The sequence below is a fragment of the Sturnira hondurensis genome, unplaced genomic scaffold, assembly GCF_014824575.4.
Source record: "Sturnira hondurensis isolate 20B ecotype Veracruz unplaced genomic scaffold, ASM1482457v3 Scaffold0000880, whole genome shotgun sequence".
In the NCBI taxonomy this organism is placed as follows: Eukaryota; Metazoa; Chordata; class Mammalia; order Chiroptera; family Phyllostomidae; genus Sturnira; species Sturnira hondurensis.
Window position 1 is genome coordinate 12,620,368 of NW_028073511.1, and position 116,848 is coordinate 12,737,215.

The window sequence follows — 116,848 nt, forward strand, 5'->3', positions numbered from 1 at the left end:
CCAGGCCTGCCCAGGCACAATTGCTCTTTGTCCTCTCTCATCTCAGTGCACCCAACGCTGAGCAGCCCACCTACTTTTTCAAAGACAGGGAAATAGCGGTTTGTTGTTCTCTCTTTGATCTGGGTCATCTTGGCATCCTTTTGATCAGGCGGGCTCATTGGAAGAAGCAGGATCATTTCATACAGATCTGCTATACCTTCTGAATACATATCAATCCTGAAAGACACAAATGACCCAACTGTCACCTGGCTTACAAGTCACTCTTTAAAATGTTAAACAGTAACAGTGGGGCATCAGGAGGTGAAAGGTAAACCACTTCCTTTGGGCGCATTTTCACAGCCACTCATTCAGCTACAATTTCCACTTAACTTGAACATTTCGTATCGAAGTAGATAGATGCACACGTCTAAAAATTTCATTATCCCCATGACCGAATATAGGGCCAGAGAACAGCAGTGAGGAGTCCAGAGTCACAGGCACAGAGAAGCTGACCATCTAATATGGAAGTCTCCCAGCTTATGTGAGAAAGTACTTTGATATAACTTCAGGTCCAGCTTAAACCGGCAGAACTGAGAACTGACCTCGACTCCAGCTGCAGCCAGGAGCCAGCGGATGGACTCCATTCAGCCTCATCTGTTGAAGTAGTGAAGCTTGGGCTTCCCTGCCATGGTTTCTCTAAAAATGAAGGAATGGATTGATGAATGAATGAATGAACGAATGAACAAACAAGACCACGGAACCAAAATGTATCTTATGATGTTCATTCAAACAGAAGAATGAAGTATCTGCCTTCCTCATGGCGGGATTGGTGAAGTCCCATGGAGGTCTTCTGAGCTCCACAGTCTCACCTGGTAGTGGCCATCTGTGTGCAGTTGCACCAAGTGAGTCCCAGGCTGCCATTTTCCTCACTCTGAGGATATGAATAGAGCAGCCTGGGTCCCACACAGGTAAAGGGGGTCTGTGAGGGGCCTTGAAACCAGGGGACTCCAGGTCATGACACGGGGGAGAAGAAGGGGGCAGAGTCGCCTCTCACTCTGACTGCCGCACTGCACGTGTTCCAACTCTAACTGGGGCTTAGTCTTCACTGGCCATCCCCAAAACCTCTTACATTCTCTGCACGGAAGAGGATGCTCATTCCTCTTATCTCTCAGAATGCTTTATTTTTCCGCTGCTGAATGAATTTCATTTTTTTTTTAAAGAAGGGATGATAGAACATTACCTTTATAGTATATGGAAAGGAACTAACATGCTACGTGTCTGCCACATAATGGACATTTTCTCATTTTTATTCTCATTTCATCTTCATAAAAATGACTTGAGGTGAGATCTTGTTATTATTCTAAGTTTACAGTTGGGGGTTCTGATGTCTACAGAGGTTAAGCAACTAGCCTAAAATAAGTGGTAAACCTTTCATTTAAACACACATAAAAGCAAACAAACAGTTTTATTGGACACCAAATTCTTGGAGCTTCTCTATGCCAGTGTGTGTAAACTATGGATTGTGACCCTCAGTCTAAATTAGCACAGTGGGTTCTAACTAGCATTTCGTTTGCAATATGATAGTAAATATCAGAGTATTGTATGTAGTAAGGCTAAGCATTTTTAAAACATTTTATTATTTAGAGACACACTGTGCCTCCTCACACAACCAAAATAAGGATGACAACACCAATTTAGAAAGAAAATAACAACCAGAAGTGACAGAAAATTAAACTGTATGGAAGTCGGACAACCAAGGAGTTAAAATAGACATATTCATCCAGGCCAGTAGGTGGGGAGGAGTCAAGCGGCTGGACGGAGAGGGGTCGAGGCACAAAAAATGGGGGCACCAGGTGTGCAAGGCATCCCAGGTGTGCAAGACGGCTGTGGGCAGACCCTGGGCACACAGGCAGTGGCTGGTCGACCCTGGGTACAGGGTGGCAACAGGCAGACCCAGCAAGGCAGCGACTGTGAAGCGAGGCACCACGCACAAGGCGGCTGGTACTGGGCGGCCCCACATTCATGCACAGATAAACAAGGCGAAACTGGAGAGCGAGGCAGACTGCGCAGCCCAAGGTCCCAGCACCAGGACATAAAGCCTCAAAACACTGATTGAAAACACCTGTGGGGGGTGAGATGCCAGGAGAGACTCCCAGCCACCCAAGAGAGTTCGTTGGAAAGACCTCACAGGGTCCTAGAACGTGCACAAGCCCACCCACCCGGGAACCAGCACCAGAAAGACCCAGTTTGCTTGGGGGAAGCAGTGGAAGGGACTGAAATCCAACAGAGAGTGGAGCAAGGTCCATTGTTCCCTTTCAGACCCCGCCTCCACTTATATTGTCACAACCCAGTGACGTGGGTCACCCCACCCTGGTGAACACCTAAGGCTCCGCTCCTCATACTTAACAGGCACAACAAGACAAGAGAAAATGGCCCAAACAGATGAACAGATCAAAGCTCCACAGCAAATACAACTAAGTGATGAAGAGACAGCCAACCTATCAGATGCACAGTTCAAAATACTGGTGATCAGGATGCTCACAGAATTCATTGAATTTGGTCACAAATTAGATGAAAAAATGAAGGCTACACTAAGTAAAATGAAGGAAAATGCACAGGGAACCAATAGTGATGGGAAGAAAGCCGAGACTCAAATCAATGCAGTGGACCAGAGGAAGAAAGGAACATCCAATCAGAAAAGAATGAAGAAACAAGAATTCAAAAGAAATGAGGAGAGGCTTAAGAACTTCCAGGACATCTTTAAATGTTCCAACATCCAAATTATAGGAGTACCAGAAGGGGAAGAGGAATAGCCACGAATGGAAAACTTATTTGAACAAATAATAAAGGAGAACTTCTCCAATCAGGCAAAGGAAATACACTTCCAGGAAGTCCAGGAAGCTCAGAGAGTCCCAGAGAAGGTGGACCCAAAGAGCAACATACCAAAGCACATCATAATTACACTACCCAAGATTAAAATGAAGGAGAGAATCCTAGAAGCAGCAAGAGATAAGGGGACAGTCACCTACAAAGGAGTTCCCATCAGACTGTCAGCGGATTTCTCAAAAGAGACCTTCCAGGCAAGAAGGGGCTGGAAAGAAGTATTCCAACTCATGAAATCCAAAGACCTACATCCAAGATTGCTCTATCCAGCAAAGCTTTCATTTAGAATGGAAGGGCAGATAAAGTACTTCTCAGATAATGTCAAGTTCAGGGAGCTCATCATCACCACACCCTTATTATATGAAATGTTAAAGGAACTTATCCAAGAAAAAGCAGACAAAAAACATGTACCGTAAGATGACAGCAAACTCACAATTATTAACAACCACACCTAAAACAAAAACAAAAACAAACTAAGCAAACAACTAGAACAGGAACTGGACCACAGAAATGGAGATCACATGGAGGGTTAGCAACAGGGGAGTGGGAGGAGGAAAGAGGGGGAACAGGTACAGAGAATAAGTAGCATAGACGGTAGGTAGAAAATAGACAGGGGGAGGGAGGGAAAAAGAGAGGGAAACATCCATATGTGAGAGATACGTCGACTGGTTGCCTCCCTCACACCCCCAACTGGGGAACCTGGCCAGCAAGCCAGGCATGTGCCCTGAACCAGTAACCTTTTGGTTCACAGGCCAGCACTCAATCCACTGAGCCACACTAGCCAGGACAGGCTAAGTATTTTTTGATGAAATTTTAACTTTCGTTACATTTGTGTTGTGTGTGAGTGTACATATATGATTGTGTGCTCTGGTTTGTTGTAAAATTTAAGATGTAACATTTGGCAGGGGCCAACTAAAGAAGTCTGACAGCTCTTGCTCTATTCTGAGGTTTCTCTGCACCACTGGCATTGGGGGGCTGGATACCTTTTTGTCGTGGGGGAGCACTGGAGGATATTTACTTAGCAGCATCCCTGACCTCTACCCATGAAATGCCAGTAGCACAGTGCCCTGTCCACACCCTCCCAGCAAGAAGAGGCCGAATCACCACTGGCTGAGAACCAGGGCTCCCTTCCCTACTGGGACAGCAGCACACAGATGGGAGGAGCCAAAGACAGCTCCTCACACAAAGACGGGCAAGTTCAGCAAGGGCCTCCTGCAGGTTCTATCAGTGATGTGAGGACAAAAGCAGAGGAGTCATTGAAAAGAAAGGGGTCCATTGCCTAGACTTAGGGTGGAACAATTTCTATCCCATGTAATCACCAGACACCTGGTCAGAAAATACTTTTAAACATTTTTTGCAAGATTTTGTGGCTGTTGATTGTTTCTAGCAAAAAAAAAAATGTATTTGTCTTCATGAAATAGTTACATTTTTTGAAAAGTTATATGAAACTTGAATTTTTACAGGTCAAAGAGTTTAAATGTTCCAGAGGATATTTATTTATTTGTTTGTTTGTTTATTTTCTTGTTAGAACTGTGTCTCAGGCTGACATGTAATGTGCTTCCTCTTTTTCGGAAGTTTCACACAAACTTCCTCAACCAACACTCACTGAGCAGCTTCCTGTCTCAAGCAATAGAGGCTGGTTGGGAAGAGAGCACAAGTCTGATTTGCTTGCCTGAAGTGGGTGTAAGTCTAGTCAGAAAAACGGGCTGGTAGACAGCTGAGATTCTGAGGCTTTCCAGCATGAGACCTCAGTTTTATTCTTTTTATGTTGGCATTTCTTCCAGGGCACTGCTGGCTCTCACGAGGCTGCACCCTATGGGTGACTTCATGTGCCGTCTAAGAACTTATTCTGTGCTCCACAGATGTACTCAGCTCTCCTGTCAAGCCTTCCTGTGTTATAGAGCTAGAAGGCATCTGGAAGTTGGGGTGCCCTCCAGGAGTGTAATGAATTTGCTACACACCAGACAGGGTGTGATTTGCTAGCCAGCTAGTTAGTGATAAAGTCTGAATTAGATCCTAGATCTCCTGACATTCAGACTAGTTTCTTTTTATTATTTCCTATTACTGAGTTCTCACAACCTGTGGAGATTAGCTTCTGTGTCTCCCACGAAACTGGTGAGCTTCCGGAGAAGTTGTAGGATGTAGGACAATACACTTGAGCACAGTTCAAGGCTCAATAGGCTGCTTGCTGAAAGTTCAGGACACCCTCCATGCCACAGGGCCTGGTTAGATCTCTCAAGAGCCACACTTTTTATGTTTCAACATTTTCCTCATGGGGCTTGCCATTTCACAATACAGCAATACAGAGTAAATGAAAGCTGAGTAAATATAAGCTGAGATCATGGTAATGAAGTAACCAATCCAATTATAAAACTCAACACTGCGCTATTTAAACAAAACTATCAATGCAGAAATTCCCATATAGTAGAAACACAATGACCATGCAAAAACAAAACAAAACAAAACAAACTTGGGGAAGTGCTTTGGCATGGTAGCCTAGGGGAATATTTAGGTAAATAGAAGGAATGTGCAAATACTCCATCAGACTGAAAACAGCACGGCTCCAGAGGACATTATTTTCTTAAATTTGCCTCAGAAGCAATCACAGGTACACTTGCCTTCCTCTCCTAAAAGCCCTACGTTGGGTCAGCCAAAAAGTCCATTTAGATTTTTTTTCATAAAATAAAAGACATTTTTCATTTTTACCAGTAACCTTACTAATTTGGATATTTTGAGTATGTTGGCAATCTCCCACTATTGGCTTCTAGTGGATGGAAGCAAGGGTACTGCTAAACAACTTCCCATGCAGAAGACAGCCCCACAGCTATGAATTATTTGGGCAAAATGTCAATAGCACCAAGAAACTTCGCAAACCACTTTTGACACATTTGATCCATCACAGCACTGTCTCCATACACTGCACAGATCTTTTTTTTGTGTTTCAGTTGCATTTTCACTCTTCTTGAAATAATAAAGCTTAATACACCAAAAATGTTATGTATCTTCTCCCATTTTCAGTATTAAAATGGCTGCATAAAAATTCACAACTTTTGATGGTTTTTTAAAAAAATATGAATGCTGAGCCCTGGCTGGTGTGGCTCAGTGGCTTGAGCGTGGGCCTGCGAACCAGACAGTCGCAGTTCGATTCCCAGTTGGGGCACATGCCTGGGTTGCGGGCCAGTTCCCAGCAGGGGACGCACGAGAGGCAACCATGCGTTGATGTTTCTCTCCCTCTCGCCTTCCCTTCCCCTGTAAAGATAAATAAACAAAATCTTTACAAAATATGAACGCTGATATGACAGCTGTCACAAAACAATCTAACAAAACTGTGTCAAATGAAGTTAAAGACAACTAAGCACCACTAGAGGCATTATACGGAAAAAAAACTAAACGAAGTTTTTGGTCAACCCAATATATTTAGATTCGCTAGTCATTTTGAGTCTTTTCCTTATAAGTAACCTTTCCTACCCTTTGGTTCTAAAGCACTAAACCAGGCAGAGGAGGAGAGGGAGGAAGAGAGGAAGAAGGAAGAGTGGAGGTGAGAAGGAGGAGAAGAAGGAACAGGAAGGGAAAGAGGAGAAGGAAAGAGAGCAAGCTGCTTGGCTCTCCACCACAAAATAAATAATATGAACAACATGCTCATGTCTGTGAGACAAGCCGTGGCGGTGCACGTTCAGATTCTGCTTAGCAGGCATTTCCGTTTGGCTTCCCAGCAGGAGGCACCAGTTCAAGAGGCACACATCCAACCACTGTCACGTGTGGCCTTCTCATCGCTCAGTGTGTGAGCCTGTCCAGTTTAACCCCAGAACAATTGTGTGTTGACTTCTATGTGAACACATGAATGCATCATTTATAACAGCAAAAGTGATGTTAATGTAAGCTCACACACTCTCCTTGGCACTGAGTTTTTGTATTTGCACAGTGCCTGTAATAATAACACTCATACTTTTCCCATACCATTGAATTCTTTGCCCTCATTTTCTGAATTCTTGATTATTATTATCCTTTAAAGATATGTCCTTAAGGAACTAATTAACAATACTTGGATTGTGTCCTGAGCACACAAAGAAGGAGCTATAAGAACATAAAAGGCCCACATGGCCCTGGCAGGTGTAGCTCAGTGGGTTGAACATTGTCCTACCAAGTGAAAGGTCACAGGTTTGATTCCCAGTCGAGGCTTGTGCTTGGATTGTGGGTTTGGTCCCCAGTTGGGGTGCATATAAGAGGCAACTGATCAATGTTTCTCTCACACATTAATGTTTCTCTTTCTCTCTTATTCTCTTCCCCTCTCTCCAAAAATTAACAAATGTCTTTTTCATGAAAAGAACCCATATAAAATAACACATTTAAAAATATTTTCCAAGTGAAACAGACACAAGAAAATTTATAAACAGGTATAAGGTCCATACCAACCTAATTAAAGTTCATGCTGTCTCTCAGCTCAGCTCCTCAACGTCACAGCCTGGTGTCTATGTTACATGCTTTAATGTTGTGACAACCCTCTGAAGGGGTGGAGTCTAGTAGGGGACAGTCCCACAGCTCTCCACACTCCACAGAGTTCAATACTAGACTGGAAAGCAAAGGATATTTCAACAATGTTTTATTTCAAGGTTATTCATTAATGCAAAAAGAAGGGATTTCAGGTTTATGTGGCTGCCCAGCAGGTCAGTGGGAACCAGCCTTCTTCTGTAGGATTTCATGACATTTGCAATGAAGTTGATAGCAGATGGAAAAATTTTGTGGGAAAATGTGTCATAGAAAAGCAGTGTCAGAAGAGAGGACGGGATGGTGGAAGTGGGGAGATTGCAATCTAAATTTGTAGAAAGAACAGAATGATAAATACTGTTGCAACCCAAATTCTCTAGGCCCAAAGAATCTGGCTGAGTCCTCCCAGCCCTGGGTGGGGGGAACTCAGCTGCCTTACCTGGGCCATTGCAGACCCTTCCTTTAGCAAACGACACGTTAGCATTCTGCTCTAGCCCCAGGACCCTTGCATGCACCGTTTCTTGTGATGGGAACATTCTCCCCTCTCTATTCTCAGGCATCCTGTGCCTGCTCTGTCCTGTAAGCACCTTATGTGCTTATCATATGTCCCCCACCACTGTTCACTGTGAGCTCCTTGAGGACAGGACTGCCAAGTGCCAGTGACTGACTACAGTGCCTGGCACATGGAAGAGATTTCATAAGTAAATAAACAAATAGAAATATATATGTATACTCATCTTTTTCTAATGGAAAATTTATAACATACATAGGTGCAGGAGGAAGAATATAATGGGCCTCATTGTACCCATCTCTGTACACCAATAATTATCAGCAATGCTTGGAAACAAATCCCAGATTTTGTGGTATTCCTCCCATAAATAATGCAACCGCTATCTTGTACACTTAGGTGAAATTATTTGCATCACAGAAAAATTGCAAAAGTGGTACAGAGTTCCCAATCACTCTTCACCCAGTTTCCTCTAGTTGAATATCTTACATAACCATAGTACAGTGGTCACAACCAGGAAGTTCATGTGGATAACAACACTATGAATCCAATTCCAGACCTGATTTGGGTTTAGCAGTTTTCCAACCAGTGTTTTGTTTTGTTTTTCCCAGTTCAGGATCCTACACTGATCGGTTGCCATAATCTTCTTCCATTTATGACAATTCCTCAATCTTTCCTTGTCTGTCATGATCTTGGTGGCACAGGTGGGCACAGGTAACCAGGTTCTTGGTGATCACAGACAAAGAATTGAACCGAAAACACAGAGTTTATAGCAGAAAGAGAGACAGCAGATTTATTAAGCAATCCCACACTTCACAAAACATGGGAGCAGGACAACTCCAAGCGGAGACTGATCTCAGGGGCTGGAGGGATTCTATTCTTATAGGGCAGCTATTTCCTGGCTAGTGTGGGCGGGCTTTTATTGTACCTGTACAAGTAGTTGTATTACTTTAAAGCTAAGTAGTGTCAGCCTGTTTTGTCAGCTGTAATGCTACTATTTATCCCTTTGAAAGTAATAAATATTTTGGGGGGAGATACTTTGTGACTATGCAGTCTGTTTCTAGCTGAACTTCTACCCACTAACTTTAACATCCATTGTGGATCTTGCCTATAGCAAATGTTACTACAGTGTTTGCTTAATGGTGGTGTCACTCATTCCTGCTACACTGAATAGCTGGAATTCTGTTGTAAGAGCTATCTCTTCTCCCTTACCTATTCATTCAATTGTTTACTTACATGAGTATAGACTTACAGACATTTTATCCTAAAGGTTTTGATCTAGTACTGTCAATATACATTTTTGGCTCAAATTTTCCAACTTTGACCTTTGATACGTACTTCAGGTTGGGTCCTGTGTCCTTTATCACAAGTTCCCTCTCTTTATGGGTATTTCCATATATTTTTGCACCAAAGATGTTCCAGACTTACCTTGAATTTCTTCCGCCCCAGTCCTGTCTGGTCAGTGTGCCCAGGAGGAAGGCAAGTGGCCCTGGCCCATGTTCAAGGGTATAATTGGGCTGGAGATTTGGGGTGAGGGGGATATGAGGAGGCCCCCTTGCAGGCACAGGAGTCACTGAAGGAGGTAGAGAGGGTGGTGATACTCAGACTTGCTTTTTAGGAAAACTGTTACAGAACTCAAGGGGTTCATTTGCTTGTGCACATCAAAACCCAATCACACGCAAAAGGTTTGTTAGTTAAGGAAATGGTGCCAAGTCCAGAGTCACAGGTAAGATGGGAGCTGGTTTCTGTCAGGTCAGCCTGCGAGAGAGGAAGAACAGAGGGTCTCCTGGAGGGAGAGGGAAAGATCCTCCAATACAGGTCTATCCAGGAGGTGTGCTAAGTTCCTGCCAACTTGGAAGGCAACCCACATCCTTCTTCCCTGGGGCATCATCCCCACCCACTTCTCCCCGAAGCAAAGACCAGGCAATTCCCTTACCAGAAGAGTCCCAGGAAATCAGCCACTGAGCTCCAGGGCCATGCGTCTGGGAGAGCTCTCTGCCCAGACCTCTCTCCTGGGCACATGATCCGTGTACATCTGCCTTCTGGACACAACCCCCTGGCTGACCCTCTCGCCACTCAAACTGACCAAACTCCAAGCAGAAACCGGGTTTTGGATCTGAGAGTGACACTGCTGATCCACACCGTCGCCCAGGCTGGAAGCCTGCCGTCACCCCTGACTCTGCGCTGTCCCTGCGAATCCCCACCGTCCTCCCCACTCTCACACCACCCAGCTGCTTCTCTCGCACCACCCCACCTTCCAGCTCGGGCTGCCGTCACCTCTCACACAGGTTCTGTAGAGTCCTGCACACCAGACTCTCTCTGTCCGGGCCTGAGCCCTGGGGCCCTTTATTCCATCTTCCATGCAGCAGCCAAAAAAGTTTTTCTTTTCTCTTTTGAGATATAACTGACTTTCAACATGGTAGTCATTTCAGGTGTACAACGTAATGATTCAGTACACGAACGTATTGTGAAATGGTCGCCACAATGTGTCTAGTTAACATCTGTCATCACACAGAGTTGCAAACACTGTTGTGGTGACGAGAACTTTTAAGATCTGCTCTCTTAGCAATTTTCAAATACAATATATAGTATCATTAGCTGGAGTCACTATGCTGTACATGGCCTCCTCATGGTCAATTTAATTTATAAGTAGAAGTTTGTCCCTTTTGATTCCCTTTACCCATGTTGCTAACCTCTACCTCTGGCAACCACCAATCTGTTCTTTTGTTTTGTTTTTAGATTCTGCATGTAAGATCTACAGTATTTTCCTCTCTCTGCCTCACTTATTTCACCTAACATAAAGCCCTCAAAAGGGCCTTTCTAAGAAGCCTATTTAATCCTGTCACTTTCTGGCTTAAAACTTTTCAGTGAGCCATTTTTGCCCGTAGAGTCTAGTTCAGACTCTTGCGCAGAGATTGCCGAGTCCCCACTAGCCCCTACTCTTGTCCAGCCATGTTCGGGCTTCCTCCCTTACCCCAGGACTTTCTCCTTTAGAACATCTTTCCCGCCTCTCCGCCTCCTGCCTTCACAGAGGGTATTTGTTCATAGAATTCTCTCCTGGTATCTGCCCTTGGCCTCCCCGCTTGGCCTGACTACCTCCTCCTCCCCTTTTAGGCCTGCTGAAGTGTCACCGCCTGCCGGAAGCTCCCTGGGACACAGTCCCACAGACCAGGGCTGGGTAAGAGCTTGGCGTGGTGTCAGTGTGGTGAGGACAAGCCCAGCCTTTGGAGCCAGACTGCCTGGGTTCAATCATGGCTCCGGCACCTGGTACCACGTGGCATGGGGTGAATTACTCCCTCTCTGTGCTTTAGCTTCCCCATCTAGAAAACAGGACTATAATACCACCTCATAAGCCTGTTGGGAGGGTTAAATATAAAGGGCATAGCTCAGGGCCCGACAGTAAAAAGCTCTATACGCACGTGCATGTCACAGTCGTTACATTTCTGTCCCTGTCACAGTGCTTCCTGAATGCAGCCCTTTAACCCCATTAGCTTATAGATTAGGCTGAATGTGGGAAAGGTGGAAGCAAGTACATCTCACTGATTAAGAGCAGTTATCTTTGTGCTGTGGAATGAGGAGTGGCTTGTGTATGTGTGCACACGAGCACACATTTTGTCTTTTTCACAAGGTTTGTGCATTAAGCCTCTACTATGTTAGGAATTTAGAAAAGGCAATATAATATTTTAGTTAGGCAGTTAAAAAATCAGAATACTCAGTTATCTTTACACTATGGTTACAGATAGACGGACTTACAGATGATAAGATTTATAGATTTCTATGGACTTATAGATTATATATATATATATAGATTTACATGAACAAGGGAAAAAACAGAAAGGAACACAGAACAAGAGAAATAATGTGCCTTGGAGTCCTGAGACTGTGGTTAACATGTTTTAACACGAACTAGGATTTTAGCATAATATCATTACCTAATAGTTAAATTATTTAATATCTGGAGAGCAAAACTGAAGCAAAAGGGGACTTCCCCTATAATGCGGAAGGAGGGAAGGAGGCAAGGAAGGCAGAGAGTGAGCAGGACTCACTTGAAGTTGGCCCAGGTTTGTCCGGCCCAACAGCGCCCAGGGCTTCTCGCCCGGCACCGCACTGCATCACGTCACACTAGCAGTGTTGCAGAACAACAGGGGCCAAGGTTCGCTACGTCCACTGCCCTATAGGAAAGACGTCTCTCAATGCCAGAGATTTGTGAAAAGGAAATGTTTCTTTAATGCTACACAGACTTAAAGTAGTGACCTAACATCTTCATTAAAATATCAAAGCCCTTTAGGATACCCACAGATGCCCACAGTGCCTTCTTCTCCCCCTGCCCTCATTTAAGGCACTGCAACTCAGGAAAAAAAAGCAAATGTCCATGTTTTTAGCTGCTGGCACCATCAGCTGTGTCGCCATCCAGGCAGGATCTCCAATTAATTTAAAGCTATTTGGCACCTTCTCATGGTCTACTGGCAAGAGTTCTTTGTACCCATTTTCCAGGCAAAGTCTCTCCTGCTTCCCAGGCCACATGTCCAAAGGGAGCACCCTGAAGCCACATGGGCCTCTTCTACCAAAGCTGCAGGGGTCTGCACTCTTGCCAACACCACATGGATCTCCCCACAATGCTTTGGAGAGGGTAGGGTCACCACTCTGGCAAAGCCATGTGGCTCTCCTCAATGGCTACCGTGCCTGGGTTTAAATCCCCAGGCCAATCTTCCTCTGTGCCCCCATTTCCGACTTCTCTTACAATCAGTTACACCAGTCAGCATTCCTGTATTATTCCAAGTTTACTGGGCTGCCATCATGAGTTTGGGCAGGTATGGCCCCATGTCATGGAGCCAATCTTCCCCAAGCTCCCACGCAGGCGCTGTAACTCAGGCAACCTGCCCCCAGTTACATCTTGGGGGGGGTGACTTCCATCTTCCTGGCTCCAAGCATGGCCACAGCTATTTAACATATCTAAGCAATCAGCCAAAGGCTGTAGATAAGTTAAATGACCAAACAGCCCTGCATGTTCCTGCTCCATGTGTCCCTTCCCCCAACTCACGCCTGTGGGGGAAGGGGCGAGGACATCTTATATGTCTCTCCAATGTTTCCTAGACACCTTGAGTTCTGGACCCCATTCCAAATCCCTTTTTCTGGGGCCCCTTCTTGGCTGCACCCCGTATCAGTAGTGCACCAAGTGCTCAGCAGAGACTGCACGGCCGGCCTGGCCAAGGCTTTCCATCTGCTTTGCCTTGCCGGGTGTTAGCCTCGTATCTCCTGGTACCGCATCAGTGACAGTGTCTGTATACATGAGGAATGCAGGCTTTTGAATTCAGGCTCAAAACCCAGCTTAACCACTTATCAAACCTGGGAAGTTGCTTCACATCTCTGAGCCGAATTCTTCCTCAGGAAAATGGAAACAGCAATACCTACCGCCCTAGGTTGCTGTGACGTTGCAATAAGGTATGTGTAAAATAAGTGACATATAGTTCCTCACAGTTGCCATCATCAGCAGCATCATGTGAGCACAGTTTTGTATGGACGGAAAGGAGCCGTACAGGCAAGCTGGGCCCCAGCTGCAAGAACCTCACCTTGTGGGGCTGAAGGGCAGTGGTGGGGAGTGTTTGAAATGCTGGGAGAGACTTCACAGGTGCAATTTCATGAAAGGAGGGGCTGGGCCAGGACAAAGATTCCGTTGTCAGGAGCGCCACCCAAAGTTCTGGGCCAGAAGAAAAACAAATAAGGGCAAAACTGGAGATCCTTTGGGCTGATAAAAAAAAATTCAGCTGTGGAGAGGTCAGTCCTAAAGCTAAAGTTACCAATGCAGCCACTGGCATGGGACTGTAAAGGGACAGGCACCGGCTTTCATTAGCAGATGGTTCCAGAAACTGTATTCTAAAGCACATTTTATAAATCCAAGCATACTTTCCTCTGGGAACCATGTTGCATTTGTACATTTTATTCCTGACTAAGGACTTAGCATCAAACAATGCCTAGATATGGCCAAAAAAGTCATAAAAACAGAGATAAAGCAACGAACCTATAAAACCATTTAGGCAGATCCAGTTTGTGGAAAGTGGAAACCTGCCAACATCCCTGACGCCTCCTCATGGTGGGGTTTTGCACGATCAATAATTTGCTGGAAGCCCTGGCTGCTGTAGCTCAGTGGATTGAGCGCGGGCCTGCGAACCAGAGTATCGCGGTTCGATTCCCAGTCAGGGCACATGCCTGGGTTGCAGGCCAGTTCCCAGCAGGGGACTCACAAGAAGCAACCATACATTGATATTTCTCTCCTTCTCTCCTTCCCTTCCCCTCTGAAGATAAATAAATAAAATCTTTAAAAAATTATAAAAAAAATTTGCTGGAAGAATCTAAGAAGTTGGTGGCTGGCTGGCAATCCTGGGCTTCCCTTGTCTTCCTCACTCCCACCCAGTTATCCACCAAGTTTGCTGATTTTCTTCAGTGTTTTGAGTCTCTCTCCTCGTCTCTGTCTTCACATCCTTCTGCCTATAGTACTGGCCCCATCATCACTCGGAGGGGGCCTCACGGAAGCTCCTAACCAGATTCCCTGCCCTCTGTTTCTGGCTACACGTAAAAGATGCTTTCACCTTCAAGCAAGAGAAAATTCAAACAAAAGCCTCTTAGCAATAAGGAATGCAATAATTCAGCAAGAAATCTGGAAGCACCTCCAGAAATGGCTTCACTACCTTGGCAACACAGCAGCATCCAAGATTCTGCAAGTGTGCCGGCTACTTCATCGGGGTCACGACTCTGGTTACACAATGACGGCCACAGGCCCCAACTCCTAGCCCCTCAGCTGACTCCTCTTTTAGGTCTTAGTCAAGGCTGCATGCTGGTGTATGAACACTTGACCATGATTGTCTTCCATTCGCCAAAACTCACTGATGGAATGGAGAAGGGGCCAGTTTCTCTGACCCCATGAGAAGGTGGTGCACCAGCGAAACTGTTGGAATGCTGTAGGATGGGCAATCAAATTCCTCACCTTCCTCACCAAGCCGCTTCTGCACAAAATTCGCCCCTAGCATGCAAACCTGGCCTACTGACACTCCACGTCAGAACCTTTCAGGGGCTCCACATTATCCAAGCCTCCTAGTTCACGCGGTAACAGCATGACTCCAACATTTCAAAATACTTTGGCACATTATCTATCTATCCATCCTACACTTGCACTCTCGCTCCTTTATTCTCATGGTAATATTGACACTGTAGACCCACCTGGAAGAGACAGCCCCCCCTTCCACCCAAGACTGGACTAAAACCCCCTCATTAAAGTCCAACTCCCAGCTATATTACCCAGTGCTGAAACCACCTCCGTGGTTGTGTAGGACTGAGTTCCATTCTGATTGTGTTGGTGTCCATTCTGTCAGCCCCTACCTTTCCTAAAGCCACTGTGAAATGTGCTTTACATCACCCTACTTTTATGACATTCTTGCAGTCTGTCTTAGTAGTTATCTCCTAATTAAAGGAGTCTTCCCTCTACTAAATATAAGTTCCTTGCGATAATGTGCATTACCTTATTAATCTGTGTATCCCCATGCCTTATATGATGCTGGCTGGCATAAAGTGAGCTTTCAATAACTTAAAACATTATTATTGATGAACTAGTTGCATGCAAGGGTGTAAAGAAGAGGAAGGATTAAAGATGATGCTGAGGAGTGGGGTACTTTTGATATGAAGAAAATCGGGCAGGAGAACCAGTTGAGTGAAAAGAAGGTTTTATGAGGTCAAGATTTGGTCATATGGAGTTTTAGGCAATGGCAGGACTGTCCCAATACAATTGTTACCAACGGCAAATGGGGTCTGGCCACTTGGTGGGCGTCAGCCAACAGAACACTCCAGGTTTATTTTCTTAGTAGGAAATTTATTGCAAGCCAATGAGCAAAAAGTACAACGGGGCCACTCCCTGAGCCATGCCTCCCGAGAACAAATGACTGCCCGGTATTACAGGGCTAGTTGCTCACCTCACAGTGTATTGAATTATGCTGGGGGTGAGTGTACACAGTAAACAGACGTGGCTATGCACACATCACATGCACAGAAAATGGCAGGTACACCCTGCTTTGGGGGAGATTTTAGTGTCCAGTGAGGGTGTAATGAGAAAAGTTCACACAGAGGCCATTAGAGTGTCTTCTGGTCAGCCTCAACTGGTCTGGGTGTTCTTTTTTTAAAATATGGTTTATTGATTGTACCATTACAGTTGTTCTATTCCCCCTTTCATTCCCCTCCACCCTGCACACCCCCTCCCCCACCATTCCTCCCTTTTAGTTTATGACCACGTGTCTCAAGTTCTTTAGATTCTATATTTCCCCTATTATTCTTGCCCTCCCCCTATCTATTTTTTACCTACTGTCTATGCTATTTTCTGTACCTTCTCCCCCCTTCTCCTCCTCCCACTCCCCTGTTGCTAGCCCTCCATGTGTTCTTTTTTTATATATAAAGATTTTATTTATTTATCTTTAGAGGGGAAGAGAAGGAGAGAGAAGGAGAGAAATGTGGATGTATGGTTGCCTCTCATGAGTCCCCTGCTGGGAACTGGCCTGCAACCCAGGCATGTGCCCTGACTGGGAATCGAACTGTGGTCATGTGGTTCACAGGCCGGCGCTCAATCCACTGAGCTACATCAGCCAGGCCCTCCATGTGTTCTTCATTTCTATGGTTCTGCTCCTGATCTAGCTGTCCTCTTGGTTTGCTTTTGTTTTAGGTGTGGTTGTTAATAACTGAGAGTTTGCTTTCCTTTCACTGTTCATATTTTTCATCTTCTTTTTCTTAGTTAAGCCCCTTTAACATTTCATATAATAAGGGCTTGATGATGATGAACTCCTTGAACTTGACCTTATCTGAGAAGCACTTGATCTGCCCTTCCATTCTAAATGAAAGCTTGGCTGGATAGAGCAATCTTGGGTGTAGGTCCCTAACTTTCATGACTTGGAATACTTCTTTCCAGCCCCTTCTTGCCTGTAAGGTCTCTTTCGAGAAATCTGCTGACAGTCTGATGGGAACTCCTTTGTAGGTGACTGTCCCCTTATCTCTTGCTGCTTCTAGGATTCTCTCCTTCATTTTAGTCTTGGCTAATGTCATTATGATGCGCCTTGGAGTGTTCCTTCTTGGGTCCAACTTCTTCAGGACTCTCTGAGCTTCCTGGATTTCCTGGAAGTCTATTTCCTTTGCCAGATTGGGGAAGTTCTCCTTTATTATTTGTTCAAATAAGTTTTCCACTCGTGGCTGTTTCTTTTCCCCTTCTGGTACCCCTATAATCCGGATGTTGGAATGTTTAAAGATGTCCTGGAGGTTCCTAAGCCTCTCCTCATTTTTTTGAATTCTTGTGTCTTCATTCTCTTCTGCTAGGATGTTTCTTTCTTCCTTCTGGTCCACTCCATTGATTTGAGTCCCAGTTTCCTTTTCATCACTATTGGTTTCCTGTGCATTTTCCTTCATTTCACTTAGTGTAGCCTTCATTCATTCATTAATTTGCAACCAAAATCAACCAGTTTTGTGAGCATCCTGATCACCAGTGTTTCGCACTGTGCATTTGATAGGTTGGCTAGCTCTTGGTCTCTTAGAAGTATTGGCTCTGGGGCTTTGATTTGTTCTTCTGTTTGAGCCATTTTTGGTCATGTCATGCCTGTTATGTATGAGTGGCGAAGCCTTAGGTGTTCACCAGGGTGGGGCAACCCAGTGGCTGGGTTGTGACGCTGTCTGTGGGAGCAGGGTCAGAGAGGGAACAATCGTGCCTGTTCTGCTTTCTCTCAAATTTCAGCCCCTTCTGCCGCTTCCCACAAGCAAATTGGGCCCTTCTGATGCTGGTTCCTGGGTGGGTGGGCTTGCGTATGTTCTAGGACCCTGTGAGTCTCTCCAATGAGCTCTCCTGTGAGGCTGGGAGTCTCTCCCAGCACCTCAACCCTGAAAGTTTTTCCAATCAATGCTTTTAGGCTTTATTTCCTGGCGCTGGTCCCTGGGTTGCGAGGTCTATCTCACTGCCCATTTTTGCCTGGTTTATCTGAGCGCAAATCTATGACTGCGGTCAGCCAACTGCCTTGCTCATGCTGCTAGTTTCCTCCCCGCGCCCTGGGTCTGCTAGCCCCACGTCACCTGTGCTCCTGCATCTGGCAGCCACCACCTTTTCCTGCTGCGACCCCTCTCTGCCAGCCACCGACTCCGCGCCTCTTACCAGTCTGATTGAATGGTTGTCAGACTTCCATACAGTTCAATTTCTGTCTATTCTGGTTGTGTTTTTGTTTCTACATCTTTGTTGTCCTTAATTTTGGTTGTGCAAGGCGGCACAGTATTCTCACCTATGCCTCCGTCTTGGCCGGAAGCTCTAATTAATACTCTTTTATTTTAAAATGAATCAGAGTCCTCTAGGTTTAAGACTGATTCCAAAATCCCCTGTGGAGAACCTCCACCTCAATATTGAAATATACATACAACTTATATAATAAGCCTAGTGAAAATAAAGATTAAACCTATACATGAATTTCAGCTTTTCCCCCCTTTTAGAAAAAATACTGTAGAAAAATTCCGTGTCCTATCCTTCGAATAGAAATGTGCCTTCTTGCCTCTGCTGACCTCTAGTGGTGTCCACCGTGGTGGCTAAAAGGAGCAAGAAAAAGTACAGGCTCTTTGGAAAATGCATGGAATTTACAGTTCCCCCAAGTGTGTTTTAGTTGGAAATGGGACTTAGACCACCAAAATGAAAGCTCGTTGCTTGGTGGTGGTTAAACACAATTTCCTTTCAAGCAAAATGTTGCTGTAGTTGCAAAAATAACCACCATACAATTACCATGTTTTTCTTAGCAGCAACTTGAACGAAGGATCTCCTTTTAAATTTGCAACTCAGGAACTGCCAAAATCGATCTGAATTCATGGCCAAACAGTAACAGACGCTATGGAAGGACGGCTTGGGTTTGCATCATTAGTGCTGCTCACATCCAGTTCTCTGGAGTTGAGGCTGGACGAAAATTTGAACCCAAGGACAACCGGGCCGTGCCTGCCAGGGTTGCTCAAGGATCCAGTTATCAAGAGATAACCAAGGGCAGCCAGGCAGTTTGGGCAACCAGATGTGCTCTGTGCCAGGCTCTATCTATATGGCATTGAGAAAACCAGTACCCTTATTTTACAGATAAAGAGACAGAGGCTCTGAAAGATAAAATTTGTCTACTCACCCAGCCGGCCAGATTCCAAGTTTTTCTGATGTCAAAGTCTTTGCTGTGTTCACCATATGCTGCTTCTCACTCACAATGCAGAGAGAAAGCCAACCGTAATGCGGAACTCGGAGAGAGCATGTACCGAAGGCACCACCGCTGGAAGAAAGCGAGGGTCTCACACATAAAGCAGGAGTAGATGGGTGAGCGTGGAGAGGGAAGCCCAGGACTTCGATTCCCGGGTAGGACTGCCAGACAAAATACAGGACACATGCAACATTTGGGACATACTTATACTAACAAAGTACTCGTGGCTTACTTAAAATGTGAATTTAACTGGATGCCTTCCCCTGCTCCCCCACCCCCCTCCGGCCCCCTAAAATGAGCAACACTACTCCTGAGTGTCTTTTGTGTCTGGTTTGTTTGAGTCGGAGGCCGGGCCCTGGAGCTGCCCTTAAAGTCGGTGTTGAATGGTGTCTATAGCGTAGATGGCAGGGAAGAGGTAAAAGAAAATAGGGAGCCCCCACAACTGGGGAAAATGGCTTTCTACCTGGAGAGCCAAGACTTGGGAAGATGAATAATAATGCAAAGCTGTGTCAAAAACGTCAACAGGCACACGGATCACAGGGCAATCAGAATGCTGATTCTGATCCAGTAGTTCTGGGGCAGGGGCCTGAGACTCTGCATTTCTAACACCATCCCAGGTGCTAGTGGATGGGGACCACACTGAGAGAGACCAGGGCTGTCCCTCCCCATAGGTAGATGGGTCTCTGGGGGTGTCATGTGATTCAACTCCAGCATCTTTTCCAGTCTTACGATTCTCTTATCTTGTTTCACACTTGACAGGACGCTTTATCACTACATGAAGCTATTCTCTAAGATGCCTTCTGGGAATAACACATGCAACCAAACTGTAGTTTTACGTTTGACCACCAAGTCCTGAAAGGAAAAACAATTGAATTGGCTAAATGACTGGATTCTTTGGCACTTGTAGAGGGACGAAGGTGGGGGCACATTAAGACTACTAGGAAATAGCAGCTACTTCTAGGGACATTACAGCCCTGTGAATAAGTAATCCTGCTTAGAGTAGGACTGGAGAGCTCCCCATGCACCCCCCTCCCTCCGCACCAGCCTCCCTGCTCCGTCCAGTCTGAAAGCACCGAGGCTCCATCCCAGCCCTTGACCCCGCTCTGCTTGCTATTGAGATGAGTAGCAGGGCCAGGCTTAAAAAGGAGGTAATGGTAAATTTTATGTTACGCAGATTTTACTACAAAACACACACACACATGAGACATGTATAGAAACCAGAGATATGTTATTTTACAAGAAGAAAATAATTTCCGGGAGGATCAGAATGCTCCTGATGGTGGACCAACACACCTTCAGCCCTGGAGAAAAACCTCTAAGAAAAGCTGTGATGAACACAGAATCCAAGCCAGGAAAGCGGGGTGAGGTTGAGAGCTGGCTTGACTGGTGACACTATGAACCATGTGCCTCTGCCGGGTGCCCCTGGGGTGTTCTTGGGGGGAGGGCGCCAGCTTGGGGTCAGGCCTGGAGCTTGTTCAGGCAGCTGGGCAAGGAGGGAAAACTAGGAAATGGTTGTTTTTTAAAAGTGTCTGGGGCATGGAGGGGAGGGATTTTATTTTTTGCTATATAAGCCTAAACTATGAATTATTTACCATGAATTGGGTTACAGTTTTGAATCATTAAAACTAATTTATTTTTCTTTTTCCACTTAATTTCTATAAGATCGGAGTCTTGGCTCTGATGGAAGTCAGAGAAAAAAAATCATCTCACACAACAGGGGTCGGGGGGGACAGAGTTTCCTCTGAGAAGCCCTTTCTATCCCTCTGTCTTATTCATCACGTGTTAGTTGGCCTTGACTTTGTTAGGGTGGAATGACAAGGGGTGATTAGCTAAATGGAATCCCCAGGCTGGGATTTGACCACGCTGGGAGCAGGACCTCAGGGAAGCTGGGGTGGGGGACACTGAATGGCTCAGCTTGTCATAACTCTGCTGAGGAGTCAGTCAGCCCATCATCTCAATGAGTGGGGCAGTGTGTGGTATCAGAAGGTCACGTCCTGTGGTGGCCCCGAGGGCTGGTGAGACATTAGGTCATCTCATAAGTAAGGATGTACATGGACACACATTCACAATCAGATCAAGCCTGGACAGGACGTCCAGCCGCAGTTTAGAGCTGGTGGACTCTGCACCCCAAGCCACCAGCAGGAGCCCAGTTCCAGACCAGCGACTGCCCACCAGGACCCACGTCTGTGCTTGTGACAGTACCCCCTCTCAGCTCCTCCACCCCCCACCCAGGACCCTGATGTCCGGCTGCGCTTCCACAACTCGGGAAGACCATTATCATCCTTAAAGAAAATGTATTTTTAAAAACGTATGAAATCAAGAGAATCTTTGGGGCAATTTGTATAAATATTCATTGGTTTTATCTTCATCTCAGTGTTACTTGGAGTGATTTCACCAAAGCAAACCCAGTCTTGGTGGCTGCGTTAGGTGGAATAGGGCTGTCTCGTTGCCAGTTGTTTTTTTAACCAGACTCTCAAAATGGTATTCCCAGGACAGTCTCTGCCCACCACACTCCCCTTAGGATTTACTAGCATCATTCATCCCCTTCCTGACAATTTGTCACTTGCCACTTTTTTCTAACCCAAGTAGGGCATCAGGGTGGGTGTTGGAAAGATCCTGTCCCCCAAAGCTCTGCTCGCCCTTTCCCCGGTGGATCAGACCTGGAGACAGACAGCAAGACAGGTTGGTACCTGTCAGGGCCCCAGAAAGGCCACCGCCCGACAGGTACCAGCCTGCTGTTCACTTGTGCATTGGTCTCAGATAAGCTGCAAACATCATCCACAGCTGACCAGCTTAAAAACGTTCACAAATCCAGATGGTTTCATTTTGCATTTAATGGGCATTTGCTGTTGATGACAGTGTGGTTTTGTTCTTTTCAGACATTTTACGCCCAGCATCTACAGTGAGCTCGGGCACCGCCGGGGCTGCCATGGGACCGGGACCGTCCCCCGTTTCAGACCTGCTGCCGTCAGAACTGCAGAACGTGCCTGACCACTTGAACATAGTGGCTGTCCGGGGGTGGCTTCCGCTGGCTCCCAGGCTGCAGGAACTTCTTAATTGTAGGGATGTTGCTGATTCTTGGTTTAAATGCCTGGAACAAATGAAAGAGCAAAATCAGGGCTTCAAGAGTGGTCACAACCTTTAAGAAAATTCAAAACTTCGTTACGAGAGGAGGGTGCTTAGACCAGCAGCGTAGGGAGCCCAGTGAGTTGAATCTGAGTTAATGCCTCAACACATCTTTGCTGATGCTCTCGGGAAGGGTAATACGCTTGCTTGCTGGTATGTATAGCCTGAGTTAAATGATCTTAATTTTAAAAAAATCACTGTCCCAATTAGGCAGTGCATGTTAAAACTCAAAAAAATTATTTAACCTATCGATTCCCATTCTAGGAATTTGTTATAAGGGAACAAGTAAGGATTCTATCAAAGGAATAACTAAAAGAATGTTAGTACAGTGAAAAATTAGAAATAACCTGGGTTTCCAAGAAAAAAACTGTAAGCCAGCAATTTACAATGATGTTATATATAAAAGGAAAGAGGGAGGTCCTTGCACTGACAGGAGAAAATTTCTAGAATGCATTGTTTAGGGGAAAACAATGCTCAGGGCACTGCTTAAGTAAAACAGGGGATAAATGGGTACTCATTCTTGCTCCGTCTGCACAAGTAGGAACAGTGGGCACATACACAGGAAAGCAGTAAAAGGACCGCGGGAGCAGAAGGGTGGGAGGGCAGTGGTGGGAGTGAGGTTTCTTCATTTGTGCCTTTTTTACATGGTTCTGATTTCTCAGAAAGATGTGACTCGATTGCCTAATGAGAACAAAATAAAACTATGTTGCAGAAGAATATTTGTTGGCATGTAAATATATTTCTGATATTGAAACAATTTTAAAAGCAGGCCATGGAAATGTTTAGTGTGATCCTGTTTGGGGAGGAAAAGGTAAAATAATAGGATATAATCACATTTAGATGATTAGATTTTTTCCTTTTGGTTTATACAAATGTATAATGTAGGCACATAAACTTGCATTTCTTTTATAATAAGAAAAGAAGGCTATTTTTATAAAACCTGTGGTCACATGTTAGATAAAATGTCTCTAAGGAATTGGGACAGAGGCAGGGAGGATTCAGAGAGAGGTCAGAGCCACCCACGCAGACGCTCCTGGCAACCCTGGGATGTCATGGGGCCCTGGCATCAGGGGGACCATGGGAAGCAGAGCTGTTGGGTAGGTGGGAAGGAAACAACGAAGACAGACTCGTTATCCTTACTTCCTCGGGGAAAAAACATTCCAAGTAGTAAACAAACAAACAAACAATGGAAAGCACCACAAAAATGAAAAACACACTAAGTATTTATGCTAGAAATCAAAACAGTCTATTCTTTCTCCCTTTGTAAGATTTTATTTTCTAATCATCTTGTACTGTGTGCAGGAGAAAATTACCAAAATGAATAAAATAATGATTTTTTAAAAAACAGTCTTCTTAAGTTTCTTTGAAGATTGACCTGTGAGGCACATTTTGTTTCAATCTTTGTTTTTATTCATTTTCCCCCATGGGCTTTGTGTGAATGAAACACACGACCTTTAGCAGAGGGAAGTCAGAGAGAACAGAAGCGTTGAGTTCTTCCACCATTAAAATAGCTTCTAACAGTTGTATGTCTGCCCAGCTGAACTTGTTGCCAACAAGGAAATCCTCTCCGTGGTCTTTCAAAATCTGTGGAATGTAAAATAACAAAGAATATCAAATAAAAATAAAGACTATTGTGCCTGGCGAAACGCAATGCACGTACAGATCAAATTTGCTAAAGAATCTTTTTCTTGATAATCCTCCAGAATGCTGGCCCGGACAGGGTAAAACCAACACTCCCACACATTGCTGTGAGTCAGCACCATCTTTGGGGAAATTTCTCTGTGATTATCAAGACATCTCGGGTGGTGAAGTGCCAGAATGGGGTACCCTGTTACGAGACTAGAGCTGGTTAAGTGAAAGTGTACCCAGCGGTGGAGGGAGACATAAGTACAGATAAGTTACCAATGGGATACAAGAAGCCCAAACCCGGTGAGTAAAAAGGAAGTAGCATTTATCCTACTTTCCCCTAAAAACCCCAGAGTAACCAAATATATTATGAGGAGAAGAGTCACTTTATGAAAGAATTCCAGATGACCAATGAAGAGTGCCTGACAGGACTGGGATGTCGACATTTGCATCTACTAATAAATCAGTGGCTCCAGGCATTGCTCATCAGTCATGTTTAGTCACAAGAAGAGTAACAACCAGATATGTGCTTCCTAATGACCGACACAACACCACCAACGAAGTGGTCTGACGGAAGGACGTTGAATCTGAACCTATCAAGCTTCTAATTCTAACTTCCGATTGGCAGAAAATCTAGGGAATAATAGAGTAGGTTGTGACTGGTAAAATCCAGTCTGTGAGAAACTCAGCAAGATGAATACAAGAGGAAAGAGGAGAGACATCGAGAGGGAAAAAGGAGCTGGCAATTAAAAGGGGCTTAAAATACTCTGAATTGACTAATTACAATGAATGAATGTAAGTTTGGTCCTGATTTGAGCAAATGAATTATTTCAAATATTTTAAAATAATTTAGATATTTTAAAATGCTGGATTAGGCCACACAGATTTAAAAATCTGTAGTATGATAAAGCTGTAACTGAAATAATCAGACTAGTTGTTTTTTTTAATGGGAAATATCTGAACATCACTGTATGTTATCCTCAGATAAACGGGAACTTGCTTGTCTAGTACCCTGAGGTTCTGGTAGAACTCTTCATTATCGTTCAGTCAAAATTAAATGATCCTTTTTCGGTCTAAGATGGAACTATTTTGAATCATGCCACAGAATTATTCTGTGCTGCAAACCTGTATTTGTGGAACCCTGTGCCAGCGAGTCTTCACCACATCGCACAGGGCCCTTTCGGTTGGGAACCTAACCAGACATACCGGTACTGAGAAGACTTTTGTAATTAGTATTCACTGCAAAATTATGTCAGAAAAGTTGTGACTTTAAGAAGCTTTGGCTTTCGATTGAGGCATGATTAGCGAACAGTATTAAGCCTCAAAAATCTCTGACACAGTGAAGTCCAGGTGACGAGATTTTGAGCTGATCGTTTCTGTTTGTTTCCATCAAAACAGTAGTGCCTTTCAGTGCCCTTGGTTTATTTTAATTTGGTTTTGTTGGATGCTCCATAATCACATGTGTCATTTATTTTAGAATCCTTATTAAAGCTTTAGTCTAAATGCAGAAAACTCTAATATGGTCTCTGTCTTTTCAGATACTCTTCTAAATATTCTTACCAACAACCAGAAGTGTTAATAAGTCCTAAATCCCTGCAATCTGGGAAGAGAAGTAGGAATTGCTGTGTCTGGACCACCTCTCCCAGTCTCTCCCAGTCTCTCCCTTCCCTTCCCCGTTTCCTCTCTGGGACCAGAGGAGGACTGGAGGGTCCTCACAAAGTCAGCTCCATGCCGCCCCACCTTCCGTCCCCTACGCCCCCAAGATCTGAGCACAAAGCTGTTACTGTTGCATCCTGGGTCGCAGGAGCATCAGGGCGCCCACCACACCGCCGGTCCCTTCTGGGGGAGGCCTCACAGCTGTCCAGACTGGATCCCTGTTGCCTACCTTTTCGAACACCGGGAAGTAACGGGTTTTCGCTTTGGTCACGATGAAAGCAATGTTCTCTTCTTTCTCCTCCAGGGGCTTGAAGGCAGCCTGTGCAATCATCATCATGAGGTCCAGAGTGCCGTCGGCGTACATGTCGATCCTGACAAAACACGGCGGGACTCATTCCCAGAAGCAGCCCCGAGCGCGGGTTTCCTAATAGGCAACTTCCATGGTGTAATTAGAAATTGGGGCCAATGACTTTTGATTCCCCCTCTCTTGTTCTCCACGCTCAGGAATGATTTCTAAAACCAGAGCCAGCCAAGTGGCCATGGTAGACTAGGGTCTCTGGAAATGTTTAGTGAATAAAGGGAATTGTGAAAGAATTGATGAGTCCCTCTGAGTGGAAATCTTCTATAAACAAATAATTAGATTATTAGGGGTATAAAGAGTGAACTGTACGAAGTTTACCAAAAGTGCAAAGCAATTTGTACCAGGACCTGGTCACTTGGAAGACACACATGCAATTTAGCACGTCTTCCTTTGACCTGCCACCTGAGACAAGAGTTTACTTTCCTAGTCAGGTCAGACAAACAGCTCCTTTTATTCTTTTTACAATTTTCCTGGGATTGACAAACACTTTTTTTTTAAAGGTTATTTAAAAACTAATAATAGTGGATACATTACCCTTTCTTTTGGGCCTGTTGGTCCAGCCATGATGTGCTCATTGTCTCTGCAACCAGTCTGCACAGGCACCGGGGGTCCTGTGTCTTTGTACCCCCTGCTGTTTGCTAATTGTCCAACAAGTGAAGTCCCCTTCTTGGTCTTTGTTTTCCTCTTTAACATGTATAAAAGGCTAATTTACTTTCCTTGTCCTGAGTTACAAATCCTTTTTCTTTCCTGTTCTATTGACATCTAGCCTGCTTAGTCTATTAAAGTTTATACCTTTAAGAATGTTAATGATGCTATCTATAGCTTAAGACACATATCTTGGGAAAAAGCCATGGGTATTTAAAAAAAAAAACAATAAAAAATATGCACTGAAACCATGAGAAACAGAATGCTTTTGCATGTTAGTACTTCTTTACATTGTTATAAAAGGATTCTATTCATACAGTGTGTTTGAAATTGCTTCTCTTGGTGTGTGTCCTTGGGATCGCAGGTTAGAATGATGAGGTCAGTTTTAAAGGTGGAGCTCTGGGAATGTTGGGGCGAGCTGCCTCTTTTTATGAACTTTGCTCCTTTGCATGTAATGCTCTCTCCTTTTTCTGAACGATTGAGTCAGGGCTTTCTTTTATCATGTCTTCTATGTTTATGGACCATTGTGTCATGGCCATGTTTATGGTGATGAGGTACAAGGGGTCAGTGAAAATGCCCCTTGATCCCAAATTCAGATAAAATTGTATAGTTGTCTTCGTTTTGTCTTGCCTACATAGCTCCTACAAAATGACACTAATCACCCAAATGGCCACAAATACCCTCTGGTATTTGTAATACAACTTGGCAGTTTCTTCCATCAATAGATGGGGGCTGTTTCCTGAGCTGCCCTTGTGACTTGCTTTGACTAATAAAATGAGGTGGAATTGATAAGGTAGTCGTTTTGAGCCTAGAACTTAAGAGGCCTTGTGTGTTTTCACCATCCTTCTTAGAGCCCTGCCTAGATGTCATGAGGCATGTTCAGGATGCTTCCCAATCAATGGGCAGCCACCACCCAACACCAGAGCCTCCCGGCTGACTGCTCGTTGACTACAGACATATGAGTGAGCACGGCCAAGATCAGCCAAGCCCAGCCCAAATATGCTGACCACCCAGATGACCCATAGATTGGTGAGGAATAATAAATGCTTGCTGATTAAGTCATTGGGCTTTAAAAAATGCTACACAGCATTGTTTGTGGTAATAGGTCATTGCTACAAATGGTCAATATTTATTTACTAAGTCATTCATTTCCACCTTCATGTAGAATACCAGGTCATTTGATGAGAAGACATTTTGTTGGGAGTGGGGAGAGAATATGAGAATGTTGAATGCAGACTGCTATGAGTAGTAACAGGAGAAGTCTAGAGTATTTATTTGGAGTTAAGTGTAAGTCATGCTGGTATAGCAAGAGCACATCTCCCCTTTGTTCCCCTGGCCTTCTCCCCTCAGTGCAGGCTGAAAGGCTAGGTTCCAGGTTTCAGGTAGCACCTACAGAGGCCTGGGTAAGAACAAAGCATGGGTGTGAACAGGTATCCATGGTACCTGACTGTCTCCTTCAGGTCCTTCCCATACAAGTTGTACTTGGCAGCCAGGTAGCTGAGGATGGCTCTAGTCTGTGTCAGCATCATCCCATCAATTTCAACCAGAGGCACTTGGCCAAAGAGCAGGCATCCATCTGTGGTTTGAACAAAGAAAGGTTATGATGCTCTCCTTCTATGGCTGTGGTAAGCCTGTAAAAGTGTCCACTTCTAATTTCATTGGATGATTTATAGTTTTCATCCAACGTGTTGAGTTAAAGACCCCAGCTGTTTGAGAAAATGCCTTCCATCTGCTTAATGGAAAATTTGAGATTTGCTGGATGGTTTCATGCATTTTTGTGTGTTGGGTAGTTGTTATTATTTCGGACTTTCTACATTTACTATGGCTGGTTCCCAAAGTTTAGGGTGTATGAGAATCACCTGGGGGAGCTGGGTTGTTAAAAATACTCACCCCACCTCCCAGATATTCTGATTCAGGGTGGAGTCTGGGAATCTTGATTCCTTAAAAAGCACCTGGGGCATCACTCTGGGCCCACACAGCAGCAGGGGGATGTGGCAGTAAGAACCCAGGCAGACATGGGCCTGCATGTCAGCTTTGGCCCCTCCGCCATGTAATTTTAAGTCAATGACTTACTGCTTCAGCTTCCTTTTCTCTAAAGTCATAATAATATACATCTAGCAGGATTTTGAAAGGATGAAATGAAATAACATTAGTGAAATACTAAATACTGTCAAGCCGATGTTTAATAAAATCAAATTTTCTTCTTTGTAAGTGGCTGCCTACATAAACAATACATTTAAAAATATACTACAGCCCTGGCTGGTGTAGCTCAGTGGATTGAGTGCAGGCCTGCGAACCACACGATCATGGTTTGATTCTCAATCAGGGCACATGCCTGGGTTGCAGGCCAGTTCCCAGCAGGGGACGCACAAGAGGCAACCATACATTGATATTTTTCTCCTTCTCTCCTTCCCTTCCCCTCTAAAGAAAAATAAATAAAATCTTAATATATGTATATATACTACAGATACTGTTCTTTTCATGAGGCTTTGAAGAACTGAATAGCCTTTAAGTTTCACTGACAACTGTACATCACTAAGGTTAGGGAACTTGACCCAGAATAGGAACCAGACTTCACTAGTGCTTTGGCAAAGGCCACAGTTGATCTCTCCAATTTCACTACTTTGCTAATTGATTAGTTAGAGGCAGAAGGTGGTGGGGAGACTGCCAGTGCAGGGACCAGTAGCAGCTTTCAGGGGACCAGTGTCCCTGTTGAGGCAGAGGGCGTTAGGCAAGTCTCTAACGTCCCTGAGCTTCTTTTCTGCTCTGGAACACCACCCGTTCTGCCCATCTTAGTGAGTTTCTTTGAGTAGGAGTAAGATCATGCTGGTAGCCATGCTTTGGAAATATGAATACTGTTATTAATACTTCAAAACCTCATTTTCCTAAACATTCTACATTTGTTCAATGTTGAAGGAGCTTCTACAGCTGGGCTGTGCTGCTTATGAGTGATACAACTTAGAACCAGGACCCAATGATCTTCTGAAGGACTTTTTTAAAAACCTCAGGTCAAGAGTGCAGAAAAGCATGTTTGAGATCATTTAGTTTAATTCATTCATATATTAGACGATGATTGGGTGGAGACCAAGGGAGGCACATGTGACTTGCCCAAACTCATAGAGTCAGGCAGCTAAGCCAGCAGAAGTGGGCCCGCTGCCTCCTGGGCCATGATCCTCCAGCTGTCCCTCTCTGCCTTCTGTTCACAGGTGACAGCACTGGCCAGGAGGGAGTCCCAAGCACAGCTGCAGCATCCCGGTCTCAGAGAGGGCTGGAGGGTTTCAGAGGCTCTTAGGGAGCACTGCTGCCAGAGTGGTCATGGAAGAGATTATGGAGACACAGTCATTTACTTATTCAATATGTATGTAAGTACTTAATCCCTGCCCTGTACCAGTGACTGTCCTTGTGTGTGGTAAGGTGGGCTGAAACAAAGAAGAGGAGCTTCAGGGGGAGTCCAGATAGTGAAGTCCCCAGACAAGAATTAGGGAAGGGGTAAGTGGGCCTTCTCTGCTCAATGAGATCAACTGGCATATTGCCCTCTACAACCATACAGATTATTTTCATTCTATGGTAAAGCGAATGCTTATGTCAACTATAATTTTTTTTTTAAGTTTAAAGAGACAAGATGCAGAGAAGTAAAAGGCCTTGCTCAAAGTCATACAGTTTGTAAATGGCAGGACCTTGGACTATTGGTCGAATGTTTTCCTTAAAAAATAATTTGTCAATTTCATGATTGTTTACCAGCAACAGATACCCAGTTTTCCTTAGATAAGGAAAAGAATGTAATGGCTGTTAAAAATTTGAAAGTACTAGTCTTTTCTTACAGTGTGAGAAATTTTTCTGAGGAGTGTAGGGATTAAAGACATTTTGATCCCTTCCTATTACCTTGATTCTAAAACTGTGACCTGATAAAATGATTTCAGTTAATTGGTTAAAACTGCCAAGAACAAGTAGATACGAACAATGAGAGCTAGAGAACATCTTAGGTCAAATTCCTCTCTCCTTTTTCTCCCTCCCCTTCAACTTTCTGGGTCATTGTTTAAGAATTAGAGGATGCTTCAGTGCTGATGGGGAGTTCTGAACCACCTGGCACTGGGCAACCCATGCTCATCTGTCTTACGTAACAAGGATCTGGGTCCTAACCTACTTGATCAGCTTTTATGAAGGCTAAAGAGACAATGCAGATGACAAACTTAGCTCTGTGCCAGGGACACAGTGAACAGGCAGCGGTGTTAGCGGTCACACTGTGCACCTTTCCTCATAGTCATCATTCTAGAGTGCTGTGTTCTATAATGAAATGAATATTTCCAGAGACAAATGTTCTATTTCTTCCCATAAGATGCATTGAACAAATCTAGGCTCACCCTTCTGCAACTTCTCATATTGCTCTCTTGTTTCCAGAAATTCTTCTTCAAACTGGATAAAGGAAGAGACACTGTTATAAATTTAAGGTCAAGAAAGAAAGGAAGGGAGGGTGGGAGGGAGGGAGGGAGGAAAAAAGGAAGGAAGGGAGAGAGAAATGCTCAGGTATAAAATGCCCAATGGCTTCCAGAAAGAAAAGGTTTAAAAGGAACACAAAGCTACCAACCTCCGCACAGCTGAAAATTCTGGTGCAGTGTGTGTGTGGATTAGCTGAGACTGGCCTAGGGACTGGCAGCCCTTTTTGTCCTGGCCGATTTAAGGCACATCCCACTCATACTTTTTCCTTTCTTCGCCTTAGCTCTTTCTTCTCTCTAAACTCTAGCCTTTTCCTCCAATTTCCCCAATGATTTCCCTTCTTCAGTTTTTTTCTTTTCTTTCTCCTCTCTCTTCTGTGTTATTCTCCCTCCATATTAGATCAAATCAAATTTCTCTTTGATGCTCATATGTTCAGTGAAAGGGGTCCAAAGATCACTACTCAGGTGGGGGTTATCATCACTTATTGATGGAGTTTCTAAGCCCTTGTGGGAAAGAGTAACATTTTTGTCCCCCAAACACTGAGATGGGGGTAGGAGAAGGTGAGCAGTGTTAGGAGAGAAGTTCTTAAAGGGAAAAGAGAAAAACAAAGAAGGTCACGAGTCTAGAGGAGATGGCATTAAACTAGGGAAGAAGAAGCCTACCCCTGCATGAAACCAGACCATTCCACTTGCGAAAATGGGTGGAAAAGTCAGCAGAGAGGAATTCAGAGCTAAGGGAAGATCACCCTGGGGTGACCCTTCAGAAGAGGATTCAAGGGGAGACCCGACGGCAGCTGGGCCTAGGATTCCAGTCGGCAGCCACTGGGTCAATGTTACCAAGATGCTTAGGCAGAGCTGAAACGACCCCAGGAAGTCAGCTGGTCCCACCGCAAGAAATGATTCACCTTTATCTTATGACCCACCAAGATCTTTCCAGCCCCGACAAAGCTTCCGGAATACCTCCCTTGGCTTTCCACCCTCCCACCCCTGCTTAAACAGAGGACCATGGTCCTTTCTTCACTTCTTAACACAGGAAGACAGTGGCAAAGAGAAACAGTCAGAATGGCTTGGAGGCACCATCCTGAATTTTGAAGAAGGAAGAGGCCCACCTCAGCCTCACCCCAAGTACCCTCCTTCCTTTTTCCCGATGGAGAACCAACCTCCACTCCAGCGGCAGCCAGCAGCCAGCGGATCGACTCCATCCTGCCCCTGCCTCGGAAGTACCAGAGCTTGGGCTTGGCTGCCATGACGCTTGGCTCAGGGGTCCCTGAAGAGCCGAGTCAGAAAAATAAAATCAGAGAATAAACTAATACACACCATGTGGGGTGTCTCTGTTCATGACAATTCCAAAAGAGGCAAAGCAAAACTATCCTTTAGGGGTGCATACCTAGTAGGTAAAACTATGAAGAAAAGCTAGGAAAAAAAAGTAGGATGGAGGTTGTGTTCGGGGGAGCACGGGGCATCCTGGGAGGTTAATAATAGTCTGTTTCTTAAAACGGAAATAGTAACTAGCCTTTATAATCAATCTTTACACTGCATGTACCTGTTTTTGCACTTTCCTATACATACATGTTTTCTATCTCACAATTTAGGGAAAAAGAAAGAACGAACTATACACATCAAGATAACAAGGTATTCTGTTGGTATGAGAGACTGTCTCTGGTATTTCGAGAAAGAAACCAGGAGTTAATATGATGGTTTCATGAATGATGTTACAAAAGATAATCTTTTCTAACAGTGGCAAGGAGCTGGGCTTGTTCATGGGAACTGGGACCTCTTTCGTTTCTGTCTCAGACTTTCCTGAGTGCCTGGATAAGCAGGCGCAGCCCTGCGCAGGATCAGCGCTCCGGGCCTTCCCTGGCCCGCACCGAGGGGGCAGGGGAGCTGAGGACCAGCTCAGAAACCTGGAAACCTCGTCTGCCTTCGTGTTCTCGCCTACAACTGAAGAGAATTACACCAGGTCACCTGCCACCTTGTAAAGGACAGTGTTGAACAATAAAATTTTGTAGAAAAAAATTCTGGGAAGAGGTAAAAAAAAAAAAAAAGGAAAGGAAAGGAGAGCACACACCTGAGAGCACTTTTCTAGTTCATTGTCACAGAGCCACAGTGGCTGTTCTGTTAGGGACCCCTTTTCCTGTCACAGGATGATTGAGGGGATCCAGTGAGGTAAAATAAAGGTAAAGTGCTCTGAATAGATTAAAGTGCTGCCCAAAGCTACAGGATTGTGGGGTCTCTTGCTCCCGCCTTTCCCCTCTGACACCATACCCGCTGATGCAGGCTTTAAGGAAATGGCAGGAATGTCTCCTGAAGGCACAGCGCTCAGGGCGCTGCAGCTGCGAGGCTGCTCTGGACGCCTCAGGGTGGGCCCAGGGATGGGGAGGCCGCCTCAGTTTCCCCGGGTGGCACTTACTGTGGTCCTCACTGTTGTTCAACCTCAGCCTGCCTCTCTAATCCTGGGTTTCCTAATCCTTAAAACAGGGTGGTGGTTGCACCACCCACCTCAGAGGGCTATTATGAGGACCTAGGACTGAAAAAAAGTGATAAAATATGTACCACAGTATCTGACCCATATCAAATGAAGTTCTCGCTTCTTTAAGCAAATTACCAGTGGGTTTAGCATTTCTTAGAGTTTCTTACGCTTGTCTACCAGTTTTAGGTGAGATTTATAAGTATTTGTTGTGAATGCAGTTGATATTTGTAAAAGGGAGCTAAAACTTCCGCGAACCTGACTCCATATTGTACCAGATATTTAAAACGTGGTATCTGGTGGGGCTTTTGCCTTTGTTGTGTGAATAATGAGTGTTTTCATGGTTCCCTGTTACCTGGAAGCATATTTTGGAGTTTTACCCAATGGCTCTGTGCCCACAGCCTCCCACACTCCCCTTCGGTCTGCCCCTTGCACACTCTCAGGGTGCCTGGGGGAAGGATGGTTGTGACTTTGGAACTCAGAGTTGGGTTACAAGGACCAGGATCATCCCCTCCCCACTAAGCCGTAAACAGTGCCCAGGGAGCCCCAACAGCCGAGGGTTAGAGCGGAGACCCCCCACTCAGCTAAGCAGGACTGAACCGAGCAACCCTCCCTTTCTGGTCCAAATGAAGGAAACTTTTTCTCTAGTTGTGAATAACCAGCCACTAACTCTTAGAAAAACCCCACAAATGTTGGTGTTTCCCATAAATAGCTGGCTCTGGCCAACCAGCCACCATTCGTCCTCTCTCGGTCTCACTGGGCCCCGTGGATTCTACACTGGCATGATGGAGAACTGAGCCAGGGCTGGCTAAGAGACTCAGTGGGACTCTAGTCCCCACGCCCGACCCCTCCCAGGAGTGGGCTGTTTCTGGCTAAAAGGACTGAGTGCAGAGAAGGGACCAGTTGGTTACCTGTCACGATCTCACACCCCAAGAACCAGCTGAAAATTCTCCACTACAAACTTCTAACAAGGAGGCAGTGTCCCGAGAGGCAGGGGTGATGGCAAAGCTCTTCTACCTCCTGTGCAGCCAACCCACACACGTGGCAGCTGTTACCTCAATGTACACTTTGAGATACCTACCAGTTCCTTAAATTTCTGTCTTTGATCTTTCATTCTCTCAACATCAAATATTTGTCGGACTTCTGCTATGGATATAGGACTAGGTTAGGCACTCCAGGCACACAAAAATAAATAGCATGTAGTTCCTACCATCAAAACCCTTACAAATCTATTTATATCCAGTGGTAGAAGCATCCAGACTAACCAGAGGTAAATCAGAATCAACCAAGTGTTTCGTCGAAACACAAAATGCTACAGAGGAACTGAACACAGCATTCCAGAATGGGTATATAGGGGGTGCAAAAGTAGGTTTACAGTTGTTCCTATGGGAAATGATGCAATAATTTAAAAGGTAATAATACAAGAATAAATCCTTGTTCCACATACTCACAACTGTAAACCTACTTTTGCCCATGGCCTGTACATAAATGTTTGTTTCTCTGAGCCCTACTCCCCACTCCCCCATGGCATTATAGGTAAGGACCCAAACCAAGTCCTTTAATCCCTTATACTTGACCTCTAATGAATTTCAACAGACTAGGATAAACTACAGCTTTGCAATATGGAAGATTAACTTTGTTTATGCTTCACGTAGAAAACCTAATTATTCTCATTGTTTAAAAAAATACATTGTCAAAGCGTAGAAGCACAGGTACAATGGAATGCTCATTCCATCCATGGGAAGTGAGGGAAACAAAGGAGCCATGCTTTTTGGAACTCACCCAAAATGCAAAAACTCTGAGGAAAAGCTGCTGAAAGACCCGGAACCCGAGACTTTGAGCTGAATACAAAGTCACTCTCATCTCTTCAAAGCTCATTCTTGTGCGGCTGATGTTGACCCACACGTGTGTCCTGAACTCAGACCTGCCTGGTGCATCAACATTGGATCCAACGATGTAGGGAACTGGGACTCACCTGCCAGGGCTCACAAACTTCACCTGTGCAGTTTCACCTGAGGTGAGCAGTGGGGTGCGTTGCCCCACCCAGAGCCCCAGGTACTCACAGCTAAGGCAGGTGAGCAGAAAGCAGCGATGATGGCATAACAACCTTTGCATAGTCAGAGTGTGCTCCCTGGGTAACAAATACACATATCCTTTTAGAAAAGGGAACGTGTATCTGAGTTAGTCCCTGGGAACCACTGGTAAAAAAACGTATTTCAACTCTACCTCTCACTTGAGCAAGATATTAACCTCTCTGAGCCTCCGTTTAATTTGTACCATACTGCTCAAAGTTCCTAATTCATTTGGTTAGTTATGAGATACAAATAAGAGGTATGCAAATTGATGAACACGCGCACACGCGCACACACGCCCCTGCATGCATGTACACATACGCCCACACACATCTGTGTCTCCAGGTTGCAGTGGCATTCACAAATGCTCCTGAAAGGAGAGTAAGTTTCTCCAGAAATGTGCTGGAGCAGCGGCATCACTTCCACCCAGGAGCGTGTTAGAAATGCACGGTCTCAGTCCCTGGGCCCAACCTACTGAATCAGAGTCTGCATTTCGCACAACATCCCCAGGTGATGCACCCCAGGTGATGCACTTATATATAGAAGTTTGAGAAGCTGAGTCTAGAATAAAAACCCAACTAAACTGCCCCTGGGGCTCAGTGTGTGGCCGGCTAGGTTATTCTCCCCGGGGACTGCTGGAGGGCACACTTCACAGGGCACGGTGTTTAGAAGGTAGGTTGAGCAGGCAGGGTGAGCAAAGGGTGGCATGCCAAAGGGGTGGGTGGCTATGGATAGAGAAGGGGAAGGGCAGAGAGATTGGGGGGAATTATAGGTTAATGTCCCACGTGCGATCATTTTTCTGATCCCCCTTTAAGGGAGGCCTCCTTCAATTCCCAGTTCCACTGAAGTAATGGATAAGCACAACGTGCTGCTGCCCTAGAGCAGGGCAGCTTCCTCATCTGTACACTGCAGCTTTGTTTCAGAAGTAGACAATGTCTTTGTTTCTTCCAGCTTTAACAGTCTTTCTGATCTTGTTTCTCTTCCCTTGTCTTCATTCTTTGCCTTCGCCCCTATCTGCTGCGTATACACGTTGGGAAAGCAGCCAGTCTTTTGGGGGTGAAATTTTACTGACGATATTAACAGTCATTATGAATAATTTAGGCAAAACAACACACGTTTTTCTCATTTATTTGAACAGTTAGTCAAAAAGCAGGCCTTTATTGCCTTTTCTCGATCATGAAAAATTTAAGGGGTTGATTGAAGGGGCTGCCAGTTTTAGCAGATGTTTTAGGCCAGAATACAAGATGTCAACTCTAAATCCATTACCAACAGAAATGACTTTAACATTTACTTTGGCTTCTCCAATGGATCAGAGTGGTCTATACGCATTACAAACAGCAGGTCAAAATTTGTCACTAAGACAAAACAGTCTCCCAGATAGCCCTGCATTCCCCACAGAACTTTAATTTGCTAGTTTGCGAAGAGGTGGCATTATTTTAGCTTTAAGTATATAATGCATCAGAGCATAACCAAGACTTTCAGTGCCACTTTAAAGTTTGTTGTTTTTACTCAATTATGAATTATTTCTCCATTTTGCTAATATGCTACATACCATCAAACATTTCATTAGATTCAAAATATTATTTGGATTTTATCAAAGTGAAAGTCTCCATGAGACTAGCTCCTCTGAAAATGAGTGCCAGTATTTATATGGAATTTTAAATATACAAACATAGCTGAACAATATTCCCAGGTGGGGTGGGGTGGGTTACTGATGGAATAGAGTATCAGGAGAGCTCTATCGCAAGCTCACACGTGAAGTGTCTTTCCAAAGAGCTTTATATTGCAGTTTCAGAACCAAAGTTTCCTTTCCATGAAGGTCTAATGGATTAATTCATGTTCCCAAAACTCACAGAGGTTGACATATACCCCCAAGGTTTACAAACTTACTGAAATGAAATATACAGCCAAAAAAGACACTTTCACCTCCCTAGGTCATCAGGCTCTTTGGAGAAGAAGCAAAGTGCGCTGCTACATGGCCAGCCCCTCGCTGTTTAAAGACTGGGGCAAGTCCTACGGAAAAGCTGTGTTGGGGCTTCACTTAGAGGCTCCTGCCTTTCCTCTTGGTGATTCCCTGGGGGTGCAGGGCCCAGAGGCAGATCACTTGGACTAGACTTTCCAGGCTCAGTGGAGCCGTGGCCTAGACGCGGAGCCTTGGTTAACCCGTGAGCACCTGGCACAGGCCAGGTGGTGCCTGTGTTTTCAGCTATGTAGGAAATACGAGATTTGCCCAAGAAGGAAAAATGTAATGGCTCAAAAGCTAATAAATGTTTAAGTTCTGCAAAGCCTGTTATGTCACCAACCAACCAAAACACCCCTCACTCTCAAGTACTTATTTCTGAAGTTCCATTTGATGTGTGATGTGGGTGTGGAGAATGTCAATGTCTGACATTATGTGTAGCATGCTTAAGCAGGGAAAGTCTTGAAAAGGCTGGTCTAGATACACAATTGCCATCTCATTATCATTTATGAATCTACTCTGAAGAAAACAAATATCTGTTCCTTCTATCGATACAGGCAAGTTTAGAAATATAGGCATGAAATTAACCACAGAGTCACAAAAATTGACAATAAGCTGCAAATTTGGCCATAAAATGCAACTATGCAACCAAGCCCAAGAAGAGTGTATGAAAATTTGACCACTAACCTTATCTCTTCCTGGCTCTTGTCTCCGGTGCAGTGGGGGCATGAAGTGAGGGTTTATAACCCTTATCTTCCCAGTTGAAAGCTCTGCCCACTCCAGGGATTAGCCAGTGAGTATTTCAGTGTGTACACACCCCTGGGGCTTCACGTTACATCCATTGTCGTATTTGATAGCACATCAGGTTACCCAAGGAAGAAGAAAAAGGGACTCCACTGGCTCACTGAACACACATTTACTGAGAACCACTCTGCTCCAGGCACTGTTTTAGGCCCTGACTCAAGAATGGTGGGCACCTGTGGTGCTTACAGTCTAGTCAGGGAAGACAGACAGCATAAATAGATAAACAAATACAGTGTGTCCAAATAATAACAGCAACGATATAGCAGATGCTTATAGTTTATGGATAAGTGAAATCTAGGACAGCAATGTTATAAGGTACAATTGAAGGGAGGAATTGGGAATACTCTGTTAATACAAGTATGTATTTACACTGCCTACGAAGCAGTATAGTGTATTTGAAAGTGGTCTTTTTTTTTTCATCTTCACCTGTGGATGCTTTTAGATTTTAGAGAGGGAAGGAGAGAGAACGATTGAGAGAGAGAGAAACCTGGACGTGAGGGAGAAACATCACTGAGTTGCCTCCTGCACGTGCCCCAACTGGGGCTGGAACCGCTGCAGATGGAGAGGGGTCCAGGCCCTTGGTGGCTACGAACAAACAATTGAATGGACCACACAAAGGTAAGCAAAGCTAGCAAGAAAAAGTTTCCAGTATCATCACTGATAAATATTCTGGGAAACAGGAGAAAGCCCGAATGAGGAACACCCACCAGAGCCATCAAACTGTCCAGGGAAATAAGTGGCAAACCTGACAATCAAGATCCACTTAGAGTGAGACCAGCTCCTGAAATGGTCCATACCTTCCGGCAACTGGAATGTCCAGACAAAAAGACCCAATCCAGTGGAAGAGGAATGCCATGATCTGTTGTATATACAGTTTAAACACAGTAAACCAAGGTGAATAACCAGTTGACAGAAAGACACTGTTAGGGATCATCTCAAAAGTTCCAAGTTAATTCTTTCTTTTCTCCTTGTAGCTAATCCCTTCCCTACTCCCAGCCCTTGGGCCAAATCATCAGGAGATAAAAAAAGGAATAGGGACTCTAATCACACAGAAAGTGTCAAGAACTGCATGTTCCCAATTAAGGATTATATGCAGAAAGGCAGTCATAATGACAGTTACACTAAAATATTTAATTCCCAAGTAAACATATATTTTACAAATTCCAAAGTCAAAATCATCCCAAATCACAAAACCCCCATTTCTTCCAGGAACTGAAAAGGTAGTAGTTTCAGCCTTGGTTATAAATCACCCCAACTCACAAAACCCCCATTTCTTCCAGGAACCAAAGGGAGAGGAGCTTCAGCCATGGTTCTCTCAGCTTCATCATCCCAAGATATGGGAATGGGTCTCTTCTACTGAATGGTCACAGGCTTTATATGGTTTTTATTGAAGCTTCTACACCGGCAATTTCCCACAATCCTCCTTGACTGCCCACTCAAGGGAGGAAACCACAACGCTTATTATCAGGTGTTGCAAAGCGATCCTCGAAAATCGGGGTGCTGACTGATGACAGCTGCAGTGTCAGCATTCCCCATTCTATCTCCCGTCTGAGAGCCCACAGTCCTGGTAAGTGCCCCGACTGGGGATCAAACCAGCAAACCTTTGGGGTTTGGGATGATGCTCCAACTGAGCCACCTGGCCAGCAGAAAGCAGTCTCAGTGTAGCTGTAAATATATATTGCAAAATCTAGGGCAACAAATAAAAGTTTAAAAAAATGAGCTACAATTGACATGCTAAGAGAAAATGGAATCATATAAAATATTCAATTAAAACAAAAGAATACAGAAAAAGAGGGAGAGCCAAAAGAAAAAAGAAAAGAAACAAAGAACAAGGGAAACAAACAGAAAACAGTTACAAACAGGGAAGATATTAATTCAGCTACATCAACCATGATTTTAAATGTGGTCATAAATACACCAACTAAAAGACAGACTATGAGTGGACTAAAACAAGACCCAACTATCTTTTCTAAAAGGAACCCACTTTAAATATAAAGACAGAGTTTCATTAAACAGATAAAATTGCCAGAGGGTGTCAAGTGCTCTGAAGAAAACCAAATGGGATGATGAGAAAGGTGTGCAGGTGTGGGGGAAGCGCCACCGGTCCCCCGGTCAGAGGGACTCCCCTTGGGGGGGATGTTTGTTAGAGCGGACAGAACAGGAAGGAAATCGCCATGCTGTCTTCTGGGCGGACAGTCTGCCTAAGGGACTAAAAGGCACGTTGGATGACGAGGGAACACCAGCAGATGCAAGAGCCCAGGCTGGTTGTCGTTGGTTGCAGGTCCGTCCAGGGGAACTCACTTTCTGCCCTGTTGGGTCTGCAGGATGCAGGCCTTTCCAGACCACCCCGGCCAGGCAGCAGGAGTCAGGGGTTCCCTGTGGCACCCAGTCTGCCAAAGCCTCTCTGTGGGGTTCCCTCTGGGTCAGGGCTCATTAAGCATCCCCTCCTCCATCAGACACCATAGCCGCACACCATCCAGCTTTTCCCCTTTTGTCCCAGACACCGGCGTCTGCTGCATTTATATGTGGCTCTGCCCTTTACCCGTTGGTGCACCTGCTACAGGTATGGATTCTAGTCGTTTTTCCTCACGTCACCCCTCTGCTCGTGCTCCCTGTCTCACGTGTTTGGGTCCAGCCCCGATGTTTTTGAGGATAAATGGCCCAGAGCCCAACCTCTTACTCTATCTAGTACCAGAGTCTGGTGTCTCATGAAAATGGCAGCGAGGGGAAAGGTTTGAGACTAGTGGGCAGGAGTCTGGGCCGAACTGGGGTAACACCACCTGAGGCAGGACGGGAATTTGTTTCCAATGCGGGAACTGAACTGCACGATTGGAGGTCATGTAACCATGAGTAGGAAAGACGTGAGAATCTGTCTTCATGGGTTGGAAAAAGCTTCTGTTTCTTTTTCTTTCTTTTCTCTAGTCCTCTAATTCAAACTTCCTCCTGGGTTGTTTCCTCAAAGAGCCAGCCTCCAGTGCCCCCTGGTGTCCAAGAGAATTAAAACCCAAAGAGCAATGTTTACAAAATGGCCTTAAGGTCTGTACAGCATCCCCTCTATTAATACTGTCAGACAGTGGTACTGTAAAATAGCCCAAATTTGCTGCTGTCCCCCAAACTCAATAATACAGGCCCTTGGAGGTTATCAAGTCCATGTCTGGTTCCCATGTGTAAGTTAACCGTCACATCAGTATAAAATGTTTCTCATCCCTAGAGTTTAGAACGAGCAGACCAAAAGACCACCCTCCCTCTGACACCAACTGCAAGTTCAAAGGGGTGCCCCAAAAACACTCTTGGGTTTGACAATCCTAGAAGAACTCACAGGACTCACTGAAAGCTGTTCTACTCGCAGCCACGGTTTATTACAGGGAAAGGATACAGACGGGAATCGGCTGGCGGAAAAGAGCACAGGGCAGAGTCTGGGGGTGCTCCAAATATGCAGCTTCCAGACGTCCTCTCTGGAGAGTTGCGCACGGCATTAAGTCCTCCTGGCAACCACGTGTGACAGTGGATTCTTGTAAACCTGGGAAGCCCACCCAAGCTTTGAGTCCAGAGTTTTTACTGGAGGCTCCATCGTGAGGGCCTACCTGACTGCCCACGTGGCTGACCCATCTCCAGCCCCTCCAGAGTTGAGCTGACAAAGCCCCCACCCTAGGTATGTATGTGGCCTTATTGGTATGGCTCAAGTCACACTGTTACTATCTGGCTGGCTTAAGGTCTGCAGGCAAACAAAGCCAATCTATCAGGCCTGCCATTCCAAGGGCTTAGACATCACCTCCCAGAAGCAAAGGTCAGACCTGTCTCTGGTCTGGCCTTTGGGAAGGGTGAGTCTTTTCACTACATACTCCCCCCCATCTGCTTCTTTTTCTTGGCTCTTACTCTCCGAACGCTGGCCGGAGCCTGGGCCTCTCCCTCAGCAGCAGCAGCAGCAGCAGCCCGGGCCACCACTGCTCCCAGGGCCTGGCCCACTGCTTCACATGCCACCCAGCCCCCGTTCTTCCAATGGTCCTAAATGTCAGAGTGCTCCCACTGTGAAAGCATGAAGACAGCGACCTGGATGTCTGCAGTTGGTTTTCCTCTAACGAAACACTAAGGCCCATGCCATGGTTGGGACAGGCATTAATGATCACCTCGGGACTCTTTGTTTTTTTTTTTTCAAATATGAGCAAAACCCCCTCCTGCAGTAAGGGATGAATGTGTCTCCTCTGCGAGCCCTCATCAAAAACTCGGCTTTCCTTTGTTTTTAAATTTCTGAGCATTAGATTCTTCCTTTTCCAAAATTACTTCCACTGTTTACACATCTCTCTCCCCTTCTGTGTGGTCAATTTTTCTAGAGCAGGGGCTGTGTTCTAGGGTTCTGCCTCCTGGAACCCTGCTTGGCACATAATAGGTGCTCAGTTAGTATTTGAGCCATAAATCAACACATGTGTAAGGCGGTATGAATAAACCATCCTTTTAGTCTGAAATGCAAAAAATTCAAGTCTGCAAATGAACATGTGGGCGATAGAAGTAATGTATACTTATATTTTCTTATGTGTATATCAAAATTAACTGGAAGGATATACACACGATAACTATGTTTCCCTGTGGGAAGAACCAGGTAGCTGGGGGCAGGGCTGAAAAGACTACTTCCAACTGTATACAACCTTTCATATTTTTTTTATTTTTGAGCCATGTAACTGTATTATAGATTCCAAACAATTTAATTTAAAAATTCTAGCAACAGGGCAGTGATTTGTAAGTCTTTATTTTGGCTTATATCAACTGCATTCATTACTACCATGGATTTATAATAGCTCAGGAGGAATAGTCACTAGATATTCTGTTGTTACTAGACACTAAACACGAGGAAGAGACCAGATGGACTTTAGAATGGGCTAAGGAGAGGAGAAAAGAAGCTCAGGGGAGAACAGGAGGCCCTGCCCACCCATTGTCAGGAAGTGAGTTCAGATCAGATCTAACTTAATGCCAGCCTCTCCAAAAAGGTTTCCAGAAACAGGTCCATAACATTATTCACTGGACAAAAAAAATGTCAATGTTTCTAGAAGAGACCTCCTTGACATGAAAGACCCAACTTAGAAACCACTATACAGAGCCAACTTAGAAACCACGACAGAGCTGGGGTCACGGCAGCCTGGCATCAAGATACTACTGTGGACACGGCAATCTCTAGGGTTGGTTCTCACTCACAGACGCCTGCGTTGCTTTACGGCATAAAGATGTTGTAGACGGTTCTCACGTAGATCTCATCGGGAGGAGGCTTCTTCTTGCTGCCAGGTTCAAGGAATTTTCTAATAGTAGGGATATTACTCATCTTCACTGTGTACTCCTGGAAAGGAAACCACAGACGTTCAAGGTGAACCACAAAGGTATAGCTGTTCCAAATGGTCCATCCAGCAAAATTTAGTCCATAAATATCTGGTACAGAGATCCAACCAGAACCGTAATCCAGCACCTGTTTAGGATCTGACCTCTGGGTACAGTTTTATACGCTCTCTGCCAACAACAGCTAGGACTAGACCAGGCTTTATGCAAACCTCATCGTTCACAGCAAGATGTGTTTTTTTTCAGAGATGGCAAAATTAAAAAGGTACTTAGAATAGGATTATGATTCTTGCTTAAAGAGGGAAAAAAGACTTAGGAAGTACCTTAAATATACTGGTCTGTTTACAGAAAATGCACAAGTCCTTTAAATAAAGGTGCTTTAAAAAGTCATCAGATGGTACAATTTAGATTTTAAGGTTCCACTTTCTTGGTCTTTTTCATGTCTAGCAGTAAATGAATCTTCTTTCTGGCTATGTGTGGCAGATGGTCAGTTGCATATTTTGGTAGCCTGGGGCTCGGATACCAGATATTTATGTAAGCTAGCATGAAAGAAAAAAATCATATATTTTTTCATAGAGTTAAATCTTACCAAGTCTCGGTAACTGAGAAAAAAAGTCTATTTGATCTAGTAAAAATTTTTAGTTATATGAAGAAATATATGCATTATATGTAATTATTCTAATAAAAGCCTTTCAGCCCTGGCTGGTGTATATAGCTCAGTGGATTGGGCATGGGCTTGTGAACCAAAGGATCGAGGTTCAACTCCCAGTCAGGGCACATGCCTGGGTTGCAGGTCAGTTCCCAGGAGGGGACGCATGAGAGGCAACCATACATTGATGTTTCTCTCCCTCTCTCCTTCCCTTCCCCTCTAAAGATAAATAAACAAAAAATCTTTTAAAAAAACCTTTCAAAGAGGTAATTTATTTTAAAAGCTACTTAAGCACGTACACAAACACATAAATATACACATGTCACTAATACTAACAAAAACTCTATTAGTCATGTCAGTGAGTAGTATATAAATATGACAACTTTCTTTTTATTACTATGTGAACTATTTGTGTTATCTAGTTTGGAATATTATACCAATATTCAGAATCTCATTCCATAGAATTTATCATTTCAAAATTTACATAGGGTTCATACTTACCATGTATAATAAGCTTTTGTGACTCTTCGCAATTTTTAACCCTTTAATTAATGTAGAAATGACCCTCTAAATAAACTCAGATCTGGTGTTAGATTCTGAAGTTCTTTAATATTGATGTTTGGTCTGATCAGAGATTAAAACTGTATTTATACAAATGTGCCTGCAGTTTAAAAGCAAGTTGATAACACCATGGATAAAAAATACCAGTCGGTCCCCAGGCCATTTCAAGAACCTACTGGCATTAAAGTCAAGTAAACAATGTTCATCTCTGTGTCTTCTTCTTTATAATGGCTGTTTGCCTTATTGAAGATTTTTAATCTCATTTTCTGGGTGTATGCATTTAAGCAATAGTGTTGCACCCATTCGTATATCAAAATGATGTTTACTGGACTTGGAAAAATAAATTTTTTTAAAAAAAGTATCTGTGTTACTCTTTGGAGATTAAGTGCGAGTCTCTCTGGGTCTTCAATAAGTTTGCCAAAGATTTATCAATGTGGTCTACATCGGGGGTTGACAGCCTTTCCACGAAGGACCGGTTAGTACATATTTTAGACTGCATCATCTCTGTTGGAACCACTCACCTGTGCCGTGGTCGCACAGAAGCGGCCATAGACAAGGCATAAATGAATAGGTGCGGCTTTGTACCAATAAAACTTTTCTATGGATACTGGAATTGGAACTTCACATAATTTCATGTGTCATAAAATATTATTTTGTTTTGACATTTTTCCCAAATGTTTAAAAATGTGAAAGCCATTCTTAGCTCAAGAGTTGTACAAAACTAGGTGGCAGGCCTGATGTGGCCTGGCCCAGGAGGGCGAGGTGTAGTTGGCCAACCCCTAGTACAGAGGGAAGCCCACTGGACTTGCAAATAAGAGGCTAAGGTTCTAAGCAAAACTCAGGGGCCCGCTGGCTGGGCCATCTGACTGCCGACTTCTTTACCTGGAGTCTCTATTTCCTCATATGTATGTTGAAGGCATTGGGTGAGATTAGTTGTTGAAAGCCCTTTTCTGCTTCAACACTGTGTGATCAGTCCTGCCAGAATAATAGTGAGGAGTAAACAGAGCCACACCCAAGTCTTTCCTCAGAATTTCTGGGATGGGGAACGGTGGGAACTTCTTGGGATGATGTTTAGGGTGCCTCCTTCTAGCTCTCGGAACTCAGGCTTGGACACATCCGATTTGAGACTACGTCATTGCTGAGAACGGGAGCCATGCCCTGAGGATGAGACCGTTTTGACGCTGATGCTCATGTCCTCTGGGTCAGTACATTCAACCATAACAGATGCATCCCACCCTTGTGATTACATCTATGGCAAGCGCCTATTGGCTAAGCTGTGTATGAAGCTGGTTCCACAAGTGCAGTTACGGAATACAAGCAACATGAAACTTCTTTCACATGTAAACGACCTTTCAGCTCTAAAGCTCTGGGGAGCAGGAAAACAATGTCAAGTCTGTACCTTCATTTCATTTTACCAACCAGAATCTTAAAAAGTCATGTGCACACACATGCATCCCAGCCCATCAGCAGGCACCGAAGGAAGGCCACGAGTACTTCTGGACCAGTCTTCTAACACATGGTTTTATTTACCTGCAGGTGAGGAAATGATGACAGGATATTGGGAATTTTCTCCTCCAGGGCCAGAATGGTCTGGAGGAGAACCACGTCCGCAAGGCTCAGCTGATTGCCAACGAGGAACCTCTGTCCGTGCTCCCTTAGGACCTGCAGGGATGAGGAGTTCGCGTCAGTTACAGCACCCCAGAGACACTGACGAAGCTACTGAATCAGAGCAGTGCCCAAGGAGGGTGGCCCGAGGGCCTTATCTTTTTATCTCTTTATTAACAACAGCAGTTAGGAGGAAGCTCCCTGCATCAGACTGGGCATGTACAAAACGTATAGATAGGTAAGCACCCTTAAATAAGAACAGAACACTGTGAGGGTGAAGGACATTAAATCTAGATTTTGCATCCAGTACTTTCAAAGGATATATCTGTTCTGTAAATACTGAGGATACATTTACAGAAATGAACTAGCCCTGATGAATTTAGGAAGTGATGTAAGGAGTAAGCGAAAGATCCTTGCCAAGGAGTCCAATTTTGTTTGCCAGTTGTTTCTGTGGTAAGAACTGTGGTAGACGGAGGGAGATCCCCCTGGCAGCGAACTCTCGGATGCTCATGAGTGTGAGGACATGTGCACACGTGTGTGTGTGGTATGTATGACAAACAGGGACCCTGTCAGAGCCACTGGAGCCAGAGTGGGGTAGTACAATGAATCCAGAATTTGTAGTCCAAGGACAGAGTTCCATTCCCAGCTCTCCTCCGTAGGCACATCACTCAATCTCCCTGCGATTCTGTGTCATTATGCATAAAAGAGGAGTAACATTTTTAGCTCATGTGTTGGGAAGAGCCCTGACATCATCTGGGCCATTGAAACATAAGAACCAGCAGTGGCCTTTCCCCAAGGCACCTGTTTCTCCCTGTCACACCACATGTCTGCATTATCATAGTTTACATTCACAAAGTGCCTGTGAGCAAGAGAACATGAAACCCAGTGACAGAAAGACCCAGGAAATACCACCCCTTCAGAAATCTAATTGCATGAAGATGGCCAGAGGAAGTCTGCCAATTCTATAGTTTAACATTGTCTTTTTTTAAATTGCAACATTTAACACAATTCCTCTCAGTTGAGGAAAAGAGGAGTTACAAGTCCAGAAAAGCAGAGTAACAATAACAGCACAGAAAAAAGCACAAAGGGTAGAGAAATAAAGAGCGACAGTTCTTCTCTTCATATTAAACTGTTAAGTAGAATGTCTGATACATAACGCTATTCCACAAATGTCTGTGGGATGAATAAATGAGGGAGTTTCTGCTTTTCTGTACCTTGCACAGGGTGGGCGCCTGGTGAATGTAAGCAACGATAATGCACACATGTGGCGAGCCATATTTCTCCAGACTTCTGAATGATGCGGTCCTAGGGGAGTCGAGAGGCTCCAAGACATCTTGGCTTTGTGCTGATGGCTACTGCCAGCTCCCAGGAGTCCCTCGGGCTAGCCCAACACTGTCATGAGCGAAAAGGGGCGTTGGCAGCAGCCCCCTGTGGTCTGGGTCTGCTTGCTCATAGGCTTCTCTGCCTCCTACCTTTTCAAACACAGGAAAGTACCGAAGGATGGCCTTCTGGGCCATGCTAACCACTTCCTTTTGCTGGTCGTCTGGTTTTAGGAAAGGGTGCATGATAATCAGTTCCAGCAGGTCCAGCGTCCCTTCCACATACATGTCAATCCTGAAAACCAAAAAGCACTTTTCTTAGTTTCCCCTTCCTAGAACTCATCGGCTTCCACAACTGAAAAGGCAATTCAGAGTGCTTCTTCTCTTAGGGGTCTGACAACTTAAGTAGCAAGAAGCATACACCTGTCTCTTAACAGGGAAGATACCAAGACAACTCTGTAGTTATCATTTGGGAAATTCCTTCAGAAACATCTGTCACAAATCAGAAAGCACAGCAGTCCTGCGGCCCCTCCCCCAGCCCCTGCTCCTCCACTCTCACCGCAGCACCCGAGTGCAGTGTGGGCGGAACTCCCCATTTATAAAGAGTGCTATCACCGATGGGATGCTTGGTGCGTATCAGGCACGGTGGTAAACACTCTATATCCGGTATTTCATAGAATCCTATGACGTTCTGAGGAATGTGCTATTATTATCCCCATTACACAGGAAATTCATCAGTGATGACTCCAGAGCTTAACACACTGCCAAGGGGCGTACATCTAGGAGGTACAGGGACCAGGCTTTGAATCCAAATGATAATTCAAGGCACAGTATCCTACACCTTGAACGTCACAGCAGCTTCCTATTCCTAATAAGTACATAATGGTAACAAATCTGTGTGGAAGGTAAAGAGTATTATCAAAGCATTTAAAGATGTTGAAAACCGAAACCATCACACTCCAGATACATGAGCCAGTATCTGAATTCAATCCTTTTCTATCATTTTACTCAGATACTCTGTACTGACTCTGCAACTGGTCTTCACAACCTCCCTAGGTTTTCACTCCCTGTTCACACCAACGATACAAGAAGGCATAAAGCAGACAAGGTACGTGCTGCAGAGGACTGCAGATCAGCTAAGGCATCGGTAAGCTGACAAATGACAACACTCAGGAGGGGCCACAGTACAGGGTTCTCTCCTTGAGGTCCTTGCCGAAGAGGTTGTGCTTGTCTGCTATGTAGTGGAGAATGCTTCGGGTCTGCACCAGCTTCATCCCGTCAATTTCAACCATTGGCACTTGCTGGAACAGCAGGTGGTTACCTGAGAACGGAAGCCCAGAGTTAGAGGCGATCTCTCCGCTGTCCCCCAACCCCTAAAAAGTGCTGTAGGGAACGAAAAGGGATAGTGGGGCCATAGCCATAGGAAACAGGGTTTAAAACTCCCTGATGACAGAGAGATAACCTCAACTGCATTCAGGGGAACAGATTTAGGCATGAAAGAAGCATGAAAACTAGCTTTATGCTAAAGTTTCCCCTTTCGTTTTCACCCCTGGCAAAGTACCGACCCACAGTGATAAAGGTGTGGAAATGGAATGAAGACATCTCTTTAGAGCTGTGCTGGCCGAGAGAGTAGCTAGTAGCTGCACGTGCCTAGTTAGGCCTAAATTTAAATTAATTAATATCTGGAAAATTTAGAATGCATCCTTAGTTACACTAGATGCATTTCAAGTGCTCAGGAGGCACAGATGGCTAGTGGTTACTATGCCGGACAGTGCAGACTAGAACATTTACATCGCTGTAGAATGTTCCACATACTATATGCCTTAGGTGATGGGATAAAGCCTAAACCACCACCTGCTTCTCGTGGACACTCGTTGGTTTTTCTCTTTCGCAGCCATAAAGCTTACTATCACTTACTACCATGTTTGCTGTCACTGATCAAAAAGTAGCCCATTACTTTCTTCAACAAATTTGTATCCAACACTTTCAAATACCAGGGAGAGATGCAAGTATAGGGTGCAGCTTGGCCTGGGAGGGGCTCAAGGCTGGAGGGGAACGTGAGGGTCGAGGGGAGATGAGTTCTCAGCACATGCCTCATGGTGTCAGGCAGTGTCCTGCATGACAGGTGGCATGACAGCCCTGTACAGTTGATCCCTCTCCGGGGAGTCTCAACCTGGGCTTAAGGGCCCTGCTGGGAGGGAGGCTGCTTCCAGACTTCTAGGTATTTCTTAGCAGGGGTGTCCAACCTTTTGGTGTCTCGGGGCCACACTGGAAGAAGAGTTGTCTTGGGCCACACATTAAATACACACACACCAATGAAAACTGATAAGCAAAAGAAAGATTTTAAGTAAATTTACAATTTTGTGTTGGGCTGCATTCATAGCCATCCTGGGCTGTGGGTTGGACACCCCTGTATGGGGCCTGGGTGTGGAGAGGGTAGGGTTGACTAGGATTTCAAGGGCATCTTTTATTGATCCATTTGCTTATAGTAGTTGCTTCGGAAATGCATCCCAGTGCAAATGGGGACTTTTATCTGCAAACTTTAGTAGTCCCAATGCCTCAGATAATTTGGAGGAGGCGAAAGAGGTGAGGCAAGGAAAATGAGGAGGGAAGGGATGAGGAAGAGAAGGGAAGGGGGAGAAGGAGGTTGGATGAGGAAGGTCAGGGAGGAGAAAGGGATGGAGAAGGGCTGTTTACGTGGTTGGAAGAAGGAGGTGCTCTCTCCCTTTAGCTAACCCTTACAGAAGTACCGAATAAGAAGCAATTTCCTGGCAATTTCAGCTGATATTCCTTCTTGCTGGTCTGATTTTAGGACACTGTTCTGAATGTTTAACGTCAGCAGCGCCTTTGCCATTGCAATAAAATACCATTTCTTTTTTTAGAAAAAAGTACCAGGATTACTGAGAGTCATCTCATGTCCATACTCACCATCCTGCAACTTCTGCAACTGTTCTTTTGTTTCTAAAAATTCTTCATCAAACTAAAGTTTAAAAAAGACACCCCCCCCCAAGAAAAGGTACATGTTATTACAGGTTCAGCACTGCAAATTCCAAATTAACTTGCCACCACATTCAAGAGAAGAGCACACTTAGCATCCTCATCCCGGTTTCTAAAGATTACTGCCCACTGAAAGCAACCAGGGCTGCTAGGGAAAGAGCTGATTCTGTCATGTCAGGAAGCAGGGACGCCCAAAGACTAATGAGACATGTCAAAGGTGAACTTAGGACCCTACCTAAAGATAATTCCCTAGTCGAATCTGGGACGGTTCAAGCATCAGGAAGAGTGGATTATAAGACATACCAACAACCAAATCACTGTGTCCAGAAATGATGATACTGAAAAAGGGGAGGGAGAGGAGAAAGTTCTTTTTTTTTTTTTTTTGACAGCAGAACTAGTGCTGGGTAATGTAGAATTATTGCTAATTAATAATAAAATTAGAAAATCACCAATTTGCAACCTACAATGGAATAACTGATTCTAATAAGGGTGATCAAGGATGCTGAAATCATTGGGTCATGGGACACAGCCTTGTCACAGATCTCAAAATGTTACCCACAAGTCACTTAATTACAACAAAGGAAAAAAAGGATCTTTATAATGCAGACACCTGGAGGTCTTACCATCTGTCCAACCAAGTGGTCAAATTTAGCTGCCTATTGAGGGACACTCTGAATGTCATGTGCTTGCTGCTATGACAGAATGAGAGGGACACAGTAGCGGTGTAAAAACCTTGCCAAAAACATTCAACCTGCATCTAACCATGAGGTAAAAATCAGGCACACCCAGATGTAGGAATTCTGCAACAAAGTGTCCTGGACCCCTTCAGAGTCAAGGGTGGGGCTGGGGGTGGGGGAAGGTACTGTTGGAGATGAAAAGAGACTAACAACCAAATGCCCGAATCTTGGTTAGATCCTGGATCAGGGTGATGGTTCAGGAGGCAGCTGTAACTGCTACACTACTATATAAAAGTTAGGTAGACATCTGGGGGACATGGGGATTGTATATTAGATATTGTAAATTTAGCATTAATTTTCTTCTTTGTGACAATTATATTGTCGTTGTTAGGACAGCTTATTCTGAGGAGGAAGGTATCTGCTGATGTCTGCAACTTACTTTCAAAGGACTGAAGGAAATGAAAGCAGAGAGAAAGAGAGAAAACAAATGTAGCAAATTAACAAATTTAGTTGAAAGGTACCCATTGTACTATTACACTATTTCTGTAGGTTTGAAAAAAATCAGGCAGAACCTGCAGGCAGCTCCAGTGCAATGACTGCCTGAGGCTGGGGTTCGGTCCCCACCACCCATCCTTTGCTCCCTGACTTGGAGAACTGCCCTCTTCCACACCAGAGCACTCACTTTCTCAACACTCTGGCAGCTTTTAAGTGAATTACCTGGAAGCCCTGAATTAGACAGGTGCTTGAGGCCCATACGTCTTCTCTTTTGCATGCTGCTGATTTCTCTCTTAACAAGGGGATCTGACCAGATTTCTGGCTTGGGTGGGGCGGGGATCTTCAGGAAGATAGAGCTCTGTGCTCAATGTTGGAGAGGCAACATCCTCTCCTTAGACACAGCTATGTCTAAGGACCCAAACCAGTGACAGGGATGGAGGATGCTGATTCCCTGAATCTGGACCCACAGCCCTTAAGCAGGTTGTTGCCTAATTACTCAGATGTGTGTGCTTTCCCCGCAGGCTCAACCCATACTGTGACAGCAGGAATCACGACCTCACCCAGTGGCTGCCAGCCCATTCCTGATCGTTTCAGATCTATATGAGCACAAACTCAGCTAAAATGTCCTTTTGGCGAAGACATGGGGAGAAACCAGCACCCACACCCCATATCACCTTTTGGGAATTGTTCCTGTAAACCACTGTGTTCAGCCCCAGTGAGGGAAGCCAGTCAAGCTCCCTCTACCTTGCTCAGGGGGTGAGCCCAAGACCCAGGCTGGGCTAATTATTCTGCCCCACCCATCTGCCCACTGGGATTGGTCCTGAATAAGCAGGTCACCTGACCTATGTTCTTGTTTGTTTGTTTAACTTATTTAGGGTTGAGTGTTCATTAATGAAACCAAGAATCTTGACTTGTAGGAGAATAGGAGGGACAGGGTAGAATGCAGATTGGGAAGAGAGAGGATGTGAGGAAGCATTATATTACAGGTATAAGACATCTACTGCAAAACCTACAAATAAAACAGAATTGTAAGTTCAGAAACACGCAAGTTTAGACAGATGCCATAAATAAGCAGGCCAGGTTGAGATCACGGGACTGAGAATTTTTTCACAAATGTCCTGAGACAACAGGGAATGAGGGGGCCGTGCCAAACCAGAAAGGCCCGGCTGTGTGCGTAGTGGCAGGTCCTTCCTCAGATTCTGTGGAAACGGGGGCCTGTATCACTAGGCCTTCCAATTTCTCAAGAGAGGCCAAAAGTGAGCATTTGTACACAAAAAGGATATCAACCAATTTTAAAAAATCGTAAAACACTGTGTGGGGAGTTATAATGGTATACAAAGAAACCAAAACCCAATCCAAACCAATAAGACACAAAACCCCAAACTCAGCAGCAACCTTCATTTGTCATCTTTGGAGGTTGCCAGGGTTTCAGAATTCATTATTCTGAAAATTGATAAAGAGACCGAATCAAGCATTTATCTTGCCCTTCCCACATAAGCTATACTTCAAGGTAATTAAATAGTTAACAAGTGAAAAAGTACTCTTTATAAGAGAATGACAGTTAATAAATTCAGGTGAAATGGAAGAAATAGAAAAATCACCCTTTTGTCATCGCTAGCAACGCTGATGAACAGCAGCTGCTAAACCCACTATCGGAAGAGGTAATCAGGGAACCTCATCACGTGTGGGCCAGGCTGACGTCTCCGGAACACACTGGTCAAGCTTTGCACGGCTGAAAGGGAGACAGTCAGACATCATGCACCCCTGATGGCGTAGGATAAAAACATGTTCTCAGTTCCTTCTGTTAGAATCTGGCAAGAAAAAAAAATGTAAACACAGAAAGAAGATACAGGAGCCTGGATTTGATCACAACTCAGGATCCAACCAGCCATTTGCAGGAAACATAGATAGTAAAAGAGCAGGTTTAAAATGAGAGTAAATCAGCCAAATGCAGAGTGGGGGGAGATGCTACAGGGCAGTTTCTTCCACACTAAAACAAATGAAGACAGTTAGCAGCCAGATTTGGCCTGTCAATGCCATTGTCTAATAAAAGGAACCAGGCTTCTCGGAGAAATTCCTGATTCTAGGGCCGGACCTAGGAAAATACAAGCACAGACTGGAGCACCTTGTTGTGTTAGAAAGTAAGAAACCGATGAAGGGGGAGAAAGAAAAAAACGAGGCGGGGGATGGGGCAATGTGGGAAGGGCACAAAGAGCGAATCTAAAAGAGTTCCAACGGCCAGAGCTGGAATAATTTGAGAAACAAAGTAAAATATTACTGCATTGTGACCCAACGTAAAAATAAACACAAGTCAGTACTAATATAAATAAATGACTGAACGAATAAATAAAGGAAGGAAGAGGAAAAAGACATCTCCCTCACCTAAGAATTCTCAAAGCAGATACCCCACCCCCACCCCAGGAGGTGGAGCTTCATTCCCATCCTTTTGAGCCTGGGCCAAACAGGAGTCACCGCTAAGGAAGAGGGGGAAATGGCCACTTTGCGAGAAGCGTGGCAGACACCACCTTAACTGAGCGGCCACGATGACTAGCACCAGTGATGATAATCCATGTTAATATTAGGTGACCCCCAATGCGATACCATGGAAAGGGGACTTTTCATGTAGCGTCTCGGTGCTATTTCCCCCCCAACCCCAAACCTCCCTCTAATTTGAGAAAAAACATCAGACAAACCCAAATTGGAGGATCCTACTGATCCTCCAGTAAAAACACACGACCAATTCTTTTCAAAACTGTCAAGGTTGTACATGAAAAGAAAGACTGAGAAGCTGTCATGGATTGAGACTAAGAAAACATATGACTATAATGTCGGATCCTGGAACAGTAAAACGACATTCGCGGAAAAACTGATTAAATTTGAGTAGCCTGTAGTTCAGTCCCGCACCCAGGTTCATTCTTTGGTCGCAGCATGGTTATGCGAGATGTTATCAGGTGAGGCTCAGTGGGGGTGATATGCAACGCTCTGCGCTGCCTTTATAAGTGTTCTGTAACCCTAAAATTATGCCCACATACAGAGTTTTTTTTAATGCAAAAGTAACTGTTATTCATTTTTAAAATTCCGAAGGAAATATAACCAGATGCAATGTGCAGGCCCAACTTAGACCCAGACTGGAATAACTGACTGTAAAAAAGACCAGTTTACGACAATCAGGCTGAGTGTTAGATATAAACAAGGAACCGTTAACTCTGTAGGGGATAATAATGGTACCGTGGTCATGTTTTAAAATTCTCATCTTTTACACATAAGAACTGACGAAGCGCTACAATGCTGGATTTTGCTTTAAAATACTCCCACGTAAGTGGAAGGCAGGAGTTAGATGAAACAAGATTAGCATAAAGTAAATGATTTTTTAAAAAAGTTTTTATTAAACTTATTGGGGTGACATTGGTTAATAAAATTATATAGGCTTCAGGTGTACAATTTTATAATGTACCATCTGTGTATTGTATTGTATTCACCACCCAAAGTCAAGCATGCCTACACCACCATGTCCCCCTTTTACTGACTTCTATCTTCCCCCACCCTCCTCTTCCGCTGTTAATCACCATTAAAACGAACAATTCTTGAAGCTGAGTGAAAGGCATACAGAATTAACGGCAATGTCCTCTCTACCTTTTTCCTACCGGAAAATTTCTGTAAGTAAGAAGCTAAAAGAACAGAACAAAATCCCTGTGGGCCAACATATACACAGATGCAGACAAGAAATACACATTGTATAATTCAGAACAGTCTGGGAGTAACAGGCAAATTTCAGGCTCATTTCTTTTCTCCTTATTAATAAATATTTACTGGTGGTAGACCATAAGCCAATGACTATGTAAAAGTCAAAAGCAAAAGAGAATTCCATGCACTACATACCATTTATTGGAAAAGAAAAACGAATGAAAACAATGTTAAGGAAAGAATCCTGACTCCATGGAGCATGTCTGTAATATTAGTGGGAGAGGACTAGCTCCCGGCTCCTCCATTTAGGCTTCCTTCAAAAGTCCCACAGCTGTAGGACAAATCTGTGAAGAAACAGCATGTAAGGTACCTCGACTCCAGCAGCAGCTAAAACCCATCTTACGGTTTCCATTCGGCCTCTCCCGTTCGGATAGTGGAGCTTGGGCTTCTTCTCTGCCATGATGGTCTTTCAGGCTTTCTGCAAAACACACGCAGCAGCTCCTCCTACTTTCGAGTCCTCAACCCAGTGCTCAGGGGCTAAACGAATATTCACGATGGGGGCACAGAAAACTGTTTTGTTCTTACTGCGCTTTCCCTCACTCAAAAACATACCATCTTTTAAAAACTTTTTAACCACCTCGGGTTTCATATTGTTTCTATTTATAATTTCTTATTCCAGATCTTGGAAAACTGGGGCCATTTGTTGTAAAGGCATTTGTGCTAGCATTGTTTTTCGCAGAATCAAATCATTACATACTTTGACCTTGAAAAATCTTAAATTTTCCAAATTCGGCCGGTAGAGACCAGACACGGAGGGTTGCCGAGAAGTCTACACTCACCCGCAGGCCTGCAAGTGGGCATACTTTCACGAGCATCATCCTATTTGATTATCACACAAACTGGAACGTAGATAGGCCGAGTGTTTGGTATTGCCTCCAAAATGTGCACCCATCGTCACGCCTGTGATAGTGGCCCGGGGTCCCGCACGTCCCCCGCCCTCGCTGGGGGGCGAGCCCCGAGCCCTAGGAATGCGCTCAGGCCACAGACTCGGCCACCCAAGACTAGACTTCGGTGCTCGTTCCATCCGTCTGCCTGCCCTGCCTGGGGAGGATGTGAGCCCGGCCTCTTCCACCAAGGGATTCAGACTTCGCAAAGCGGGGTTATAAAAACATAAGCACTGAGCCAAGAATGACCCCAACTGGCAATCAAGAAGCCCACGTCTGTGCAGACGGAGGTGGGGGGTGCAAAGAATAAGTAGGAGGGAGACAGGAAAAAGACTGAAGGAGTGGGGGGCGGGTGGGAGGGGAGGATGGACGGTGGCGTAAGAGGGTCGGAGTCGAGAGAACACAGAGGGGGAGAAATAAAAAGAAGGGGAAAAGCGGGTGGGAGCATCAGGAGGGACACAGACCTGAAATCCGCTAACAGCAACGGGAATCCCACAAAGGCCACTAGGAAGAGCCTGCAACCAGGCAGGACCAGCAGGCGGATAGGAGGCGCTAGTTGTGGGCGAGGCTCGAAGAAGAATTCACCAATTGAGACAACAATATTTAGCATGCCCCACCCATTTGCAAGGCATTGTGGTTAATATAAAAACAGTCGAAATGTAAGCCAGTTTTTATGTTAATTTTAGCTTTTTGAGAGATTTTTGATCTTTGAGGTCTTACTTAGCTTTGGAATTTACTTAAAAATTCTTACTAGAATTTCAACACAGTTTAAAAAAAATCTCGACCTATGTGTAAAGACGACAGTGTATTTCGGCTTTATATATCTTGCATACGGGGTATTTTCTCGGATGTGAGGGCGATCTGGCTGCGACATCTGTCACCCCATTGATCGCCAGGGTTGATTCGGCTGATCTGGCTGGCTAGGCGGGTGTCCCCTTCCTCCCTCACCGATCCATGTGCGTCCCTCCCGAAGCTGCGCGCTCGGTCGAAGAGGACGACCTTCCCAACTAGAGGAGAGGACCGGTCTTCGGTCAAGGGTATACGAGTAGCTGCGCTCCCCTGCTAGAACCTCCAAACAAGCTCTCAAGGTCCATTTGTAGGAGAACGTAGGGTAGTCAAGCTTCCAAGACTCCAGACACATCCAAATGAGGCGCTGCACGTGGCAGTCTGCCTTTCTTTTCATTATATCCACTCTAAATGTTTAAGTTTACCGAATTTGGATTCGAGACACACAGAGAAGCCGATGGGAAGGATCAATTGCAGATCGAGGGGGGATAGAGACACACAGAGACCTCTTCTTGCAGATCGAGGGGGGGATAGAGACACACACAGAGACCTCTTCAATGACTGAGTTAAAGTAGAAGCCCTTCCAACATACAAACATTTGCTTTTCCACCCTTTGTCTATTTTTCATAACTCATTGTCATCTAATATACTAAAACTTTTATTTGTAGTCTGTGAGAAAATGTAAGTTTTAATGTAGAATGTAAATGTTAGGAATTTTCATTTTTAACAATATGCTTTTGTATATCCTACTTCTGGAATAATGCTTAACACAGAGTGGATATTCAGAGAATATTTGCTGAAATAATGAATGCATGCTGCCTTGGTTTCTAGCTCCATAAAGCCTGATGGAGGTGGACAAGGTTTTGGGAAAATAATGAGCACATTCGTCTGTCATTCCCAGGAGTCATCCGATCTGTGGTATCTTCTGGACAGCTGTGTAAGCCAGTGATGATTCGGAAAGGAGGATGAATCAAACTGGCAGTCAAAGGATGAGCTCGTCCAAAGTATGTAAAGTAAGAAATTAAGTAAATCAAGATGAGCTGGGCAGCCCATGAGGCAGAAAAGTCACTTTCAAGTACAGATATGTTCAATTTCATCTTTCTAATTATGACAACACAGAGATTACTCAGTCTAACATGGTAGGAAGTCATATTTTCCAGCCCTGCTGAAAGTTATTATTGTTTTTCCAATGCACTTTTCTACACGGATTCACTTTGATTGAACTACAAACACAAACATCATTATTCAACTTTGTTGATATGCCATTTATCTCTGTTTCCTTATTTCTAATTGGTTGAATCGTATCACTATTTTTTTCTATTTACTATGTTTTTCTAACCCACCAAAATGGCAAGTTCATACGTGCAGCCTAATAAAATAGGGATCACATCCTCCTAGCAATCTTGTTTACCTGAAACAAAGAGAAATTAAGGCAGTATCCTACGACTCTGTTAATTATACAGGCTTGTGGAGAAATAAAAAGTCCTGTTAGTAATTCTGCCATCCTATGGCAGGAACTCTTAGGTCATTTTATTCTTTGGAAGCCCCTGAAATCATTTTATTCTTGGGGACTGAGTCACTCCCAGTCCTACTCTATAGCAATATGTTCCCACCAACCTGATATATTTTCAGAGGCCCCGGGAAGTCCTCTCTGCCTCTGAACCTTCGCCCACCCACTCAGTAGCATGTAGAATTAACAAAAATCAAGAGTTTTATATCTCAGTTTCAGAGAAGCTTAAATTGTTTCCCTCTAGGAAGAGGGAAAAAACAGGATTCAATTCAGCCTTAGCTACAAATTACTAGACTCAGACCAAATTCTAACGGCAGGCTTTTATGGAAGGAAGGTAGTTTCAATTTTCTGGGCTTCTGAAGGAGCAAGGCCAGAAGGTTAGACCGATGGGGATGTGACCGTCGGGTCAGCGGTGCTCTGATCATAAGGGGCAGGTTCAGGGATTCGCCAGTGAAAGTTTGACTGGTAAATCCTGTTCCACAAAATTCTGTCATAGAAGTCAAAGAATGTTTGGGAAATGAATTTCCTGTGGATCTTGTGTGTATCATGAAGTTATGAGTTTCTCTTGAAGGTTTATATTGAACATGTGGGTGCACCGTGAAAGTTAAAAACATACAAGATAGGTTTTAATCATGATGGAATCGGAAACAAGAAGTTTTGACCTGTACGGATTTTAAAAAATTATCCCTTGTCACCAAACAGTCTAAAAGCTAAACAAAAAACTGATTCCACATTGTGGGATAACTCGTCATACAGCTGATCTAAAGGTATGCTTCCAATGTACAAGTATTAAGGAGAAGATAAAAAACATCAAAATTCCAAGTAGGAAATACTATTGTTATCTTTTGATGGAAGAACATGAAAAAAAAAACCCAGAACACTCAATTTTTTTTAAATCATAACTTTATTTTGAGCAGAATTTTTAAATGTAAAATTAACATGTTTAAACACCTTAGGATGAACTATTCAAAAAGCAACATTTTATTTTGGAAGGGGCTTGCATGAGTGGTTTTCTGTCCTCTGTCTTTTCATCATTATGAGTACTTGCTTTATAAATAAATATATTCTCAGTTCCTCCCTTGTAATCAAATCAGTTGACAAAATTTCTACCAGAAAGCTATTATTTGGGGGTCCTTTTAAATTCACATTAGCACAGTGTCTATAAGAAACTAATAATACAGATTAAGTGATATTTGCCTCCAGTTTGTCTTCTTAATGGTTTCCATGAGAAGATTCTCACAATAAATTATATAAAATACAGTACTTTGGTTGGAAATTGTAAAAATAATTCTAAAGATCAACCACATACATTAAACAAACAAGTTGCTATAGTATGCTTTAAATGAGATATAATTAGTATATCACACATTTCTTATAAACATATTGCTTTTGGTCATACACTGAGCTGAATCATAAAGCCCGCTTTCGTTTTCTCTCCTACATGGTGCGAAACGACGACTTGATGGACGGGAAATGCTACTTCATGAAAAACATGTCGACCATGAACTCCAACAGTACTGGTATTTGTACTGAAAAACAAATTCCTGACAAAATCCTAACAATTCTTTACAAAACAAGAACAGTTTCATTTTACATGTGTTTCCTTGATTGTATCCGGTCTTCAAAAACTCCAGGAGATGGCAAGCACTGATTTATTAGATGCTACTTAACCCTTTAGGCGAGAGATACGTCTTAAAAGTTGTTTGAAAATCAATTTTCTTCCTACTTAAATCCTATCACCCATGAGCGGAGGAGGACTTATTGTAAAATGAGCAATCATACCACGCCACTTTTGTGTCTGTGCAGCTGACACATGTGCCCCTTGGCGCACTGTCGCTGAAACTTTGGGCACGAATGAGAGCCATCCCCGTCTGTTACCCGGTGCCCTGGAAGGCTTTCTGACTGGAAGTGAGGTATAGTCATGGATGGGTACGGTGACACTCATCACTCGTCTTGGTGCCTTGCGGTACACTTTATAATTCTATAGTCATTAAAAAAATACATGCAACAGGTAGCATTTTTTTTTTCACTTAACCATAACAACAGCAACAAAAAAACAGGTCACTATTCCCTTCTATATTAAAAAAACTTGTATACATAATTATACTTTACCCATTTCGGGGATGGGGGTAGGGGAAGTACTTCATAGGATTTTTCTAGTTCTTTAGAATTTACACTGTCTTTTCCCCAGGATTCTAGTTTCCTGACTAGAAACTGCACATCAGCTTCTTGACTTCCTCGTGAATACATGTGTTTAGTTTCCCAAGGGACGTTGTTTGCTGGTAAACAAAGGAAAGATAAGAGGAAGAAAAGCAAAATATTCTCTGAACTCAGGCCCTACAAAAGTATTAGAAAAACCACTTTATAATGTATAATAACCAGGTAACAAGGGTTTTCAATTAAAAAATATATAATGACTTTAACATGAGCTACAGGGTCAAGAATATGGTATTCACAATCCATTTGCTTCTTTCTCTAAGGGGTATTTACAATTTAAACCCAGCTTTCCAGCAAGCTGGGTATGGTTATAGATTAACTTACTTTGTATACATAATACAGAAGGAGAAAATAAATATTAACCTCAGGAAAGGACTCATTCCTGAAAACACATTTTCTGTTGCTTTAGATAACATGTGGAGAATATAATACAGAAATGAATTCAGGTTCAAGTTGTGCTTACATAGATATTTATTTTTGGAAGCTCAGCCGCCAGTTTGTTAACAGGAAAATATTACCTATCAAAGCCACATCCATTATGTGCTTTTCTCCTGCCCCTAGGATCATAGTGCTTGGTCAAGTACATTTTTGAGCCAGATTCTCCAAAGCAGAAATTACTCCTGACTTTATATTGTGGCTTTTTGGGAGCCACAGTACAATTGGTTCAGGTCAGGCTGCAACATATTATTAATACACTGAAGTGACAATTTACCAACTTATTAGGCTCACCCATAGCCAAATGCCAATATTCATTTAAACCTACGATAATGGCAATTTCACAGGGTTCAGCTTCTGTACCCTGGAGCCTGGAGCATAGGAGAGTGCAGGAGCCCAGGAGAGCAAGTCAGTGCACTGCTGAGACTGCACTGCATTCTCTGGCGGTGACCTGTCCTCTGGCCTTTCAGGTAACCAGGAGTGGAGGCAAATATGTCCTACAGAGATGGAGGAGAGTGCGCCTTTTGACTTTTTCTGTCTTCAAACTAGCTTTGTCGTTTTCAAAATTGCTGTAAACATTCCTCTCAATGGAACAGCCCCCTGCCAGTCAATAGAGTTCTCACTGTTGAAAGAAACTACACAAGGGTTAAGAGTTCGAAGTCCAAATGTGGCACACGATGACATCAACATCACGGTGACTGTGACTTCCTAGATAAGTGGAACCTCTGCCATGAATCCTTTCAGCTCCCCACGTGGCCCTGAGATTTTGGCTAGAAGAGAAGATTATTTGTTGCATGTTCCCAACCAGGCCTGGAGAACTGAGCTGAACGAAAATTTCTATCCGTTAAAATAATTTAAAAATCTGCTGCTTTGAAACTTAGATTTTTGGTCATGCATCTTGGCAGGAATATCTGTTTCATTGACTGTATTAGCCTTTACGTTGAGACTCGTGGCTTGATAAGTTTTCCTTTTGTGGGTACATATACCATCTGATTTTGAAAGGGAAGAAATAGAATGTGATGGCACACAGCATGATAAAGCCTGGTTCTATTTAGCTACCTCCAACCACTATAAAGGGTGCTGTAGAAATTTCAAAAAATATTTACTTAGAGTTCTTTCATCTGGGGGCCAAACACCAAACAAAGTGAAGCAGAAGGTCATTTTTCTGGTCCTGATATCATCCAGGGAAGCCTGAGGTGCCTGATGCACCACATTTAAAATGTAACCACTGCACAAATATCCACACGCATTGAGTAAATAACCCTTTATCATGCAGTCTTAAACTGCACCCCTGTTGCAATACTGCATCAATATTATTACATTTTTTAAAATCTGTATAAAATATTATCTGGAACCCCCAAAAGAAAATCAATTAATCTTTTAAAAATTTGTTACAAAGTTGAATGTATAAAATGCTAAAACATAATCCATATATACAAAATGCTGCTGTTTAAGAAAATAATGGGACCCAGTATTAGAATAAAATAATTTTGTACAAAAAAAGGATATTGCATTTAAATCAATATTTTAAAAAAAGTTAAAAAAGAATATTGAAATGTCTTAGTTCAGAAGAATAACTATAAAGTGTTTGTTTGCTTTTACACCATCTGAAAGATTCTTGCAGACAGAACACCAGTTGGCTGAGACACTGTCCTGCTTTCCCCTCCAAAGGGCTCTGCGACTGTCACCGCCGAGACGCATACTTGGAAGCCCAGTCCGTCCGGCCGTGCACTGGCTGCGCAGCCGGAGGCCGTGGGATCAACCCCGGCGTACTTCTAGGCTGGGTGTGGAAAAAAGGTCGTCCAGGATGAGGTCTCACAGACTTCAGGGAAGAATAACCTGCACGGAGGAAAAAGGTGGACCTGACTGATAGGGTACCCATGCAAACAAAGTGCAGATAAATGCATCTTGTGACCAAAATACAAGAGAATGAGAACTTAGGAGGAGCACTTTGCCTCCTACTCATAGTTTTCCCTCTCTCCATTAAAGACAACCTGCTTCTATAGCTGTCAGGCTAAATACAGGTATCATTCCTGTCTCCTCTCCTTTTCTCTTATTCTACTTGTAATCTTCCAGCAAATTCCATAGGCTCTTCCTTCCAAATATACCTGGAATCTGGCTCAACTCAATTGCCACCACCCCAGCTCAGCTCAGCATCATCCGTTGCCTAGATGATTAGCCTCCTGCTTGGTGTCGCTGCTTCCAGCTGTGCTCTTCCCTTTCAGTCTAGCGACAATGAGCACTTGAGTGGGCCTGGAAGATGGAAGTCAGATCACCTCACTCTTCTGCTCAAAACCCTCCAGTGGCTCAGCATCAGGGACAACATGCTTATGGTGGCTGTAGGGCCTCACACCATGGGGCCCCTCCTCACCTCTCTGACTTCCTCTCCCCACTCCCTCCTCTCGCTCATGCCATTCCTGCACTCTCCCTTTTTGCTGTTCGCTGAATATGCCAGGCCTGTCCTATCTCAAAGCACACTTCAGAATTCCATGTCTGGAACAGTCTCACCCATACTGCTCAGCTTGCTCACTCACCTCCTTCCCATTTACTTAGCACCTCCTTTTTGCAGTGAGGTCTTCTTTGGCTACCTTATCTAAAATTGCAATTTGCACCTGTCTCTCCAACCCCCACATTCCCTACTTCCTGCCTGCTTTTTTCTCCTTAGCACCTATGAGCATTTTATCTGGCTCACTTATTGTCTAGAGAGTGCACGTTCCCCCTCCACGGGCACCAGTTTTGTCCATCTCCTTCACTGGTGGATCCTAGACCTCCAGCACGCCGGTTCATGCCTATGACTACAAAGCCTGTGTTTAATGACTATTTGCTGAATCCCTTTATGACTAATCCAAAATAGAACTTACCAGGGGAAGGGTCTGGAATAGGTGCCAAGTGTACCCTCTGCACAGCAGAACCAACTTCTTTTTTCAGGAAGGAAGAGAGATAGTTTCCAGTCAGTCCGCTGGAACTCGCAGAGCTGGAACCAACTGATTTGCAAAAGCAAGAGTTCATTAGTGCAAAGTCACGCGCACATGACACCAACAGGGCTGAAGGCCAGCAGTGCAGAGTGAGGGGTCAGGCTTTATTTAGGGGGGAAGAACTGATAAAAGATATTCTGAGCAGAGCATTCCAGCACAGCACACTGCAGAGAGATGCGGGGGGCGGGGTGGGGGCAGGGCAGTGCTGCTTCCGTAGTCCACGCCCAAAAGGAGGAGGGTTGGGTTGGTTAAGAAAAAGAAAGCCGGCATTTTCTTTTTTTGGTATAATTGGTTTAACCTGTTCTGAAATTTGCTTTTTCCACTTCATAAGACAGAGGAGTTATCCTGCCCTGTCAGAATATGCAAATTCTAGGGTATGGCTAAACCATAATTCACTTAACCATTTTCTCATTGATCAACACACAAGTTATGCTAACTGTTTAGCTATTCCAAGTAATTCTATGATAAGTACTTGTGTCTGTAATCAGAATAATTAACCATTATCAAACTATATTAAATCGCCCCAACTGGTATAGCTCAGTGGATTGAGTGCCAACCTGTGAACCAAAGGGTTGCCCGTGCTATTCCCAGTCAGGGCACATGCTTGCACTGCAGGGCAGGATCCCACTAGAGGGCGCGTGAGAGGCAACCACACATGGATGTTTCCCTCTTTCTCCCTCCCTTCCCCTCTCTCTAAAAATAAATAAAATCTTTAAAAAAAAAACCTCTTTAAAAAACTACATTAAATACATTCACTTATTATGTCAGTTCCATCTTGAGAGTGCTTTAAGGGCCAAACTACATACTACTCATCTGTATAGTCTAGGAAGTTAATGGAATGCCTTTCATACAGCAAGTAATCAATATATGAGTATATTAGATGGGGGAATGAATATCTATAATCCTTATTATTAAGGCTTAACGCTACACACAGAATAATAGGAATGTTATTATGGCCATTATACAAATGGAAGTTACAGCCATTAAGAAAAGAGACCCTGAGTGGAAGAGCTTCTCTGTGTCTTCCCAACAGAGTGTTCTCGGCAAATGGCTCAGAGCAGAGTGGGAACTACGGGCTGGGATGCACGCCCGAGGCGCCGAGTTGGTCAGCTGGAGCAGACTCCGAGTTTTTGGTGGAGAGACAGATAAGAAGAAAAAGGAGAAGGGAATGTGAACAGGTAACGTCACAAAAGGGATGAAACATACAGTCAATAAACACAAGAAAAGATGCTCAACCTCATAAGTAAACAGGACATGCATGTTGAAGCCAAAATAAACGCCATTTCACACCCATTGCATTAGCACAAATTTTACAATCTCGACAGTACCAAGTGCCATCAAGGATGCAGCACAACTCCCACACCCTTCTGGAGAGCAATTTGGCAACATCTGTGAAGTCGAAGATGAACACACCCTTTAACCTAGCGCGCTTACATCACACCCAGAGAGACCCTCACATAGCCGCACGGCAAGGTCCTTTCAGCGAAGTTTCTAATAGCAAAAATTATAAGCCACTTACATGTTCATCAAGAAGAGAGAGGATAAATAAATTATGGTCTAGTAAAGTAATAAATGATGGTACTATATAGTTATACATATTATATGTTATATGATATATATATAATATGATATGTATTCTATAGATGTATAATTGCTACATATGAATACATAATTATTAAAATGAGTGAAGTGAAGCTCCAGAATTATATGCACATAAATTTTAAAACATGCAAAACCATACTATATATTTCATGTATATGTCTTTTAAAAACACAGAAATAATAAACACCCCAATCAGGCGGGAGCTGAAGAGAGGGAAGGGGAGGGAAGGCCTGCACATTGGGCTTTGGGTCTCTTTCCGAAGTGTGACTTCTTAAGCTGGCAATGTGTATGTGGGTACTGATATATTATTTTCTTCCTTTTTGTATTCCTTGAAATAAATGAGCATGTAATGGATAAAGGCAGAAAGAAGTCAAGCGCAGATGTTTACCTGGGAGGTGGGAGGGGAGCGGCACAGAGCAGGGCTGCCCTGTGAGGGAAGGCAGTGTGGGAAACAAGTTGGCTGGGAATGAGGTGAGTCAGCCTGCAGAGCTTCCGAAATGCACTTACTTACGTACCCAATTAAAACTATCCTTCCAAACTATCTTCCAACTGGAAGTGCTGACGCCCTGGGCTGGGGCTGGGCTATCAGATGCAAAGGACAAGCTGGAGCAGGGCAGACGGAGTTGAGCTTGACTTCTGGAGGTCGCCCACCACAGAGGGGGGCCTCAGAAGTCAGACTTTGTAAAGTTATTTTTGTTTTTCCCACGAGCTAAGAAAGACTATGCCTTCTCCCCAGATACTCTTGAAGGAAGATCCCATGGAGCTGTTTGAGTCCTAGGGTCCTGCTGACAAAAGAGAACAGGCGCACGGGCCTGGAAAACAGGCCCAGGGTTCTCGTCCCAGAAAAGCCCCTGTGGTTCCACAGCTTGTACCCTTGTCTCTGTGCCCACTCTGCCACCCCCAGAGAATCTGCTTCTTGCCATCTTGGGGCTAATAATTAGCACTCACCTGAATTTATTTTGCTGATCACTGATACCGTCCCTGAAGACTTTCCAGACAAACCAGAACTAGACCATGGATTAGATGGAATAAAATCCTTGCCTGGAGTCGGAAGGATGCCATTTCTCATATTTATTCCTAATAGGAAAGAAAGGTTTTCAAATTCAAAATATGCATTTAATCTTGCACCAGACTTCAGAGACGAAATTAATGTAGGAACCCAATTTGTCAAAAGTTTCTGAGGTTCAAGAACCTAAGCAAGCCCTGGCTGGCACAGCTCAGTGGATTGAGCGCGGGCCTGCGAACCAGAGGATCACGGTTCGATTCCCAGTCAGGGCACATGCCTGGGTTACAGGCCAGTTCCCAGCAGGGGACTCACGAGAGGCAACCATTGATGTTTCTCTCTCCCTCTCTCCTTCCCTTCCCCTCTAAAGATAAGTAAATAAAATCTTAAAAAAAAAAAAAAGAACCTAAGCAAAAACTGAAAAGGGAAGAAGCTATTTTCAGGCTGGGTGTGTCATTTCACCAGTAGGTGACCTGAGAGAGGTGTCTCACACTTCTACACACGTCTGTCCCAGGTCTTATGTCTTGAACCCTGCTGGTGCCATCCTGGGCCTGAGTGCCCCTGGACGTTCCTACTTGTCCCCCTCACAGACCACTGTCTTTCTGTCATCTAAATTCCTCTCTGCCCTCCTGCAAAGCCCCGACCTCTGCAGCTCTCTCCCCTCTTTCTGTCTCCTGTTGTCCGAGATTCCACCTTCTCACCTGACCTGGACCACTGGCGCCATCCCATGCTAATGACTCCAGTCTGTACCAGTGAGCTTCACTGACTCCCTCATGTCCAAGGTTGCCTTGACCTTAACCTCAAGCCAAACCACTTTCCCTCTGGAAAAGGGAAAACCAACCACGTTCCCACTGCGTCAGGCACTGCAGATTTCTGGGCCAGAGACCCCAGGCATGAGGCCTGGCTTTTACCAGTTCCTCCCTCCCTGGGGGCTACACCCAGTTTCCTCTTCCAAATTTCTTATTTTAGGCAACTATACAAAGTAAAAATATGAGGCCTGGGCTCCAGCAGATATTTTTGTGATGTTCCCACCAGTTCAGAAGAGAAGCCCCAAGCACTTGCCTTCCAAAACAGGATCTCTGAACACGTGACTCCAGGGAAACGGTTTCTTACCAATCAATGGTCCAAGAAAAGGCAAGTGTTTACATTCTTACCAGGCAAGTATCGGGAGTGCTTCAAGTAGTGCTGTTTGGCTGCCGATCTCAGGGTTGGCGTGTCTCGCCTCTGATAGGAAGTCTGGGTGGGGGCGCTGTTTCCTGTCCCCACGGGCTCAGAGGGTTTCTTCAGGTCCAGAACACTCTCAAATCTGAATCGAGAGAATGCGGCTTAGGTCAAGCAAGACAGAACCCTCATCGGATCAGTAAAGATCCCCTCACCAATCCCAGGTTCAGTCCGCTCACAGACAGAAGCCGCACACTTGCCTGCAGAGGGTCTCGTCACTCTGTCTTTTCTTGTTTTTCAGGTCAGTCCTGGGGAGGGACGAGCTGAACTCCAAGTCATCCAAGTTGGCCCAGTCGTCAGAATCCTTCGTTGACCTGGAAACGAGGCCCCACCTTCTCCTGCTCTTTGGTTTGATCTCACCGTTTTTGTGCTCCAGCCCCGGCAGGATTTTCTGCGTTTACCAGGAGAGAGGAAAAGGCAGTGCTTGGCATGAATGGTGCTCACCCAGGGGCAATCCCTACTCTGAACTTTCCTGGTCACAAAAAGGAGGGTCCTGGGGTCTCTCGCTCCCTAACAGGCACTGCTCACTGAAAGGGCAACTGGGAAACACACTCCCAGACTTCCGTCTCTCGCCTGCCCTGCAGAGGCTCCACTGTTTCTCATCCTGGGGGGCCCCCTGAGTTGTGTAAGATAAGGGTTTTAAAAACAAAATTCTAGGTACCTCTCCAAAACTAGGAAGATGGCTGGATTCTCAATCTGGTCTCCTCTCAAAGAAGTAACATGATTTATGGTGTTATAAATAAAGATGGAAGAGAAAATAGCTAAGATGTCCCTCATCCTGCTTTTACAGAAAACAGCACAAGCCATGGTTTCTTCGCCTTCTTGGTAGACCTGGACACGATTTCACTACAGAATGAGGTATCATTCTGGGAAATTTCCAGACACACCGCTTCCAAGTCTGGGGCTGGGGGACAGCGAGCAGCCTGGAGACACCAGCCTTGTGAGCCCCGCAGCGTTCCACATCGTGCCGGCCGGGGGCCAGTGCTCACAGCATGAATGCTAGTTGACAGAGAAAGCACTGCGTTTGCATAAAGGTGTTGGACAAGCCGATGTTTGCACAGCATTATAAAGTGACTGCTGACTACACATTCTTGTCAGGGGATCGTTTGTCTAAATCTATCACTCGCTGTCTCCTTTTAGACTCCAGCCCAAGAGGAGAAAAAGACCTGGACTCAATTATTGCCAACATTCCCCACCACTGATGGCATCCACGGGAGTAACAACCTACAAAGACAAGTACGGCTCTTTGGGATTCTCAGAACATCTTCCCAAGGACCTTTGCTGCCCATGAAGAGCCCTGTCAGTGGGCAAGACAGACACGGTGATCTCCTCTTACAGAAACCGGGTCCACAGGGATTGGTAACAACGACTAATACTTACCAAGTTCTTCCTTGGCACCAGGTACTAGCTCATACTCTTTCAAATATTAACTCATTTAGTCCTCAGAAAAATTCTGTCAGACGGGTGCTACTGTCATCCCTATGTTACAGAGAGGAAACGAGGACTGGAGAGGCCTGGGAAGGTGCATAGGCCGACCGAGCCGTGAAACGGCAGAGCCGAGGCGTGAGACCCTGGCAATCTGGCTGCAGCGTCCCACCTGCAACCACCACAGCACTGTGGTTAATAGGCAGGGCCTGAACTTGAACTCAGACCTCTGACTCCAAGGCCAAAGCTCTCTTTACAATTCCATGATATTGTCATGACAAATTTATTATAATTCCACTTTAGGTGCTAAAAAAGAAGCCAGTTCACACATTAAGTGAAGTCAGAAGAGGAACAGGCCAGGTACGAGGCCCACCAGTGCATCTTCCCTGCTTACCGCTGGAGGGTTCTTGGCGTGGAGGGACGGGAAGAGCAAGGGGCTTGGCTCGTCCTCTGGAAGATGGCTCGGGTGGTCTGTCCTGGAAGCCTCTGCTTTGTAGGGGCACATGAGCTGCGGAGGGGGCTGGCCGGCTTGATGCTGTCTCGAAGAAATCCGCGTGTGTGGTTTGGTTGGGGGCTGGGCAGGAGGGACTGGCTTCAGGTGAGGAGGTGGGCCTGCCTTTTCCAGGCCGTCCTTCTGTGGTTTCCCTGAATCCTGAAGGCTCTGCGTGGTGCTGCCCAGTGGGTGCCCAATCTGGAAGTAAGGATATCGAAGTGCCTGGAATGACATACGTGGCTGCTTTAGGAGAAAAGTCTAGCCAGGAAGGTTAACACCATCGGGCTCACGGGGCTACATTCTGTGTGATTGTAGTAAGAAACTGTTTACTACAGTCTCTTAGCCCAAACCAACTACGGGGTAGGGCAAAAGCAGGTTTATAGTTGTATGTATGGAAACTAATACAACATTTAATCAAAAATAACACAAGAATAAATGCTGTGTTTGGTGCACTCAAACTGTAAACCTGTGTTTGCCCCCTCCCCATATCAAACAGCAGCTTCAATCTGTAACACCCGTGAATTTTTCCTAAAACAGCATCAAATGCACGGACTTCCACTGATCTGGCTGAAGCAGCCAGTTATACTGCTATTACCTTTGCTCCTTCGGAAAAGTATTCTGGCTCAACACAGGTCCTAGCTAGCTTTGTAACTAACTTGCTGTGCGTCTTCAATATGATGCTTCACCTTTCTAAGCCCATTTCCTCATGCCAGAGAAAGAGAAATAACTAACGTAAAACCGAAACAGGCAAACACAATGATCCCAGAGGACCCTGAAGAATCAGGTGTACAATGAACAAGGGCATCCGCTGGTACCCCAGGAACGCCGAGAGTACAATACATGGTATAGTTGTACAACTAGCCACCAAACCTTGTTAGCTGTTCTGAATATTCGGGTTCTCTAGACAGCCAAAAGATAAATCTCACAAGTTCTTCTGAAATACTCCATTTTCCCTAGTCTCTCTGAATGAAAATTACCAATCTTAGCATAACCTTTCTTACTCATTCTGGGACATGGCTGTAAACATCGATAAGCACCGATGTGAACACAAACATAGAGGCCAGCGACGTGGATGCCCTGGGGCAGGTCCTGGACTCCGGCATCGAACTGGGAGTCTCCTCTGCAGTCCCATTCTCTGAAGTCTCAACTGTGTGAGCGGCACTTTTAGCTTTTCTGACACTATTAAAAGCACACATTGCTTCCTTAGTTCCTTGTTATAGAATCTTCTTTTCATTTCTGTGTGCATCTCGTAAAACACTGAGTTCATCAGAAAGCTTCTTTTCTGCAGACCTTTAACCCCCAATTACCATCTCTGCAGCTCTCACAAATTCTAACATCACATCGGCACTGTCTCAAATGTTGCTGTCACTTTTGCTTAGCCAAATCATCATTTCCGGTCACTGTTCTTTATTCCCCGAGCAGTGTGATCGTCAATGAGACAAGGTGAAAAGGGGTCGGGCACAAGCAGTGCAAAAAACCAGCTGGCAGGAGGCCTGGGAGTGGTGGAGCCCACAGCCCTGCCACGCCTCTTCGGGGTGCATTTCCTAGTGTAAACCAGGTGCCCTGGGGGAGGGTGGGCGGAGAACACAGGAGGTATGGAGTCAGACCGCCCGAGTGGCTGGGCTGCAGTTGGCTGCCCTGTCGGAACTGCTTACTAAGTGAGCGATTAGGGAAGACTGCTTAAACTTTCTGAGATTCCGTTTCCTCATTTATAGAATGAAAAGGGTAACGCCTACCTCATGGGTTAAAATCACAAAAAAGAAATTCCTCAGCATTTATAAACTGCAAAGTGCTATAACATGCTAATCTCAGTTATTATCCCAAACTCTATCCCATTGCTCGTTCCATCATCTGAAAAGTGAGCAAGTTGGATTTTACAAGATAATTTCAAATTCCCTTTCAACAACCAGCACTAGCGAATAAACAAATAGTTCCATGATTTCAACTCATAGAGAACATATTTGACAACATGTTCCAAATACAGGTAGATATACATCTATTTTCATTTCCACACATACGGTGATGTGTCATGTGAACTGTACGCCAGTCTTCAAAGCAACCACAGGTTAAATCTTAACTATGCCTTTACATGAGTTTCAAACTATTTTAAGAGAATACACCAACAGTGGTATTCACTACTATTTTTAAGCATAAATACCAAATGAATTACTTCCAACAAGATGTATAGAAATTATCTGGAGTTAGATGTAAACGTCACAAGAAACGCATTGAACAGAAGAAAGTGGAAGCAAACCTGACTAGCTGTTGGCCGTTTTTTGGGATCCCACTGGAGCATGTCTCTCAGGAGTTGAATCGCTTCGCTGCTAGCGTTCGGAACCAGAGTCTTTAAGTTATTGGGCACACACTGTGGCCAGCGGAAGTTCATAGCACTGGAAAGTTGGTAGCCTTCCGGCCAGTCGGTCTGAAAGAAGGAAAACACAGAAAATCCTGTTCGGTCAACCCTCGGGGACAGGAGTTCCTGTGCCAGCTTGTGTGCCTGAGACAGAAAGGAAACCACGTCACTGCCATGCCACACCCACCCGCGTGGCACTGTGCGCAATGACTGACACATGGGAGGATGCTAATGGGGAGGCTAGAAGTACATGAAGTTGGGGAAAGAGTGGAAGGAACACAGATTTGCCACCGATTTGTTTGATAACTTTACCACAAGACAGGTCCTTTCGAGATTTGAGGGTTGAACCAAATTACTGTTTTCCCAATTGTGTTCCATAAGACAGAGGTTTTGGAAACTGCTAGTGAGACAGATATTTGGGGGTGGGGAGAATAAAACAAAATACTTTGTCCTCAATTAAATAAATTTGTCAAAATCTACATATCCCCATTTTGATGATTCAAAATACACATGCCGAGAAGTCCAGCAGTAAAGAAAGCTGTCCCGCCCAATCTCAAGTTCTCCACTGTTCCACCCGTCATACCTGAAAGGACAAAGCCAGACCCAGTTGCTATTGTGGCACCATTTCCTAGCAGGCCTGTGACCTGGTTGAACATGACTGCCCTTTTACTCTTCTGAGCTTGTCCCCAGGACTGGAAACTACTGGAAGCAAGAACAGAACTGACTGGTCCCTACAGCCACAGGCAGAAGAGGACGTGGGCAGGACCTGCAGCCTCTGGTTACAGTTCCTCCACTGGAACTCCCCACAGCCCTGGGGCCCCACAGCAGCCACCCCCACCCTTTTTCAATCCAGTACAAACTCCAAGCCCCCAGGTGTATCTCTCCACACCGTGCCCCTCTCTTTCCTTGGAGAGCGAATAAAAACTTTATTCTCTACACTTTCTTCTCTTTGTGAATTCTTTCACAGCCCGGGTCACTTACCACCTTAACAATACTAAATACAGGAGCGAAGGACAGGAAAAAAAATGCACAAATAATTTTTAGGTCTCCTTCGAGTTCCAACACTCCACTATTTTATAAGACACATTCTGGTATAGTTGCTTTTTTTTGGTAAAACAAGGTGAAAGTGGCATTGCACATGGTTTGTAACATTCATTTACTTAGAAGTCCCTGCTCGCCCACTGTAGGTGCGGTGTTGGGTACCCAAAATAATCTGATGTCAGTCCTTCCTTTAAGGATATCACTGTCCAAAGGAGAAAATAAGATGTTTACTTAAAAACAATACACAGAATAAAAAGTAATGAAGGTCACAAGAGAGGCAAGATACAGTCATCTGGAAGAGGGAGAGAGTCCAGCAGGAAGGAGACCCTGGAAATCTTGAAGAGGTGCCATTAATGACTCATTCAAATGACTTGATAATTTTTTTTTGAGACTGGTTTGTATCAGCAATGGTGCTAGGACCTGGGAAAAGAAACACAAACATACACAAGGCAAATCCTTGACCCGAATGAGTGAATCAGGAAACAGGTATGTACACAGATAACTATATTAACAACACAGAGCACATGGAAGGAAGATGGGGCGGGGACTGGAGGAACAGTGAGGGGAAAGGTTCTGGCAGGGCCTCGGAAGAGCATGCTGGGGCCCTGGAGGGACCTTCAGCTGGGTAGGGGGTACAGGTTTGGGGCTACAGGTGTGAATGAGGGACAAGGGATGACATTTAAGGGGGCTGGGTGATGGGGAGCCAGCAAATATTTTGAGGAGGGAGGTAGAGTACCAGAGCTGTTCTTTAAGAAGGTGAACTGGCTGCAGACTGAAGGATACATTAGAGGGCAAAGACTTGAAGGCAGGGAGGGCTAGCACGGCCCAGTCTGTGGTGGTGGTGATGGCGCGCTCCGAGGACGAGAGCCACGTGAGAGATACTGTGCAGTGATATTCAACAAGGTTTAAGGACCCAATGCTCAGGTAAGGGGAAGAGGAACAAGGGAAGGAGAGAAGGCCAAAGGGAAATGCAGCCTCAAGGCTGGGGCTCTGGGATCAGGATGGGACCTCAGACAGACACGGAGAATGAAGGAAGGACACTAGCTGGGGGCAAACAAAAAGAGGTTGGGTGCACCTTGAACTTGTACAACAACGTGTGTCAACTATGTCTCAGCACAACGGAAAGAAATCACAGAATCAGTGATGATGTAAAACAATAAAACGCATAAATAACTAATTTAGAAGTATAAAAAGTAACTAAAGTGTAGAACGTAACATGTAAGGTCAGAAGTGCGTAAAACATCCCAACGTGTCTGTGTTCTCTGGAAGAAGTTTTTGAAAAAGGCACACTGTGTCAGACGTGCTGAGTCTGAAGTGACGGGAGGGTGTCAGGAGGAAACCCCAGAGAGTTGTGCGTGTGTGAATGGAGCTACAAAGGAGGGAGATGCGGGCTGCGGGTTACAGGTAGGAGACTTCTGAATAGTTTACAAGTGCTGTAGCCATGAGAATAGAGAAACTTGGCAGGGCAGGCAAGGCACCATAGAGAAACAAGCAGAGGGAGTTGTGACAAATGTCTTCTACTAGAGAGCAAGAGGAGGAAGCCAGGCGGCTGTGTCTAAGAATGTGGGCAGTAGAGGGTCACTGAGGTTTTGGGAGTGATTCTAGGACAGCAGGTGATCACTGTGCCAGCACTGCACAGGGTGGAAGCCAGAGGGACGAGGAGCTGGCTGTGGCCCACAAGCCTTCGTTCCACGTCATTACCTTTTTCGGAGTCCCCAGTACTTGGCAAATTTTGAAGATGGTGTCAATTTCACTGGCCCCAGGGAAGAGCGGCCGGAGGGTGTACACTTCAGCCATGATGCAGCCCACGGCCCACATGTCGATGGGGGAGCTGTAGTTGGTGGACCTCAGGAGCACTTCCGGGGCCCTGTACCTGGAGGCACAAAGGCGACCTGTGTGTTAGTGCTCCCATGGGCCAGAAGTAAATTAAATGTGTCATCAGTTCTCAGCGACAGAGTTTATAAATGTCCATTTTCCGTCTAGCTCAGAGTGGCACATGCACGCATGATCACCGCCAACTGCTGGGGTGGCAGTGGTGAACAGGGCTTCTCTGTCTTACGGTATTTTCCACTGAGTGTGTCTCTACAGGACTCCTCCCTGCAGACACTTCGAGAAACAGAGAGTGAGGGGTAAAAGTGAGGAAAAGAGAGAATGTGAGAGAAGAGGAAAAGAGAGAGAGAGAACATAAAACCTTTGAATGTATACCTCTTGGTCAAGGCCAACTGCTTACATCAGAAACTTAGGGTCTGGAAGTTTGAATAATAGCAATAATCTAGTAATTCAGACAGGTCTTTGGAGAATCTTTCATACAACTCTCTTAATAAACAGTCTTTAGGAAGGTCTATGAAATACTATTTATATTATGGAAAAGCATAATGGACTTCCTTTGAAAATTACTTACAACACAAGCTTTTAAACCTTGCACGATGCCAACATACCTACAAATGCGTGTTTTAAACTGCACCGTTTCTAAGTGAAAAGTTAATGTTTGTGACATTATTATCCTCAGTATAGTGACATAGTTTTAAACACATGTAATTAAATAATTTTGAGGAAAACGGTATTCACCATCTGGTAGATACATAATCTGTGTAGGGAGGTCTTGATCGGATTTCTCGGGCCAATCCAAAGTCTGCAATTTTCACAAGTTCTGGTCCCATGCAGAGGAGGTTCTCGGGCTTTAGGTCCCGATGGAAGAAGCCTGGAGAGACAGTGGAGAAGGAATCCACAGGCGAGCTTGCCTCTGCATTACTCTTTGCAGCTGTACTGCCCTGTCATAAAAGCTATAATTTCAAAAGTAGTCTGGCGTGACACTGAAGCCTCTACACATTCATCCCACTGATAATGCAGAGTCCTCTGGACCTCTCAAAGGACTTCATTCATTTCCCCTTGATGAATTCAAAATGTAAAATTATTCCAAAGTTGACCTTCATAATTTTTTTTTGCCAAGAGAGAAAACTTCTTTTAAAATATCAAAATGCAGTTACTGGGCTGAGATAACTTTGCAAAAAGAAATTCTCATCTAAGAAAAAATATTTCAAAAAGAAAAGTCTTATGGGTACTGAGAGTTTATACCACAGCAGAAACACAATCACAATTTTTGTTCAAGAAACAAGGGACTTCTGAATATGACTTCCTCATAGCTGAGATTCTGGTGTGTGCTGCAACAGATGTTTAAATGTCAAATACTACTTGGCCTAATGAAGAAGGACAGGTACAGCTGCAGCTTACATTAGGAAAGGCAAAGAAAGGTAACTCGTCGCATGGGAAGCAGGTCTCAGCTACAGCAAAGCTCTGGGGTGCATGCGGGAGACACCCAACCTGCCAGCCTTCCGGATGCACCCAGACAGCCACTGAGTAGTGACACATGGCTCTGAAAACCCAGAGCCCTCCCCTTACAGAGAGTCTCGCTGACATACTCACTACTGTATGTGACCCTAAACTTAATGCAACACCCAAACTGGAAATTCAACCCCATTTCAACACCATTTAGTTAATACTGCTAAATGGTGTTAGTTGTTATGCACTATTACCAAGGATGTGAAAGTTGGTTCCTAACTAGCACATTATGGGAGAAATTAATGGCCCTCACTGAAGATCTTTGCTCTTGCTCAACCACCTCTGTGCTGGTAATGCCCCGACCTCCACATCTAATGCGCCTTCTCCACCCTTTCCTAGACGTGTCTAATGACAGCACTGATGTCACTGCCATCCCACAGCAACCTGCCCCAACCATCTCTCCTTGAACCTTTGATAACATGCCCAGACACCTTGTAGTAAGGCTGGACCCACCTCTCCCCAGACAGTCACGGAACTGTCACATTTTTCACCGAAATACCCGCTATCTGTCCTGCGTGCCCTTCTCGGGCCACTGCCCCTGTACTGTCACTTTCAAGCAGGCCTTCCTCGCTCCGGCCTGTCTGGGTTCTCACACTCCTGACTATTTAAACTCTGTCTTTCCCTTGTCAATGTCCTACGTGCGGGCACGTGCGCGCGCGCGCGCGCACACACACACACACACACACACACACACACAGAAAGAAACCTTCCATGGCTCTTTTCTAAATTATTTCACAAGGCTGAACTCCTTCCAGTCTATCTAAAGAGATAAATTCATTTTCCAATACTTACCACCAATATGTGTAAAGTGTGTCCCGATCAGGGTCACTGTATTGATCCCCTGTAACATTGCGGTACCCTTGCACTCTTTGTCTCTATGGACCCCAATCTGTCATCCAGACTTCGCTCATTCTCTATCCTACCATCGTACCGATGAATACGTAATGGCCTCCCTCACACCAACTTCTTAAGTATTGTAATCAGATCGAGAGTAAATTAAATCCAAATTATAGGAAGAACCAAACTTGAGGCTGTCAACTCAATAAATTCAAACAATAATTCAGTATTAATAAAAAATGGCCTTCAAAATAAAAGAAAGAATTTCTGCTGTGGGCACATTTGGATGGCCTGTTCTTAGCCTAATAAACAAAGATGATCGACGCCCACAGAGTGGGCGAGGTCTGTTCTAAGACTTAGTGCATCTGAGTCATTGTGCTTGGACCTTCTGCTCTTCAGAGCGCCACCCAGCTGCCAGGAGGCCTGACTGCATGCTCACTGCATCTCGGATGTGACTTAAGAATGTGAAAACGCTCAAGCAGTTATTAGAGAGTATCTTTTGTCAATGCACCCAGGAAGACTCCTGAAGTCCCTTAAAATGTATGAACCATGAGCCCATGGTCTCTCTTCCTAAGAACTTAAAAGTATTAGAAACACCCCAGTGAGAAATGAAATGGTGGGCATTGTTTTCTTACTGAGCAGATGGGAAAAGTGAGTCACGGTGGGTGGGTGAATTGTTCACAATCCTACCAAGAAATGTGCTCACAGCTGATATACTAGGGAGCTCTATTCTGTCCCCCTCAATGCACATAGCTAAACCTTGATTTGTGGTTCTGGTCCTCTCAAGTCCAGATTAATGCTGTTTCTCCTCTTAGACTCCACTTTTCTCCTTACACTGGGCTACTATTATTTCCAAACTTATGTGGCATCTCTCTTATAATGACTCATTTGTCCTCCAGCTCCCAAGCCCCACTGCCAACACCCACAACACCCCTCCACAAAGTTGCATCTTCTCCTACTCTGTTCATCCCATCACGTCGACTTGTACTCAGATACAAGTATTCTTTTTAAAAATCATATTTTACTGATTATACTATTACAGTTGTCCTGATTTTCCCCCTTTGCCCCCCTGCACCCAGCACCTTCCAGTCCCTCAGGCAACCCCCTCCCCCCACACACCATTGTTCACGTCCATGGGTTATGCTTATAAGTCCTTTGGCTACTCCATTTCCTACACTGCACTTTACATCCCCATGGCTACTCTGTAACTGCCTATTGTACTTCTTAATCCCCTCACCTCTTCATCCATTCCCCCACTCTCCCCCACCCCTCTCCCATCTGGCAACCATCAAAACAATCTCTGGATCCATGATTATGTCTCCATTCTTGTTTGCTTAGTTTTTCAGATTGAATTGTTGATAGATAGGTATTTATTGCCACGTTATTGTTCATAGTTTCAATCTTTTTTTAAAGATAAGTCCCTTTAACATTTCATATAATAATAGTTTGGTGATGATGAATTCCTTTAGTTTTTCTTGTCTGGAAGCTCTTTACCTGCCCTTTGATCCTAAATATCTTTGCTGGACAAAGCAATCTTGGCTGTAGGGCCCTGCTTTTCTGACTTTCAGTATTTCCTGCTAGTAGCTTCTAGTCTGCAATGTTTCTTTTGAGAAATCAGGTGTGTCCCTCACGTGGGCAGAGTACACCCTCCTCTTGTAGTTGATACTTTACTGCTGTTGGCAGGTCAATGAGAGGGATTTACCCAGGCCAGTCAGGTGCAGGGACTGGCTGTGACCATTGACCACCAACCTCTGCCCTCTGTGGATGATCAGCCGTACAGGGCAGGGTGGTGGTGTTCCAATGTGCTCTATAACTGTCCACTGGGTGCACAGGCTCTAGGGTTTTCTGGGTGGTGCTGACCAAAGTCACCCCACCTCTGTTTTGCCCAGGGCCACCCTGCCTGAGCTATAAAGCAGTCTGAGATGGCTGCTACTTGTGCTGGGTTTGGAGAATCCCAGGCAGTGCCAAGCTGTGAATCTAGGCTGGTTATTGCTAGTGCAGGGTCTGGGGCTCACTGAGGCTGGCTGTTGCTTATTTGATAGGATTTAGGAAGTTGTGAAGTCAGCCAAGACCGAAGATTCATATGGAAAAGCAGTTTGGGTGGGCCCATAAATTGGATGGGATGGGGTCTTTGGGGATCTCCAGGGCCAGGCAATCAGTGTTAGCCAGGTCAATAGAGACTCACATATGGCACCCACCTGCCAGCACTGTGGCTCTGTGGCTCTGTGGCTCTGTGAAGGGAGAGTTCACAAAGGGACCATGGCCTCTGCTGGCCTTTCTGTCTGGGCACAAGCTGCCTCCAGCTCTCGTCTGGATGCCAGATACTTCATTTCCTCCCTGTACGCCACTGGTGTCTTTCAAGCTGCTACTCTGGTGCTGGAGCTCAGAGGGACTGAGTCTGGGTAGTGAGTCCCTGTGTGGGTTCCTTAAAGGGAAATGCTTGGGACTCTACCCTCGCTGGTTTGTGCAGCCATAAGTTATGGGGACTTATTTTCCTTGCACTGGAACCCTGGCTAGGAGCCCTGCTGTGGGGCTGGGACTCCTCATTCCCAAAACGTCCCCTCTGAAATTTTATCCAACACACGTAGACGTGGGACCAGCCCGTTCCCTGTCTCCGCCCCGGCTACCAGTCTGGATGGATGTGGTTTCTTTAATTCTGTAGTTGTCAGACTTCCATTCAACTTGATTTCTGACAATTCTCAGTGATGGTTGTATATTTTAGTTGTAATTTAGATGTGGTTGTGTGAGGAGGCGAGCCGCGTTGACCTGTGCTGCCACCCTGACTGGAAGTCACAACTATCCTTGCACTGCAGACCTTGTCCTTGCTTCCACCCTGGGTTGTGCTCCCGGAAACACAGAGCATCTCCTCCCATCAGCCAGACTTTCCCTCACTGCTCCCTCGTCTTTAATTCTACTTCCAAAAGGACATGTGCACTAATGAAATAAGGAGAAAGAAGATTCTGGTTCCCATATGTCCCTCGAAGCAGCTTTCTTTTCTATGGATCATACTTCAGGCCCCAAATAAACAATCAGAGGGAAAATGGCCAGGAAAAAGATGAACTGCAAACAGACTCTAAAACTGGCTGGTGACAACTGTATCTGTCATTGACATATGTTGTATGTTGCACTGTCATAGGCCTCTACAACTAGGAACATTCACGAGTGTCTCTGCAGGATGCAGCCCTCTGCTCTCTTCATTACTGAATAGTGAGCTCTATTCCTTGATAATTAAACATATAAGAACCTCATGTCATGTACATTTACTTTTCATCACTATTTTAATAAAACATGGCTATTTCTATATGAGAGGCCATACTGTATGGTGGTTAAATGTGCAGACCAATCAGATTGGCCAATTTCAAATCCCAATTCTGTTCAGTGGCTGGCAAATCACTTAACCTCTTGGCCTCACTCCCCCCATCTGTAAAATGGGGAAATAAAGGCGTCTATCTCATGGGTTTGTTATGCAGGATTCGATGTGTTAATATCTGCGAAGCTCTTAGAGAAGCGCTTAGCACATCGGCACCTCGCAAGAGCTTGCTGTTATCAGTAGTATGAATCCTCTCGTGTTCTCTTCCCAACAACCCGGTAAAGGGCAGAGGCAGACACAGCTCCACGTCTGCAGATAAGAGTCAAGGTTCATGGGGCTAGTGATGTATCCCATGACCTGAGAGGAGGTGGCACTAAGCTCTAAACTGACTCCGGGCTAGGTCCACATTCTGCGGGTGTGTGCACTGGATCTGTAGCAAGAGTCCACTTCCTCCTCTGTCCTCTGATTCACAGTGCAAACCTGTACAGCTGGGTCATTCAGACATCACACAACAGCAAAGTGCTATTAAGATAAGAACTTTCCTGTTCAAAAGTGTCTGGCTTTCATAATTCAGGAACAGCCCTTCCATTTAATTTCAGGGTACCCCATGCCAGCTGAATAACAAAGGGATTTTCTCTTTCATCCTGGCCGAAAATGTGTTATGCTTACTCTTCATTATGAACCCTGGGGCAAGGAAACCATCAGCCACAAAGGCGGCTTTTCCCCTCTGCCACATTCTGTTACTGATGCACCTGATACGAACACTGTGAATTTACATAGCATACCTTTCTGTGATGGAAGTTATAATTTCACAGTTATAAATTTACTAAATTAGAAAATTAGTTAAAACTTTACTAAATTTAACCCTACACAATGTTTCTTATAAAGAAGGCCACGAGGACAGCCATGCACAGAAAGGCCAAGGGCAACTCCAGGTCATGCACAGGAAGACAGTGGTGAAGCACAGAAGCAGAGAACTACTTCCTGGGGCAAAACACTGTTCTCCAAGCCACCTAATTCATTTCTGACTGCCTGCATGGATAAGCATGACCTGAATATTTGTAAGGGCAGGTTAAGGCTGAAACACAGTGTGCATTAATTATTTAATTTCTGTAAAGTACATATGCTTTGGCATTGCTCAGTCGGCCCCAAGCAGAATCGTGCTTTCATTCCCCGTGTGGGGAAAGTACTCAGTGACAGGAACTACGGCCATAGCAACGGCCTGCAGGGCTGCTCTCCCCTCCCACAGGAGTGTCCTCCCCGGGGGCAGAACGCGCCTCCGCACAGTGAGAGCGAGCTACCAGAGCAGAGCCTGAAAATCGCCAGAGAGATCTGTGAAGTGCTTTACGTTATTATTATTATTGTTTTACCATTACCAGAGGAAAGAAATAAGATGGAGTTCCATGTGCAGTTAACCAAAGTTAATACTATATAAAAACTATTAAAAAGTTGCCAAAAATCATTTATCAACAAAAATGAGGTAGGACCTACAAAATTAGTATCAACCTACAGTTATCATCACTATTTTCTTAACCTCTTACTCTCTTGTTTCTTTGCGGACAGGTTTTTCTAGTAAAGCATGGTTAATGGGCACAGGTATCTGAGCTAATCTCTGATCTACCACTTTATTACAGTGGAGCTGTTGAGAGCACTTTAAACCTCTCTAAACCTCTTTAAAAGGAAAAGATACCACCTTTCCTTTCTACCTGAGAAATTGGCATGGAAATAAAGTAACAGATGAAATGTTATTAAGTTACGATAAGAACTGGATACTTAGCAGCTGGGGTTATAGAAGTACAGATGGTCAGGCATTCTCAATAAACTGAGCTTCCAATATACTATCCATCTACGACACATAAGGGAAACTAACAGTGCAGAGTTCCAAAGGGCCGATTTGAAACAATAGTGTATGGAAGCTAAATTATTGGATGTAAATATATACATATTGTGTGCACACATACATGTACATTTGTGTGTGGATGTGTTAGGGGGAGTATTTCTGTAGATACATGTACATGATGGTTTGTGTGCATGGAGATATGTATGCACATGTATGAGGGCACATGTGTGTATTCATTAGATAAGCTAGGTAGAGACCTGGATAAAAGGCTACATGTTCTTTCTGGCAACAAATATCTGAGCCACATAAAAGCAGCAAAAAACACAAGAAGAAAAAGCCAAAGAATGTCAACTTTGTTTCAGGTCTCCTGCTCAGTTGGTATCACTGAGCAAAACAGCCCCAGCAACTGAGATGCTATGACTGGTCCACAAAGAAAACATTCTGGTTGACCTTTCTCTTTTGAGAATTTCTTTGATTTCTTGTCATTTCTTTTTCCTGGACTCTTACATCTAATAAGTGACTCTTCTCAGCCCCTGTTTGTCCCTGATGTCTTACTATAAGTTTTTCATGTTTTGCAAATTCATGCCATCCCTTGTGAATTCTGGTGACTATGGGCTAAAGTACCAGCTTGATCAATCTCAGCAGAAGCAGACATATCTTTACTAAAAACTCTGTCCTCGAGTTGGTTTACATGTTGACTCAGTCTTGCAATTACTCGATGATTATTCAGCATGTGCCTGAGGCTGACAAGAACTTGCACAGATAGCTTCTGTCTGTGGTTTGCATTTCATTTAGTCTCTAACTGTGAGAGGACACTTAAGGGCTGAAGAACCACCCCAGATGGACTGTGACCCATTCATACTGTGGCAGAATGTTTTTTTCTACTCACTACCAATTTGTGTCAAATCTGAACTGACTGTATGATCAAAGTGTTTCCACCCAGCTTCCTTTTTGGGTAATAAAACTCACTGTTGGTGTAGTATTTGTGATGGATGGCAATGATATCCTTAGATTGGGAGTGAATGGTTTCTGTCTGTGCAAGATCAGCCATTTTGCCCACCTGTCTATGTATTAAAGTAACCTCAAGTCACCTCCTGAGGGGCCTCTGGGCTCTACTGATGAACACATCCCTCCCATGGCTCTGTGCTCACCAGAAGGTATCCATCCAACCACAGGTGGGTCTGTGTCCAGTTAATAACAAAGACTAGTAATGCCCCAGATACCTGCTGGAAACTATAACCTCAAACCCATTGCTAATCAATCTCTTTCAAAAGCTCAGCTAAGAAGGGCAACAGTATCAGAGGATTTCCTGAAGAGTATGGGGACATCCATTCCTCAAGATCAGCGATTTTCAACCAGTGTGCTGCAAGAATTTGTAAAACACACAATACCTGACTATTTAGTCAGGGGCACTGACTTTTTTCTCTTGGGTTGTCAGATTGTCAAATAAAAAATGACAACAGCCAACACAGTAATAGCCGTCTGGTGTAAATAAATCAAAATAACACCTATTTTTGGTTAGATTGGGAAAAATACGGTGTTTGGTGTAGTTCATGCATGCCATGAGATAGAAAGGTTGAAAATTGCTGTTCTAGGAACTCTAAATCTTCCCTTGGACTGGGCGGACCACACCTATAGGGGATTATACTGGGCCTATAATCCCAGTATAATGGAACTGTCTTCTCTGATCAGGTGATACAATTGTCCTATACTGAGGGACATGACATGAAATTTCCCCATGTAACCCATCACTAAGTTTACCATGAAGTCCCCTTGACAAGGGCACACATAAGAGAACCTCTTTTGTCTCGGTACCAGGAATAGCTCTGCTTCTCTTGGGCAGCTGGCCTGTTTTTACTTTGGGGAAACTGTGTTGCTTGTAATTGGTCATGTTTCACATTTTGCGTTATCAGAAAGCAAGCTCAGCATCAAATCCATAGCTGCTTCTTTGACTTAAATACAACATGCTGATATGCATTTTGTGGCATATCAGCACAAACCCACCCCTGGCTATATCTATAACTTGTTTTGCCTGTGCCCTTTTCTTTCTTTTCTAATTTTTAACCATTTTACTTTCCTGTGTTAGACTATTTTTGAGCCCTTTTGAGTAAACTGATATATAAATACATTAGGAAAATGAGAAGCTGCAGTAAATCCATGTTAGTTACTAAGTTGAACATAGTATGTGATACTTCTCTAAATCCTAATCTTAGGTTTCTCATTAACATACCAGTTAATGATCAGGAATAATTTTAGATCTATAACTAATAAGCTTAATGCTAAAGCCTAAAGAACAAGAATGCACAGACGTGATAAATAATGAGGAATACTCAGAAACCCAGTAATGGAAGACAACATATTCCAAAATCCATTGTCGGCCTCTCGATTCTTCAGCCTTTACTGGGAATCAATGACAAAAGACAGCAAAGCTTCCCACCTACATCTACCTGAGGACAACAATTCACTGCATCCACAAGAACAATAATCCAAATCACCTACCGTGTTTGTGAATAAATGCAAGTCCTTGCAATATCTGATACATGATATTCCTTATAGCAGACTCAGGAAACAACTTATTCCTGTATGGAGCAGAGGAAAAGAGTCACAAATCTAGATTTACAAATGAAAATGGGATTCGTTCTTGGTTATATAGTTAGAACTTATACGAAAATATTAGCCTACGTACTAATTTGAGCAGATCCTTTGATAATAAAGAACAAAGAAAAACAACCATATAGCCACACAAGAAAACTCCCTGACATACCCCAAATATATTGAGTTACGTTAGAAAGAAGCAGTGATGAAGTATTTTATAGTAAATCCCCTCAATACAATTCTAATGTAGCATATAAAAATCTCCTCTCTCCATAATAGAAGGTAAAACTTAAAAACATTTAATAGGGAACACTTGAGGCTTTATGACGCATAGTCGGCAGTAACATTTTCTTTCTCCTGGTGGGCAAACCATGCGGCTCCCTGCCGTTAGGGACAATGAGGATGACATTCGCTGGCCCAAATCACTGAGGGGTGCTGTGAATGGCTCCCACTTGCCACCAAGAAAATGTGTCCAAGAGGTCCTACACAGTGCACTTTTAAAGTTCACAACTGCCACGGCAGGTAGGTTTTTTATTAGTCTTCTCTACCCAGCACGCAGGCCCCTGAGCACTGTGGCGAGAAAGGAACTGAAATAAACCAGACGTTTCCGATGGAGGTCTTGAAATGAATGAAGCTACTGCACCCCCGATTCATAGCTGCTCTGCCCGCATGTCCTTGTGGGAAGAGAGAACTGCAGAATATCTGTTCAGTATCTTCTTAGGGAGAATAGCCCATTAGAACACGAAAACAGCTTCACTGAAACTGGCTTCTATGAAGCTAGGCATCTGAGGGTCGGGCCCCTCACCTAATGGGCAGCTTTCAACAGCAGAGCCTAAGCAACACGACTGAAAAAGCAGAAAGAAAACACGTCCACTTGGCAATATTTAGCTCTAAGATCATGAAAGCCAAACCGTACCTTTCTTTAATGAGCTGGTAAAGATTTTCTTTCATGTACTCAAAGATAAAATAAAGATGATCATTTTCCCTGATAACTTCTTTTAATTTTACTATATTGGCATGGTTGAGTTTCTTTAAAGACTAAAAAGCAAGGAAGAAAAACAAAACATTAGAGGAAAAAAACCTGTTGTTGAAAAAGAAAAGTACCCCATGTAGATATACTTGGGAAGAAACTCCTCATTCTAAAACCACAGAAATACCACAAGTCATATTTTAACAACAAATTAATAAACGGTGTTTCTATGAAATCAATACTAACTTTACATGGGACAGCTATCTTGACGAACTGACTGGAAGGTAAATTCGACCTTAACCAGTATTTCTGGCTGCCATCAGCATCGGGCAATGGGCCAGGGCTACCTTCAGTGCATCCCATCCAGATTAACAGAATTCCCACCGGGGAGGCGGAGACAGAAATCAGTTGGCAGGTGAGGCTTTGCTTGTTCTAGCACAGGCACACCTCGTTTTACTGCACTTCGCTGTATTGGGCTTCACAGATGTGGCATTTTTTACAAATGGAAGGCAAGACCCTCCACCAGCAAAAAGATTAAAACTTGCTGTATTGCTGTGTCCTGGAAAGGAACCCACGACATCTCGGGGATATGCCAGTATCGGAAAAAAGGCGGCTACTTTGGGACAAAATCACCAGTTAACAGTCTGCAGACATTATGAACAAGAAATTGTTCAAAGAGAAGCCAATAGCCTGATTCCGTCAACTCCCATCTGCCTCACGAGTGTCCGTGAGACACGCAACGCTCCTTATAACGTGGGTTCTTGTGGAAGAGCAATGGAAATCTCACTGAAAAGACCCTGAAGTGATAAGGGAGACAGATATCTGCTCCCAAGAATAGCAGAGGCAATAAAAGTCAGGCACGAGGAGCAAGAGGGTGACTCAGAAAATGACGAGTGACCTTACTGTCCAGCCTTGCACACATGCAGCTGTCCTCCTGCAGGGACATACACGTGAGTGCGCACAGCCGCGTGCAAACTATTTTTTGCTTGCCTCACTGGTCCTGTTGCTGGGGAACAGCAGTCCTGTTTGTGGATAATGACCAGAGATGCCTGGCCACTGGTTTGCTCACTAGCTGATTGGAATTTGATAGACCGGCTCCTTCCAGGAAGCCTCAGAGGGTCCCTCTGGCCAGTGGGACGAGCCCTCTAATTCAAAAAGGCTCTTCCTCACAGAGAAGTGAGTCCAACCATACTACATTGTAAAGCCCTCTTTATGTTTGAATTTCCTTAAAAGGACATCCCTTTTATAAAACAAACATGATGTCTGAAGATGAAAATGTCAACATTACGATCCAGCTCTGGAAGGACACTCAGTATGAAGGTGGTACCCCAGGGATCAGAGCTTGGGAATGTGTAATATGATCAAGTTATTTCAAGCAGCTGGGCAGAGAGAAGACTGTCGCCAGTGAATGAGAACAAAGTAAGGCTTTTCTGGAGCCTCTTCCCTGAAAGACAAGCCCCTGGCAACATGCTTCTCCAGCAGGAAATACTCAGCTGCCTTGGCCAAAAGGACAGATCCTTCTAGAATGGCCGGGCTGATTACTTCTTTGAGCTGGTTGCATTCCTGGTTCTCCACGAGTAGCAAAAACAAACATTGCTTAACTTGTAAGTAGCATCCACTGGACTTTCGTGGGCTGCGGCCATCTTTTCCGCCTGTTTGCTTCAACTGTACCCCAAGCAATGGCTGGGATATCCGGTGGCCGAGCAGCAAGTGTGTTCAGAGGAAAATGAAGTTTTAAAAGTTTTCCAGAAGAGAACTCTGGGCAAGGAGTAGGACACCTCCCGCCGTCAGCCTGAAGCGCGCTCTGGCGTGGGTTGCTGGCCCGAGTCTGAGAGTGGCTCTCAGCTCTGGTTTCTAAGCGAGGCTCAGGAGCGAGTTAAAGTCTGTATTGGTTTAGTATAAAAAGAACTAATTTTGTGCGGAGGACTCTGTGTGATTCATTTTACAGAGATATCATCTCCAGAAAGAAGGCATCTGATTCTGGCTCAGGAGAGGCTTACAAAGGAGAGGAGGAAGCAGGACAGCTTCCTGTCCCGTGCAGGAGGAAGCTGCACCAGCGCAGAGAAGCAGACGCAGCAACTTAAACCTGGGGCAGCGGTCTGAGTAGGGACTGTTCCCTGGGTGCATGAACATTCTCGACTATTAACACGACCGCAGAAAGTACTCACTTAACGTCATCGATAGGTTCTTGGAACTGCAATGCAACAATGTACAGTGAAACCAATTTTATCACAGGGTCATTGATAGAAACACAAGTTAAGTTCCTATGGCTTCTCATCCATGCTACAACAAAAGGACATGGGATGAAAGGACATTATTTGAGGACCTGCTGTACAATGTTCCGAGCCCCGGGGATACCCTGGGCATAAGACACAGTGCCTGCCCTTCAGAGGCAAACAACCCAATTTAGAAGAAAGGACACAATACACGTGACAAAATAAAGATCATCTTAAGGGTCAAAGAAATGAGAGACAAGGAACATCAGAGACGTTTCAAGAAGGAGGAATTATCAAACCCTGAGCAGTCAGGGAGTACCGCTAAGAAACAGCAAGACCTAGACAACGCAGTGGGAGGGAAAGGGTGTGTCCGGAGGGGAGCCCTCACAGGTAAGGGTGTGGGGGTGGAGTGTGTTGTCTGTGTCTGAGGAATAAGAATCGCCCCCGTTAGGTTCTAAAGGAAGATCATCTGGAAGACTCTAACTGGAAAAGAGGGCCCGAAAGACACTCTCTGGATGCCAGGTGGGTACCCACTGAAGCCTTCCGATGAACCTGGGTTCAAAACCAAACTGCATGGCTTAAAGCTGTGTTTACCTCAAGCAAGTTACTGAGCCTGGGCCTCAGCTGTTCTCATGGGCAAACTCAAGATACTAACACTTTCCACATCAGGTAGTTGCGGGGATGAAAAAGACAGTGTGTGCAGGGCACCTACGGCACTTCCTGGCCCAAAAGAGTTTCTCAGTAAACGGAAGATAGTGCATGAGCAGCTGAATGTCATGGAAGTCATTCTGGCAGCAGCACACAGGATGGAGGAGACGTGTGGAGAGTGGGTCTGCACAGGCCACCTGAAGGAGCTGGGGTTTCTGAGTAAATGAAATTTGACAGAAGGGGGAGAAAATAGGAGTGCTGAGGGATGCAGACATTCTAGAAAATTCAGGTACTGAGATGCACTAAGCAGTTGGATATAGGGGCCTGAAGCAGGGGCAGGAAAACTTTTCTCCAAAAGGACAGACAGTAAATACTGCAGGCTTTCCAGGTCTGCCACAACCACTCGGCTTTGCCATTATAGCACGAAATCAGCCATAAACAATATGCAAACAAATGGACATGGCTGTGTTCCAGCATAATTTTACTTATAAAACAAGAATGTGGGCCATTTGTTGATCCCTGGTCTAACACGTATGATAAGAGATTTGATGAGACATTACTCAGGAGTAGAATCAGAGCAAAGGAAAATTGCTAAGACCAGAATGGAAGAAATCACTGATATTTAAGGGATGGGCCATAGAAGAACTGGTGAAAGGCAAGAAAAAGGTAGGACAGCTAAGCAAAAGCAGAGTCACACAGCCCTGGGAGAAAAGAGGAAGAAGCGGTCAACAGCACCCAGCACTGCAGGCAAGAAAGTACCTGAGAAAATGGCCCTGGACTTGCTAACCGCTGGCTTAAAGGGAGCGGCTTCCATGGTGTCTCAGAAAGATGCCTGACTCACATCAGTGGAAAGTCAGTGGTAGGTGGGCAACAGTGGCAAAAGGGGTGGTTTGGAAGGCAAGGAAAGGGGTGGAAGCTCAAGGGGAGAGAGGGCGCTGAGGCTGATGACAGAGAATGGCAGGCGCATTTACAGATTGAAGAGAAGGAGCCAGTGGGAAGGAAGTGTAAAGAAATGGGGAGGTACAACACAGCCAAAAGGTGAGAGCAACCCAAGTGTCCAGCAGTGGATGAATGGATAAGCCAAACGTGCTTTGTCCATACAATGAAATATGATTTAGCCTTACACAAGAAGGAAATCCTAACATATGCTACAATGGATGAACCTTGAGCTTCATCCATGCTGTGCAATAAGCCACTCACAAAAAGATAAGCATGCGCATTCCTCGGAGATACTGTGGGTTAGTTTCTAAACCACCTCAATGAGCAAGTACTGCAATAAAGTGAGTTGGAGGATTTTGGTTTCGCCTTCAATTTGTACAAAATGCCACACCCGGGAAACACAATAAAACGAGGTTGGCCTGCACTGTGTGATTTCACTTGTAGAATGGTGGTTGCCGGGGGCTGGGGGAGGGGTCGTGGGGAGTTACTGCTTAATGGGTGCAGCGTTTCAGTTTTGCAAGAAGAAAAGAGTTCTAGAGATAGACGGTGGTAATGGCTGTAAAACAGTAGGAATATACACTTCAAAATTGCTAAGATGGTAAATATTATCTTATTTGTATTTTGCCACAATTTGAATGAAAAAACATTAGTAGGAAACTACTGAAATCTGAACAAATCTGTGATTTACTTAATAGTAACATACCAAGATTTAATATAAATATATTCACCAAAAACATTAGTGTTATCATTTCCCCCTTTCTTTTGCATCACTGAAACGATTCAAACAGAATGACTGTACCAACAATAAGTCTAAGCATGTATAACACTATTTTAATGGACTATACATAAATCACTCCACACTGTATAAATACCTTAACCTCCCGAAGATTCATGCATTCCTCCCAGGAATAAAACTTTCTTTTCATTCTAAAAGAGAAGAAAGAAACAAACGGCATGCTTACTCCCAGTCACAGATTAACCTTTATTTTGAAAAAAAAAAAAAGTTTTCGTTCTGAACCTAATGAATAGTGTTTAAAATTGGTTTTGATTTCCATCAAATATTATACTATCCAAAATAGCATTCATTTAAAAATCTGGCAGCGCAATCAATCCTGCACCCCCAAATTCCCCAGCAGAGGCAGTGCAGGGCAGCCCAAAGAGGCCTGGCCTGCACTCTTGCTCTGTCACTGACAGGCTAACCTTGCCTGGGAGGGAGTCCTTGATTCTTGTTTTATTTAGACCAGAGCTGTCCCACAGACCTTTCTGTTGTGCTGGAAATGTTTCATCTGTCCAGCACGGTGACCACTAGACACAAGTGGCTACCAAGCACTTGGAATGTGGCTAGTGAAACACAAGAACTGAATTTTAACTCAATTTACATTTAAAGGCCACACATGGTTACTTGCTACCAGGTTAAGCAACACAGTTCTAGGCATGCCAGTACCGGGTTGGCAACCATGTCCCACGGGCCAACTCCGCTACACCATCTGTTTTTCTACAGTCCATGAGCTAAGATGGCATTTACATTTTTAAATAGTTGGGATTAAAAAATCAATAGAAGGACAATATTTTGTGGCATGTGAAAATTGTCTGAAATTCAAATGGCAGTTTCCACAAATGACGTTTTATGGGACTACAACCGCACTCATTCATTTCTGTGTGGTCTGTGACTGCCTTCACCCTGCAGCAGCAGAGCTGAGTTGCGACGGGGACCATATGGCCTGCAAAGCCCGAAATATTTACTGTCTGGCTCTTTACAGAACACGTTTGCCAACCCTGCTATGGAGCCTGCAGTGAGGAAGAGAAGCCTGTTAGCTAACCAGAAACCCAGGTTTCAAGGCTCTATCGTTCATCACACTTGAAGCACACTGTCTTGTTTGAATCTCACAGCTGCCCTGTGGAATAGGTGGGGCAGGCGAGGCAACGAAGACAGGGAGAAGCGACACAATTCTCCCAGGATCTCACTGTTGGCTAATCACAGACAAACGTTCATCTCTCCACATCACTCTGACACTCTGCCACAGATGTCACATTGTCTCCTGGTTGAGTGACCGATCCCTTTATTCATGCCCCAAATAATTACTTAGCCCCTCCTATGCGGCAGGGCCTTTGTCAGGCACTGGGGATGCAAGGACGAGAGAGACGTCCCTCATGGAACTGACACTGTAGCAGGAAGGCAGGTAATTAATCATTTCTGTACTAAGTGCTATGAAGAAAAGGCACAGGGCATTGTGAGAGGGGGTCTCAAGGCGACCTAACCTCGTCTAGGGTAGCAGGACCATTCCCCTAGGGAAGTAATATTTCAACCAAAACCTGATGGATGAGTAGAATTTAGTCCAGTAGGAGGCATGGGAGGGGAAATATCATGTGAAGGTTTGGGGCAGATCTGTGCTGCTGAGTCCAGAAAGCTAAAAGGCCAGAGTGGCCAGAACAAAGTAGGCAATGGGTCGTGATAGGAGATACGGCTGAAGAAAACAGGCAGGGGCTGAACGAGGCAACTATTTGTAAGTCACGCTAAAAACCGGGGGCTTGATCCTAAAACCGACAGGAAGACACCGAAAGCTGCCTTAGTTTGAGTTCCCCAGAAAGCAGAGCCTGAGGCAAGGACTCACTCAGGTGCAGGGAGTTTATTTGGGAGGTGATTCCAGGAAGCCAGGGGAAGGAGCAGGGAAACTGGGAGCAGAGGTAGGAAATCCATTAAAGGTGCCTCGCTGAGCTGATACCAAGGTGGGCAAGTGGGCCTCGGGCTGGCTGGGGACCTCCCCAGACACTGTGTAGAAGGCACGCTGGTGGGCAGGGTCCTGCATGTACTTGTGGAGGAATGCTGGTGCCGGGCGTGAAACTGCACACCAGAGCACACTGGCGTCGCAAGACATGATGGGGCAGCAGGAACACAAAGAATATTCAGCACAAATGGTTTTAGATCATTCAATTCATGTGTTTAAAATAGTCTCTTCTGACTGGACTAGATCGGGCTAAGAACGGAAGAGTAGAAAACCCTACAGAGGAAATTATTCCAGTAGCAAAGGTGGCAAATGATCACAGGTCGAAAGGGAGGTTAGTAGTGGAGTGTAGAGAGGCAGGTGGGTCCGACAGAGAGTTAGTAGTTAGAACTGACTGGACTAGTGGACCAGCAAATGAAGAGAAGTCAGGAGGACTCCCAGCTTCTGCGGGGATGGTAGTGTCATTTGTCAAGATGGAATATGAAGAAGAAACAGGCTGGGAGCCGAAGCAGAACATGTTGGATTGTAAGTTCTGCTTAGATATGATGAATCTGAAGTGCCTAGAACATCCAAACGGAGATGCTGAGAAAGCACCTGGATGTGAGTGGGTGTGGCAGACACACTCCAAAGACCCCCATCTCCTCATGTTCACACCTGATATAAACCACGCTCCTTTGATGACTTGCTTCTAACCAACAGAACACTACAATTAGAAAGGATACCATTTCTGTGCTTAGTTTGAAAGAAACAAAAAGATGTGGCTTCTACTTTGGTAGAAGACTCTCCTTGCCTTCTTGGCTCCCATGTCTTGATGAAGTAAGTTGCCTCCAGCCAACAGCCAACCGGTGGGAACTGAGGCCCTCAGTCCGACAACGCAGCAGGTACTGAATGCTGCCCATAATCCCGTGAGGGAGCTTGGAAGTAGATCCTGCCCCGATCCAGGTTTCGAAGAAACCCCAGTGCCATCCAACACCTTGACTGCAGCCCCACTAGAGATCCTCAAGCAGAGAATTCAGCTAATCCGTGCCCAGACTCCTGACCCACTGAAACTGAGGTAGTTATCTCAAACTACTAATTCTCGGAGTCAAGCTTACTAATACAATGAGTCTGAACTCAGACTGCAAAGGGCAAGTGGGCTGAGGGAACAAGACAGTACTCAGTGGACCACCACATGTGTAAATGATTCAAATTAGTCACTTAGTTTCTCAGTTTCAGTTTCCTTTCCTATGAAATAATATGTATTAACCTGCTTGTTACTAGCTCACAAGAGCACTGTGAAAGTACTCTCGAACACACTGAAAAAGTACTAGTGCTATATGCTAAGTAGCAACGTGTTTAAGACCCCCAACATGACCATCCCAGAGTGGATGAGCACCGAACCCACGGCCGTCGGTGTCTGAGTTCCTTTCCATGCTTCCCGTGCACTCTCCTTTGGAAACGTCTCCAAGACGAGGAGTGTGGAGGGCAGAGTGAAAACAAGTTGACAATGCACAGCTGAGGATAAATTCACAACAGTGAAGGAAAAAACTTACTTTTTAATGGCAATCAGTTCCCCAGATTCAATGCTTCTTCCCAGCAGGACGGAACCGTAGGTTCCATCCCCGAGCTGCCTGATCGTTGTGTATCTATTCATGGTGTGCCCGCGCAGGCCGGACACTCATCTCAGGGCCGAGGTGGCTCAGTCCTGCAGCGGCGGCAGGCCTCCCCGGAGTGTAACCAGATTTTTCTGTGGCAGCACCCGCACAAGGTATTCAACAGAACGGGACTATCTCCCAAATACATATTTTCAAAGATCAGTCTTCTGCCTGTAGAGAAAGATCAAGGACAAGGGTAAATGCTGATGTATATTTTGAGTTTCTGTATCTCTATAGTCTAAATGGAGAATCAGCAGGCTATACCCACCCACTCCTGCCACCTGCTCTTATAAATAAAGTTTTATTGGAACACAGTCCTTCCCACACACTTGCATATGGTATATGGCTGCTTTCACACTACAACAACAAAGCTGAGTGGTTGTGACAAAGACGGCACGGCCCACGAAGTCTTCATTTTCTGACCCATTACAAAATAAGTATGTCAGCCTCTGATCCAAACAATGTTCTTTAACAAGTTTTTATAAAACAAGAGAAACCATTCTTGGAAAGAGAATTTTTCACCAACTCAGAAATGAATCAGCTGCAAGTCCATGCTTTTTTGTTGACTAACCTCTGCAGACAAACCCTGCACAGTAACTATGGTCAATAAAATCTGCTGAGCTCATGCTAAACATACTGTGTTCAGTAACTCAGCTACAACTAACAATGTAAATGTACTAAAACCAAGAAATGCTAAAATTAAAGTTCTCCTGATTGAGAACTGACATGTGCTCCATGATCTATTTGTGGTGAGTAGTAGTATTTTTACTGCTGTATATTCAGAAGCTAAACAAAGACCAAGTCATTTTTTCAGGCCTACTTCTAGGCTGTGCCTCTTTTAAAGTCAGTCAGCCGCAGGTTTGGTTTTTTATTAATTAAACTTGTTTTCAGTTGTGTTTTTTTTAATATATCGTTGATTTTTCATTTATAAAATTGATAGTCGTGCAGTCTGCTTATAATAAAGAAAATGTGATAATAACTCATGTGATTGCAGTGCCTTTATATAAACATTAATAAAATGTAAATACTTAGATAAGAATAATGAAGACATTTTAAATATAGCAATTAAATTAATTATCTGAAGAATCAGAAAGATCAGAAAATAATTATTAGAAGTATGTGACATTCTGCATCTAAATCCAAATCCAGTCTCTGTAGCTCCTTCTTCTAGAAGAATTCCTTCTAACCAATGAATACAGAAGGAGAGAAAGAAGAAATTCACTTTTTTTTACTTTTTTAAAATTTTATTTATTTATCTTTAGAGAGGAAGGGAAGGAGAGAAATATCAATGTATGGTTGCCTCTCGTGAGTCCCTTGCTGGGAACTGGCCTGCAACCCAGGCATGTGCCCTGACTGGGAATCAAACCACGATCGTATGGTTCACAGGCCCGCGCTCAATCCACTGAGCTACACCAGCCAGGGCAGAGATTTACTTTTAAGCATGCATCAGAGTACCACCAGCTGTTAGAGACAAGACTCTCTGCTCAACATAAATACTAGGTGATAAAAGTCTGAAGAGAAACAGGATATCTGAATAGTTTCAAAGTATCTCTAAGATATTTATGAACTTCAAAGAAAAGGATTTTCTCTATAGGAAAAAATCCAGCAGAAGCTTCCTTATCCAAGTGATCAAGACCAATATCACCATTAATGAGACATACGGGCATGTGCCCTGGACATGAAGCTCTGAAAAGGGCACAACATCACAACATCACAGCTGTGTTCTCATCAACAGTGCAGAACCTCACTCCATCCATGAGCAAACAGCAGACAGACCCAAATGAGGGACATTCTACACAACCAACTGACTGACACTCTTCAGAAGTGTCGAGATCACAAAGGCACAGACAGACCAAGGAGCTGTCACAGACTGGAGGCAATTAAGGAGACATGACAACTAAATGCAATGTGAGACCCTGGGGACACTTGAACAGAAAAAATGCCTGAGTAGAAAAGTTGGTGACATGTGAATACTGTCTGTAGTTAAGTAGCATTATGTCAACTCTAACTTCCTGGTTTTGATTATCATTCCATGATCATAGATGTTCCTGTAAGGGGAAGCACTGGGTAAAGGATTTCTAGGAACGCTCTGTCCTATTTTTGTAATTTGGGGGAAGTCTAAAATTAGTTCATAATTTAAAAAATTTTTAAATCCAGTCCACATTCTTGTAAAGGCTGTGTGTGACCCTGAGGACCTTAAGAAATGTAAAAGGCATGTCTGATTTCACATACTCTACCATTTCACTGGAAGAGACCAATCTCCCCAACCCAAACTCATTTGCCTTCCCCTGGAACCATTTTCAAGCCGCTGGTTAGAGGGGCCTTCTCCTTCCTTTTGAAGCTTTTCAGGATCAGACTCCTACAACTTCCTTCAGAAGCTCTTTACAGTGCCGTTTTCCACTGCTGATAAATAAATATTTATAAAGCGCTTCCTGTGTGACAGACCCTATGGTAGCATCTGGGGACACAAAGACCAACAAAATGTGGTTCATCTTTTCAAAGACCCTACAGTCTCACAGCAGGGGGTAAGAGTGACTGGAGGTGGGGGCAGACATGTACTCAGGAATACGCACAAAGATATTTCAAGTGCACCTGGGGTACGAGATGTGGGGGGAGAATGAGGGGAAAGCCCCCAGCTTCCAGCTGGGTCAATTACATCTGGGCTCAGGAGGGCAGTAAGGATTCCTAAAAAATTGGCTATTTAAAGAAAAAGGAAAGTAGGTGTTGTGTAAGGTTAAGGCTAAGCACTCCAAGGAGCACAAACGAAAGCACGGGAGCTTGGACCCGCGGTGGAGGGAAAGGTGAGGTGCTTGGAGCTGGAAAGAGGTCACCCTACAGCTTAGTTTGCGGAGGGCCTCAGATGCCATTTTGAAAAACACAGCGTTTGACTAGCTCTTGTATAAAAGGGGAAGAAAACACCTATAAAGGCCATTATTGGGTCAATGGGAACACTTGAAATATGGGTAGCAGATTAGATAAAAGCATTGTGTCTGTATTAAATTTACTGAAGTGGATGCCTGTCCCATGATTCTGTAAGAGCGTATTCGGATTCTTACAGAGTATGCCCTGAAGGATTTATAAGTAAAGGTCCATGATGTATGCAGTTTATTCTCAAGCAGGTAGAACAAAAAGTGAGTGTGTGTGTGTGTGTGCGCGTGTGTGTATTTGGAGAAAGAGCACACGCACGAGCACATAAACGGGACAAAATGTTAACAGCACATAAATCTGGTTTAAAGGTACATGGGTATTCTTTGTACTATTTTTGTAACTTTCCTGTATGTGTGCAATTTTCCTAGATTAAAAGTTGAAAAAATTATCCTCAAAATGTAAAGGAATGAAATCTTAAAAAATACATGTATTAAACATTTTAGTTCAGCTTAAACCATACAAATGTAAATTTACTTGATAAAGACCTAGCATTACCTTGTTCATAAGCTAGAGCGCCATCACACACCACGGCTCATCCACTTCACGATTAAAGCTGTCTGTCTGGGATTCAAGCTCTGTCTCCACATAACATAGAAAGAGCACTTGGGCCACAACACAGGCAATTTGAGGCCCTGTGTTTGTTTTCCCCTCTTTTTCTTCTTTTCCCTATGTATCCCCATCTGTTTTTGACATGACAATATGATTTCTACATCATTCATAATTTCATTTCCAACAAATTGAAATTCTCAAAGCACTGTTATGTCATCTCCCTAAAAAAAAAAATCATTGGAACTTTGATTTGTCAAAAACCAGCTAATTAATAAATCACATGCTTCATAAAAAAAAAGTAGCCCTGGCCCACGGGGCTCAGTTGGTTAGAGCACTGCCCCATAACCAAAGGCCGCAGGTTCACTCAGTTCCTGGTCGGGGCACAGGAACCTAGGTTGCAGATTCAATCCCTAGTCCGGGTGGGTACTGGAGGCAACCAACTGATATTTCTTCTCTCTCCCTTCTTCTCTTTTTAAAAGTAATGAAAAAAATGTCCTCGGGTGAAGACAAAAAAATTAAAAATTAAAAAAAATGTAGGCTTTGACCTAGAAATAATGGAAAGTCAAGTAAGATTGTTTTTTTTCTTAAACTAGAGCACAGCATGATCAGATTTGCATATTGTAATCCAATTTGTTAGAATATTTTTCTTAATGTCCAACCAAAACTTGCCTTTTGTAATTTAAGCTAACTTCTTCATGCTTATTTCTTTGTGGATATAAGAAAATATCTCACAAAAATCTGTCTCTATACATGAAGTTAGTAATCACACGTGTGTCTCTCAGCTTTTTCTTACTTTAATTACATAACCTTTCCTCACAGGACCTGTTTTCCACTTTTTTAATTATCTCTGGCATTCACCTGTGAATCCTCAAGCGTTTCTCCATCTGCCTGATGAACTGTGGTGACCAAAACTTAGTAACCACCCACGTGCCAGTAGGCATGTGGGCTCTTACCCACATTTTTTTTTGCAATGGCATTATACTAATGAATCCCATCTATTAATTATTAATCGTAGAAAAATTTCTTTGATAATTAATGTCCTACTACTTCCCCACCCACTTAGATTGTACAATTGGGACAATGCTTTCCCTTGATGACCACTGAGAAAACTATTCGTGAAAGCATTAAGAACTTGATTGAAACTGAGATAAAGTGGGTCATTCATTCAACACACAGTCACCCTTACAATTCTTTCTTGTTACGGTTTTTCATATTATTATAGAACAAAATCCAATTACTCTGGTAAGCGTTTACTGTCACCATGGCATGGAAGCTGCTTTCTCATCTTGATATTCCAGGTGAGTGAGCAATGATTGTATAGCAGATGAAATGAGTGTCCCTTCAGGCTGAGACGCTAAGCATTATGCAAGGCTTTGGGGACACATTATGGGTAAGATAAGGTGCTTCCTTCCCATAATTCACAATTGACAGGTACATGAAAACTGTAGAAAGTGCTGTGGAGAACATGGTAGAGAGAACCTCCGACTCCTGGGAGAAAGGAGAGGTCTGACAACCCTTCGGGGAAGTGGGAGGGCTGAGGCACTGAAGCATGAGCACAGCTTTAGTACACACAAAAGGGAAAAAGGAATTAGATGGAGGGAGCTGCGTGCAGGTTGGCAGGTACAGGGCTTGGTACATAGACCACAGGGCAAAGGCCGAGCGATTCATTCCTTGGCTGAACGTTAGAATCACCTGGGGAACTTTTAACACGTACCGATGCCCAGGCTTCACCTCCAACGGTTAGGTGAGGGTGACCTAAAACTAATACAAAATAATACTGAATATAAACTGCAATTGAAAGTGAAATCAATTAAAAAAGAGTTAGGTCAGGGTAGGAATGAGTTTCAGTCATCTGAAAAGCTCTCCAGGGGACGCTGAGGTGTAACCGGGATGGTGCACGACAGGGCCAGGGCCTAAGACCCACAGCCAACAGCAAATGGAAATGGCAGGAAATGGTCAGGAACTTAGGATGGGGCCCAGCTGTGAGGGGGTATATACATTTGCCATGCGGGAGTTTGGTTTTTAACCTGCAGAGGGAAGATCTCCAGGGTTCTGAGGCAGGGAAATGACACAAGGAAAATCCCTCCTGGAGACCAAACAGATGTTAGAACAGAGAATCTAGAGGTGGAGAGACTAGTTAGGTAGGTACTGAAACACTCCAGGTGAAATATGTCCAAGGCCTGAACAGAGGCACTGGGCTGGATGAACCTTAGAAAGAGAAGGAGACCGAGGTGTGGGTTTGGAATAGAGAATGTGTGTGTATGTATTATTTGGAAATGTGCAGAGACAATGAGTTCTGTTTTACAAGGTGCTGAATTGGAGGTATGTGCAAAATCCCTCGTTGGAGACGCTCCGTGGGAAGCTACAAGGACTAAGGTCGATCTGTTTTGTCTCCAAACAGTGCATTATTGAGGTTCTTCCCAGAGACATTGGGATGAGGCCACTACAGTGCACAACACTGGGGCACTCCATTCACACAGAACGCTCATGAATACGCCCTCTGGAGTGCTCCAGCACGGTGGCCAAGGCCCCAGAACAAGGGACATGACAGTCTCAGCATACGCCCGAGTTACCGTTCAACTTCAGATGGCAAACTTCAAGGGAGATATCAAAGAACATACTGAGGGTCTAAGTGAATGCACAGAAGAGCAGTTGAAAAAACACAGGAAAAGAAGTAAAAAAAAAAAACCTAGAAAGCCATGGTAAAATTGTTTCAAGCGTCCAAAGGGGTATCAGGGAGAAGGATGAATTACACTGTATAGGGTTCCAAAGAACAGAACTGTGACCACTGTCTGAGCTTTCTATTTTCTACTCCAGTGCGTTATTTCCTATCCTAAAAAAAAATGAAGTGGTATTATTCAAATCAGCATTAGACAAGAAGTTTCATTCCACCCATAACCAATTCTGAGCCTATCTCAGCAGGAAGTGGTCAAACACATTTGAGATCAGTATTGTTCAGCTGTTCGTCATTTTTGTGGTGGCCTGAATGCGATGACTCATGTCACAACCTGAAAGTGAAGAACAAAAACTCACTGCTGCTCGGGGAAGACAACAGAGGGACGGACAACACTGGGGAAAAGGAGGAGACGGGGAGAGGTCATTGCTGCTCTACCCAAGAGCCATGCTCCTCTTCCTGCTCAGGTTACAGAACCCGGATTTTATTCAAGCCTCAGCCTAATAAGGCATGGCGGCCACTTACTGCGTCCCTGGGCATAACCTCTGATCAGCCTAAGCCAAGCAAAGCGATACCACTTCTACTAAAAATTGTGTAGGAGGGAGGCTGTGGCTCTGACTTATGAGAGGGAAAGCAAAGTGAGCTGATGAGGGAAGAGAAAAGCCTCTGACAAGGAGCCACTCCCTGAGAAAGACAGCTGACAAAGAGGTTGGCCTGTGTTTCTTCTGCCTTAAACATGATGATATAAAACCGATATTTTGGGCTCAGGCAGCCTTCTGGTGACTGTAAGGGGGGAACTCTAAAGATGAGAATCTTTTCTTTTAAGGATGGACAAAAGAAAGAACGAGAAACGGGCACAGGGAGAGGAGAGGCTGAGGGGTTGACGATACAACAGGGCTGCAGCACGATCCCTGAAAACATCTGCCTTAGATCTCTTGTTATATGACCTAATTAAAGGTCTTTGTTGCTGAAGCCGTGCTTAGATATTCTACTGAGTAGAGCTGAAAGCATTCCTGAAACAGCGGCCTAAGTGTGCACTGACTTAAGAGACAAAATTCTATAGGGGAGGTGCTAGAGACAGATCAACCAATCAATGGATCAATCATCTGCAGTGGGCAGGGTTTTGAAAGCTGAAAAAGGTTAGTATAGCTGGAGACAAATTCTCTATTGGCCCGAGGCTCAGTTTTCCATCTACTACTATCTGCTCCTATTTTGAAAAAACATACCACTACAAATCTTTTGTCGTGCAACAAGGAAGAGTGTCCAAAAGTAGCCCTGGGTACCACTGAGGGTTGCCTGGACCACTAGCCAGCTGGGAAGGGGGTTCTTTTCCCCAGAGTTTATCAAAACCCAGCTTCTCCTGGGTCTTCAAGGCCCCCACATGCCAGGGGGATGGCTTTACCAGATGACTGCTACGTACAGCTGGCCCCTAAACCAGACTCTGCAAATCATCTGACTATGCCCACACCACCTGTTCCACAGAGGGCCGCGGTCCAGCACGGCTCTCCATGAAGATGGTGAGAAACCGGGACATCCAGGCCTCTCTTTCTTGCTCTCTTGATTTGAACGTTTCCCTTGAAGAACTTATTCCTTAACTCACGCTGGGTGGCCTTGTGGAATTTTCTCCTAGTCCTGTGACATGGCGGGGGGGATCATGATGGCATCCCTCCTTGCATAATAAATGGGGCCCAGTGGAGGGCCCACTCTATGTGTCGCCAACAGTGACACTTACTACACATGGCAACAGAGCTTAAGTTAAAGGCAACCATGGAAATCAGAGAACATCCCAAAGACTTTCATACAGCCATCTGAATTAAGGCAGCAGTGGTTTTCACTTATTCAAAATTAAATGTTTTAGGAATGAAATCAGAAATCTATGTTTACTTACCCAACGAACAACGAAATTCCTTTTTGAAATATAGAGAATATTTCTCTACAATTTTGCACAGTGGACAAGATGTCACAACTGTGGCTGAAACCTCCGAATACGACTTTAGCGTGTGGAGGTTCACACTGCATAGGCCAGAGGTTGCAAATTGACAGCTTGAGGACTGAATTCAGAAGTATGTTTCCAATCTATATTTAAAAACAGGAAGTTTCACATAAAAATTCAGCTTTGGGGCTTCTCTGGGAAAACTGAAGGGCTAACAACACAGGATCCTTAGCCTTGTTTGGTGACAAAAAGCTAGAGAAGGGTAGTCACCAGCTCTTTACACTGAGCATCAACTCCAGCTCACTGCAGTCTTCATCTCCCTGTTTTCCCTAAAATAATTTCCTTCTCAGTTCCCAAATATTTTTTAATCGCCAATTATTTTTTTGCCTTGACAGCCACTTGCTTTAGTGGAAGAAAAATATTTCTCTGTTCCTATGCTGCTGTCCAAAGTTCCTATGGTACAGCTAGCCCTGGCTGGTGTAGCTCCGTGGGTTGGGCACAGGCCTGCGAAACAGAGTGGCTGGTTTGATTCCCAGGCAGGGCACATGCCTGGATTGCGGGCCAGGTCCCCCAGTAGGGGGCGCATGAGAGGCAACCACACATTGATATTTCCCTCTTTCTCCTTCCCTTTCTCTCTCTCTAAAAATAAATAAAATATTTTAAAAATACATAGTATGCGCCCTGGCTGGTGAAGCTCAGTGGATTGAGCACAGGCCTTCGAACCAGAGGATCGCGGTTCAATTCCCAGTCAGGGCACATGCCTGGGTTGCAGGCCAACTCCCAGCAGGGGACACACAAAAGGCAACCATACATTGAGTTTCTCTCCCTCTCCCCTTCCCCTCTAAAGGTAAATAAATGAATTAAAAAAAATACATAGTATGCCCAGTTAACTCTGAATTTTAAATAAAAAAATTGGTCTAAGTATGTCCCATGTAATATTTGGGGCATACTTATACTAAATGACAATTCATTGTTTATTTGAAGTTCAAATTTAACTGGACATTCTGTATTCAAAAAAAAGTGACAAACTAAAAGACAATCTGTCAGCAGGAAAGGGGGGAGATTAAGGAGTGGAGGGACTGAGTAAAAAGGAGAAAGGACTCATGGCCAAGGACAACAGTGTGGTGATTGTGGGGGAAGGACAACTAAACAATCATGAGAAAAAGTATAATAAAGATTACATTTTTGAAAAAAAAACCCAAATGCCTCATGTTTGAAAAAAAGTGGAGGGAAAGAAAAATTGTTCTTTATTTAAACGAGAAGAGCAATTCCTCACTACTTAACAAGCACAAACCTGGCCTCCTCTTCTGGTAACGCAATGTAAGGAGAGGCTTTTACATTTCCTCCTCTGCCCCCTAAAGCGTGTGAATTCACAGCTCCTGGTACAGGCGGAGAAGGCTGCTTGAGGAGGGAGTGGAATGCGGCAGCCCATCCTCCAGCTTGGGAGTTGGCTAACACGCTCAGGGGCAGAGAATTAACTGGGATAAATCACTCTCTGTAACTTACTTTCCTAATATATCAAATAAGCCAAAAAGTGACTATGAATAATTTTAGTACTTATAATGTATACAGTACTATTATAATACTTCGCATATATTAATCCTTTTAATTCTTACAACTGTACCAGGTAGGTACTGTTTTTATTATCATCCCTATTTTATAATAAGGAAACTGAGGCATAAGCAACTTGCCCCAGTACTATTACCATCATCCCCCCATTTTATAGACAAGGAAACGGAGACGCAAATGACTTGTCCGAGGTTATACAACTAACCCCATCCCAAGTAGTGGGTTGGGGACAGGTACTCAGGCTGATGGAACCAAACTCAAGGGAAAGGTGGCAAAAGATCCAAAGACGACGAAATCTTTTGAGGATCTGAGAATAAGAGGAATTGGAGGAAATACTTTGTAGTTCAAAGTCCAAATATGGAAACCAGTGATGTGGCCATGTTCTTGTTGGCCTCATTTTGCAAACAAACATCAGTGAACTCAGCAGGGACCTCCCCAGCAGTGGAGGCAGAGTGAATGCAGGCAAAGCAGGGCTGGGCCCCAGTTCCCAGTCGGCACAGACCCCCCTCTGACTCTGAGTCTCTTGGTCCTTAGGTTTACTTTCTATAAAATTGGGACATTAGACTTGATGCAGTTAAGTGGTTTCTTGCTCAAATGCTCTGTTATTCTGTGACTGTGTCAGGAATCAGGCTTGCATTTGTCTAAGAAAAAAATGGGTCATTGGCCCTGGCTAGGTAGCTCAGTTGGTTGGAGCATCGTCATCCCAATATGTTAAGTGTTACCGGTTTGATCCCCAGTCAGGGCACATGCAAGGGTCAGCCAATGAATGCATAAATAAGCAGAACAGTAGGTTGATGTCTCTCTCTCTCTCTTTTCTCCTCGTAATATGTGCAAAAGCTAGTAAGGAGAAGATACTGCCCCAAATACTGCCCCTGTATGCCATAGGCTGTTTTAACATTTCTCTTTCAAAGAGGGACAAGTACCCCCTGCCACAGCTGGGCCCCAAAGTTCAGAATCTACAACAACCGCTCTTCAAAGCCTCCTGCCCCAACCTACACAGACACAACCTGTCCCCACCTCAAAGTCCCCACACCTTCTCCAGTGGTCAGTGACATGCAGCCCCGCCCCCCGCATCAGCCAGATCACTCACCACGCTTCCTTCGCCTCCCTGTTCTCACAGCTCATGCTCCGCTTTTGCATGTAGCAGTTACTCAAAGCCTGTCTGAATGGCCAAAATTTAAATTTTAGTTTTAGCTATTTATATTTGTGTACCACCCTTGATAAGTATCTCCATATTCTCAGTGCTTCTATTTCTTTACGTGCAAAGTAATGATGATCAAATTATTTGTCCTGCCCGCATATGTTCAGAAGTTCTGAAATCAAAGAATCGTAAATACTAGAGAAAAGCGTAGCAGGCAGGCTGTCGGGCCCTCCCACCACAATGCTGGAATCACTGAGTCTCAGAGAATCACAAATAGCCCCCTCAATGTGGACAGATCAGGTCTCTGGCCTCTGGGTGAGGCTTTACCAAATTAACAAAGAAATACGACTTCATTTCACTTTCAAAGAGTTCCATCCTATCTTTGAGATAAAGATGATGGTTTCCTGGCTCGGTGGCATTAGGGAAATCTTCCTGCCGCTGAGCTTCACTTCCCTCCCCTGGGCTGCAATCCTCAGTGCAGGAAAAGAGCAGCTGCTTGTGCAGGGTGCCCTGCTCACGCCCAGCCTGGACACCAGAGACTGGGCCCAGGGACAACGGTAGTCGCTCTGTGTTTTGGAATCCTGATGGTCACTATTACTCCTTTGTTAAGCTAGGAGACAGAAAACTGTATGCAAACACAGGCTTCCCTGAGAGTTATGGTTTACCAGCCTGCTGACCCCATTCAGACCCTCCCGAGAAACTTTCTCCCTAAGCCTTAATTGTTTTACACTGAAAAGATTCCATTACTTTCATCTGTCCTCGTAGGAAAACTGGATCATGAGCAAAATCATTCAACCGCCCTTCTCATAGCACTTCTGAGTTCTGTTTTTACCGTAACCAGCATGTAATTAATTACACAGCAAATTCCAGGTCCACACATGTCATAACTTGACAAGAGTATATCAATACTGTTAATTTCTTTTTAAAAGGTACCAGAAATAGTACATGGGTTCACGCTTTTTCTCTCTGGAGCGCAATTCTTCTGCCTATGTATACATTTTAGCAGAAATGTTCTCTAAGTATTTTGCCTCTTAGATGAGCGCTTTTCTCTATACTGGGGACAGCAGCTACCAGGCCAAAAGAGCCTTCTTTACGTGGAGCTCACTCAGCCTCTACCTCGTCAAAGGAGTGCATTAAAGGTGCTTTCAGTGGCAGCATCCAGTGCTGAGACGGGAGAAGATCAGCTCTCTGGTGCGCCTCTTCCATTCCCCAGAAACTGCTCCAGGTCTTCACCTCCCTCTCCTCCACCAACCCCAGCTTCTGAGAAAAGAACTCCCGGAGCGCACCAGGGCCCTTCATCCCCTGGAAAAGCGCCCACATCATCCCATCGCTTCTCTTGCCACACCAAAGGGTGCTCATGCCCCAAGGCTTAAAACAAAGTCTTCAATCACGTGCAGATTATCTCTAAACTAGGCCATCAGTCTTTATTTCTAAAAGCCATCATTATTCCTAAAAGCCATCATTCTGTGGCTTTTGTGGACTGGAAAGGACTGAAAGGAGAGCCAAATGTTAACGAGGTGGAAGTACACCTTTACCCTGCCTCGCCTGACACTGTGGATGAGCTGGGGTGACTGACGATGGTCCCTGTGCTTCAAGAAGGCTGTCCAGAGTGGCGACGGTCCTGGTCCCAGCTGCCGGCCTGATGGCCACCCCACAGTCAAGGGTGGGCAAGGCCAGGAGAGGTGAAGATGGGGGAGTCGAGGAGAACACATGCCAAGTGCCATGCAAATGTCACAGCACATTTAACTCAGGAGCGGATCTCACTTCAGTGGAAAATGATTCACTATCACCTTTAACAACAAACAAATCAATAAATACATATCAAGGAAGTAAAGGATTAATGTAAAAATAAAACAGAGCAGGGGAGACAAACATTTTCTGGTAAGGGCCAGTAAATATTTTAGGCTCTGAGGGCCCCACGTCTCTGTCACAACCACTCGCCTTTGCCACTGCAGCACAAAAGCAGCCCTCAGTGAAAAGGAGATGAATGGGCATGGCTGCATTCCAGGACGGCTACCCTATTCTCGAACACGGGCAGCAGGCCGGATGGGCCTGCAGGGCACAGTGTGTGGCCCCTGGAACAGAAGAAACACTGCAAGTAAGCAGACACTCTTTGGCCTTCTCCATGTAACCCTCACTTAACCCTAGGTTACAGGGTTACAGGTATGAACTGTGGTTATTCCTAGAATATAAGTGATTCGAGGGCAGAAATGCTATGCTCTCAACTGTATTCCCAGCACCTAGTTGAGTACTTGGCATATGGCTGGCACAAATAAGTGTTCACAGTAAAGATTTGTTGAATGAATACAGTAGTGAATCATCAACTTACAGGTAAGTGGTTATTTTGCCTATAGGTGATTTTCCGTATCACCAACCCACTCCCACTGCCACCCCCCTCACATCCCCCTTTGCAAAGTTGTACCACTATACGGGGGCTAGCGCACAAAAAATGACGAATCCTTCTAAAAACATCTACACTGATTTAGGAAAACATGCTTTCTAACAGCTAAATAACATGTGAGCACGTACAGCTTACTTTTTTTCTCACTCAGTCTTGTCTGCGTTAAATCACCCTTTCATAATTCACTTTAAAAGTCATGGCAGTGTCCAAGCCCACAAAGCCATTAACTACTGTTTTTGGAGAACTGCAAGTTCACGCAAATAGTAACTTTCCTGAGAATGTCAAACACATTGCTGGACAGGACACCATAATTCTTCACCTGTTTGGTGTCCAGGCCATCATCTTTTACCGTAACCGTGAGGACAGTCATGTGTTATCAGTACTTTATTGCAGGTCATACTATACCTACAGAAAGGTAAAAGATGACTCACATCGACTGTTCCACAAACACACAGGGCTCTCCAGCTCCTGGCCATCACTATTCACTTATCAGATGGCTATTAAGAGCCCTCAGTGTGGCGGAAAAGGCACCAAATGACAGGTGAGGCCTCACTGTGGCCCTTCCATTTAAAAAAGAAAACGAAAAACTGAGTTAGGATGACAAACTTAAAATCTAGGAAACATTTAAAATAGGATAACTTATAACAATGCTAAATAGTATAGATCGAAAGTTAAGTTCACAAGAACCTAAGTTCAACATGGCATAGCAAATGTTGAGGAAACTACAGGCTGTAAGATTAGATTTTTTTTTTCTGTAAGGGGCCTTATTAATCATTCAACACCCTCACTCTACAGACGAGATCTAGAGACCCAACTAACAGGAATAGAATCCTTATCTTCAGAGTAGTAGTTTTTTTTAATGTGTGAATAAGACATGTTTTAATAATCTATTAAATATGTATCAAATGCTCCCCACTTCCCCTTTTGTAGAAAGTATATGAATGTATTGCTAACTCTGAGCCACATATAAAAGAGGTGACAGATCTCTGAAAATGCGCTTTCTTCATCCCCTGAGACAACTTCACAAGTCAGCGCACATAGGATTTGATTCCAGCTGCACCAGTGAGTCTGACCACAAATACTCTTTCCATGAAGGTTTCAACTTTCAAAGCACAGAGGATCAGGCATTTTTTCAATGGGAAAGGATGTTTCAGTTTTCTTGGAAAGAAATCAGGAATGGAAGCTTTCTGCCTGGATTGAGAACCTTTCTAGGATCTGTTGAGTAGTGATATTTTCCTACCATCGCACAGCACCTCACTAGGCACAGAGACTGAGTGGGAATGCCCACGCCTGCCTTCCTCACCATGTTGGGAGGAACCACACTGCTGCTTTGGCTGCAAGGAAAGGCATTTGATTCCTTCCCACCACAATACTTTCTTAGCACTTTAATATCATTTGCCCCAGACAATGATTTGCTCCACTACATTATTTTCACGGGGTGATTTTCTGGAACATGTGTGTATTGATGAGGAAGTTAAAACTGTGTGTCAAGGGTAAGCATAGCCACAACTAGGACATGGTTACACTATCACCTTCAAACAATGTATGTGTGCAAGTTGCCTGGTATACACCTCTGTTTGCACATTCTTCCAGCCAAGCACATCAACCACACTGAGGTCCACAGATAGGAGATTTCCGACACTCTAGTCAGAGGCCCTTCTCAGAACACCGCATTGCTCAGACTGCTGCTGAGAGAGGTACAATGAAGTAAGACACTATTCACAGACTGACAGATCGACATATATAGAAAGGTCACTGTACCCAGAATTCTGTCAAGAAAGAGCTGGGTAAGCAGTCCTGCCACAAACACACATACTCATACATACCCCACAAGCAGAAAAACGGAAAAGCGAGAGAGGTAAAACTCTAACTTGGTAAGACACTGCAAAATGAAATGGAGGAGCTTGCCTCAAGGGAAGCAGTCAAAAAAAAAATTTCAAAAGGCAATAGTGTTCCTGGCAAGATTCAGATGGAAAAACAGCGACAGATCCCAGAAGTAGAGCTCTAGCCAGGAATAACCTAAGCTCAAGCCATTTTAAGTCAGGGCAGGATAACACTCACTAAGCTTCAGTGCATGACTGCCCATGCGCTGGGCCTCCAGGTTAAGCCAACTTGTAGTCTACTACAAGTCAATCAACACACATCAACCAAATGTCTGCAACCTGTTCAGGCCTCTGAGAGTCACTGTTGGGGAGCGAGCAGATTTTTGTCAGGCACACGTCAGGCACTGTTTAGGCACCGGGTCGCCTGCACAGCCCAATCAGCAGGGGAAGCATTTCCCCTAGTTTACATGCGAGAGAATTAATGCTGGGACAATCCCACAAGGCCACATGAGTAATAAGTGGAGTCAGGCCCTGACCTCAATTCTGCCTGACTCCAAAGCCCACAATGCCACATTACCACGCATAAAATATGGCTCCTGCCCTAAAGAGGCTTAAAATAGCCTAAACCAATTAGAGATCAATACAGCCAGTATAAGGAAGGGCTAACAAGTATTTTAAGACTTTAAAGAAAGAGAAATGAGTAGTTAGAGAAGACATTATGAAAAAAGTAGGACTTAGGTTCTTCCTCAGAGGATGGTGAAGATTTGCACAGGAGTGTGGAGGGTCAGGAGGGAGTTTCTAGGAAGAGCCTGGCTCCTTCAGCAGGACAGCAAGAAGACCAAACCCCACAGAGCACAAACATGTGTGCTAAACTGAAAATGAGGTTTAGGTAAGAGGGGGGAGGCCAATTACGAAAGGCCTTGAAAAATCAGACAAATTATTTGAGAGACTTTAGAGGAACTGCAGGTGGCAAGACAAGGAGAGGCACATGGAAGTGACAGTTGAAAAGTTTTAAAAAGATTACATGAACAAGGAATGCTGAAGATTCCAGAGAGGGGAGCTTTCTCATTCATTCATTCATTCGTTCAGGAAACATTTACTGACTTACTAAGAGCCAGGCTTGGAAGGCTGGCTAAGAGGTTGCTCCGGTCTGCAGGAGAGAAAGGGTGAGGTTCTGGATTCAAACATAGACTGAGGGATCTATGTACCTCACGTTTCAAAGATTTTGATGACTCATTGACATAAAGGAAGAAGGAAATGAAGGAAAAGATAAAGATAATTCTAAAGGTTCAAATATCAACATGATTTCCACCTTTATTAGGAACCTCAAAAAGCAATGAGAATAAAGCATGCAATGGGCTTTGAGGATGTTGAACAGCCAATAAATAACATACCCTTCCCCACCCAAGACCTGTTCATTATACTGTAGGTAGAAAACTTCACTGAGAAAAAACACTTCTTTGTAACTAAATGCTGAGTTCGTTCGGCAAGGAAGACAGACCTCTGCTAATTCAGACAGGCTCCATTAAGCCTCCAGCTATCATCCATTAAGCCTCCTCTATCATCTAAAACTGAACCGGTCTCATTTAGAAACGACTGTCCACTCCTGCCCTGCCAAGAGTGTTGACTTTGGAGAAGGGGCACAAAGCAAAGTGGAAGGGGTGGGGGTGAGGGAATAAAAAGTGTGCAGGGTCACTGTAGAGGGTCGGACCTTAGGGAGAGGGCAGTGGTACAGGGTATCATTTTACATAAAGGATCCCCCCAGCACAGCTCTCATTATTTCTACACCCACTTCTTAGTGTTTTGCAATCACTGGTCCTCAAACAGATAGGAAGGCCTTGAAGATTCCATGCCAAATCATAGTGCTTTGTTCAGAAACTATTTCAAGTGTGCATATTTATGCATTCATTAACTCCTAGCACTTGCTAGCATATGGTTGAGACAAATTCTTCTTAATTATTTATATGTTGACTGCACAGATTTAAAGCTCATTTTAATTTTACATCAAGCCATAGTACAATTCACTATTGGGGCACCTCCAGGAAGCCCACTCGTTGGAAAGCGTGAGAAGTGAAAACTGTGGCTATGAAACATCTACTGCTGTAAAGAGCACTCTAGGGCAAAATAAAGACACAACTGCCAACACCTTAGAGAAATCTGGCCCTGCATGCAAAATTCAAGGTGGTATTCTCTTAGTACAGCCAAGCTTTAGCAAAAACAGATCTTTCTTTAGTTGTGAGTGGAGATGAATACTCTTTTCTGAGAAGGATGCATTAAGCTACTTTTATATTTAAAAGTAAAAGCTCTTAATGTCAGTGTCAAAGTCAAACTTTAAAAGGTGCAATACTGAAGAAACTCTTGGTCTGGAAAATCTGTCATCGTCCCTCTCATAACAAGTATTCCCACTAGTAAGAAAGAAATAAGAGCAGAAAGAAACCCAGTGAAAAATGGTTGCACATAAATGTGTGAGGTTTCTTGCTCAGACCCCTTGCGGGACAGCCAAAGGCCTAGTCGGGAAGATTCCTAGAGCAAGTCCTCCACATCCTACTAAAGGGGCTTCAAATCGAGCACGAATCTTTCTCGTCAAGGTAAACACCCATCAAAATCTTCCAGACTCCGAGGAAACGGGAGTTTTCCTGCCAAGAGGGAGACAGAGACCCACATGACCGCGCAGAGAAACTACAGCCCATTAACCTCTCCTTCCCGCTCGGATCACTCAAGAGGTCATGGGACAGGAGTCCTTCCGCAGCTCCAGTCCATCACCCCGAGTGACAGGTCACTCGGCAGAAGCCCCTAAATCCCTGACCCCACTTACTGGTGCGGCGAACACAAGCGGGGGCCCGCCCCTGCGGTGAGCGCACCTCCTCGGCGAATGGGGCGCAGCAGCCCGCTCCGGAAGTGAGAATAGGGGCGATCCCTGCTAGGACAGGCCGAGGCGTCCGTGCAGGGACGCTCGGGAGGTCCGGCGAGTCGCACGGGCCGCGCGGCGCATGGTAGAGCAGCAGGAACCCGGCCGTTCTCCAGCCTCCAGCTGGAAAACAAACAAAAGGCAGGGAGGCTTCTAGCGGGGACGACTGGCCGCTTTCCCTGGGAAAAGTTACCCTGCAGCTCCCCTCGGTGGCGCTGCGCGTCCCTGCACCGCGCACGGACCGCCCCGGAGCGCGGACCCGCTGAGCTCCAGTCTAGGCTAGGGGCCAACGCAGCCCAGGGGTCCCTGCCACCACCAGACCACCAAGGCGACCTCAGCTTCCTACGCACGCCTTATTGCCGCTCGCTGCACCAGGTATCTAGATGTAGAAATGGTGGCGGTAGATGCACATTCTCAGAACATTGCATTACAGGTAATCACGGTGAAAACATTTTTCGTGGTTAAAAAACAACACACACACACACACACACACACACACAAAACCCGTAACTGAGGTTGCAAGATATTGTGAAAGAAATCGGTGCCACTGAAGTGTACACTCAAAATGGTAAGATGGCAAATTGTGTTATATATATTATACCACAATAAAAAATGTTTAAAATAAAGACGAAACTGATCGCCTATTAGCATTCTTTGAGGTTTAGAGGTTTTGTACTAGCAACTTTAGTTTCAAAGACTGGATTGTTATCCAGGTGGGAAACAGACTAGGTATGCTTTACACAACAGTTGTAAACATGAAATTTTTTAAACACATTTACCTGTATTGTAAACATTAAGTCATCCACAGATAAGGACTGGCTCTGAAGCGGTATGAAAAAAATGCTTTGAGGACCTCAATTTAAATTTACATAATTGCCCCAAGCCCATTTTTCTGAAACTATTTGGAGGCATCAGCATCACCTGGGGGGTTTGTTAAACCCTTGCTGGGCCTTATCCCGGTTTTCTGGCGCCAGCCAGGCGACCTACATTGCCCTAAGCAACACAATTGTAATTCCTAAAGCAGTAACTTTTTACATACTGTACATCTTTCTCTGTTTTTAAATTCCCCAGCTCATTATGGTATCAATTTCTGTCTCTGTTTTTACTTTTGAAGTCTAGGAACTGAAGACAGATTGTTTTTTCCCAGAGTCTGTAAGAGAGGCCTGAATCCCTCTCTCCTCTTGCTCCTGTTGAAAAAACCTACAAGACAAAAAGACGGTCAAGCTTTCTTAGACTTCCTGTCCTAAAATGGAAAGGGTTATGGGACATGGGGCAAATATACAACATTTATCTCCCTTTGTGTTTACCTGTACAACATACAAACCATGTGGTAAGTGAAAATTAAAAAATTATTACCAATGAAATGATAGGGAAATAAGGAGCCTAACAAATTTTATGCTATTCCCATGAAAAATGATTTTAAATATCTAAAATGATCAGTTCTAGTCCGATTCAGCTGTCCAAGCAAGTCTACCTAGCACAAAGGGACTATCTTGGTATGCCTTACCGAGGGTCCTGGCCTACCTCCCCATGTCTATTTTCTTCCTACCAATTGTGCTTCTTGATCCCTGCACCATTTCCCCCATTCTCCCCCCTCCCCCTCCCAATGATAACCCTCCAAATGATCCCCAAAGCTATGATTCTGCTCCTGTTCTGGTTGTTTGCTTAGTTTGTTTTTGTTTTTATTTTTTAGAATCATTTGTTGATACTTGTGAGTTTGTTGTCCACTTAATGTTCATAGTTTTGACTTTCTTTTTCTTAAATCAGTTTCTTAACATTTCATGTAATAATGTCTTGGTGGTGATGAATTCCTTTAGCTTTACCTTGTCTGGGAAGCACTTTATCTGCCCTTGCATTCTAAATGATAGCTTTGCTGGGAAGAGTAATCTTTGATGTAGGTCCCTGCTTTTTATTACTTTGAATACTTCCTTCCAGCCCCGTCTTTCCTGTAAGTTTTCCTTTGAGATGTCAACTGATAGTCTTATTGGAACTCCTTTGAAGGTAACTAAGTCTCTGGTTTTCTCTTGCTGCTTTTAAGATTATCTTTAACCTTTGGCATTTTAATTATGGTGTGCTTTAGTGTGGTTGGTCCTCTTTGGGGCCAACTTGTTTGGGACTGTGTGCTTCCTGGCCTTATATGTCTAAGCCCTTCACCAGATTGGGGAAGTTTTCTTTCATTTTTTTTCAAGTAACTTTTCAATTTCTTGCTCCTCCTCTTCTCCTCTGCCACCCATATGATTTGGATGTTGGTACATTTAAAGTTGTCCTAGAGGTTCCTAAGCCTCTCCTCATTTTTTAAAATTCTTTTTTCTTTCTTTTATGGGTGAATGTTTACTTCTTCCTTTTGTTCCAAATCATTGATTTGAATCCTAGCTTTCTTCCCTTCACTGTTGGTTCCATATATATGTTATTTCACTTTGTAAAACCTTCACTTCTTCCTTTATTTTGTGGCTATACACATCATTCCTCTGGGCATCCTGATCACCAGTGTTTGAACTCTGCATCTGATAGGTTGGCTATCTGCATTTCGTTTAGTTCTTTTTATGGGGTTCTTCTCTTTTCTTTAATTTGGGCCATATTTCTTTGCCTCCTCTATTTGGCAGCCTCCCTGTGTTTGTTTCTATGTATTAGGTAGAGCTGCTTTGTCTTGGTAGTGTGGCCTAATGTGGTAGGTGTCCTGTGGGGTCCAGTAGCACAACCTCCCCTGTCACCCAAGCTGGGTACTCAAGGTACACCCTTTGTGTGGGCCGAGTTCACCCTCCTGTTATAGTTCAGCCTTAGTTTCTGTTGGCAGATCAATGGGAAGGATTTACCCAGGCCAGTCAGCTGCAAAGATCGGCTCTGACTACTTACCGTCAACCTCTGCCCTTTGTGGAGGATCAGCTGTGCAGCGTCAGGGTGGTGGTGCTCCGATGTGATCTGAAGCTGTCTACTGAGTGTGTGGGCCCTGGGGTTTCCCAGGTGCAGGCCAAGATCAGCCCCCACCTATGTTTGGCCAGGGCACCCTGCCTGAGCTATAAAGCAATCTGAGATGGCCGCTACTTGTGCTGGGCTTTGAAATTCCCAGGGGAAGGCAAACTGTGCATCTAAGCTGACTGCTGCTAGTGCCTGGCCTGGAGCTCACTGAAGGCAACTGTTGCTTGCTTGATAGGATTTAGGAAGTTGTGAAGTATGAGCCAAGACCAACCATTCATATGGAAAAGCAGCTTGGGTGGCCCAATTAATTGGGTAGGGTGGTGTCTCTGTGGATCTCCAAGGCAGATCAAATAGTGTCAGCCAGATTGCTGGAATCTCAGATATAGCATCAGCTGGCTGGCCTGGGGTGGGGGGGGGGGGGGGGGGGGGGAGGGTTTAGAAAAAGGACAATGGCCTCTGCTTGACCTGATGACAGACACTTCAGTTTTTCCCTGTAAACCACTGATGCCTTTTAAGCTGTTACTCCACTGCTGGAACTCACAGGAAATAAGTGAGTGAGGTGAGTCCGTGTGTGGGTTCTTTAAGAGGAACTGCTTGGGGTACCAGCAGTTTCTGCAATAGGCTTGATTCCTACTGGTTTTTATAACCAGAAGTTGTGGGGACTTACCTTCCTGGCACTGGAACCCTGGGCTGGGGGCCCTGGTGTGGAGCTGGGACCCCTCACTCCTGAGATACCCCTCCCAAATTTTTATCCATCACACATTGGTGAGAGAGAGACCAGCCTGTTGTGCGTCTGCACCCCTCCTACCTGTTGATGGATGTGGCTTCTTTAATTCCATAGTCATCAGACCTCCATTCAACTTGATTTCTGACAGTTCTAAGTGATGGTTTTTCTATATTTATTTATGATTGTGATGTGGTTTTACAAAGAGGCAAGACTGGAACTCCCAATACTTCATTCTTTATTTGCAAAATTGATGATTTGTATTCATGAGTCACATATAATTTTCTTCTATTATAAACTTCTACATCTAATCTTTCCCCCAGATTTAAATTTCAAACTCTTTTTAAAGAGATCATTGGGAGGAAAATCATCCTTAAAAGACCTAAGCCCTAGAGTCTCTTTTAGAAATTAAAAACTATTTTTTTTTTTTGCTTCCATTAAACATGAAGATAACTTTTATAAGTAGCTGATTAAAGGGGTAGCTGAAAATACCAGTCTGAAGGCAGGGTTCCAATATTATGACTGCAGTTGGGCTTCCATATTGTAGCTCACTATTCTCCCCCCACCTCCCCTTTTTTGCCTCTATATTTCTGCCCAAGACTCTAACATCTCCAGGATAAAATAGTGGATAAGAGATTTAAACTCTGGGAACTCCTTGAAAGTAGTGTTAGAAACCCGGTAGCT

General features: G+C 44.4%; 3 protein-coding genes and 1 long non-coding RNA gene across 6 annotated transcripts; 1 reads left to right on the forward strand and 3 right to left on the reverse strand.

Moving 5' to 3' along the window:
• The first annotated feature begins 579 nt into the window (after positions 1 to 579).
• LOC118992861 (uncharacterized) lies at positions 580 to 8,836 on the forward strand. Its single transcript, XR_005067724.1, has 4 exons — positions 580 to 669; positions 3,752 to 3,753; positions 7,904 to 7,910; positions 8,826 to 8,836. It is a non-coding gene; the product is annotated as an uncharacterized LOC118992861 (long non-coding RNA).
• Positions 8,837 to 21,898: 13,062 nt separating this feature from the next.
• Positions 21,899 to 38,687, reverse strand: LOC118992855 (glutathione S-transferase alpha-4-like). The gene is made up of 7 exons (XM_037054884.1): positions 38,117 to 38,687; positions 32,091 to 32,197; positions 30,859 to 30,910; positions 27,941 to 28,073; positions 25,721 to 25,862; positions 23,662 to 23,793; positions 21,899 to 22,174 (listed from the first exon to the last, which is right to left on the reverse strand). The coding sequence occupies exons 2-7, from the start codon at positions 32,175 to 32,177 to the stop codon at positions 22,052 to 22,054; spliced, it is 669 nt and encodes a 222-aa protein (XP_036910779.1). The 5' UTR covers positions 32,178 to 32,197; positions 38,117 to 38,687; the 3' UTR covers positions 21,899 to 22,051.
• A 3,619-nt stretch (positions 38,688 to 42,306) lies between these two features.
• On the reverse strand, positions 42,307 to 57,050 carry LOC118992865 (glutathione S-transferase A4). 2 transcript variants are annotated; one of them, XM_037054907.1, is made up of 7 exons: positions 56,951 to 57,050; positions 55,913 to 56,020; positions 50,618 to 50,669; positions 48,878 to 49,010; positions 47,843 to 47,984; positions 46,296 to 46,427; positions 42,307 to 43,559 (listed from the first exon to the last, which is right to left on the reverse strand). In XM_037054907.1, exons 2-7 carry the CDS (start codon positions 56,000 to 56,002, stop codon positions 43,437 to 43,439), a joined length of 672 nt encoding a protein of 223 aa, XP_036910802.1. In that variant the 5' UTR covers positions 56,003 to 56,020; positions 56,951 to 57,050; the 3' UTR covers positions 42,307 to 43,436. The 2 variants fall into 2 exon arrangements, with proteins under 2 accessions (XP_036910802.1, XP_036910812.1); XM_037054917.1 differs by lacking the exon at positions 56,951 to 57,050 and adding an exon at positions 56,382 to 56,397.
• Positions 57,051 to 61,452: 4,402 nt separating this feature from the next.
• Positions 61,453 to 112,686, reverse strand: CILK1 (ciliogenesis associated kinase 1). 2 transcript variants are annotated; one of them, XM_037054940.1, is made up of 15 exons: positions 112,432 to 112,686; positions 109,365 to 109,478; positions 94,497 to 94,769; positions 91,114 to 91,168; positions 86,385 to 86,506; positions 85,373 to 85,452; positions 76,116 to 76,248; positions 75,249 to 75,420; positions 72,408 to 72,575; positions 70,055 to 70,375; positions 68,436 to 68,626; positions 68,169 to 68,320; positions 66,960 to 67,088; positions 64,296 to 64,418; positions 61,453 to 63,273 (listed from the first exon to the last, which is right to left on the reverse strand). In XM_037054940.1, exons 3-15 carry the CDS (start codon positions 94,595 to 94,597, stop codon positions 63,119 to 63,121), a joined length of 1,902 nt encoding a protein of 633 aa, XP_036910835.1. In that variant the 5' UTR covers positions 94,598 to 94,769; positions 109,365 to 109,478; positions 112,432 to 112,686; the 3' UTR covers positions 61,453 to 63,118. The 2 variants fall into 2 exon arrangements, with proteins under 2 accessions (XP_036910835.1, XP_036910825.1); XM_037054930.1 differs by lacking the exon at positions 109,365 to 109,478.
• Between the last annotated feature and the right edge of the window lie 4,162 nt (positions 112,687 to 116,848).

Excerpts from the sequence above, each read along its gene's own strand:
- CILK1 (XM_037054930.1), bottom strand. The coding sequence starts at position 94,597 with ATGAATAGATACACAACGATCAGGCAGCTCGGGGATGGAACCTACGGT. Across the intron at positions 68,321-68,435 it reads AGTGACGAGACCCTCTGCAG|ATTTGAGAGTGTTCTGGACC; the intron begins GCAAGTGTGCGG and ends CTCTCGATTCAG. Across the intron at positions 64,419-66,959 it reads GATCAGCAAAATAAATTCAG|TTGGTTCCAGCTCTGCGAGT; the intron begins GTGAGTGCTAAT and ends TTTGCAAATCAG.
- LOC118992855 (XM_037054884.1), bottom strand. The coding sequence starts at position 32,177 with ATGGCAGCCAAGCCCAAGCTCTGGTACTTCCGAGGCAGGGGCAGGATG. Across the intron at positions 28,074-30,858 it reads ATATGAGAAGTTGCAGAAGG|ATGGATGCCTGCTCTTTGGC; the intron begins GTGAGCCTAGAT and ends TTCAAACCACAG. Across the intron at positions 22,175-23,661 it reads CTGACTTCCCTCTGCTAAAG|GCATTTAAACCAAGAATCAG; the intron begins GTCGTGTGTTTC and ends CATTTGTTCCAG.
- LOC118992865 (XM_037054907.1), bottom strand. The coding sequence starts at position 56,002 with ATGGCAGAGAAGAAGCCCAAGCTCCACTATCCGAACGGGAGAGGCCGA. Across the intron at positions 46,428-47,842 it reads ACTTTCCTGTGTTTGAAAAG|GTCCTAAGGGAGCACGGACA; the intron begins GTAGGAGGCAGA and ends TCATCCCTGCAG. Across the intron at positions 43,560-46,295 it reads CATCATTTCCTCACCTGCAG|GAGTACACAGTGAAGATGAG; the intron begins GTAAATAAAACC and ends TTTCCTTTCCAG.